At 39.0% G+C, this 144,179-nt stretch overlaps 7 protein-coding genes across 11 annotated transcripts in view; 4 read left to right on the forward strand and 3 right to left on the reverse strand.

The window, feature by feature from the left end:
* Positions 1-44,847: 44,847 nt before the first annotated feature.
* Positions 44,848-51,083, forward strand: styx (serine/threonine/tyrosine interacting protein). The gene is made up of 11 exons (XM_084719658.1): positions 44,848-45,057; positions 45,448-45,480; positions 46,674-46,727; positions 46,844-46,941; positions 47,083-47,143; positions 47,248-47,284; positions 47,375-47,414; positions 47,614-47,664; positions 48,226-48,298; positions 49,107-49,200; positions 50,500-51,083. Exons 1-11 carry the CDS (start codon positions 44,998-45,000, stop codon positions 50,571-50,573), a joined length of 675 nt encoding a protein of 224 aa, XP_084575784.1. The 5' UTR covers positions 44,848-44,997; the 3' UTR covers positions 50,574-51,083.
* Positions 51,084-51,819: 736 nt separating this feature from the next.
* On the reverse strand, positions 51,820-56,415 carry gnpnat1 (glucosamine-phosphate N-acetyltransferase 1). 2 transcript variants are annotated; one of them, XM_084719674.1, is made up of 6 exons: positions 56,246-56,415; positions 54,588-54,749; positions 54,299-54,361; positions 54,046-54,173; positions 53,202-53,263; positions 51,820-53,030 (listed from the first exon to the last, which is right to left on the reverse strand). In XM_084719674.1, exons 2-6 carry the CDS (start codon positions 54,739-54,741, stop codon positions 52,883-52,885), a joined length of 555 nt encoding a protein of 184 aa, XP_084575800.1. In that variant the 5' UTR covers positions 54,742-54,749; positions 56,246-56,415; the 3' UTR covers positions 51,820-52,882. The 2 variants fall into 2 exon arrangements, with proteins under 2 accessions (XP_084575800.1, XP_084575793.1); XM_084719667.1 differs by having other exon boundaries at positions 54,588-54,754.
* A 657-nt stretch (positions 56,416-57,072) lies between these two features.
* Positions 57,073-70,105, reverse strand: LOC146333116 (E3 ubiquitin-protein ligase AMFR-like). The gene is made up of 14 exons (XM_084719678.1): positions 69,918-70,105; positions 69,012-69,331; positions 68,820-68,912; positions 68,543-68,707; positions 65,679-65,831; positions 64,046-64,086; positions 62,568-62,700; positions 62,320-62,453; positions 62,046-62,156; positions 61,110-61,306; positions 60,907-61,010; positions 59,793-59,927; positions 59,393-59,583; positions 57,073-59,135 (listed from the first exon to the last, which is right to left on the reverse strand). Exons 2-14 carry the CDS (start codon positions 69,264-69,266, stop codon positions 58,979-58,981), a joined length of 1,869 nt encoding a protein of 622 aa, XP_084575804.1. The 5' UTR covers positions 69,267-69,331; positions 69,918-70,105; the 3' UTR covers positions 57,073-58,978.
* Positions 70,106-71,420: 1,315 nt separating this feature from the next.
* Positions 71,421-73,850, forward strand: LOC146333117 (leukotriene B4 receptor 1-like). Its single transcript, XM_084719686.1, has 2 exons — positions 71,421-71,863; positions 72,554-73,850. The coding sequence occupies exon 2, from the start codon at positions 72,583-72,585 to the stop codon at positions 73,600-73,602; it is 1,020 nt and encodes a 339-aa protein (XP_084575812.1). The 5' UTR covers positions 71,421-71,863; positions 72,554-72,582; the 3' UTR covers positions 73,603-73,850.
* Positions 73,851-74,543: 693 nt separating this feature from the next.
* Positions 74,544-76,058, forward strand: LOC146333118 (leukotriene B4 receptor 1). Its single transcript, XM_084719694.1, has one exon. It carries the CDS (start codon positions 74,798-74,800, stop codon positions 75,878-75,880), a length of 1,083 nt encoding a protein of 360 aa, XP_084575820.1. The 5' UTR covers positions 74,544-74,797; the 3' UTR covers positions 75,881-76,058.
* Positions 76,059-81,392: 5,334 nt separating this feature from the next.
* On the forward strand, positions 81,393-110,305 carry esrp2 (epithelial splicing regulatory protein 2). Its single transcript, XM_084719705.1, has 16 exons — positions 81,393-81,548; positions 81,724-81,876; positions 82,351-82,479; positions 90,295-90,408; positions 91,247-91,361; positions 91,653-91,748; positions 92,458-92,512; positions 93,041-93,151; positions 94,158-94,290; positions 94,509-94,551; positions 97,664-97,965; positions 99,242-99,475; positions 101,515-101,713; positions 103,685-103,889; positions 104,015-104,213; positions 108,841-110,305. Exons 2-16 carry the CDS (start codon positions 81,745-81,747, stop codon positions 109,000-109,002), a joined length of 2,229 nt encoding a protein of 742 aa, XP_084575831.1. The 5' UTR covers positions 81,393-81,548; positions 81,724-81,744; the 3' UTR covers positions 109,003-110,305.
* A 3,438-nt stretch (positions 110,306-113,743) lies between these two features.
* Positions 113,744-144,179, reverse strand: part of nfatc3a (nuclear factor of activated T cells 3a) — a 77,900-nt gene continuing 47,464 nt past the window's right edge. For all 4 annotated transcript variants that reach the window (XM_084719718.1, XM_084719736.1, XM_084719727.1 and 1 more), the window contains 7 exons: positions 142,270-142,469; positions 141,576-141,748; positions 140,430-140,570; positions 135,706-135,761; positions 135,371-135,497; positions 131,418-132,521; positions 113,744-114,991 (listed from right to left, as the gene is read on the reverse strand). In XM_084719718.1, the coding sequence (XP_084575844.1) occupies positions 114,915-114,991; positions 131,418-132,521; positions 135,371-135,497; positions 135,706-135,761; positions 140,430-140,570; positions 141,576-141,748; positions 142,270-142,469 (1,878 nt within the window). In that variant the 3' untranslated portion in view covers positions 113,744-114,914. The remainder of the gene's footprint in view (positions 114,992-131,417; positions 132,522-135,370; positions 135,498-135,705; positions 135,762-140,429; positions 140,571-141,575; positions 141,749-142,269; positions 142,470-144,179) is intronic.

Raw genomic sequence — 144,179 nt, forward strand, 5'->3', positions numbered from 1 at the left:
AATGAGATCTACCAGGTTGCAATCTTTCTCTTATTAAAACAAAACAGCACACAAAATTGTGTTTCTCAAAACATTTTAGGCAAGAGATGGGCAATATGGTAACAGAATATTGATACATATTTGATCAGCACTGTCCAGTTGGACAATTTGTGAGCCCTGTGTGTTGCAGTGGGAGACCAACTGAGAATGACTTAGCAATGCTAGCCCCTGCAACCAGTGGAATCGCCCCCTGCTGGCCTTTAGAAAGAACGCAGATTCAAGGCACTTCAATTTCACTGTTTTAACCTAGAAGCTCCAACCACTATTTCACATACATCTATGATCGCAGGTCAGGTTATATTACCACTTCTCAGTTTATTGTTTGCAGACTGAAAGGTCACAAACAGCAGTGAGGCTTAAAATATAAAGTCAGAGCATTCGGATCAGCATCTTTCCTCACTCCATGTAGAAAAAATACAAAGGCTCACTTTGCTGCACAGTGATTCTGGTACTGATAGTGTGCAGAGAGCCAAACCACTGGCAACATCCAGTACAGGATGGTGCAAAGGATCCACAACCTTCACAGTCAAGTGTAGCAGGAGCACACCAGGACTCTTGCAGGGGCAGAAGCCAATCAGGTGGGATGCAAAAACTGTCAGGCTCATGGGGAGCATGAGTACAGCACTGCAGACTGCCTCCACCCTCTGGAGACCACTACTGCTTTGTGTGTTTTGCTGAACCATTTACTCAGATAACATGTTGCTCTGGTAAGCCAAACTGCAATGTTTCAGTATATTTGGTGTTTTATTGTTTGGGTAATGTAGCCTCAGGGTGCAAACAGCCTGAGTTACCTGTTTAATAATGTATGTGGGTCTGCCATAACTTTTACTGTAGGATGGGAAACTGAAAAAGAGGTAATTTACTGTCAGCTGGTGCAATGTTATGTAAGACATTTTATGTAAGGTTTATTTTAGTATTTATTTTAGTACAGGTCATTTTAGTCTTATTTACTGTACATATTGTTTATTTGAAGTGTGGGTCTAAGTTTGTTTTTTCACAGGTAGGAATACTCCCAGTGCTCTAACAGTGGGTGGTTGGCTTCCTGGTCATGGTACGTGGTCTGTCCTCCTCGCTTCCTTTCTTTTGGAGTTTTACAGTAATAAATAGCCACTTATAGCAGTTAATCCACACTGACTGTTGCCTCTCAATTCCAATGTTAATTCCAGGTATTTAGGAGTTAAAAAAGGATTTGAAATTATAAATGAAACTCTTGATTTGTAATGCTACTTACAGGTTGTTAGCACAGAATACAAGAATCTTTCATCTGTAAACACAGCAGCAGCTTCCACTTTTGTCCTTGCTCTCATTTCAAATACATCATTCTGACCACATTGTATTTCAGTGGCCCAACTAGATGATGGAGTTGTTTGGTTAATGTAATTTCCCTTAATATGTGTCAGACCAAAACAAATGACTGACCATATGGCATTTTAATGTAACTCTGTGTCTGTTCTGTTTGTCCTACATAATATTACAATTAAGTATATTAGTTAAGGCTAATTAATTAAGACTGCCTGCAGCAGGCTTACAGTAGAGGCCCCAGCGTATATGAGTTTTATGTTTCCATGTTTTGGTTGCAATCCAGAGATGAGGGTTTTCTCTATGGTGTGTCACAGTTTTGCAGGAACCCAGAGACACTCAATCAAGAAAGATTCAGTGTCACCATGAAGTCTGGAGCTGGCAGGATGATTTGAATATTTGTACAAACAGATATTGGGTCTCATGCAAAAACCGCTCATACGAATAGATTTGTTCTTAAGTGGTGGATGCAAGTGATTTAAGAGAACGTGTGGCGTTCACCAATTTTCTCCTATTTTGAATTTTCTTTCAGGTATGAACACAATTGGTCCCAACCTGTCATGGAGTCATATGCAGCCAATTTGCTGTTATCCAAATCAGTTTTTCACTAATTACTGTATATTTTATTAGTTTGAAGACATTTTGAGTTTGGAAACTAAATTACACTTCATAATTATGTTGATGTTATCTGGTTTGATTACATTCCAAATTATAATATCATTGTAAATTTACATATAAAGCCTATCATCATTCATTCAATGATCTATTATTACCTGCTGTCAGGTGTAATCGCTGTATATCTGCACATACAGGTTTATGAAATCTTCGTCCAGGCAAGCATCCTCTCCGTGATGAAAACTTCCCCTTAACCTTCTCCTCTCGCTCTAGTCATCAATCGCCTCTCTTACTGTGGCTGTAGCAAGTCGTTTTCTTTTTCTCTCAAGTAATTTTCATATTGAGATGTTTCTTCTTTATTTCAGTGACAATCCAACTCTCAGGTAACACAGTATTAACAGCACTTGCTTTTCCTGTTTCTTTGCTTTAGCAGATATTTTAATTCCACTGCTGACGCTGTTAAAATGACAGATTTTCTTTCATAGATTTCTGAAAGCAGGACGTCAAACTCCAAACTCATAAAGTTCTTTTTTTTTTTGTTTGATGTTCCTGACATATGGAGCAGGAAGCACAGCCTTATATGATATTATTGGGGCATTAATTATGCTAATTTATAAGTCTCATGCACGTGCACTTAAATATGCACAGGCAGATCATTTATGCAGTTTTCTGAAGTTACGAGCGTTTGTTGAATCTGCCGTGGCGTGTTTCTACAAGTCCTTCGCACAAAAAAAAGTAAGAGAAATTTAAGACAAGAATACGAAAATGTTCTTTCATGAGGTCCGTTGATTTGAATGAATTAAAAGTGCAATATGTGATTCTGGAGAAAGACAGTTGATGTTTGGGTCTCATTCCCAGGTCATCAAGTTACTGACATTTTGGATTGGCAGCATGAAGATGGTTACTTGTTAAGTCTCCTTCCCAGGTCATTTAATATTTATGTTTTAGGAAAGAGAATCAACTATGTTACTGACTGCTGATTGGTTTCACGTCATGAGGAAAATTTACTACAGCCTAAAAACAGAGCCAAGAGGAAGAGCTAGTTTCTAGTTTACACTATGTTTGGAATATTTTCACTGCTTTACCATCAGACACTGTTTTCTGAATGGAAACTGCCCTTCTAGAAGTCAAATATCGTTCTCTCCAAACCAGTCAGTCAAATCTGCAACTTTGTTCTGCAAGGTAAAATTCCTGATTTTTCCCAGGGAATTTGGTTGGTCTAATAGCAAAGTAAAGGGGTGAAAAATATTCTAAATATAGCATACACTTAAGCTGATACTGATTATTTTAGGTAGACCTTTTTTTAGTGGCTTAAATACCTCTTTGGCTGACTTTTTCCACAGCATTTCATTCCTCAGCTCCCATGTTGGCACTCCTCTGCTTCTCCAAACTGGGGACATGCTGACTGCCATTTACTGTAGCTAATATACTGACTATCAATAAGTACTTCATGCAACCCCGCATAAAATAATTCAAACAATCCCTTTAAATCTCTAACAAATATTGTTAGGGATTTTACAGCTGTGCCTAATAAATTGGTAACCATAGTTAAGTATACATTGTCTTACAGAGCCATCTCTTGTCCCTGACGAGGGCCACTTAAGCCCTTTGTTATGAGCACAAAAAGTCTCCCCTCCCTTGATGTCGAAACATTACTGTATTACAGAGTGATGAACACCCAGCATCCCTCAGCTTGCCTTGGTCTCTCATAAGTTCAGCAATTAACAATGCATTACATGTGTTAGGGTTTTATTTATGACTAACGAGCAGTTAACAAATCATGATTTCCTCCATGACTGAGTGTAATGTCAGGTCTCAGTGGAAATTCAGCTGAGTTACAGCAACTTGACAGCTGTATTTCATAACGACCCGGCCACGCAAGGCACAATAACACTGATTTAAGTCCCTGTCTGAACCAGCCAACGCACACACTGCAGCACTGTATCACTTTATCACACCCTCTATCCATCACCCACAACAAAACAAGCTGCAGAATAAGCACAATACGAGTTAAGTGGTGCTAAAGTTAAAGAGATGTTGATTTGTTGTCTGGCTGGCAGTTTGTGTCAGGGGAGGTAATAATGAATGAAAACAATAAGAATGAGAAGGTTGGGGGGAGAGATGGGGACAGAAACAGAGAGAGGCAGGGGATAAATAAAGTTTTTTAAAAAGTACAGTGGAGCACAAAGACAAAATAATAAAGAAAAAGTAAAAGAGCAAAAAGACAGACAGAGGCGAAGGGAAGAGGCAAGCAGAGAATGCAAATGAGAGGGGAGAGTGTCACGGAAATGATTGCCGCTATTACAATTATCATTAGCATGTGTTGTTGGCAATAAGTCGTCTCATTATGGTGGATCCTATCATCATGCTAATTGTGGAGGATGCCGTGTTTTAGCGTGCAGGGGGCTCTCTGATACGAGGGGGAGGGCTCACTACAAGAACACTCATGGTGAGCTCGACTAAATGGCTGATAGACACAAGCAGGTAACACACTCTCCTCGCTCAGTTACAAATCATGTGTTTTCGGGTAACTGAAGATTTCATCTGTGGATGCTCTGCAAACGAGCTCTGAAGCTGCCTGAATATAGAGCAGAACCTCCAGTCTAACAGTCAAAAACACCTGTCCCCAACACCTTTCTAGGCTCAGATTGGTAACGTCAGTTTCCTTATTTTTAAACAGTATCTTGTCTCCCCACACATTTAAACACGCTGGTGTATTTGAATCTCTCTATATGCATCAAAATGCAAGTTGACCATGGGGTTTTGATGCCGCTCTGTTGAGATTCTGTGTGTATTTCAAAGATGGCAAGGAGGAAGGAGCAGCTGGAAATATGCAGGAGGAGAAAATGTGATGCTACTAAGCAAACCAATCCCACTGATTGTGGCCTGTGTTGCTGAAACATATAGTTACATTGCTGGGGAGATGCACATCAAACTACAGTGTATACAGTTTAAACCGGATTCAACACAAAAGTATAACTCGTTTTCTGGTTTAATTTATTCCCAGAAAGATTTATCTTGTCTTTATAATATGCTATTGCTATATGTAACACAAATAACAATGTGCTGACTATAGAATCAGCTTTCTGGTGTACACCTAAATATCTGTTGTGATTATGGTGTCATTATCTATATCTATTGAACTTGAAAAAAGTGAGAGAGGTCCATCTGAGTTTGTGAGTTAGTGTTGTTGAGAAAAAAAAAGCCTTAGATGGCCCAAAAGTCTTCAAGTCCTCCAAAACATGTATTTCTTCAACCAAAGATGACAATGTTTACTAAGGCTCATCCCAATTGTTTTACAGACCATTTCATTAATATGGATTATTATTCAACCATTATTTCTGTGGCCTAATATACTGTAGCCTATGGAGTTTCAATAATAGCTCCTTCTATTGTTCTTTACACCAATTTTTTTAGCATTCCCTTGATGGATAAAATAAAAACACAAAGCCTTTAATACCATATTAAACTTATCAATTACAAGAAAAAAAAAAACGTTACCTTAGAATAAAGTTGAGTTGAGACATGTTTGGGTATGCAGTAACATGAACTGCTCCCAGCATCCAAATGCTAAAAGCATTTTGGATCTACTGTTGTTTTTGTGTCCTTTATGCTGCACTTGCAGTTGTTTCCTTATTCTAAATAGCATGTGTAAATTCTTTCAGGGTCCACAGAGCATATAAGAGTTTAAGAAGGTGGAGTCATTTCAAAGTGGCATAAATGGGCAGTAATACTGTATAGCAAATTGCAGGCTGCTGACAGATTGTTAGACAAACATTAGATCATTTTCTTTTAATTATGGTTTCAGAAGTGCACACTTGTGGGATTCATCATCCTTTATTGGTTAACCCTCTCAGTTAAGCCACACATCAATTTTCTATCTTTGCTAGACCAGCTAAGTTAAGTGATTTGACCTTAAAATATTAACTCAAAATGCAAACAAGTCAATGGCTAAAAAGGCTGAATGTCTGCAGGTCAAGAGTTATAAAGGAATTATAGATTTACACTTCTGCAAAGTACGTACTTATAAACGTTTGCTAAGCATGGTGTTTTTTATAAACAACCCTGTGACTGCATCTCATTCGTTTGCTTCTATTCACACCTAAAAACTGTCAAAGGCTGCAGGGTTCAGTGAGTGGAAGTACCTGACCTGAAGCTCACATCTCATACACACATCCACATGTACACATTACACATTCGCAGGGTGCAGGGTTTACTTCATGCCCTCTAAGGCAGTATGTAAAAGTTGTTTTGAATCTTACTAATTTCGGCATTCTTGTTTAAGGCGTGAAAGTTCAGAAAGTAATTTGCCCAGTACAGTCTCCCTGAGGGAATAAGAGAGCGTACCTTAAATGTTGAATTTTCCAGTAGAAGACAGTAAATGCTGAACCAACTCTCACCAAGGGAGCTCTAGATTTTATATCTTGGTGAGTCTTAGCTCTTTAGCCTCTGGCTTTGGCTCAAAGTTGCTCATGTTCATTAATATTAATTGGACAAATGTAGACCAAAGGAATAACATACAATTTCATAAACGTGGCAATATTGAGCTGAAATTACTGTAGCTTAGTAGGCCTAGTAGAATTTTTAAACCTCACTTTTTGCTCCTCGCCCATGCAGCACAACCAAAAACTGCAGGAAGTGAAAACCTGGAAACATTTTACAGTACTATGGGGAGGAGAAGCTCATTTGAACAGACCACTTGGCTCACTCAACACAGTTCATTGAGATCTCTGACGTATTTTTTCACACACTGTTGAGACAGTATGTATTTTTTCCAGTATTTTTATTGCAAGAGATGAGAAGGTTGATACCACGGTTACCAAGGGTGATATCACCTGTACAATATGCTGCAGGTTAGCTTAGCTTAGCACAAAGAGTGACAATAGGTAGAAACAGCAAGCCTGTCTCTCCCTTAAGTACGGTGACCACACATCCCAGTCTGTCCAGGATGCCAACAAATCTGTAAAACAGTAAAATGTTCCAATTTTCAAAATGCATTAACATATTGTCCCAGTTTCCAGTGCAGTCAAAATAGTAATTCTAATACTATACGTATTTTCAGCACTTCCACAGATATTTATCATGTTCTGTGCCACTCATCATTAAATCAAATTCTACATTGATTTGTCGTATGTGTGGCAATCATTCAGTGTGTTCTTTTCAAAGCTGCTGCTAGCCCAAGAGTCATAGCCAAGTCTTTCTGACAGAATCTGTGGGTATGCTAATAGTAAGCTGTCACGAAAAAGAAGAAAAAGTCCTTTGTAAAGTACCCAGCAACAAAAAGGCTGCACTGATGGCACCTATGGTGTTGAAAGGTGTGCTCAATATGCTAAGCGCTAAAATAATTGCCATGAAACACCTACGGTGCTTGTACACTTCAGGGGTTTGAAAATATGGTCCCCTTCATCTAAAGGTTACAATCTGCTTACCAGCACCTCTTTTTTTCTGAGAGTTTCGCCCCCACTGTAGGTTCTTCTACACACCTGGAAGGGCAGGGTGAGGCCGGGTGAATATAATCTGTAACCCTAACCCAAGATGTTACTAAATCCTACATACTGGTCCTTTATCTGCCTGTTTCCCTCTGTTTCCACTGTTTGTGTAATGCTAATGAGCTGCTGACAGTAGCTTCATATTTAACGTACACATGTGAGAGTTTGATCGTGATGGCTACTTCTTGTTTCTTCAGTTCTGACATGTCTAAAATTGTGGTTAATGGAAATTTTGCCAATCCTGTGCTGTGGCACAACTGATAAGCAATGTGACGTGATTTATGCAAGACAATTTGTGTCATTTGTCTTTTGTTCAAGACCTCAATGTCTCTGTTTACTCATGATCATAATCATACATTCTGATGTACAACTCTGGTATGCAAATGAATGCGTGCCAGGACTTTATCAAACATTCAGATGAATTAGGTTTAAGAAAAACACTTCAAGTTGCTAATGTATTCATAGTGAAAATGGGAGCTCGGAATAAATCAACATCAACTTGCACAGCTGAACAAATTCGGGGTAGCAAGTTTTCATACAAACTTTGTTCAAATCTCAGTGACTGCAATGGCCTCAAAGTTCAAGAAATGACTGCCTGAACATTGTGGAAAGCTCTTCATCGAATGACAGGAGTGACAGTATTGGGGACAGCGACGGAGCTGCAGAGCCTCTTTGCCTCTGTAGTGTTTTTTTTCCCCTTCCTTCACCAGGCCTATCAATCTTCTCTGCCCAAAGTTTTGACTCTCAAACAGCCTGTCTAATGCAAGTGATCAATCAAGCTAACGATGCCTTGAATTGTAGTTCAAAAAGGGATGTCAAAGTCCCCAAACCAGACAGCGAGAGTTGAGATGTACAGTAGAATTTCCACTGAAATTTGCAGCAGTACTGTTTTGAAATCTAAATTTCATGCCATGCTACACATAACTGACATCCTTTTGCCCTGTCAGATACACAGACTTTTTTGTGTGTTCTGCATAAATGATGTGATTAAATCATTTTTGAGATAAGTCACAAAGCGACACAACATATATACAAGGAGCACACTACCACACAATTAATTGCAAAATAAAATGTTTTGAGAATAAACAATTGCTTGTAGGTTGTATAATAAAATATAAGTAAAACTAACTATTCTTATCATAGTGACTACAGTATGAAAAGCAGCAATCACCTGCTCATTTGCTATAAAATAAATTTTTAATTTTTTTTATTTTGTGTATCTCATGGCATCTATTAACAACCTGTTTTAAGTAAGATAAACATTAATGCTATTAATTAAATGAGTTTTCGAACCCTATCTATGGGATCTCTTATGAATCCAAGAAAAAACTACAATATAAGTATTCATCCATATTTTTTACATATTGGTAATTTTAAAAAAAACTGTTTAGTGGAGTATATTATATATATATATATATATATATATATATATATATATATGTATACTCCACTAAACAGTTTTTTAGTTAATTTTAAAATTTTATTCATGTTACCTTTACACTGAAAAAACTGATTCTCACCCATAGTAAATGTGGCATGTTACACATATATGGCTTATATCATAAAGTAATTGCTTTTAAAATGCACTGCCCTTGCTTAAAACAAGTTAATTTCACTCAGTTAAAAGTAATAAGAAATTAACACATATGATTCAATATCTTTACAAGGGTGGTCGGAACCACTCATAAGCTGTCACAGTTTTAGCATAATTAGACCAATATTATGATTTTCAAGTGGACAGTTGCAATATAGTCTGACTTGAGCAGATGAACACTGCGGGTACAAGTCCTGCCAGTGGTCACTTGCTTCAAGCGACATCGTGGTATCCGGAATCTACATTTTCAAAATCCCCAGGAAACAAGAACAACCTTCTAGTTGCAACCTACACGCTGGAACTTTGGAAATCAAATTCGCAGATTAGCCCCTGGGATGCTTATGGTACGAATGTTAAAAAGCTAACCTTTCTCCAGCGCTGAGTGCTGTAAATAGAGGTTTGGCTATGCAAGACTATTTGTAATATAGCATACATCTTAGCTGTTTGTACAAATTACAGCATTAGTTCAAAACTAATTTTAAGAAGTATTTGTTTATATGCATAATGCACCAACATATTGCTCAATTTAATCATTATAAAGATTTTCTCCTATAAGAGTATTGATTTGTGAACATTAATTTGAAATCTAATTAACATGAAACAAGTAAACAATAACACAAAGTTGATGGACAATGTCAAATGACCAAAAAGAAGTTAATTGTTTAGTTTAGAATGGATACTACTTTGGTATGATGTGAGTTACTTTAACTCTTCTCTTTCCCTGCCACTGATCATTTGCTATATTATTTTTTTGACAAAAGATTGTCACTCTAAGTAGAAGGGAACCACTGCAATTGAGCAGCAGCAGAAGAAGATGGCATTATCTATCATGAGAACATCAGTGCTCAGCTGCAGATCTGTGGGTCAGACAGCGTTATGACCCAGCCACAGAGCCCAGCCCCAGAGCCCGGGCACAGAGCGGGGCTGCTCCACTCCCTGGACTTCCATAGCAGCTGTGACACAGAAAGGCTGCTCACACCGTAGCCCCTGGGACTCACGCCGCAGCCGGGGCAGAGAGCGCTCCAGACCAAGGGCCTCTCGGACTGTGTTTCAGGCAGGGGGCGGGACACACACAGCTGATGTTAACCACACTGGTGACAGGATGTCACACACATAATATGAAATGATAAAAAAACAAAAATAAAACCATGAACCATGTCTCTTTAACGTTTTTTGTCTGAAAAGTGGATTTTTTGATACAACCAACCAACATTCAAGTGCTTGTAAAAAAGAATGAAAGAAGCTAGAACAAACTTTTTTTTTTTTGGTGATAACATATTCATAGACCTGAATATTCTGCACGTCAGAAAATCTATGAATTTTGTCAAAAATGCTGGAACTGGGTGTTCACTTTATTAAAAAATGCTGGTGGGGAAAGTTAATATGCAAGACATGGATCAAATAATGATTACATACATCCCATGAGCCCTGCATGTCTCTGAATCCACCTTGAATCCATGCTGAAATCCACCATGGGATCAGGATTATCCTGTGCCCAGTGTCCTAGAGCCTACTTAGTGCTACATGTGTTGTAACCTTAAGGTCTTCCTTTAGCTTATGGGCGGTTTCCCAGAGTCCCCAAAGCTAAAATATACCATTAGAGGGGTGGTCTAAACCACTCATAAGCTGCCACAGTTTTAGCATAATTAGGCCAGCATGTGACATTTTCACACAAACTTTTCAGTGTGCCTGATGGTCACTGCCGACTAGTTTCCCCATACCAATATACTGATCCTTAATAGCAGTAAATGTATCATTGAGGTCATGTATGAGAGGCTGTACAAACCATCATTTTTTCTGGCCCTCTCACATACATATATTCTCCTTTCACACACATATATTTTCATTCTCACCAGAAAGCCTTACGCAAACACAGGACTTGCTTTCATCCAGTAGACAGCTGATTGTGTCCCATGTGAAACCCAGTAGTGGACAAAGTAGTCAACCCCAGTACTTGAGTCAAAGTATAGATACTCCTGGTCAAATATTACTCAACTACAAGTGAAAGTGAAAGTTGCTCAGTCAAAATTTTACTTCAGTTAAAGTACTAGAGTACTTGGTTTTAAAAGTACTTAAGTATTCAAAAGTACAAGTATTTTTTTTTTGTCCTGCCGTCACCATTACCGCTTTTTGTTTGAATGAAAGAGGGAGAGCTTGCTTGTGCTTGTTAGTGCGCCTGGACGTATTTCTGCTTTTACATCAGTCCCATTTGAGAGGAGCTACTGTGATTGGTTTCTTTCTGTGAGGAACACAGCATGTGACCAATTACATTTTTGAAAGGAAAAAACAGCTGACTTCAACGATGTGCTCAGTCAAAAAGTAACAACAACCTTCCTAGAAATGTAGTGGAGTGACAAGTACAATATTTGTCTTTGAAATGTAGTGGAGTGAAAGTCAGAAGTTTCCAAAAAAAAACAAATACTCAAGTAAAGTAAAGTACAGATACTCAAAAAATGTACTTAAGTACAGTACTCAAGTAAATGTACTTCGTTACTGTCCACCACTGGATACAAGGTCATAAATAACGTTCAGTCACATAAAAAAATTATACATACATATATATATATATATATATATGTATGTATATATACAGGTCATGTGACTTACCATATTTGGTTTGTGACATCATCGATGATGTCACAGCTGGATTCCTATTGGCTGGCTATAAGCTTCTCCTGTGATGTCATGATGATGTCACTGGTCCAGAAGTTTATAAATAGAGGTTGAGAAGATGATATGGACTGAGCTAGTTCTCCAACAGACATGACTGATGTCATCATCTGTGCCCTTCAATAACAGGGCTTTTTTCTTTTTTCTTTTTTTTTCACAATCTTAGATTTAAAAATTTAAATTTTAGGCCTTTAAAAGTCTTAAATAGGTAGGTATTTTAGATACAAGGTCATAAATAACGTTCAGTCACATCTTAAAATGATTCACTTGTTGTGGAGGAGAGGTCAGGTCCAATATAATTCAGATAGGACTGCCATAAAACCTGTGGCTTTACCTCACTGATGATGTAAGTCATTGGTTGTCAACCTGGGGTCCAGGCCCACCTTAGGGGGGCGCCAGAAATCACAGGGGGTCCTCAAGACTTTGTGTTCTGAGGTCCACAAAATCAGATTTGCACATGTTGACTGATGTAACTGATCTGATTTTTTTTCCCAAAGTTCTGTGAGATCAGTGATGATGTCACAGTTCAGATCATGTGACTTACCATATTTGGTTTGTGACATCATCGATGATGTCACAGCTGGATTCCTATTGGCCGGCTATAAGCATCTCCTGTGATGTCATGATGATGTCACTGGTCCAGAAGTTTATAAATAGAGGTTGAGAAGATGATATGGACTGAGCTAGTTCTCCAACAGACATGACTGATGTCATCATCTGTGCCCTTCAATAACAGGGCTTTTTTTCTTTTTTCTTTTTTTTTCACAATCTTAGATTTAAACATTTAAATTTTAGGCCTTTAAAAGTCTTAAATAGGTAGGTATTTTAGATACAAGGTCATAAAAAACATTCAGTCACATCTTAAAATGATTCACTTGTTGTGGAGGAGAGGTCAGGTCCAATATAATTCAGATAGGACTGCCATAAAACCTGTGGCTTTATGTCACTGATGATGTAAGTCATTGGTTTTCAACCTGGGGTCCAGGCCCACCTTAGGGGGGCGCCAGAAATCACAGGGGGTCCTCAAGATTTTCTGTGTTCTGAGGTCCATAAAATCAGATTTGCACGTCGACTGATGTAACTGATCTGATTTTTTTTTCTAAAGTTCTGTGAGATCAGTGATGATGTCACAGTTCAGATCATGTGACTTACCATATTTGGTTTGTGACATCATCGATGATACAATGTTTTTGAAATTATGCGTGTATATATCATTATATATGTTTATTATATTGTTTATTTTATGTACGTCCTCAGTTTGCTTTTAAAACAGAACACTGTTTTAGCAGACTGTGGTTTATGAGGAAGATAATTCCAGAGAGTAGGACTATCATGACTGAAAGCACCATGAGCTGATTTAGAGTTGATTTTAGGTACAATGAGGCAACCTTTGTTTGATGATCTAAGGATAATGTCTCTGGTGTGTATTCAGTGAGCAGGTCACAACAACAAACGAAGAAGCTAAACCACTAAAACATTTAAAAAACAATAATAAGTATTTTCAAGTCAATTCTTTGTTTTATTGGGAGCAGGTAAAGAGAAGATAAAATAGGAGTTATGTGTTCAAAATGTTTAGTTTTTGTTAATACACCGGTTGCTGCATTCTGAATAAGCTGGAGTTTATTTAACATCTGCTTTAACAGTCCAGCAAAAAATACATTACAGCAATCCAGCCTACTGGAAATAAAAGCATGAACAAGTTTTTCAGAGTCTGTCTGAGACAAGAAGCATCTAACTTTTGATATATTTCTAAGATGATAAAAGGCAGTCTTGAAAATATTAGAGATGTGCTTCTGGGAGTTAAGATCAGTATCCAAAATCACACCCAAGTTTTTGACATGCTTTACAGACAGAGGAGTTAACAAAGATTGAATTTCATGCCTCAAAGGCTTTGGTCCCACTAACAGAATCCCTGTTTTGTCATGATTAAGCTGTAAAAAGTTCTTGATTATCTAAAATCTGATATCTGCAATGCACTGGATGAGATCATTTACTGGGCTAAGGTTATTGGGGGAAACTCTCTTGGCCGCAATGTCATCCCTTTTCGGTGTCTTCGCCCTCTTCCACATACACTGCGGCTATAACTCCTGCAATTGGTTGATCCCTTCAAGCAGCATCCACAATCTATGTGCAATCTAAAGTGTGTGCATGTGTGTGTGTGTGTATGTGTGTGTGTGTATGACATGATATGATATGATTATGACTGGTGTGTGAGCGGGCAGTTGTATCCCCCCTCAGACGGTGAAAGTGAAAACAAAACCGAACAGAATCTCAGTAGCAACAAGTCTCAACTCCCCACGTTACACAAGAGTCCTGTAGTGCAATTATACCACTGATTACAACCACCAAGGTCATGCTGATGAGAGAACTGCAGAACAGCGATCTCTGTTATCTCTCACACCCTGTGGTGCAACACACATACAACACACACAGACTCACCTGTAGGCACTCAAAACACAACGATACACATGCCTACTTGCTTTGTATGCTCTGAATGCGTACCAGTGAATGCATGCATTATGTGCATAAAAGAAAACAGAAGAAAACACATACACAGCAGAGATCACTAGCCTGGGAGGGTGGATGAAAACATCTACAGCTAGTGATGGCCAGCGGCAGAGGTTCCAGTAATTGGTAGTGATATGCTGGACCCCCACTAGGTGGTGGGGAAAATAATCAACTCTTAAATGTGTTGTGATGCAGATGTGGAAGATTCTGAATTGATTCATAAAAGTCTCTCAAAAACGAATTTCTGAATGTTAATTAACATGATGCTGATAGAGTGAAAAAGCTGGAACTCAGCTACGAGGGCAGTGCAGCACCCGGACCGTCTGCAGAATGCACATGCTGGAGTTAACAGCGGTTAACAGGGACAGATGTACTTCATCTTCTCAAAAAGCAGCAGGTGCAATCATTTTTGATTTACTGTCTAAATAATTGCATTTGTGAGACGAAAGTGAAGTGTATTGTGAATACTTTTTACCATCGCCTCGAGCAGAGCAGCGATCAGTTGTAACAAACAAGAGCAGCTGAGTGACACACACCACGGCGTTACACAACTTAAAACACCACAAACACAAAAACACAAAATTATTCATTCATTCATTCATGCAGTTAACCCTTTTAAAATAAAAAGGCAGACAAAAAGATCCCCACTCCAAAATGTAAAGTGCCTCATGTTTAATTGTAAACTAGGCTACGTCTTGAGTTTTTGGTGAGGATGGCTGAACGTGACCAGCTACAAATAAATCCAATCCCAACTGGCATCCTCTGGCTTAAATTTTAAGATTTTGATGAGATTGAGAACATCGAGAATTGTTTTATCACTGAATTGTAGCCCTCTGAATTGTAATCGTATCAAATGGTGAGTTACCCAGAGATTCCCAGCCCTAACCAAATGTAACGAGACGTAACAAGACACAACTAGACGTCACAAGACGTAACAAGACAAAACAAACAAAAGCGGGAGAACTGACCTTGGAGAAAAGCTGCATGTGAGAGGCTTTTTAGCAATGCAGGACACATTTTTAGGCCCAAAAGGAAACACTTTGATTCACAAACTTGAGAACCAGGTTTTAAAGTTAATGTTCATTACCTTCAGTATATTGGTTTTTTTTAATTCAAAGTTAGAATGGTTTAATAGTCTTTGATATTAATATGATGTGATGTGTAGAAATGTCCTTCAGAGGGCTTTTACTTTTATACATTAAGTACATTTCGGAGCCTGTACCTTTTTACGTTTACTTGTTACCTGTTTCCTCTGACTGCCTATGACTATATCCATGTGTTTACACAATACCTTATACCATTAAAGACCCGTAGTCACTCAAAATTACACCCTCTTCTTATTGTGTGCGCACACGTCTGTGTGTAGCAAGTTGGGCATCACTGTTCTGTTCCTTGTGTGTGACTATAAATGTCGAGGGCCCAGGGGTGATGCAGATGCCACTAAGCTATGCCCCCATATCACAACTCTGGCCCAAATGAAAGCCAGGAAGTAATTGCGGGAATAAAGACCTATCCGTCCCTCCCACCCCCACCCCACCGCACCCCCCATTTCTCATTTTCTTCTCCAATCTAACTGCAATCAAGCAAATCTCTGGTGGCAGTGGACGGGTGGGCGCCTGTAAATATGGCACCCCTTCTAATTAAGTCTTCAGGTTCTCTGACTTTATTGTGCTGCTCGGACTGTGCAGTGCCAGCAGTAATAATTAAAGCCAAGCCCTCTTCTAAAGATGTGTTTTATTCCCTGATTTAATTACCTTTATTAATCAGAGAAAAAATGCAGAAAAAATCTTAAGGAGAGTGCATCTGCAGTGCAGCGTGCTTATTTGTTTTTAACTCACAGCTCTGGTGATATTGCATTGTGCTTTTGGTAGCATATAAGTGGATGTGATAATGATGAATTATGAGATATTTCCAAAAGATAAAACACTATGCAGGCACTTATTCAGAGCAGGGGAATAGATGATTTGTTAAAGCTTCTGGTGTTGGGAGGGTGGTGCTGGAGTTGTTGATGGGAGACTGTTCAGTGGCCTCTCACCATCAATTACTTTTATTCCCTTTGAGAAAAGAGCACAACAATGACAACAAACAAATCAACAATACCTGCAGAAGAACAGATAAGCCATAACAGTGGACTATGTTTGAACCGAGTGCATAAAAGGAGCAGAGAGGCTTGCTGGGACACAGGGAATGTGGGTTTGTGTTTGAAGGAGCCTTGCGGCTTTGAATTTGTTCTTTGCCTCTCTCCTTGTGAAACAAACAGGACCACACAGCTCACATCCAACGAGTATCAAACTCTTTAGACCTTCGCAGGTCATCTTTTTATGTGCCGCTCCATCTCCCGACAATTTGAAGGAATAAGAACAGCGAGGCAAGAGAGACAAGAAAGAGAGAAAAGACAGAGGCAACACAAGTGTGACCCTCACGCTCCTCTTGTCAGTCAAACATCGGGAGCAAACGCTTGGAGGAAGCAGCCTGTCAAACCTGTTAATTATTCTCCACATCTCTACTTCTGCTTCCTGTCTGGCAGACCGACAGTAGGCTATACCAGGAGGAAAAATATGTACTGAAATACAATAAAGGAGCTATAGTCTATTGATATTAAAGTCACACTAAAATGGAAAATGGTTGCCTATTTTCCACACCACAATAAGGAACTAGTGTGTAGGATTTAGATCCATCTAGCAGTGAGCTAGCATATTGCAAACACCTTGCCGCTCCATCTCCTTCAAAACATGTAGAAGAACCTACGGTGGCTGTGAAAGGTTGTGTCTATGCCTAGTGTTTGGTTTGTCTGCTCTGTGCTACCGACAGTACCATAGTACTGTCAAATATACCATGCTAAATATATGAATACAAATACGAATACGAATATGAGAACTTTTCCTGTCCACATTGTGGAAATTTGCCTCCGGTTTCACCATACAACACAATCATAAGAAATCATAAGAAATATAACTCAAAATAACAATTCAAACATTCAACATCATTCTACTGCAGCAAAGTCAGGAACACCACCCTGTGTCCTGGTCAACCGGATCCTAATTTCATTAATTACCTTGACAGCACTTGAGACAAAGGATTTCTTGGAAATATTTCTATTTGCATTTGGTAATCTGTGACGTCATCCTTAGGGTAAAAGTTCAAATTCCCTGCACAGTCGATGAGAAGTGTCATTAATAATTATATCATCTTTCTTTCCTAAGAGTTCATCATACATATAACTGTCCATACAATACCATAGGATTGTCAAATATACTGTGGTACATATACCACAGGACTGTCGGATATACCATGGTCTATAAATCATGAGACTGGCAAACATACAATGGTACACATTCAATAGGACTGTTAAATATATAATTGTTATGTACAATGTTACAATTAAAAATACAGTGGTATATATACAATAATATATATGACAGTACCATAGTACCATAGTACTGTCAAACATATCATATATCACAGTGCTGTCATATATAACATGGTATATGTTCCATGGTACCATTTAAAATACATTGGTACATTTACCATGGTATTATTTTAAAGTTAGCATGGTATAGGAGACAGTTAGCTTAGCATAAAGACCAGAAACAGGAAAAAATCCAGCTGAAGGTGACAAAATCTGTGTATCGCCATCAGTCCTAGTTAACATATTATCAGAATCAGTTTAATTGGCCAAGGGTGTGTACACAGTCCATTTCCATTGTTCTTAATGCACTAGACAGCAATAGACATAACAACTTATATCTTGTATATTTAATTGAAACAAAGATAATCAACTAATAACTAAATAGACATTGTTCTCTGAAGACCTTTAGATAAGAAGATAAGTAGTGATCGTACTGACTATGACAATATCACTTATGTTTGGTGGCCTTTATATATCCCATTGGTATCTAATATATGGGAGCCGTAGGTGTATGGACAGTTTTTTTTTTTTTTTTGGTATTTTTGTGTGCATTAATAATGGCTGAGTTCCATTTAGATGAGCTGGGGCTCTGTGGCCTCTTGGCCCTCACCTAAATGTAACAGATCTATCATCAGTGTTGTGCTTCTCCTAGTAATCTCTACAAAATGTTTAGCATGACAGAAAACTTTTGGCTAACAATTAGTAAATTAGCAGCACCTGAATGGCTCTCTCTGCTACGACAACTAGGCAACATGAACAATCTGGCAAAACACGTGTAACACTGGCCTCTGTACACTGAGAAGATAATTAGTAAATGAGGGGCAGCTGTGCAGGCAAGTGTCTGATAATAAGAGCATCAACAGAGGATCAACGAGGCTGATGGGACTGAGAACATAAAGTACATGCACACATGCACTGTCCAAATGTATATTTGATAGGTTTGCCCTCAAAATCAGGAGTTGGACAGTCCCCTGTCTGTCGGTGTGGGATTGTTAGCTTTAACAGTACTGTGGTACTGTTTCTACCGTAGACTGCTATCCACCTGAACTTTCACCTGCCTGAAAACATGTTGAATATGCATGAAACCTGATAAAAGTTAGCTATTGCCTTACTGATATTAGCTGCAGCATAACTGCACATTTAAGCTTTTTTTTCTGTACTGATTATTTTGACTTCCAATGCTTCATTTTTCATTTTGCAAATGTAAGCATGCTTTTATGCCTGAAGAAATTGTGCATGATGATATTGAACCATGATGTTGGAAAAAGAACAGAACAGACAAAAAGAGAAAAGAAAGTTGTAGAACCAAGGAAAACTAGAGAGATAAAGCTATAGTGCTTTGTATTCAATGAAAAACATTTTAGTAGTAAAATGTGCAGATAATTCTGATTAGAAAGAAGGGTTCCAAAAGTGTTCTTCCTGATGGGCTGTTACCTTGTGAGGCAGCTGGATTTGCAAGAATCCATCTTGCCGGGCTTCAAGTTATCCTTTCATGGTGCAGGCAGTCAGCGTCCTAGGAGGGACCACTGACAGCTATGGGCGTGGTTTTAGGTGTGATGACAGCAAGAAGCATCCATGGAAGAAACTCTCGAACAAACAATGACGGCTCCTGAAGAAGTTAGTATAGATGCTGCAATAGCATCAGTTATATCAGAACTGGAGAGTATTTCTTCATTGAAAGAAGAGCAGAGAACGGCGCTAAAGGCTTTTCTCGGTGGAAAAACTGTTTTTGTTCTTCTCCTGACCGGCCACAGCAAGAGCTTGATCTGATTGGTTGAAGTTACTCCATGTTAGACGTGATAAACAGATGGTTCATCCAATCACCTGTCAAGCGTGGGTTGTTTGTTTTTTTTTTGTAAGTGCCTGCCCTTTCCAAGGGCGACTTCCCAGATGGTTCAACCTGAGGTTCGACCCAGAGACATTTGCGTTCAAGAGTTCAAGGGTTCTTTGTAAGACTAAGGGTAAAACTTTGAACAACAAGGGGACAACCCAAAGACCACTTTATGGTTGTTCTTAACAACTTTTTTTCAGTACCATAGGCCAGATCTAGCCACCTCTTACCACAGACAAAATATAATAGCCTAACAACACAACACAATGATATACAGCAGACTAAGAAAAGTGCTTTTTAACTGTTTAACATTAATAGAGATGATAAAATATAAAACAATTGCTCTCTGTATCAGCTTAAGTTCAATATAATCACCATTCATGTTGCAGTGTTATGCATTAAAGAAAAAATAATGGGATCAGGCCATTTGATGGATAAGATTCCTTTAAAGTGAACAATAATTGTACATGTTTCATGCATGTATGACCTAAAAATGTACAAAAATCAAAACCTATGGGGACAAAAAAAGGAGCAGAAGGGAAGAAGCCGGCTGATTGTAGTTTCTTAAGTCAGCGGTCTCTGGTCATTATGTCGCCCAGAGGGATTGGAAGGACGTGTGACAGAGACTGAAAGAGTATAGCTGTGTCCCCCAGAGAGGTGAAAGACAGACTCAGCATGAAATATATCATTTGTGCAAACATGTAAGACACACTGACCTGAAAAATTCAGCCAGTGTGTGCTTTTATTTCTGTTTGTGTGCACACATTCATTTGTCCATTTGCATATGTTTGTGCTCATGTAAGTGTACGCTTCTACACGTGTGTCAGTGTGTTTACATGTGTATAAACACAGTAGCTACATGTGTGAACATGCTGATGTGAAACCACGGCGCATTTTACAAGTAGAAACCACCATATTCCCATGTTAACTCCGCAGCGAGACCAGAATCAGGCCAAACCCAGGATGAGCTGATGGCTTATTAATGCACAGGGACCTGGTATGTACCCGACACATTCAGATTGTGCATTTAGCTTTTTGCCCCATTACGGGCAATATTAAGCCGAAGGGTGCAGGGCCCATTTCCAAAGAGCCAGCCTGTAATGAGAGATCAGAGGCGAGGTTTTATCATAGGCAATAAAACATGAGAACTGTGTGTCTGTTAATAAGACCCCGAGAGGATTGGAGAGGGGGGTGAAAGGCGTGGGATTCTAGGATCAAAGAAATGTCTGCCTGGAGAGGAGAGGAGAGGAGAGGAGAGGAGAGGAGAGGAGAGGAGAGGAGAGGAGAGGAGAGGAGAGGAGTGGACAAAAGGCAGTAGAATGAATGAGCTACAAAGAGGAAAAATCACAAAAAATGATAGATTGTGAAATAGAAAGGTCTTTTTCCACTTGTTCCTTAATGTGTTTTATTCTTTCTATCAGCTTCTCTTTTCTTTCATATCAGCATAGTGGTCTTTGTTCAGCTTAATAAGTGTGCTGCCTCTGTTTCCATTATTGTCTGTTCTTTGTTAGTCTTGCAAAGTCCACTGATGCACTTTTCTCATACTCAAGAAGCCAAGAATTTGACCTCAGCTGCAATTAAGATGATTTTGTATCATTTTACATGTTATTCTAAGGCTGTCTTTACACCTTGCATTAAAGTGTGGCTTGTATCTGGGCTGGCATTAAAACAGATTCATCTGCATGATAGGTGAGATTTCTTTCTTTTGTGACAAAGTAAAATGCTGCATATTTCTTTCAAACTAACCATAAGCTCCCATTTCTTGCGATATATTCTAAAAATCCATTTTATTTTACACAAATGAAATATGAAATACAGCCTAAAACATTAGAAATATCTTAAAATGTAATGCCAAACCTTTTATGACCAAGGCACACCAAAGGGCAAGCCAAAATCTCAAGGAACACCTGTATTCATATCCATTCACAATAGTCTCTTGGGGTGCAACTAATAATGATTTTTTTTATATCTGTCTTTATTATTTTCTTGATTAATGGATTAGTTATTTGGTCCATAAAATGTTAGAAAATGGTGAAAAATGTCGCTCACTGTTTCTTAGCCCAAGATGACATGTCCTTGTCCTTATCCTCATGTCTTATCTTGTTCACAACCCAGTGGTAGGGCCTATTCAATTTACTGTCATACAGGACGGACGAAATCAGAAAATATTTGCATATGAGAATTTGGACATTTTTGATTTAAAAATTTACTTAAAACAATTACTCTATTATCAGCATAGTCACTTAGCCAGTTAATTACATAGTGAATTAATAATTGATTATTTGTTGCACCTGTAATAGCCTCTATAACCACTCTAACCAACAGAGGCTATGAATACTAGCCAGTGAGAGGCAGAATTCCAGGAGTGGGAGTAGGAAAAAACAGCATCAATCAATCAGGGCCTTTGATGTGTTACTTTTTGAATTCCCACTATCCAGTAACTGTAGAAAAATGGCAAAAACTGGGGTTCTCTTTAGAGGAAGGTTTTTAAAAGTAATTTTGAGGGGGTGCATAGAATTTGCCTATGTATTGGGAAAAGAGTGCATGTAGTACCAATATAGTAAATTAATTACTTATTCATTGTGTCGGTACAATATTGGGATTTTGTGTCAACATTATTAACATTAACATAACATAATAGTGTTGTTAGAAAACCCCAACTAATTTAATCTGATGTACTGTTGAGTAAATTAGATTAATAGTAATGCTTTGCATTTTATAAACTCATTATAGGTGTTTTATATAATAATGTAATCTGCATTGCAATAAGGAACAATAGCTTTTAAATAAATGGAGTAAAAATACAATTTCCCACCTGAAATGTAGTGGAGTACAATTATAAAGTAGCATCAAATTAAAATACTCAAGTAAAGTTTTAATATATATTTTACTTAATACCACAGTGTAAAATTACTCCTCCATTACATATATATAAATATATATATATATATATATATATATATATATATATATATATATATATATATATACATATATATATATACCAACTCATGGACTAACTGATGTACTGTTGGGTATATTAACCATTAGATTAATTAACCAATTTATTGTAGTTTATAAACTCATCATAGGTTTTGTATAGAATAACTTAAGAAAGAAGGAACTATGGCTGTAAAAAGTACATTTTTTCTCTCCTGAAATATAGTGGAGAAGAAGCATAAAATAGTGTTAAATGGAATTACTCAAGTAAAGTTAAAGTACTTCAAAACTGCAAAGTACTTGAGTAAATGTACTTAGTTGCTTTCCATCACTAACTGATAGAATAAGTCATCATTTTTATTAATTCATTTTAATATTTGAACTGTAATAAATCTCTCATTTCATTTCTACATGTTTTTGTCTGTATTTTTCCATTTCAAATGGCATGGGCCCATCAGTACCAAAAAGATGCAGTGCCACTTTAGTAAGAGGAAGCCCTGCATCAAGTCCTTTTCATCTCTCTACAGGGAGATCAGAAATGAAAACATGGCTGTGGAGCAGCTGCACTTGATGTGACAGGAGCCTTCCCAATTTATTTTGATTGGCCTTGCTTTATGCAAGCTTTGGATAGATTTCCCATGCGGGGCAACTATGCATTCTGGCTAAGACTGGGAAATTCAAAATGTGTGTGATGCCTAAAAGCCGAAACCACAAAATGAGAGCAACAGTATCATTAGAACGGAGATGTCGGTTAGGTTTCATCCACTATATATTTTTAGGGCCAACGCTGATATCTTTGTTTTAATTATTTTTACAACAATAAGGCCTGTGAGGGGAATATTTGAGGGGCCAAGTGAACTCGTGTCTAATTAATAACATTTACTCCATGAATGCATACTGTGTATATACCGTAGATAGTCATGAAGTAGTCCCCACGGCAACCAGATAAATGAGGCTAACCAAAGTGTCAATTAATGCTTTTCTCAACAGCTGATTGATTTTTAGTGTTTGTTATAAAATGGAGGCCAATTAGCCTGGTGAGAACTTAATTGAAGATCTTAAAAATTTCTTCAGCAGAAGCTAATTTACACTATAACATGGGATTATGAATCACACTGGATTTATAATTGACTTAAAACCTGAAGGAATACACTGTGCGGAGGTGTGGACTGCAGTGTGATCCTCATCTGCAGCCTCACCGCCACCCTGCAGCCTCTGTCAGGCATCACAGTCTTGTTGGATAGCGTCCACATAAAAAGGTACCAACTCTCTGATCAGTATGAACTGTGCATGGGTGTAGATGTATAATTAATTGACAGTAAAAGCTGCAGTTTCCTTCACAACCCAAATCACATTTAAGTTGAATATATTTCCATGGCTAATGATTGCCCACCAGAGTCTGATCAAATACCAGACTGAAGATATACGGTAGATCAGACATTAAACATGCAGCCACTGTCAGTTCACTTCCTAAAAGGAAGCCTGTGGAGTGAGGAAAAAAAAAATCTTTCGGGAGGAAACTTGACGGTACAATCCAGGGTGGCCATATGATTAAAGAAAACAGACCTCTGTTATCGGGAAGTGACACGAGTCATTACAAATGAAGTAATGATGGACTTCTCATTGAAATGGACCTCAGAGGGTTACATGCACTTTCCTAGAATAAACACACTGAAATAAAGTAATCTTCCACCACTGAAGCATACAAATTTGAGTATAAAGAATAATCCTGCCTGTCCATATATGCCCAAACAATTTTGTTTTTTATAATCAAGCTGAGACTCAAATACATTAGTAATTTTGTTATGATCTTATTATCATCATTATTATTATTATTCATGATCTTCTTTTACAGCATCTCACAACTGCATGGCTCATGTGTTGACACCTTCATTTTACTAATTGTAACTGCAGCTTTTCACATTATGTCATGAAATACATTATGATTGTCATATTTTATTTAAGTCATATTGCTTATTGTTGCTCTGCATGTATAATAAAATTGTTATAATCAGTCTTACTTAGCTGTGTTTTGGTGCTTTGTGTTTTTGCATGGTGACATGAACTAAATATCAGATATTATTGCTGTGTAACAGGACTATTGTTTTGCTGCTCCCTGTTGCTCTGCATGCCTTGTGCACTGGCTTCAGAATAGAGATGCACAGAGACGCCATTATCTGTTTCTGTATCTGTATTCGGATATAATATCAGAAGTTGGTGTTGTGTATACTGGAAGTCACATTAAATCTAACCTACTAGTCATTGGCAATGCAATTGTCTATGCAAATGCTCTTCGAACCATCAAGTTGATTAAATATTGGCATATAATTAATCATTAAATATATTCCCACATCATCATACTGTACTTTTCATCTCTGTTTTCACAAACTAAAAATATAAAAATCTTAAACTGCAGTGATGCTGTGTTCATGTTTCTCAAGGTGTGATATTAATCTTACTGTAATTCACAATACTAAAATATTATAACATTATATGAATTTCCAACATAGCATTTATAAACATACTACTTTTCTTTAGAAAGCATAAATTATTTCTATTTGCACACAATTAAAGAATTATTTCTGAAAAAAACAAAAAATACCAGTCAGTATTATTAACCCCCTTAAGAACTGATATTTTTCGTTAAGCCATAGCACAAACCACTGTTGTGCAGTGATGTGCTTTAACTTTGTAATGCTCAAAGCTTGTAAAATCAAGTTAAAACTGAGGGTTATCTTCTAATTTACACACAGTATAAAAACTTCAGTAAGGGTTTGAGCTGTCACTTGAGAAAGCATAATGCCAAAAACAAAAGAAATCAGTTTAGACTTGAGAAAAATAATTGTTGATGCTCACAAAGCAGAGGAAGGATGTACAAAGTTATCACAGCGTTTCCAAGTGTCAAGAACTGGAGTGAGAAGTATCATCAAGAAATTCAAAGAGAGCCACACAGTACAGAACAAGCCTGGCAGAGGTAGGAAGCTAAAGATTTCAAAGACTCTGGAAAGAAAACTAGTGAGAGATGTGTTTGAAGACCCCACAACAACTGCCAAGATACTAGTGAATGACTGAGCCAAGTTGGGAATTGTAGTCTCAAAGAAGACAATCACTAAGAGCCCTGCACAGGAATGGACTGTGAGGTTACAGACTAAGAAAAACTCCACTTCTGCAGAAGAGACGCCTTCAAGTCAGACTGAACTGTGCTAAGGACAACCTGGAGAAAGATTATGCAAACTGGAAGTGTGTCCTTTGGTCAGATGAGACAAAACTAGAGCTCTTTGGTCATAGAGACGTTGCTTATGTTTGGAGAAAGAAGGGAGAGGTGTATAACCCAAAGAACACCGTCCCCACAGTGAAACATGGTCGTGGGAGTATTATACTGTGGGGATGCTTCAGTGCGTCTGGAACTGGGAATCTCATCAAGGTGGAAGGAATCATGAAGAAAGACGGATGTGTGAAGATTTTGAAAGAGAACCTATATTTGCTTTCTTGAATAACATAGTCAGGTTCAGGTGCACCCCTACTTCAAAATCCTTATTTTGTTGCTGTCTTTATGGCATCCTATTGTCTTCTGTCTTTGTTTTTTAACCCTCACCTCATTGATTTCAACACATCTCACCAAAGGAGTGAAAATTAGCCAGCTGGCTAACACTGGCACATTTACAGAAATGTTAAGAATGTGCATTGTCTTTATAAATTAACAAATAAAATTACATTATTTTACCAAAACCTTAATAACCTTGTACAATCATTACATCTATTTGCAAAAGTTAACCATGGATGTACCATGCTGGGATGCTCAATATGTAACAAATGGTCTCCACTTCAGCTTCCGGATAGAAGTAGAAATAATAGAAGAGGGGCAGTTTTCAAAGGATCTGGATCATTTAAATATTTACACCAGAATTTGTCCAGTCCAGTAAATATCAGTTACATGACAGAATCTGAATCTGCTGGGGTTTCTGTTAGGATTCAAATAGATGGGAAATTAAAAACAAACAAACAAAAAAAAAACTACAGGCCTTCTCAAATTAAAATGTATCCTGTCACAATCAGTACCAGTCATCCTTTATTCATATAATATAATAAAAAGGTGAACTTTCACAATTTTCTACTGCTGACATTTACACCTGCACTCACTCACTCACTCACTCACACACACACATGCACCCCTAAATTAATATCTGTATTAATCATTTAGGTTTTCAGAACCAGAAATGGTGGTCATAATTTAATATCACCATCCTTATTTCCTCACTTTCAGTGCCTTCATTTGGTGTCGACAAAAAAAATGAATAAGCCAAGAAGTTCTGATCTCCTTGTTTCATGATTGCTTTCCTACATGCATCTCCTGTCAGTGGAAATATGAAATTCATTAACAGGGCTGACTCCTCTGCCCACGTCGAGCTGGAAGGCAAACTCTGTGTTCTTTTCACTTCCCATCCTGCGTGTCCTTAATGAAGCAGGATTGATAGCACGCCAGCGGAAACACGGCTCACCTCATCAGCGACCAGCCAGGGGAGGGACGCTCTCCAATAAATAGTGCAGTAAACACACAATTAAGGGCCCACATATCACCGCTCCGTTATTACATCCTACCAATTAAGCATCAAGGGGCAACCTCCTCATTTGTATCGCTTTACGTCTGTAATCAGTAATTTAGTAATGGTGTGCTGAGTCGCAGTCGCACGCTCAATAACCAGTGAGAGGGTGAAAGTGGGTGGTGGTGATGGTGCAGCGTTTGTCTAATTTCTGTGCTGTAAAACTGGAGGGTGAAGAGTTTAGCTCGTTGCTATGTTGAGCCAATTCAATGCTTCTATATGGAAAAATGTGAGATGTTCGTGTATTTCTGTTCTTATTGTCTAAAGCCTCTCTGTTCATTCTAAACAGCCGTGAGCTAACAATACATTTAACTGATGCTCTGCTATGTAGGCCAACAAAAGCCAACAGAGCCAGCGCGCTCATCTGCTCTGACATTCACTTTAATATTGATAATGTTTCGAGCTTCAGGCCTTTTTCTCATCAAGCCAAACTCAAGAGCCCTTGGGCTGAAGGCAGTGTCAAAAGGGAAGGTGTGCTGGAGCAAGTGAGTGTGCATTTATGATCTGTTTTTAGCACCGTGTCTCCAACAAAGAGATGTGGATATTCACTAAAAACAAGCTTCCACCACCTCCTGAAGTTCCAGTGAATGGATGTGGACAAGCCCAGCACCAGCTGTAGTCACTGCTCCATATGGCTCTTAAATGTTTATGTTTGACTGCCATCTAGTGTGAGACAATAGTAAGTGGATTGTTGATACTCTGACTTGTGAGCAAACATTCTGGGTTTTTGCAATAGCTCAAAATTCAAGATGTTTATTGGCATACTGGCTATATATATATATATGTACAATTGTGTGTAACACTTTGGCTGGAATGCGCCATTACAAAAAAACCAATAAATTAAGTAACAAAGGACCAGAGAATGCTAATAAGAAAAAATATGTAATCTTGTGTGTGAACACATAAATATAAGAAAAGATCCAAAAGGCAGCAAAAAAGTTGCATACAGTTTTGTCATTTGGTACACATGATTCATTTTTTGTCATTTGTTTATTCTACAGCACAGGGTTGCACAACTAAATCTAAACTGTAGTCCCTTCATGTTAAATATGACAGGAACATGACACGTAAATATACATGAGGAAATTGTCAGAAATGGTCATTTTTATAAAGCTTCGCCTATAAGGACCAGTGTGTAAGATTTAGTGGCATCTAGTGGTGAGCATGCAGATTGCAAACACCTTTTCTCAGTCTTCTCCTCTAAGTGTGTAGAAGAAACCTACAGTAACTGTGAAGGTCTGTAGTGTTTGGTTCATTCTGGGCTACTGTAGAAACATGGCAGTGCAACATGGCGGACTCCATGGATGACGACCCGCAGCCTTTGTAGATATATTTGGCTAATTCTAAGGCAACAAAAAGTCAATGTTTCTTATTTTCAGGTGGTTATATACTAATGATAGCATAGTTATGAACATTATATTCAATTTCTGCCTTATTCTGCTAATAAAAGCCCAGAAAAGTTACACACGGTATCTTTAAAGCATGAAGTCACTCCAGCTGTTGAGTGCACTACTAGTACTAGTGTACTATCCATTCTTGGCATCATGTATTCCCAAGGGCATGATGGGAGCTTTCGACCAGCAGAAAGTTTGTTTCAAAATTGTGTGTGAAAAATGCAAATCCACACTTGAGATCAACAAATGCCTTTTTGATTAGCGAATAAAAATTGCATTCACAAATGCTGTTTAAAAGTTGTAAATGTTTGGAAGATATTCACAAATTCTTTTCATTAATCAAATATACTACTGGACCCTTTGGCCTACAATTTTTTGAGCACATTTAAGACTGTATGCTCAAGGACCTTTTCTGATTGGTTGGTTGCAGTGAGTCACAGTCTTTGGAAAAAAAAAAAAAAGGAAAAGAGAAAATTTTAAACCTATATATAACCTATAAAACCTAACTAATATATACTAACAGCTGACTCCTCACCCCTCTTAAAGTCAACAACAACTGCTAGGCTAAAAACAATTCTTACTTACATTCCCCAACACTTACTGCCCAACACTTATGCTATGTGTTGGGGAATAATTGTAAGTTGCTGAGAAGAATATGTGATTAAATAACAGTTTGTGAAAAAACATTGGTCAATAAAAAGGGATCACATCCGAATTTTCTTTCTGGGTTGTCTGGCAGAGATCTGAACACTACTGACTGCACTCTTCTAGTTTATTTTGAAATTAATTTCATGTATTTGTGCAACTTGTTTGTGTGTATGCAGATCTGTTTTATATTTGCAAAAACCTTTTGTACGTTTACAAATCTTTTTTGTGTTTGTGGAAGGTGTTTTATATTCACTGATTTTTCAATCTGTTCTCACAAATAATATTGAGACAAATCTATCCCCAAAGATTTCCGAAAGCCAGTGCAACTCATCATCAGGCTAGAATTATCCAGGAAGGACTTGAAGAACATTTAGATAAATGATGTTAATGATCTGGCCACTGCAACCTCCTGATCTCAATCCTGTTGAGTGCCTTTGTGATGCACTGCAGCATCCAGAGGAACACCCGCCCACCCATAAGCAGCTGCGCTGATAAATGCATAATAAGCTTTAACTCCGGGACCCTTTCTTTCTTACCCTAATTTCCCAAGTAAGTAAAGTTTCTTTTCACCAATGCTGACGGCATTTAATAGCTGAAGATGTAGAAGTTTTTGTAAGGAGGCTTTTAATACTCTCTAAAGATTTGGATTTTTCTCCCGCAGTGATATCATGGGCCATGAATAAGACTTGTGAAAAATAATGCCACTCTGTACAGGCCCCTTTGGACACAGTGTGCAAAGTTAGACAGATATTTAGGTTGTCCTCTACTTTACTCTCCCTAGATTACTGTAATGCTTCCTCTGCCTCTGCTGCCTCTATTCATCATGGACAGTGGCTGCTGTTTCGCTGTCACTGTTTTATTGACTGTAAAAGCATGATTCAGTAGATCTCCCAGTTTGTAGATATGGGCAAAGAAGAAAGGTATTGTTGTTTTCCTGTTTGTATCAAATAGAACATTTTCATCTGTTTTTCATCAGAAAGCTACCTCAAAACTATCGACTTTTGACTGACTTCTTTGTGATGTTGCTGTTTTAGTTTTGTTCATCAATACTTGTTCTTCATGATCTCTCAAGTAAAAATTCTTGACCAACCATGGTGTCTTAGAAGCTGACAAAACACAACCACACCTTTTTTCTTTTGCTCTATTGTTGGGAAATCAAAAATTAAAAGCTAAATATACTTACCCAGGGCAAGTAAAATGCTCTATCGTGCAAGTTACTGTAATATGGCAACTCGTTTGAAGTAGTAAAAAAGAATTAAACTACTAAGCTAGTTTTCAGTCTATCAAATATGGAGACTTTCTGATTTTCTTTGTTTATTATCATATTAAACAAAATATCTTTTCAGCTTACAAAATGAGACATTTAGACATCACCTGGAGCTTTTAAAAACTGGAACTGACTTTTTTCACCATTTTCTGACATTTTCTAAACATTGCAGCCCTACATTAAACATGACAGTTATCTTAAGTCTTCCTTGTTATTTGATCATCTCTAATAAATAAAACAATTTGTACGGCGGCAATTAAAATAGACTTTGGGCAAATAGATTTCTAACCCACTTGCTCAACCGAGCAAGTGGAAAAAAACATTGACATTGAAACTTGTATGTAGAGCTACTTATTTCTCATAGTTCTCATTTAGGTGATCAAACAATTTTTGACCTACCTACCTCTTTTTGAATAATAGTAACATCTGCTTCACGCTGTTAAATCATTTTCTGTGCAATATATATTTTTCTACTGTAAATCGTTACTGTTAAAATTTTGCTGCTAGTATTCTGTGTGATCCCATCTGCCTCTCTGTGCAATCTGCCTTTACAAGGCAACACTGTTGACATTATTTTTCTCTTTATTATAATGCTACACAGCATGTGTTTACTACAACTTGTGCGCAATTATCCTGCACAGTTATCCATAGACACCCATATATATGTCCATATATCTGAACATTTTCCATATATCTGTATAAGTGAAAGGAGTATATAGTGTATATAGTCGTGAGTGTATAGTTTAGTGCTATATATTTTGTATTTTTAAATTCTTTGATAGTTTTTTTCTATTTTATCTTTATTTTATATTATAGTATTCTATTGTCATTCACTCCCTTTTTTACCTATTTGAGCTGGTATAACATTATTATTATTATAATATATTACATGCACATATATAATTTGCCCAGTGTGGGATCAATAAAGTCTATCTTATCTTATCTTATCTTATCTTATCTTATCTTATCTTATCTTATCTTATCTTATCTTATCTTCTTAGTTGTTACAATGCTTTCATTTCTGAGAATGTTTTCAAAGTGGCTGTCTTAATTATGCAAAATAAAAACATGCATTTTTATCAGGATTATACATTTTCAAATCTGCAAGACCTGCTTTAGTAGCTATCCATTTCTGTTTGCCTGAGTATAAAAGTTAGACTCTCCTTTATGAGGAAGACCATGGGGACATACACAATACATATACAACATTTTTCCACATTTAAAGGCTAACCTTGTCATCATCCATCCTCTTCCTAGCAGACAAGGCTCATGGGAATACAACCAAACATAGCGACTGACTGTCATCATGTACATGGATGAATAATCTGACAAGAATGAAAGAATTTGTACATCAGTAAAGTCCCAGAATGAGAGACCCAGTTAACAATTAAATAAGCAGATGAAGCCCACTGAGAAGTGTATAAATTCATGAATAATGCATCGGGTCATCCCTGTCAAATAACATTTCTTGAATCTTGCTAATTATGAGTCTAACACCTGAGTGTGAGTCTAATAATTCTGTATCCTGTACCTGTAAGAAAGTAAAACAGGAGTTACCAAAGTTTTTCAGCTCAAGACCCAAAATCGAGATTTTGTGTCTCCTCATGACCCAAACTTACACACACAACAATACAACATGAACTGCCATAATGTCTACAATTACAAACTGATAAATAACACAACAACAGTGAATTTAAAATCTATGTTTCTCACCACCTCAGTGACACTGTCCAAAGAAATGCTAGAGGGCTTTCAATCTGAAACTGATACAGGGAGCATTGACTTTGTATTAACAGCATAACCACAGTAACTTTAACTCATTTTGGGTCCTCGCTTTGGGAAACACTGCAGTAAAATCATATAGGTATTTTATGGTGCATGTGTTGTTGTGTGACATAATTAGCCTGACTGCTGATGTATATGTATATGCTTATGATATTTTAGAAATTGTAGTTATTTAATCCTATCTGGGATATAGCATTCAAATATTGCTATTTTATTTTTACCACGTATTTAACCAGACTTGCCCCAACAAAATGCACATTTTTATGTATGATGGCTGTCTTTGGCCTCTATGTCCCTTAAAGTAAGCCTAGAGAGGAGCTGCTCAGAGTGGTCTCAATCAGCAGAGCAGTATTGTGGGGACCTCAGTGGGATAAAAGTGGCCCTTCAGGTGCTGCTTGATATGGATGGTAAGGTTTTCAGACACACGACATGCTGGTAGACGCAAAGAAGATTGTGTAGAAGAGGACTGAGTAATGCAAGTTGCAAGCCATTGCTATTCTCGTGAGGTTGCTTATTTTACATCTGTAATTCCAGGTGTTTTTTAAAAATTATGCATGATTTGCCTCTTTGAAGGCGCAAAGAGTCGTATCATTTTTTTCTTTTTGTGACGTCTGTGTAAAAGGGTAGTTTGTTTATGTTACAGATCTTGAATTTACTACCTGACAGTAAACATGATTCATCATATTGTGTTATAAAATTGTTAAGAACAGATTTAACTCATATATGAATAAGAAAACTATCCAGCAGGACACAGCCAGTAGTCACGATCAATACACGTAATCTATCATACCTCTAGATTAAAGATTTGAGGAAATTCTTGGGCTAAGGGATCAATATACTTCAATATACTGTATTTTCAGTTGAGATAAAGGGAAACCTGAATTAATGGATCAGTTTTGTTATTAGTTCATAAACTGGATCTAATGTGTCTGTATATGCTGTCCTGTGCTGCCCAGGGTAGATCCGGCCTCAAGAAAACCAAGCACCAGGCTGCCCAGTGGGTAGATGGTCAACAGTGAGCAATGTTACTATGCTAATGTACAAGGAAAACAACATTTAATGTACATAAGATGCCTTTCAAAGCCCTGTGGGTTTACTCTGACTGTTTGCATCTCTCATGCCCTCCAGCTAAAGATAGATTGATTTTTAATCTTCAGCCAAATTGATTTGATAGCATCCTAAGCTTTCCTGTCCCAGTGTTGTTTGGGATTTAATCTTTAAGCATGCAGCTGGGTTTAGACGTGACGGCTGACCACATTAGTATTATTTATAATATATATTATGATCTGAAAGACAGTTTAAATGTCCTTCTTAATCTGTTCGTTGTAAATCCATGCCAGTTTCTACCCTAATTTAGATTTCAGATGACGATGATGGCACATCTTTATATATGACTTCAGTCAAAAGCAACAAATTCTGCATAAACAGATTGACCTGATTAAAATAAATTCTAGCAAGCGTCTCAGTTTCTGTGAAGGCTTGACTAATAGAGGACAAGTAGGGACATAGCAGTTGTAGACATATAGTATATTTCAGTTCAAAATGACTCACCAGCACATAGTTTCTCAAAATGCAGCCCAGGGACCAATGGCAGCCATCAGAAACATAATATGCAGCCCCGAACGTGTGACCTTTTCATGGCTTTATTTACGTGACAGCTGAAGATATGGCAAGAAATGGGAAGGGAGAATCAGAGACGACGTGCACAGGCAGGAATAGAACCCACAGCCACTGCAGAGGACTCATGGTCTACCAACTGAGCTACCTGGCCTTCATCGTTTCTCTTTCAACACTACTTGACTACTGCATCAAATTGCGCAACAACAAGCATCTGTCAGGTCAGGAACATAGACAGTATATTAAATAGTGAACAGAGCATCTGGGTCTGAAAACTGAAACCTATGTGAAAGTGCTTTAATCCTACATTCTTTCTAATAGCTAGCAGGGGGCAACTCTGCTGGTTGCAAAAGGAAATCAGACTGTATGCTTTCTTATGGCTAATGACTCTACTTCTCACTTGATTTATGACCCCAGTAAACAGTTTCATAATATGTTTATGGTCTCAATTACTAGTTTCAAGTCTTCTTATATACAGCATGATGTTCATTTTGTAAATTATGGTCCCATTTAGAGTAAGATATAGTATAGTTAGAGTAGGGTATGATTTAGGGCACAGTTACCATGTGATTGACAGGTCATTCTCAGTGCCGATTAAATATGGATCAATGTTCTGTTATTGCATCACCTATTTCTCACTAAAAAATGCCGTCAGAAAGATGTTTTAGTGTACTATTCAGTTGCAATATGAGACAGATCATGACCAGGCAGGCCGCCATTGTTTCCTGCTGAATGGACAAGCCAAAACCAAGCACTGCCTGAGTCGCAGTACATCACCAAGCAGTTCCATGCTCTCATCTGTACTGCACATGCTCTGCTTGCGAAAAGCAAAGATGGCGAACCTGATAATGCCAAACTCAAGGCTTTAAAATGGTGGTAAATGAATGGGTGTCGTCATGGTTGGTTCACTTAGGTTAGGAATGACAACTTGTAAAAAAGCTTCTTGTTGCATGGCTACTAATGGTGCCTCAGGAGTGTTGTGGGAGTGACGATTTGTCACCAGTACTAGCGCTCTTAGCTAAAGTTAGAAATTTCAGTGGACAATTCTGCAGTTAAATGTGGACATGAGATGGAAAAGTCACCACAAAAGAGGCTGTATGGTTAAGGATAAAAAATGGTTTCAGGAAAAATGGTTCAAGTCTTTCTTTATCTGACCTCGGGGGACAGATGAAGTGATCTGTCTTATCTGCAAACTGCATTTCCTCTACGGGGAATCAATAAAACATCTTATCTTATCTTATCCTAAACAGGTGAAATCTGTGCTCAAGGAATTTTATATTAAGATGAGAAGTTATATTAAAACAATTTCCTGGATTTTTCTCACTCACTACTTGCAGAGGTTTCAAATTTTCACCCATCCCATGAAACAATCCGATGATGATAATGCAGCCTATGCTGCTCAGTGTTTCAGTTGTTAAAAGGCAGAGTGAGTTTTGTATCACAGCTTCTTTGAAAAGCTGCAGCATGCTGTGAGAGCTGCATGCAGGCTTTATGATCCATTGACTGTATGGATTCTCAGCTGACCTAGGGTTAAGTACTGTATATCTTGTGCTTTTAATCTGAAAGAAGATGACACTTTAACAGGCTCAGAAGAGGCATACGCATACAGTAAAAAATATTTATTCTACCGTTTGTGAAATCCCATTAACTTGTATTGGCACCATTGGCAACAACATGGACAGATGCTGGTTGATGATTCCCACTGAAATGTCCTCAGTGTATAACAGTCATACAAAGTTTTATTCCAGAGGAGTATGAGCTGGAAACATCAACCTCACTGCTGCAGATATATTACTGTCATTCAACTCCATGCAACACTACATTTCTTATTTAGTGCGCTATCAAGTGTTGATTCACATAATACTATTTTGTGATGATTGTGTATGCAAATAAAAATAAGTGTGTTTATAGTGTTTTATATGCTTGTTAATTTGCCTGTAAAATTGTGTTTACTATTTTAATTATGTAACTCAAACAGTGTCTTTTCACACATAATTAACATCAACACATGTTATCGATCCAACCCAGCTGGTAAGAAACTATAGTTTAGAAAGCAGGTCATATTGCAACACAAAAATATTGTTTTCTTATTGTAAGAATTGTTCATTTGCTGGTTCTGTTTTTGCTATTTTGTGATGCTGGCATTGTGAAAGGTTAGTTTAAATTCACCAGAGTCACACAATAACACTTTTTTTTTTTCATTTTACCAATCAATTCTGGCTGACTGAGAGACAGCGCGATTTGGCTTATATAATGGCAGTTTCCCAATGAAAACCCTGTCTGACAACAAGGTGGAGGTGTAAAAATATTCTAAATATAGCATATATTCAAACCAATACATATTTGTATATGGACCTTGTTTAGGTGACTAAAATTTTTGCGGCTGACCCCGTCCACAACAGCACATTGCTTAGCTTTAGTGCTGGTGCCCCTCTCTGTTTCTCCAAACTCAGGGCATGTTGACCACCATCTACTCCTTCATTAAATGACTTGTTCATGAGGGAAAATTTAGCTTTTTTTATTCCTGAATGAAACTTGGCAATGAAATACAGAATTTATTCACTTAAATGAATTGTGCCCTACTGGCTGTTCATACATTGGAACTCCATGACTGTCTTCCCAATTAGTAACTACAGAGGCTTTTACCACTTTTGAACTACAGCTGACTAACATTGGTTGGCTTAATCCATTTTATTGTGTTTTAATTTATCAACCTCTGGGTTCAGCAGGTCAATAAACTGGACAAAGTGCTATTAGTTGATGATTTTAATGTGCACATTAATGATGCCAGATTTATGGAAAGCCACAAGGCTTGAAGTACATCACCTTTACCTCAAAGAGCTCTGCTATTCCCATAATGCATTAGTAACAAAAACTCAGACGGCCTATTTTGCTAATTCAATCTCCTCTTCAACGTGAAATCCCCAAATTCTATTTAACACTATTTCACCGCAGTCATAAAACATTACCACATTTTACTGTGGATATAATACCATCCTCTCCATTCTTAAAGGTGTTGCCAGTTATTGTCCCCATTGTATTAGAAATTGTAAATTGTTCTTTGTCCACAGGATGTGTCCCTTCCTATTTTAAGCATGCCACTATCCAGCCCATATTAAAGAAAAATAACTTACATCCTGCATTGCCCATGAACTATAGGCCGATATCAAAACTCCCATTTTTATCAAAAATTTTAGAGAAAGCTGTGGCCAATCAGCTCACTGCTGTATTGATGAGGCACAAAACTGTACTAGAAATGCTTGTTCATGCCTTAATCTCATCTTGCATTGATTATTGTAATGCACTTTTCTCTCACTGAGCTTGTCTGGCCTTGATCGCCTGCAGGCAAACCAAAATGCTGCCGCGAGATTACTTACTAAGTCAAATAGATGGACTCATATTACCCCCATACTCAAGTCTCTTCATTGGCTCCCTGTTTCATTTAGGATACAGTTTGAAATCCTCACTCTTACTTACAGAGCATTAAACAGCCAAGCACCTGCTTATATCGCTGAACTTCTCCACCCTTATTCTTCTGTTTGCCCTCTTAGGTCCAACAACCTAAATTTGATAGTCTTCATAGTCATTCAGTGATTAAACTAGGATCACATAAATGATAATCAATCAAAATGACCAACTCTCATTCTTCCCTTGTTATTTCAGCTACCAAAAAATGTGTTAAAAGTTAAAATATTCTATTCCTTCTTCTGCTAGGGGCCCCCAAGGACCCCCGTTGGCCCCAGACACCAATTTCAAACCCACTGTTCTAACACACTGTATATATCATGTAAGTCATTTTTTTGACACTGTCGGGACTTGATTTTTGCGTGTGGGTGGGGGTTACTTCAGTGTACACTTGCCCTTTCCTTTTCTAATAGTGTGAGTGGGATCTCCACCACTCACTTTGAGTTTTTGTCTTGACTTGACTGATCTCTGATACTGAAACTATTATATAAACCTCTCTCTTTACCAAAAAGGACTCAGGGATAGTATTGTGGGTTTTTAAGTTTCTATTTGTGGGTTGATTTATTGTGGCACTGAGGGATTTTTAATGCCTTTTGTGCATGGTTTGCACCGTTACTAATGGATTATTAATGTGAAAAGACCCATTAGATTTATCCAAAGTCTATTAAATGACCCCTGACTGATTACCTTAAATTACTCAATTTAAAAATTATATGCTCTTTGTTTCCTTTTGTAAATTAAATTAAATGAATGTAATTAAAGGTAATCAATTTCTTTCTTTTTTCTCAAGTGACAAAGACCATTAAAGGATAAGACTGCCAATTTCCTAAATTTTTCTTATCGTTAACAAATGTCATGAAAGGACCAAATCCAACAATGAATTGTCCCACTTACAAGTTCTCTCTGTAGCCAAAGCCTGATTTGTTCCTGGGTGTCACAGAGCTCCACTGCTGTCCAAACACTATCAGAGAGTCACCGCTGCTGTGTCACATGCTCCTGGTGGTTGTCAAACTGAGATCCAGGGACCAACAGTTTATTGACTTCATTGACTTCAGATTCAACTGACTGCATTTATCATCAACACTGCCTAGACATCCACATGAAAAGGGCTAAATTTTCCCTTTAAAATACTATCGGCCTGATCTCCCTTCACATAGTGTCTTGATAAGGCTGTATGCTTATCTTCCTATCTAATGTATCATCCCTTTACCTGATTCTGGATAATTATAAGGAAATGTTCTTGGACATGATGCATGACCTGGCCTTTTGACCAAATTGCTTCCCCAGTGTGATGTTTTTAAATACCAGGTATCTTACACTCCTCTTACAACAAGTAAATGTAATTGAGGACACTCCTCCATGTGATAGAGCACCTGTAGCTTAGCATCTCTTTTATGTCTGTTGAATTGATTTGGCACCTTACAAAACTGGTGTGTGTTCCTCTTTTCCTCTCAGCTAAGTTACCTTCCTTTTCCTCTCTGTTTCCAGCTGTAATATGTTTATTAGAAAGTGACAAAAAAATAATTTGCCCTATAATATATTAAAAAAGAGGATTCAAATAGAAAATGATGTAATGAAGGAAATTGTGCTGTATGACTACATTACATTATGAAGCCCTGCTGCTGTTTAGTCAAAACAATATGGGTCTGTCTTTATTCTGTTCTTCTCTCATTTCTCCTAAACTTTCTGTCTGATCTGACAAATAAATCCGCCACCATATCCTGCTTGTATCTAACCACCCTGCTGATGTCCATTTTTTGCTTATCTTTCCCCTCCATCATTTGTGTTTCCTCACTCCCGCTCTGTTTCCCCCCTCATCTCTTGCCACAACATTTCTGCCAAAGGAATCTGGCACGGCTGCTAATTTCTGATTCGGTCTGGAACAACAGAATATCAAAGAGCCGTTGTCGCCAGGATGTCAGCGCTGCAGGGAAACCATCTCACCGGGAGACACCAATGCTGTGATTTTTAAGAGACAGATAAAGATTCTTGAAGGAGGAAATAAAGTTGAGAGAAGTTAGATGTTTGTGCATGTAAAAGTGTTTCAAATTGAAGTGACATTCTTCAGAGCTTCATTCTTAAAAGCAGTAGGGGATGTATCTGTCCCTGCCACTGATAAGAAATGACTTTTAGTGACACCTTGCATGCTGACCAGTACTGCTGCAGAGCTATGAGATGTTAGTCAGACACACAAACATATGCATTCATAGAAACACACACATACGAGCCTCTGCCGACTGTGAGATTACATCTCCCTCTGATCTGCAAAAAAAGTGCCGTCCCCTCCCACGGGCCAGACGGTAAACAAAAATCACAAATGCTACACTGTCACACTACAACAAACAGACGACACGTCTGAGAGACCAAACAAGAATCCACAAATTATTCATGCTCTCTGTTTTAGATCAGTGATTTTTCCTCTCTTGTTATCAGTCATTGTTAAAGTGATCATAAAGCAGGGGTGGATGAGAGAGAGGGATGAGGCAAGAGGAAATAAAAGATTGGAGACTGGACAAGGAAGGAACGAGAGAGAGAGATGACACATGATGATAAGAGAAAGAAAAAGAGAAAAAGATGACAGAGTTAAGTGGAAGTGTGTGGGATGATAATGAATGTATGGCCCTATACATACACTACGCAAGTTGCGTTGAGCCCCACGAGTTACGCAAAGGCCCCAGCTCTCTCTCGTGTCAAAGCGGGTGTCGGCGTTTACAACTTTGATGAGAGGATGAAGCAGAACTAAAGAGAAAATAACATATCAAGAGTGAACATATTTTAACAGTATTCAGGTAAACTTGTGTTTCCCCCTCTCCGAGTTTGATATAATTTATTCACAGTGATGCTCCTCCCTCTGTCTGTTAGCTGTGCTGCAGTCTGTCTGTCTGTGTCCTACTTACAGACACATTCAGAGCTGCTCTGTGACTTTGTGTCCAACAGAACTGAGAAAACTGAGTAAAACTATTTTATCAGGTTTGATGAGCGCCAACGTGCAGCAGCGTTTATAATCTGCAGCTCAGAGAAGATAACCACGTCGCGCGTGAACGTGGGTTTATAAGCGCCTGCACACTTTCCAACGGCAGCCTCTGTGGAGAGTCTGTCTGTCTGTCTGTCTGTCTGTCTGTCTGTCCAGACAATATATGAACATGACCTGAAAGTGTTCAGATCCTTTACTAATGCAATAGTAATAATATCACACTAAAATACTTCATTACAAGTAAAAGCTTTGCATTCACAAAACCTTGCTGAAGTAAAAGTATGTAAATATTATCAGATAAATATACTTAAAGTAAAAGTATTCATGTTGCAGCAAAATGTTCCCTGTCAGTGTTGTTATGCCTGATGTTTTTGGATTTAATTATTGCTATAATGTTACTGCTGTTTACTGTTGTTCAAGGTTGAGCTCATTTTAAAGGGATAGTTCACTTAGAAATTAAAATTTAGCCTGAAGACCAAGTGCTGAAGCAGATCAGGTCACCAGAGACCCCCAAAATGTAAGACAATAACAAGTTTTCACATCAATGAAGCTGAAGCAATAAATTCCTCAGTGTGTTTATTGACAGAGAAAGAGCTCTAATGCTGCAAAATGTGTTGTTCTTCCTGCATCCAGTGTTGTCACAGTGATGTAGTTTGTGTTTATGAAGAACTACAGGCTGTTTCAGCTTGGATTTCTAGTCTGCCCCTCTGGGTAGCCAGGGACATGATAAATGAGTATTTCTGTCATCTAGCACTGTATTTTGGCCAAAGTAACAGCTATAGGCCAGGGTGGTGATACATGGAAACACTGGCGTGGGAGTCAGGTCGGTGCCGTGCTCACAGAAACAGAATGGATTAGAAAACAGCAGGACAGATGCAGGAAGAATTTGTTCAAAAAACTTTAGTGAGAATGAAAAACACTTCCAGAACAAATTATCTCAAACCATCCAGTTATTTAAAGTAAAAACAGACTCATCTGGCCTCTGCAGTGACTGTTGGTCTTTATGTAGATCAGGGCATCCCTAAGTGGGGTGCTCGGACCAAAGTTGGCCCACCAGAATCACTTTGAATTAAGAAAGTTTAAACAGGTGTTTTATTTTGGGACTAGATATGGGCCTTTAAATATTTATTCATTTTATCTGATAAATAATGTTATTATGAATGCTTGTTTATTAACTGGCCCTCAGGCAAAACAAGTTGAGAGTCCCTGGTTTACAAAATGTTCAGACTGTTTCAAAAAATGAGCCAGAGCAACTGAGAAAAGCTGGAAATAATTTGCTATTATTTTGTAGTTATTCATCATGAAGACACGCAAGTCAATATTCAGCTAAAATATGAAAAAAAATGATTTACAAGTGAAAAAGAATAATAAAGAATAAAATGCTAAAATAGAGTGATAAAGAAATAAAGAATAAAATATTAATAAAATGAAAAAATAATAATTAAAAAGAAGTTCAGAACTTTGATAACTGATACTGGCTTTATTTAAGTTCTTTATTAAGAAATATTATTATGTCTTATTTGTTTTCAGTTAAAGAGTTGAAGAAATTTCTATGAATTATATACATTTTCTTATTCAGCTTTCTTTTCTTGTCTTTTCTTCATAATGCTTCTGAAAACTTGGTGATATTGAGCTTGGCATGTGACATGCAAAGGCTTTTTTAAACAGTATCCCAGATGATCAAATTCAGGCAGATTTCTTTAATGAATTTAATTCATTCTTAATTTTTCACATTTATTTTAAGTTGCCATCTTTACATCTGGCCAATAAAAACGAGCCTTTTCGCTAATTGTGGCATATTTACAGTAATCTTTATTAATATGCACTGTCTACAGGAAATAATAAATTCCCAACTAGTTTGTGGGCATAGCATTGGGGGGTATTTTGTTGTATCTGCATCAAACAGGAAGTTGCTTTAACTTAAGTACAAATGATCCGCCAGCTTGGCTGGTGCCTCCTGTGTCCAGCTGGCGTCTGATTGGTGCCCGACCACACTGCGACAGTCAGGGCTCAGCCGGCGCCTCCTGTGTCCAGCTGGCATCTGACAGGCACCTGACTAGATAATATCTTACAATATTCATAACACCACACACTAGCAGGTATTGAAATGTTTTAGTTTTTGACATGCTACGTCAAGCAGGTTGACCATATCCAGCTCAAATCTGGTCAGAAAAGCCTTAAGACCTTGGCTATGCTATCTTGCAAAGATCTTGACATTTTGTTAAAAGGCATTACCATGACAACATGGCAAAGGTCGATGTTTCACCAAGACACGGGAAGTTGCATGAACTTCTGTTTAACTTGGTCAAATCTGCCTGAAAATTCACGTTCAATAACATTCTTAATTAAGGTTCACCACTGATTACAACTAATGCAAGATGGAAATTAGTGGATTGACAATGATTGATGATTGATTAAATATGGAATTTAAAATCAATTAACTGACTAATTACCAGGCAGCAGACCCAAAGCTCAGTGTTATATTTAAGATTTTTCTACATTTTATATATTCTAAAATTTCTTAAATACATTATTGTCAATATTCACTTATCTGAAGATTCAACACAAAAATATTCTATTCAGTAAATATTGTTTTGTTGTACTTCATTTTGTTCTATAGAGATCTACTTATTCTTGGACCAACAGATGAAGCAAACTGTTTCAAAGGAGGAGAGACTGTAGTTGAAACACTGGGGTGTGACTGTGTGGCAAATGGTTTACGTGGCTCTCCGGTCAGTTCAGAGGGCCCCTTAGCAGAATTTTGCTTAGGGCCCCATGGAGGTCAGGACTGGCTCTGTGAATATAATCTTCACTGAGATGATATCAGTATGTAGACATGTCTGATGTAACTTTACTAGCTCTGACTACATAAAATAGTTGTGTTTAAATACACTTCAAAGCAGCTCTGTGAGCAGAACTGAGCAATAACATGAACACACCTGCACATCAGGACTGCACACACATGTAGCCATGGTATTGTCTTAAAACTTTTCTTTTAAATTCACAAGTAGACTTTAAAATGTATTGTTCGAACCAAATGAGTAATCCAGATATTGTGTGCCAATGTACAGTTTACAAAAGTAAACTCATGAAAGTGATCCTAACAATCCTTTAAGTCTTATTTAGCCAAAAAGAATGAAAATAACTTCAACCAGGTAGTTTCCATGATCCATTCCCTCTCTGGCGTCAGAGTATCTTATATGGCCTTGAAAAAATAGGATAAGTAACTTCTGTATTGATTATAGACAGTTGTATCGAAACTGATAGATTTTTGGTTGTTTTTCACAAGCAGGGCAAGCTACTGTTAACTTATTACACCTTTGAAAAGTAATACTGGGAAAAGCCCAACACTGGAATAAAGTAAATGCAAAACTGATTTTTTTTTTTTTTTTGTCCCAATACAGTTCTGCTGTTAATGTCATGTAGTATAAGGTCAGACTCATATACTGATGTGGCTAGCTTATAAGTAACAGTCAAAGTTAGACTGCTGGGCTGTTTTTGACTGTTTTTATTCAAGCTGAAGAGGTTTTAGCTGTAGCTAGCTAGAAACACACACACTGACCACAAGTGTCTGTATGTTATGTGGACATTGACATTTTTGGCAAATTATAGCTTCATACCTGAGTTATGACATTGAAAATGACTTTAAAACTGTGTACTCATTCTCAATAAATAAGTTTAAAGGGGTTGACATTGCTTAAGGAGAAATAAATTATGAATTACTTTATTATGAATCCATGTGTAATTGGTAACATTCGTATATGTTTTGTTGTTATTGTGGTTCTTGTTTCATCAAATTTCACAAAGTTTAATGAGAAATTATTAGATATAGTGTGATAGAGTGGTGATTTTTTTTTACAGGCATCAATCAATTTACAATTGTTGCAATCTGAATACTAGATTTAAATGCTGGATTTGCCCCTGGTAAACAATTTATCTTTTCAAGCAGAAAGTAAAGATCTGTGAGATCGGGAAAAAAAACACACCAAAATGCAACCACCAACAGGTCTGTGATACTCAATTTATGGCCTATAATAGGGTGCCAGGTCGCCAGCAAACCATTTTCTAATTCACAATTCAAATAAATTCATTCACGCTCAGATTGTTTTTTTTTTTCTTGCTGATACCAATTAGTTGTATCGACTGTTCAGTAATGTCCCTTAGCTGTTACTGAAGCTGCATATTAGCCAACACTAAAGTTTAAATCCTGCACCTGTTCATGTTTATGAATTATTTCAATATTTTAGTTATTGTATGATGGATGATGTTCCAGCTATGTTTACTGCTGGGTATAAATTATAAATGTAACCGAAAAGCGTGTACAACTACAATACATTTGCAGCCATTAAAATGTAGTTAAATACAATACAAGTAAGTTTAGTCAAGTCAACTAATTTGACGATAAAGAATTTCAAACAAAGATGTGGTATGGGCCTTTTAAATTGATTTTATCTGCTAAATATTATTTATCTTTGTAATGCAACATAAGTGCTGAGTAATAAATAGTAAAACTTGGTTTACTGTCAAACACAATCTCAATAGTAGATGCATACTAATGTATTTTGTATTTCTCTGGTAGACATGGCATGAAAAGCCCTCCATACATCTGACCCGAGTGCTGTGCGCTTCATGAATCCACCACCAGGCGTCGCTGTTACTCTCCCCTCCTCCTGGCTACGAGTCTGTTTGCCATCTGGCGTGCGGTCACGTGACTCATCTGTCAGGGGACAGCATGGCGGACATGCATGTGGAGCCTCAAAACAAATTGCACCGATTGTCCAGCTAACCCCGCCGCCAGGAACATCGATACCGCGCTGAGAGGCGGGCCGGCGGTGCCCGAACAGACAGCAGGATGGACGAGGACAACAAACTCCAGTTCCCGTCTCTGCCCGCGACCAAGGAGGACCTTCTGGTGAGTCCACACAGACAGACAGGCAGCAGCAGCAGCCTGTGTTAGCCGATACATGTACTGTGTCTGTCTGTGAGGCTAATCTGAGCTATCCTCCACTACAGCTGCCTTATTGTCTGCAGGCTGCTGAAATATTGACTCAGCAGCAAACTATGTGTTTTAGAGCATTAATGCGGATCAGTGAAAGTGTCTTTTTATTTAAATATGAACGTGTCGATGTCTCTTAAAGCCTAACTAACGTTACTGTTCACTGTGCCATCACTTGAGCCTTTAGCCACGTATGTACACAAAGTCAACTGGTTCTCATTTCTCAGTCTGTCTTATGGCTGAAATGTCTTCTGTGACTGTCACACCAACAAAACACCGTCCTTGATTTTAAATCCTCTGTTACAGGACTGGGCTTATCCTATGAGACGAGAAATGCAGGTATGTAACATGAGTCTTAGGCGTGAAGAACAATGTTGACAGCTGAATGTCCTTATTCCTGTTCCTCCTGACCTGCCACAGCTTCACTGCGCAGGTCTGTCTTCTCCACATTTGACAGCAGTTTCGATGTGAATATTAGTAAAGGTGTACACAGTCTGTCACAGTCTGTTCCAGCAATAATGTAGAGCTCCAACAATTAATCAGTTAGTTGTCAGTGTTAAATTAATTGTCAGCCATTCCATTAATCGATTAATCTGAGTGTTTTTTTTTTAAGAAATAAAAGTCAAAACTCTATTCAGTTTTTAAAATGTGTATGTTTTCTTGTTTTTTATTCCTCTTTGACAGTAAAATGAATATTAAACTAACAATTATCTTATGATCAGTGATTCTGCTGACCATTCCCATGAGTAATCCATGAGTTGTATGGTCCATGAAATGTCATAAAGTGGTAAAAAAAAAAAATGTTGATCAGTGTTTTCCAAAGTCTATAACCCAAAGATAATCTGTTTACTGTCATAGAAGTCTAAAGAATCCATAAAATATTCATATTTAAAAAGCAGAAATCAAAGAATTTGAATATTATTTCTAAAAAAAAAAACTAAAAGCAGTTAATTGCTTATCTAAGTAGTTGGCGATTAATTTAATAGTTGATAACTAATAGATTAATCAACTAATTGTTGCAACTCTACTGAATATCTTTGTGTTGTAGACAAAACGACATGAGAATGTAATCTTGGGCTTTGGGAAAACACAAGATGTTAAGGTGATTTTCAAAAAAAAATCAACACAGCATAGTATCACATCATTTTGGGTCACAATACTGTATAAATACTCTGACACCAGTAGGCTCTCAAGCTTTTATTGAGTAAATTATTAATATTGCAAATGCAAACTTTTTTAAACCAAAAGTTTTTTCTTTCTTTTTTTAATAAGTAACATTGGTCAGTCTGCCTGCATGACAATAAAAATGATTGAAGTGAGATGATCAGACCAAAGACTTCAGAACTAACTTATTAGCAAAATGTTATTGCAGTACTCCGTGCGTTTCAAGATGTTTTTTAATTACAATAATATAATAAAGCAAAGGCTTTGTGTCTCATCCTGAATGAATTAATGCATATTAATTCTTTTGGATGTCCAGTGATGTCACTGCCTGTACTGTTAGTGATGTCTCGCTCTCTCTTCATTTTCAGGAGATATTACCAGGACTGTTCTTAGGTCCCTACTCTGCTGCATTGAAAAGCAAGGTAATTTTTATAGACTTGAATCACTGCTGCTTGGCGACAGTGACACAGACAAACTAATATATTGTTTACTCATATTTTTATAGCTCATATTACTTCTCTTCTTTTTCTCCGTCTAGCTGCCAATTCTTGAGAGACAGGGCATAACACATGTTGTGTGTGTCCGCCAAGACATTGAAGCCAATTTTATCAAACCTAATTTCCCTCATACATTTAGGTAAGTAAGAACTCATATGATTGGTGCATATTGCTTTCAGACTTCAATATTTAATGTGACCAGCTAACTATATTTTTGTATGAAATGATGAAGAGTGTTTTCTTGCTAACTCATGACCTAAATGTTGTCATGTCCCTGCAGATACCTTGTGTTAGATATTGCAGACAATCCAGTGGAAAATATAATACGATTTTTCCCTACGGTGAGTTACAAAGTGGGCTTTTTACTTCTTTCTTGATGAGCCTTTCATTGACTGAAAGCTGTGGCATTTGCAGTATGTCTGATATTTAATTTTCCTCCTAACAGACTAAAGAATTTATTGATAGCTGCTTAGCAACAGGAGGTAAGGATGCGTGCAGTTCCTAGTTTTCAAACTCAGAATGTCCAAGTCAGAATAAAGTCTCATCAGCAATCTTTTGTCTTGTTCTTTTAGGAAAGGTACTGGTTCACGGTAATGCAGGGATATCAAGAAGGTGAGAGTTTTTATATTTGTGGATGATTTCACTTCATGTGTTGTATCTCATTCTGCACTGAATTTACATTACATGTAATCCCCTCATTGTTTTTTTAAATATACGTAGATACATATGGATATACACTTGATACTAGAGCAGCAGAGTTCAGATTAGGGGAGTGGATAATGATTTGTGTCTCCTTTATTTCTTCTTTCAGTGCTGCCTTAGTGATTGCATACCTTATGGAAACATTTGGGATGAAGTACAGGTGAGTTTTTATTTCCTCCTTATGTCAAATTGTGGCTTCCTATTTTACACCAGAAGACTGCAAGTCTAACATTTTTTTAATGAATCAAAATATATACATATGTCAAAGAACGAATAGATTTAGAAGGACGTTCCATTTTCTATTGTACCACTGTGTGAAAGCTGCATACACCATGCTCCACATACAGGGTCCAAAATTAATTGTTTGGTGTAACTACCAATGGTTGGTAAATTAAACTCATTTATCTGGCTAAATGTTTGTCATCCCACCATAAAACTGCAACTTCACAAATGTGATAATTGGCTGAATTTCCTTTTTAATTACTTAACTCATTACTTTGGTAATCATAATGCATTTTTGTACTATTGACGGAAAATATTTAATTGCAGTCCTTTATAATATAATTCAAAATGAGCTCAGTCTCAACCAACTGCAACAGTAAAACCCTGCTTTAAAACCCTAACCCTAACCCACTGCAGCATAATTGTTCGAACATAAAAATGTTGGCATCTAATAGAAGCACTAAGCAGCTGTGTTGACACCTTACTGTTCACTCTGCAGGGATGCATTCAGCCATGTCCAGGAGAGGAGGTTCTGCATCAACCCCAACGTGGGCTTTGTGCATCAGCTACAAGTAAGTCTTCACTTTGAGGCACAAGACTTCAAATTCTGATTAATCAACATGACAGTCCAGTCAGTTGGTGATCATGTACAACTCATCCCTCATTCCAGTTATGCATGCACTGTTAACCTGTTAGTCAACAAAATACACTGCGCCTACCTCCCTGACGTTAGAAGGGAGTGTCTGTATCCGTAATGACTGCAGCTATCTGGGGCTCTAAACCTTTCATTTGCTTTTACAAGGAGAGCAATGTGAAGTATATGATTGAAACAGTAGATAATTGTCCTGAAACAGGCTCATTCAGATGACCTTTTATCTTATAATATGTGTTCTCATTCTCACTGCTCTGTTCCTGGTGTGACTGCAGAAATTATTTTCCTATCTAAAATATGCATATGCATCTCGGCAGCCTTTGTTTGCCTCGTTTAGGAAGCAACGTACTATTCTGACCTCTGGCTTGAAAAACGCTTTAAGACAAGTAGTTTGTTTTCGAGTGCTGCAGATCATGACATTGTGCTCAGGTGAAGGCAGGTCGGTTATATTTGGTGTTATATAAATATTGAATTCTAAAGCTGGTGGTATGTAAATGCTGTATCAGTGGTAAACTCCTATCCTAATGAAATAGAGTGAGTGAGTGATGTTATGGTGTTAGCCATGTCAGTTTCCAGGGTGGGGTTTTGTGGTTGAGCATTGTTTTGTTTTTGCTGTTGCAGTGATGACAACACAGTTCAGTGATGAATACACCATGACTGTACATTACCCACACTGACATTAGCTTACGAAACACTTAGAGCTGTAGTAATGAGTGCTTGTTTCCTAGGAATATGAAGCGATCTACCTAGCCAAATTGACCATTAAAATGATGTCACCGATGCAGTTGGGCAGATCCTTCTCCCTACAAGCTGGGATGCCAGGTTTGTACATAATGTACCCAGTCCTGCTTAGTCCTACTTGTCTTTTTCAGTTTCATTGTGTCACAGGACCAGAAGCACAAGAGCAAAATTAGTTTGAAGCTGAGGCTGAGTGGGAATAAAAGTAGAAAATGAAACATGGAGCCTTTTCAAACTGATTCCAGACAATCATTCAAAACGGGTTTGACTGGTATTATGTTGTTTGAGCGTAGAGTGGCATTAGGTACTCATCATCATTTAGAGGTAATGTTACAGAGGTGGGGTGCACATTTTCAGATAATTTGAAGCAGGGTTGTATGAGGTACATATCATTAGTCAGTGTATTACCTATATATAGATTGTGGTCAGCCTGCCCAAAATTTGGAGGTGCAGAGAGGAGTACCAGCACGGAAGCTACATCAGTATTTTAGCCACTTAAGAAAGGACACATCTAAAAGAATCAGTAATTTTACCTCACAGAACACAGAGTTGTTTACCACTGCCTTATTCTGTTTGTTTGTGTTATTGGTGAATCCACACTATCCTTTTAAAACACTGAAGTCGCACAGTAATACAAACAATCTAAACGACGGAGACAGTGGTAGACCAGCCACTTCTGTGTTCTCTGAGGTAAAATTATGGATTTCACAAAGCTTTTAGTAGGTCTGGAGAGAGCTGTATGTGGTTTACAGAAAGGTTGTCTGACAAAGGTAAACCTACAAAAATATTCTAAATATACATGCATACATTTCTTAAGGTGGCTAACATGTCTTATTGTAGTTCGTTGCTTAACTTCCTGTTGCTTCCCCAAACTGTGAGCATGTCAACTGACATTCACTGTAGCTAATACATTGACTACCAATAAATACCTCATACAACGTCACATAATCTGAACCATCCCTTCAATGCTGATAGTTTTGCTTTGACTTGGGCTCTGATTTTCCAGAAAATGAGAGCCAGCTCCACTGTGGTTACTTTTATAACTTGATTCATCTTTTCTCAATGTCATGAATGTTTCTAATTAAAAGACACAAACAGACGCTAACATTTAAACACTTGGAGCCCCCCAAGAACTGGGTCATAGTTTCCCTTGAAGCTACATTTGTTCTCCCTGAACAGTAGTGACTTCACCCAGCACAGACTATGAATTTTGAAGGGTTTTTTTTTTTAATCCAGGAGGGTTTATAGTTATAGTCTAGTTATTCGCAAACTTCTTTCTGAACTCAACACACTGACAGGGTCATGAAGAAGCAGCTTGCTTGTGTTGACACATATTATGCAGTTATGTTCAGCTTTTGTTTTGTTTCCACATTTCTTAAACAGGAAGCCGTAAACGCAGCCTGGAGGAGGATGAGGACTTTGGAGCAATGCAGGTCACAGCAGCACAGAACAGATGAGCTTTGCTGATAATTAGCTGTGTGGCGCAGTGCACTCAACTTTTTTTCTTTTCTTTTTTTTTACATTTTTAATGGGATTAAAAATGTAAATATTTGAACTTTTTCTAAGGGGGAGGGATTAGGACTGGAGTGGGACCACTCATGTCTGAGACATGAAGTACTGATGGGGATCGGGCAAATTTGATAACTCCTTTTTTTTTTTTCTTGAGCTGTATGCACTGATGGGAGATTTTTTGCAGTTTTATAGTATTTAAAGCATTTTGCATTTGCAGCGGGACAGTATTGCAATAATGCACTTTCAATACTTGAATTTGTGTAGACGACCAGAATGGGGCAGTCGGCAAAAGGGAAAGTAGCCAGGACGTCGCCCAGTGGAGGACATGAGAAGAGGAATAGCTAATGCCTTTATTTTGGGAGTAATAGGATTATGGACTAATATCAGGCTTAACGTGGGATAGTAAGGAATGGAAAAATAACAACTCACTGCTTAATAAAAAGAAGTCTGACTCAGTCCTGTTGAGCTGTGTTTTTGTTATCATGATATACTATATAATACTAACATTTTACAGTAAATATATTACATATTCCTCCTGTAAGATAAATGAGAATTATTGTAAATATGTTTTTCAAGCTCTTGTGTATGGCACAGGCCTACTCACACTCTTAAACTTCACCACCTGCAAGTCCACGTCATCACATCTCAAAGGACTTAGTTTTTATGATGCACTGACTCTACTAAAATGATGAATTGCATCAGAACTTTGGATATAAAATATTTTCTATAACTCTGACTAGTAGTCATGTCTGCCCCATAACTTCCCATGTGTACAACAAATAAAAGATTTTTGTAATTAAAGGGACCCTGCAACCAAGAATCAAATACACATTTTTTCTCTGACCTGTAGTGTCATCTAGTTTGCTTTGGTCTGAGTTGCTGAGTTTTGGAGATATCTGCCCTCTCTCAAATATAATGTAACTAAAGGGTACCTAGCTTGTGGTGCTCAAAGTGTCAAAAATAGTTGTGAAAAATTTTACAACAGTGTCTTTTTCAAAAAATCGTGACCCAGTTATTCTATTGGATAAAAAGGCCAGAATCTCCAAAACTGCAAGTCACACCAAAACAATCTAGCGAAAGAACAATATGTACATTTGATTTTGGTGTGAACTGTCTCTTTAAAGCAAATCAGCATTGCAGTACAAATTTCACTGTCTTACAAGTAAAAATGTAGTAAGGAAGAAAACACAGTAGGTCTTAGAATATTTTATGAGATTATTACATATTTGGAAATAAATTACATTAAATATGTTCCCCTGTTCTCCAGATTAACAGCAGAATTGTAAAACTTAAATAAGTTGTTCATTTACAAAAGTCATTTTCATCCATTTCCCATCACAAAATGTTTCTACCCTCGTTACAGTTGTGATCAAATTTCAACTATTGATCAAATACAAAACTAAGAATGATAACACCTCGCCACTGCCTCACAAAATACAAACCTTTCTGTTCATTAGAAATATTTTACATTTTAACAGTCTTGACAATAATTCATCATGTCGTCGAACGTTCATTTTAGTCATCCAGCAACACTACTGTCAAAGGAAGAAAAGCCTGCTGGGATAGAGAGCACTTTGTACCAAAGAGGACAAATTATAAAAATGAAACTCAACAAGTCTTAGAGAAGTTAGTGTCTAATCACATTTAAAGAAACTAAGCCAATTTCTTTGGTGACTTCAGGATGAATTTGACAGAGACCTGTAAGACAAAATTTTAATCATAATATAAAGTAATTCCTTCAACCATACCTGGTTCTGTAGTAAACTTGGGAAGCAGTTGCCTGTAATAAATAATTTAATAATTATTTAGTTGCTTTGGATTTAACTTAATTTGAAACCTTGATTTCCCAAGCAATTGTATTTACTTACAGTTGCATGATAGTCGTATTTTCTCACAGCAAATTTCTCAATGTAACACAATAAGACAATACATTTACAGTAACTGACATTCTTCTGATGGTGGGGGAAGATGGTGACAGGGCTCCACCCTGGTGAGGTAGCCATGGTTACCAAAGGGGCGGAGGATGATGTTGGACTGAGCGAAGGGCATCAACATACATTTATGTTTACTTGAGTGTGCTGAAATCAGGATGAGCGTTCAGACACGACTCGACTGTGTCGTGACCACAAACTCATCTACGGGCAGCTCTCCCAGTTATTAAGACACTTTTTCAATGTGAAGTTTTGATGTCAGTTGAGTGTAGAAAGATGTGGTCCATGCCCCCAAAATGGGACGCTTAAAGCTGCTGTCGTCATCAGTCAAAGAAACGACACTGCATGTAGGTCTCATCTGAGGCGGTGTAACCGAACTTTTGGTAGAAAGGTACATTTTTGGATGCGCATTCCAGTGTGATTTTATAGCAATTCAGTTTTTTGCTGAGAAGAGTAAGAGTTGAAACTAACCTACAAGGGGCAGAAAAAAGAAGAGAAAGAAAGAAATCAGCACAAATCACAAGATATTTCCTATATAAGGCTCCTATATGGATAATTTTCATATCTGTTGGGATTTGAGGGACACATACATACATTTTAAAAAACAAAATGTCTGTATAAGGCTCACACAGGTCTACTCACAGTTTGCCCAGCTGTTTCCCTCTGCACACGTCACTGACTACGACCTCCTCCACCCGGCCTCTCTACAAACAAAACAGAAGAGAGAGGGTCTTCATTACAGTCATATGATCTATTCAAGGCAGCAACTAATGATTATTTTCATTGTTAATCTGTTTGTTATTTATTTATCTTGATTTATCAATTAGTTGTTTGATCTATAAAATGTCAGAAAATTGTGAATTTTTCTCAAGCCAAATGTGTTGTTTTGCCAACAGCTCAAAGATATTATGTTTACAGTAACAAAGGAGTAAAGAAACCAGAAAGTCTGAGAAATTTCACTTTTTTCTTAAAAAAAACAAATTACTCAAACCGATCATTTTAATAGTTGGCTATTAATTTTATAATCAATAAACCGTTGCAGCTGTAATTTCAATCATTTTCAAGATAAATAAATATCTTTGTTTACTAGGGTTGCAAATGCTGTGCATTTTCCTTAACCGATAGCTGAAAATGCCAACAATCAATAATTTATAGGATACAAAATGCACATTTTTACATTTACATTTCCTTATTAAACAGGCAGCTCCATCAGACAGAGCTATATCAGTCAATTAATGATCAATCATTAACATCCCTATGGTTTACTATGAAAAATTAATTTGTACTGTTTTGAGGGTAATTTAACTTGCTGTAACTTTTCTTGGTTTATGACAGTGAACTGTGTTAATAATTACCACTCCTCTAACAACCTCTATATTAATAAGTAACCTGTTTATAGGATGGGTAGTTAGAGGAAATAAAGAAAGAAATTACAGATGTATCCATTGTCAAATATGCACAAATTGTTTGCCGGGATGTAATTTACCTTGGCACACGAGTGGATGAATTTGTGTTCTGTGATCAATGTGGCCGTGGCAACAATCTGTCCCATAGTTGTGTCCTCCACCACAACAATGTAGTAATCTCCTGTCTTCTTCATGTGCTCAAACTTTTCTGGAAGTCCACAGACAATATATGTGTCTTTTTTCTTCACTGATGTTTGGACAACTTAGAAACTGTGTTATGTAGAAAATAATCAGAATCTTACTTTTGTCAGCATTATGCTGAGCATGACTTACTCGAGAACTGCTCTGGTGTGACATCACCTGTCTGAGTGAGCTGAGATAAAACCTTAAAGAATCCTGGAACACAGAAACAAAACAGATGGTGAAAATGTCTGGTGGATATTCTCATTCCATCTCTTGTGACTTCTTCATTTCTATCAAGTTGCTGTTAAGTTTTACATTTCTATTAAATTACAGAATAAACACACTTTACACATTATCAAAAAGCGGTCACCACATTCATATTCTCTTGAGAATACAAGCACTGGTCTGGAATATGTTATTCAAACACTCTCTGACTCACCCCTGTTGAAGTCGGCCATACAGAGCGGCCTGAGCACCAGGCCTTCCCCTGGGTTTGACACGGAGATGGGGGGAGAGAAGGAGACAGTGTTGCTACTCCAGTCTAGCTCCTGAAGCAGGGAGGGGTCAAAAAGCGGAGTCTCGTCCAGCAGCATTCCACAATCTTTACTTAGGAAACACACACACACACACACACACACACACACACACACACACACACACACACACAGGGAAGTCAATAGACACACACCCATGAATGCATGCATGCAAGATACTGAAATTATGACACATTGAAAAGTCTAGTCCCATAGACTTAATATTCTGATCTATAAAGCCGTTCTTGAACTGCTTCCTTCAAAATGTATTTGTACTAACTGTCCCCAAAGTCTGTACTTAACTGAGGGAAAGGGTGTTTCAAGTATGCAGCTGCCTTTGCTTGGAATCTGCTGCAAAATTACCTAAATCTTCAAGAGCTTGTCTCTTTGGACACTTTAAAAGTGACTCTAAATGACCTGGAAGCAAGGACATCTGGCACATTGAATGATGTTTTGATATCTCATAATTTTGGAAGTTGTTGTTGTTTTCATTTTATATTGTTAGTATGTTCAATCTTATGTCTCCCACAGTGTTCTCTTTGCTGCTGCCTGTCTTATCCAGATCAACCTGGAAAAAGAGATTTTTAATCTCACAGTCTTTCGTGCCCAAGTAACTAAATAAAATAAATAATGCGGTATCACAATATGTGGTCATGGCCATCATGGTTATGCTGCCAGCCTGGACTAGACATATTTGTTTTAAGTCACGCAGAACTTTGACCTGACAAATACAGTTTCTCTTTGTAAAAGTTACTTACCTCACTGCCATGTTTCAGAGGCTGACAAGTCATATAAATGTTGTCATATAAATGAGCACGTCTGTCTATAACTTTTATAATGGACATCCTCTTTTATTACACTGTGAGGTACTACCATTCATCCGTGTTTTTCCCCAGGATATAGTCCAGGATATGTAATATGAGAAGGGCCCATTCATGTCGCAAGACCAACAAGAAACAAAAGTAGTACTGTTAGTGGTGGCTTGGACCCTGAGAGGAGTTTTGGATCTTGTTTCGGCGATAGTTTGAACCAAATCAACCTAGCCAAAGCTAGTCTTAAATCTGGTTTCCATGGCAGCGAAACACTTTTTGATGTCATCATTTCTCGACCGCCAAGTCACGCAAATGACTGTAATAATGGGCTTGTTAAGTGCTAAGACTGACTGTGAATATTTACCTGTAAGAGCCCTTCTTAACTTAACATTTCACCAAACTACTCGTGTTGATCAAGTTAATCAAATAATAAAAACAGCTCATCATGACTCAAATCAGAGTGTTTTGACTTGCTAACGTTAGCAACAAATCGCTACGTTAGTCTAATTACTGTCATCTAGCCAAGTAACATTAACTAGCATCAATGTCATAAGTAGCTAAACTGTCATAAATATATATCTAGGTTATATATAATATAAGAACGTCTTGCCTTTCTCGTGTCACGTCAAATCCCTACTGTGCAGCCCAGCTAGCATCAGAGCTGTAACTTCACACCTCTCATTAAACGTTAGCTTTACCCATATCGCCTGCCATGCTACGCAGCTAGTTAGCTAGCTAGCTTAACTACTTACCAGTAAAAAGAGCACCAAGAAGAAATGGTCCAGTAGAATTCCCAGACTGACGTAACGTTCAGTGTGGACCCGGGAAGTTATACTAGTTCTGTACGAGGTTGGGCAACATCGTTACATTGAACAGCATGGGTGTTTTCAGCTGCTGTTTCCGCTTGGCATGAGCCCTTCTGTATGACGTGGCAGAGACGCTGGAGGTAAGTGAGGGGCGCAGCCCAGTGACGTCAATCGATTAGGAAAAAATACATATCCCAATCTGATTGATGCAGAAACCATTTCATGTTAGATTGTCTATTATGTATGACTCTAATCATTCAACCAGACTGTTAATTGTGTGTTTAAACCTGTCAGCAGTTAAAAACAACAATTTCCTCATGGCCCAGCTCTCACAGACACACATTCATTTAGTGCTCTAATGAGAAACTCAAAGGTCTGGTGTATTGGACACCGGCCACTGCACATTAGGCAGCGTTCACTGCTCTATGCCCTACAGTGTAATCTTAATGGGACAGTTCACCCCAGGTAATGACAGTTTCCAGTTACTCAAGATAATCAACAGACCTTGCTGTGAGCAGTTTTCAAAATCTGAATGCAATCGACTTCTATTATATTTATAAGAAAGAAGAAATCTCCACAGCTGGATATCTCAAGAACTTAGCAATTCACAACAAAACAATCTAGATGGATAAATCACACTATACAACAGGAAAAAAATATGTACTTTTGATTTGGGGGTGAACTGTCCCTTTAAAATAAGCAGGTCTGCATCAGTGTCTGTGTTTGGACAACAGAAGTGAGGTCATTTCAGGCAAAGAGATTGAATTAGTATATTTTGTTAAAAAGCTGTAGAAGCTCTGTTTATTGAGTCTTTTGTATTAACATATTTTACAAAAACTAGATTTACAGAAATTATCCATAACTGAACCATTCTTGATTTAGGCACAAAAATACAGGAAAGCTCAGTTCAAAAAAGTATTTCAGTTCTGATTAAATAAGTAATGGTTATGAAAGATAACCCATGAATAGGAAAATATATCATGGATCTTAAGAACTGTTAAATAACTGTATGGAAAAACTGAAAACAAAACTGTCCAATTTCCTTTTTTTAAACATTTTGACTATTTGAAATCTAAATCCTATACTGTATCCTCTTAAAACACCCCCAAACAGAGTTTGAGCAAGAAAGTAAACACACAATAAAGATCACAACACTTCAGCTTTTAGTGGAAGTTTGTGGGCTGCTCTTTGGGATTAAGTGGAAGGAAACAAAAGCACTTGTCTAGATTCATGCATATGTCACCCCAAACTGCCCTTGCACTGTAATCACAAGAAATCAAACACTTATAATACAGACGGTCTCCATCTTTGTGTCCATTGATATGTCTCAACCAGCTACAGATTTAGTGAAATTTGACAATACCAAAAATGTTTCAACAGCCCAGTCCATTTTGTACATATAAGATCTTTGAGCAGAGGATTATGTTCCTCGCTGGTATGATTTTTGAATTAGCACTCCTCAATGTCAGCGGACAAAGGCCCCACAAATAAAACACCCTAAAAATTTCTTCATCAGTCATTCAGGTCATAGAATATCTATAATTATTGAGTCAAAGGCAGCTGGATTTGTTGTTCAAGTCTTGAAAATGTATTGCTGCTACTCGATTCTGCTTGAATGAGTAACAAAATGTCTTCAAAAGACTATCCAGCAAGTTCAGCTGTCAAAGACTTGACGTATACATTACCCTAAAAAATCCAAAATGACGGGGACAGATCAGACGACTTAATTACTATACTCATTGGAAAGTAATGTTTTCTTACTCAGAGAGAACTGCTCATGAACAGAGGTTAGTTTAAGAAGACTAACAGGATGACACCCATTGTACTTGTGCAAAATGTAATACACCCCTTTGTTGCCTATGTATCTCAAGGGAACAGCATTGGAAAAAAAAATTGCAGGCCCACCCCACCCTTGTTAAATAACAAAATGCAAACTGTTTGCAATGGGTGACATTACAGACAAGATACATAACCCATGTGGGTCAAAAACACTTTGTTTGCAGCAATATCTGATAAGAACATTCATATTTGACAGAAAGGCTGACCAATACTAAAGTGACATTCTCTTACTCCAGGGTAAGAAATAAAAATGTGTTATTTTGCCTACACGTAATTCACAGTTGAAACTTTTAAAAGAATAACACACAAATACATCAGATGAGCTTCTTCATCCAGAATATGTAGCTTTCTGCAGTGAGCAACATAAATGGAAAAAAAAAATCTGATAAAAGGAAAACAAACAAGGACCCAAACAGCTTTATCTAGTAATGACACCTTCAAAGCCAACCCCCTCTCTTAAAAGACTTTTCTGAATGCATGCTCATTTTTAACGGCCAGTCCAAATCATGGCAGATACTGACTCCTCACTCAAGCCTCAAGCTGCTGGTTATAATGTGGCACATGAATAAAGGGCAATGCAACCCTGCACTTCTTGACTTGTACCCATAATAAATTTATAATATACTCCAAATACTCCGGAATTAGTGAGGCAGACACCATTCACAATAGTCCCACCTTATTTAGGCAGCCCAAAACAGTCCAAAGGCCATGTTTGCTATGCTTTTTAATTACTGAATAGGTGATGACCATTGACTGTACACCGAATGGGAGGGGAGCGGGGTTGAAATAGCTCTGTGCCTCTTGGGATGATGACGTGTTCTGCTGAAGCCAATCCGTGTATCAGGGTGCGGGGTCTTGTTGATTTTGCATGCGTCTCTCTGCAGCTGCCGCCATGGTTCTACGTCTCAGTGCAGTCGAATTCAGTTCTGGAACAATGTCCTCCTCCAGTCCAGGCAAATCCTCATCCTGCTCCTCTGGACTCTTGTTCAGATATCTCCTACAGGGAAGTAATGAACAGCACATGATTATGGGAACAGAAAATGCAAAACAATGGGGAAAAGAAGGAAACCAGGACTACCTGGGCTTTTGTGCATAGACTGAGACAATGCGGTCATACTCCTAAACGTAAATATTTGTTTCCAAAGAAAATTAAATTAATGTGCAGCCTTTTTTTCAATTCTACTTCCCTTGACATAAAAATGGCTTTGCACCACTTCAGATGAGGTAGAAAACTCCAACCAGCAGCGTACAAACCTGCGGGCCTGCTGGAGCATCTCTTCTTTCCTCTGCTTCAACATCTTCTGCCTCTCCTCGGCCGACTTAGAGAAGCGACCTCCTCTCACCTCCATGTTGTCTGACTCACTGAGGCTCTGCTCAGCTGCTCCGCTGGGCCCCTCCTGTTCATCTGGTGCAGGGTTCACCTGTGCAGGGCCACGCTCTATGGCCTGAGGATGGAACAAAGACAAAATATTGTGACAGACTGCTGTGTCCGCTTTTCAAGAAAATCATAGGTTCAACAAGACACAGAAAGGAAGTACTGACAGAGCTGTTGGAGAAATCAAAAGAGCATTATGTTACATAATAAGTTTTAGTGGCATCAATTAAATAATGCAAAATGACACAGCTGTTAAAATTTTTCCCCCAGCTGACTGACCTGTGTTGGGAAAGGCACCTGGATGCGTCCCTCCAGGATGTTGTCAGTGGTGACCTCCACAGAGCGGGTCAACTGCAGGTCCTGCATCACCAGGTAGGAGGGTACCTGAGGGAACATCTCCTGGATCTGATGGGCCTGATGACCAGAGAGGTCCAGATGTTAAAGAGGCAGACAGAAGACTATTGATAGTGCATAAATTAAAATATTTAGCATATCAATAGATCTGTAACTCACTTTCTTAAAAAAAGATGTGAACAGAATCAAATACAATTTGGCAAATTTTAGACACATTTGGAACAATTCAACAACAGAGGCTTCAAAGTTGTACATCTATGCAATGATTCTTTCACACAGCAGGGCTAAATCAAATTCATATCACCCTACCCACTTTGCAGGTATTTTACTTGTGTAGAAAAAATTCCATGGTCTCTCCAATGTTTTAATGTGCCATCTACCGGCTGGAGTCTGCTGATGAAAGTTAGCCTGTATGACCTGTATGACTAAATAAGACATATACAGGATGGACGTGTGTGCTGATTTTAATTAATGTGCATTGTCCTTCCTTAACTAAACATAAAAACAATAAGTGGAAGTTAAAATTAGAAGGGTATTTAAAGGTCGACACAAGTATGTGAACTTGATGAAATTGAGAAGGAGGTTCATATTTTGTTTTGTTGTCCTGCCAATGAAGACTTAAGGGATGTACCATTTACTAAAATGTCCTCTATTTATGCTGACATCTTTTGGCTGCATGAGTATGAGAAACTTGAGTTGTGCTTTAGAGGGGGAACCTTTTTTGTACCAGGTTTTATTAGTCAAGCTTGGAAGAGAAAGTAGAGTATTCTGTTTAGGTCTGAGCTATGAAATGGACTGGAATTTTGTATTGAAAGTAATGAAGTTAAGAGCATGTGGGTGATATACAATCCTGCCAACATTTTGAGGCAACAGACACTGGCTAGTTGTAAAAAGCAGGACAAGAACTGAGGGGGACTGCAAATGCAGTATCAAAACACTATCTAGAAAAAAGATCTGACATCTGGCATTTAATTACACCTGTGTATCATCGCTCACAAAACCAACAATAATTTCATCAGATCATATGATATGAACTCACCATGGCCATGAGCTGGGAGTTGTTGGCCTGAGCGATGCCCAAAATATTGGTGGTGTGCATTACTTCCACTGAGAAACTGGGCAGCCAGCTGGCAATGCGAGATCCTTTAAGAGAAAGTATGGATTTTATAATTCATTGTTACATTGAGCCTCTCTGGTGTTCATCACAAGATTCATCATTGGATTTGAGTCTGACTGACATACCATCAAAGTGGAAGAAGTGATTGTGTTGGTTGATATGTGGTCGAGCATCTGCAGCAGCTCCTACTGGGCCGATGTTGTCTTCCAAACCCCCGCCCTGCTGCTGGCTTCTCGCCTGGCCCCCATCCCCATTAATGTTCAGGGATGTTCGACATGTTGGACATGAGGTATCCTGCTCCAGCCATGAGCGCAAACAAGAGCTGGAAACACACGCACAAAAGTCACAGATGTTATTAAATTAACTTCAAGTCTGCACAGGAACTTTTATTTGGAAAATTAACCGGATTCTCCCTGCCTTTTCCATGCCTGACTTCCTACCCATTCGACCTGCTCAGTGCTAATTGATGCGGCATCCGTCAAAAACAGACTCTGCACATATTCTATACAGCGCTTCTGGTGGAAACACAAGCATTGTCTAGAATGACCGTGAATTGGCCTGAGTGCCGTGGCGCAGCCGTGACGCAGCACTTTCAAGGCACCCAAACCAAAAATCTCCAGACTCTTGAAGCCTTTATCATCACATCTAAATTGTTACTCTGAACGCAAATGCTAAAAATAAAGTTCACAGAATTCCTTTACATGCACAGCAATCAATGCATATCATCTCTTTGTTCATTTTGCCGGCTGTTCATATTAACTTTGTATGTTCTGATCATGAGTATTTAATGTTCCATCAAAACCTTTACGATTTTGTACGAACCCATGAAAACATTGCCCTCAACAGTTTAAAACTCATTTACAGGGATTCAGAGTTCATTAAACTGATTTTATTTTCTTTTGGCACAAGAGATGATATTTTAGGGTTCTTACACAAGTCAAATTCAATCTGTTAAAGAATTTTTTATGGCTCTAATTGATAAACTTTTTCTAAACTACTAAGCCACAGGTCAGTGGCACTAGTAAAACAATGCCTACATCGAAAAAAAAAAAAAACTTTACTTGTGGAAGAGATGGCCACAGGGCAGTTTGCGTGCTGTCAACATGGTATCCCAGCAGATGGCACAATCATCATCATTAGTTGCCAGCTCCTCTGCAGTAGCAACAGCAAATCTGTACAAATAAAGATTAAAGTGCAAACAAATAACGATGAAAGAAGTAATCAGTCATGGATAATACAGAGCGTTCATTAGAAATAATTCCACTAAACAAACAAAGAACTACAAAACCATAGAGGGAAAAGAGGAAAAACAATTCAATCAAAATATATGGTCACCTAGCCTCCATGTTGTTGATGACACGAAGGTAGTTCTTGTGTCGGCGGACGCGGCGCTGGACCTCATGGAAGAGATACCGCAGCTGCATGAAAATAACCAAGCTTGCCATGGACAGCCAGATGTTACCAAACAGCTAATGAGAGACATATGGACCAAAAAGATCAAAGATTAGAGAAGCAGAAAAAGACACAGGGACCGGCATTTTCATAACATCATACTGCCAACACATGTTCCCTTTTTGCCTTACCAGCATGTGGATATGATGTATGAGATCCAGGAAGAGCATAGCCAGCTCCATGATGAAGTCTGTGTAATATACGTATGTCCCCTTACTCTCCCAGGTCCCTGGATGCTTCAGATCCCACAGATGAATGGAGTATCTAAGGGGACATGCACAGCTGTTTCAGGCCATGGAACAGAGGTGATATGTTCACAGTATGGCGGATGACGTGGCCCTTATCTTGGATGGGGATTGCCAATTCAAAATTCATGCATGAAACAAATGACATATATAAAGATGGACAACATGAAAGCTCCCCAAAAGTGAAGGCAAAACATCTCATCTCCCTGCGGGTGGCTGCACTATACATCACAAATCACGTCCCTTCAATTTTTAAGTAGATGTCAAATAAATTTTTCTTTAAGATCGTTTCTGTCATTTTAGGTAGGTCTTCTCTCACTGATATGTGTTCAAGTGTAGACTTTTTTAATATGTATGGTTTTAATTAGTTATTTGGCACTATAATAAGGGGGTTTCACATCATAATTGACAGCTAAGCCCTGCTTGCAATTGAGCAGGCCAGCTGTTTGCACTATTGTGCAGACTCAGGCTCAGTGCAAGATGGCAGCACCCATATCTGCAATACTTCATCCATTTTTATTTACAGCTGAGATGAAACAATAATCAGTTTAATGACAACCAGCATCAACCAAAGTTAGCAACAGTCTCTGGCAATGCTTCCAATGCGAGTTTGTTTCGTGTCAGTGAAAACACTGACATCACAATGGACGCGATGCCACCTAATTTCAGTGAGTCTATCAGTACTTTCTGAACATTTTCAGCAAATTTTAACAACAGCACAATAATACTGATATCCTTGATCATTTTGATCACTATAATTGGTATATGAAATTTTCATGCCATTTCATCCCTTATTTATGGTCAAGGCATAAAACAAAATGATGTATTAGGGTATGGTAGGGTATTATGGTACAATAACACAGGTAGTACTGCCATCAGAAGGAACACATAGCAACATATTGACAAATCTACCAAGATAACAAATAAGAAATAAAAAAAAGGGAGAGGAAATAGTCCAACGGCATGGAACTCCTAAACTACTATGTGTAATAGCACAGGTTAAACATAAACCAAAATAATACCATAAAATAAATACATTTATTGTTACAGTATGGGGCAGTTTGTCTCCACAAACATGACTGTGTTATAAACCAAACCACCTTGAACAGCTAACAAGTTTAAAATGTAAAACTAAATATACTATATCTACGAGTGCTGTTAAGAGTTGTTTCTGCTGCTTGTATAATCCTAACCACCCTCTCTGGGACAAAGAAGCCTTTCATATGGGTGTAATGGAGTCTGAGGAAAACAAATGGTGTCGCTAACATTAGCCCCTGATTCTAAATCTGCACAAGCTATGTCATCCGTTCTGCTACAGTGTGTGCACGCGCATACATGTGTGAGGAGGCTTTAAAAGGACTTACCGCATGATGACATGCCCAGTGCGTACAGTCACCAGCAGACACTGAGGACAAAAGCATACAGGTGAACAGGAGTCTACTTTCCATATAGAGGAGTACAAAACATGGCATTACAGTTGTGACTTTAATTTTAAAAAATCACTAGGGACTTATAAAATAATGTTTTGTGCCTTAAATTGTAGAGTGATTATTTGTATGTTCATATTCATGCCATGCTCATAAGCAAGCATGCACTGAGGCCCTGGAACAGGCAAATCTAAACGAAATAAAACCATTATTAATGTTAATAATTACAACTGTGCTTTCCCTGCCATGTCAAATTGTCTGTCTTTAAAAAGGGTTGCAGTTTTAAGAATGTAGGGGACTTGGGCAACCACTGAAGGCGTGGCTAAGCTTCACAAAATGATTAAGAAAAGTATGATCACTCTGTGAAAACAATTTCATGCAATGGAGGAAGTTCTTCTAACATGAGGAGGCAGTTCCTGTTGCGTGGTATGATAACGCAGTGTTTGTGTTGACCAGAAGGAAAACCACTGCTGATCTTCGGGCAGAGATAAATGCTTCTAGATCAGCATCTGAAAAAGTCTCCAGAATGACCATAAGCAGACGACTGATGGAACAACGCTTAAAGGGAAGACTAGCTGCTAAGAAGCCATTATTGAGGCCTGCAGACACCCAGAAATGCCTCAGATTTGCCAGGGAGCACAAAAACTGGACTGTTGATGACTGGAAGAAGGTACTCTGGACAGACGAGTTCAAGTTTGAACTCTTCAGTGAGCATCATCATGTTTCTGTCCACAGAAAAGCTTGAGAACGTTTTGATGCCAGATGCATTGCACCCACAGTGAAACACGGTGGAGATTCCATTATGGTATGGGGTTGCATTTGTGGAAACAGTGTGGGCAAATTAGTGAAAATCGACAGTATCATGAACAAGAACGTCTAACACTACATCTTAGTGCATCATGGAGTCCGTTCTGGACTGAATCTGATTGATCGTGGGTTCATATATCAACAAGACAATGACCTCAAGCATACTTCAAAGCTGTGCAGAGACTATTTGACCAAGAAAAAGGAATCTGGAGTACTGGAACTGATGGACTGGCCAAGTCAAAGTCCGGATTTGAATCCTATTGAACAAATTTGGGATTTAGTAGGTTCAAAGATTGATCGCACAAAAGTTTCATCTAAAGCAAGTCTGTGGGAACAGCTAGAAACTATATGGAACTCAATAACAGACTGTCAAGAAGTACATAAAAACAATGCCAGCAAGAATGCAAGCAGTTATCAAGGCCAAAGGAGGCCATACAAAATATAGGACTATTTAGTTTTTTCAGTTTGTTATTTGCCAAATAAATAACAATAACATTTTTAGTTTTAAACAAGTTTTCTAAAGATTTCTAATATATTTATGTTTTCTCATTTTTTTTGACAGGTGGTCTAATAAATTTGTTAAGCACTGTGTATATATCGATAAGCAGACTCTGGAACACATTATTGATTTACCCAGTCCAATTTCAGAACAAGAACAAAACAAACAAGAAATCTTTCAGAAATACATGGACCTTACCAAAATCCCAAGCCATATAAAGAGTCCACAATAATCTCTGCTAAGCATGGTCAAAATGGTTCTCACCTCCGCTGCCATAAAGGAGAGGGTGTGCATGCCATGGGACGCTCCCAGCAGCCCACAGACCACAGCCAGGCCACAGCAGTCAAGGAGCAGGGAGACCAGCAGACAAAGCACTCGCACATGGCTGTTCATGGGAGTGGAGGGTGAAAAAGACAGCTGGAGAGAAGAAAAAGTAGATTTTAAGTGGATTGTCTTTCTTCTTAAACAGTCTTCCTTAGTTTGGTAAGTGTTACTCGTGAGCCTGTACTACTGAGAGATTTTATATGATACTGGCTTATGGATATAATTGACTGGTCATAGCTGTTTGAGAATTCATGGTGGATTTGGTTTTGTTTTAATGTTTAAAATCTTACAGTACATATTGGCATTGGCATATGAAGAAAACAACAAATCAAACAAAAAAAAAATCAAACAGTGAAATGAAATCTAAAACTAATAGTTAAAAATGAGAATATTCCTAAATCAAAAGAAATAGATCATCTACCAAAGACTATAAGGGGTTTTTTGAATATTAGCCCACAGACACACATGCACATCATGCTTTAGTACTGGGCTCAGTATCATACTCACAGACAATTTACCTTTCCCAATTTTACACAACCTAGTTATAATCAATAAACTCCTCACATAAACATCCCCCAAAACACTCATGTACTGTGAATATTGCTTAGGCCTGTAAACTCACAGCCAACATTGCATACAGCGAAAATACAATTTTAGGAACTCGTTGCAAACATTAAAGCTTTGTTTCTACTGCACAGACAGCTCGACTCAACCCGACTCACTTTTGGTACCAGGTATTTTTCGCACTACAGATAGTCTCCCCTCAGAAGAGCCAAGATTCTTAGCTAATCATCATAACAATGCCATGTGAAACTGTTGTGACATCATCTTCAACGCGACACAAACAAAGACACAACGGAGAATATCGAAGGAATGGAGTTCCTTGATTTTTGGTATGTGGCTGTTTGTCACAGCAAAGGGACAGTCTTCATTTTAGAAAAGGCTGAAGACAACAAGACAAAAGGCTGCTGAAAAAACAGGAGTCTAAGAAATCCTACATCAGTGCACAGACAAGGCAACTCTGGTTGAGTGTTGCGCAAACAATGATTCTCTCTGACTATTGTTTTTTTTTTTTAACTCCAAGATTTAGTATTGGCTCAGCCTAAACCTATAGCAAAGTGATACAAAAGAAAAGTACTATACTATCCCCAACCTTTGACAACAAAAAACCAAGAAAGACTGATTTCAAACGAGTCACGTCAAGCTGAGCCGTACCACATAATGAGGCATAACACAGCAGCAGAAATAAAAGGTTTCATCAATACTGTAGAACTGTAATACAACAAGGTTTCCCCAGCAACCTGACAACACAATATACCTCTCATCTTCAGCAGTTTAACCTACATGTTTGATCATCACCTCAAAGCTACAACCCACAGAAACAAGGACGCAGGAAGGAAGACAGCTGGGCTAACACAACTGACAGACTTACAAGAACGAGCATAAATGTAGCTATAGTCAAAGCATCAGAAACAAAGACGAACAGCCAGTTACATATACAAACACATGCATGTATACTGCAGGGCATTTATACACACAAACTGGTACATTTTACAGCACAGCAGGTAGAAATGATCCTGTAATACATTGAGCCAGTCACCATCACAGGCAACATTCCAGCTTAACACTCATTCTATATTTCGTTGTGTGCATGTAGGTTATTAAATCTGATATTTTGTTTACTCCAACATGCAGAGCACAATCTGATACAGGGTCCATGTAGTGACTGAAACTGAATCAGCAGCATAACAGGCCAGTACAAGGAACTATTAATAGATACCAAACTGCAAAGAGTACAGCTACTCTCAGACTTTTGTGGGGGCGCTCACAACACCTTTTAAAAAGCGCACAATTCAAAGTTTTAAAGTGCAATCAGATGTCATTCAATGCCAGGCTTTAGGCTATCTTGAAATAATTCTCAGACCTTATGAATAACAAGGCAGCCACAAAGAATGTAGGTCTAGTCCTATCATGTTTACAGTGGAGCAAAAGTAGGAACAGGTTTCATGCAAGTACATTTAGGCTCATCTAGTTTACCCTATATCTAATATCTCACTAAAAAGATGCAGACTTGTTGAAAACTTGTTGCAAATGTACACTTTTGTGACTTTCTGTGTTATTTGTATAAAACCCTATTTCTACATAGTGCCATACTGACCATTTCCAATGCCTATATCTACATAATTATAGTAATGTGATTGTCATATTAAAACAGCATTGGTATACTGTTTCTAACTGACATTTATTAAGTTATGTATGTTTCCTGTCCAACAAATAAAAACTCATAGAGTTGGAAGTCTCCATAGCAAAAGAAATATATAATTTCCAAGTATCCATGACAACAGTGTCCTTTACCATGACAAATCTACTTCAGATATGTTTACTTTCAGGTCAGAAAGTAAACACTTTTAAAAGAGCCTTAAGCTCACTGTAAGAATTAATGCATTAATGGTAAAAATAACTAAATAAAATCTTTAGTGGCCCATCCAAAAATATCATGTGTTGGCTTACTTTTGATATGTTTGTATTGATTAGTTGCAAGATCACCCATAAAAGGTTTTAGATTTCTGCTTTGTATTGTTAGCCTATTGGTTGGTTGATACAATATATTTTGCTGTTGAAACAATGCTCAGTTTAAGTGGATTGGAAAACTGTGATGAGAGTATATTTAGAACAGTAACAATAGACAGATTCGTAATGTCAATAATAAATTTGGATGATTGTACTGCTTGACTGTATATCACAATACAAGGTAGTTATAAACCATGAATCTGGGCACTAGAAACAGTAAAACAAACACTTACATATTCAAATCGGTCTTTGCAGAGCTGCACCATGAGGTGGAGAAAGACCAGAGCAGAGAACCATAAACACCACATGACCACCTCCTCTACTGTCTGTACGTTCAGGACACCAAAGATGAAGATGAACTTGTAGAAGATGAAGTTCCAGAACTTATCTTTCAGGTGCTGAGGAATAAACACAGTTCAAATGAGATGCCTTATTTCTGTCCACATGCATGTAGAGCTTTAGACTATTTGGACATTTTGTTTCAAAAGAGGTTAATAATATCTATCTCACCTGCTTCTCACTGACTCGAAGTGGGCCAAACACAACATACTGAATCATTTTAGCAATTAGCATCAAAGAGCAGCAGAATGTGTTGACTAAGACCTGAGGAAGCACAGAGAATAAATACAGTGACAATTAGTTTCTGTAACAACATCATCACCTTAAAAAGCAATGCTAAGTCAAAAACGGGATGACACTCACCCACACAAAGAGACTGTCAGTAACAAGGTACCACAGGACAGTGGTTGCCAATTCTGTGTTACTAATGTCATTATTTAGATGTTCAAGATCCACTTCAGATGGAGCTGGTGTTTCATCAGTTTCCAAGGCTCCAAACCCCGGGTCAGTCACTGTGGTGTAGGCGCTAAAGATGCTGCCAGCAAGCAAAGCCACACTCAGTGCCGTGTAGGTCTGGAGGCTGGGCCAAGGAAACCTCTCCAAAAACAGCAGAGGCATTGCACCGTTTACTGTCCACTTCTCAACTTGTGAAAACGGTGTTTGGCCCGATCCAAGAACTCAACCTATCAAGATAAAAGCGGGTTAGCTAGCTAGACGTGTTCAAACTTTGCTAAGCTGACGTTCAGCGTAAACATTAGCTTTGTTGCAGAGTTAAATAGCTACAGAAGTGTTGGCATAGGATCGTGGCTAATTCATTTCTATGTTAAGTATTCGTAAATATTAAGAAATAGCCGGTTATAACAGGACTTGCAGATTTTTAAAACTAGTTTCCAAGAAGTTAGATGACTACCTTTACATAGCCGGATGTTAGCTAATCTACTTTCAAGTATACAGCAGGCTAACTTCACGTTAGCTCAATACAGTTGATAAAGGTGCAAATTACTCCCAAAGAGAGCTGTCTTTGGTGAAGTGTAATAGATTGAGCTAAATTAGCCAAACAAAGTGAAAACCAGCGACCAACCTGGCTAACGTAGTAGAGCTGACGCTAAATAATGAGTTCACGCCCCTCATATGAACAGTTAGCGGTAGCTGTTTACCTGGCTAACGTTATCTAATACTAGCTAGCTTACTTGTTAGCCAATATTAGCTACGTAGCTAGCCACTGTTAGCAAGCACCATAAAACAAGCTCGTGTTAAATGGTCACTTACAGTTTGTCACAACTTTAGTCTAACACAATATCCAATGTCCTCTGTTGTATTCAGTGGTGTACTTTTAGTGCAGCTGCACTGAGAACATCGTAGTTGACAACATCGTCATGTTTATTTCACCGAGTAGGCAGCTGGCTGAGGGGGAGGCTTCCGGTTCTTCTTCCTCTTCTTCTTCGTTGAGTTTTGACGGCAGCTCGCATCCTTAGAGTTGTTTTACTGCCATCATCTGGAGTTTGTTAACTCCTACAGTTTGTACAAACGGGAAGTTTCTGGGCTTTGGTCTGCTTAGCTGTGGTGTGTATCCCCCAGCCAATTACATCAGTGTCTTTGGCTGCATCTGAAATCCCAGACTAACATGCTATTTAGTACACTGGGTGTCTGGAAATTTTTTTGGTATGTCCAAAACCTTAGTATGAAACCAAAAGTAACACTTCGTACTACACTAGCATAAATATCCCCAAAAGCAATGCAGTATGTGACAACAATGGCAACAACAGACAAAGGTGGGCAGCAATCAAAGCAGCTTTGGTGTAATGTCAATAACATTACCATTTAAATGTGAGTAGGGTGTCACTTTACTAAGCATTATATATTTTTTAAAGTTTATTGCTGGCATGGGATACCATGATTATGCATCACCAACTGGCAAGGAGGCTCTCAGGAGTTAGTGTGACATGCAAATGTCCGAAAAGATACATACTACTGTGTATTTGCAAAAAGGTATGTTGAGCAACAGTACACACTTTTGATATGTAGTTGCACTGAGTCCGTGATTTCAGACTAGCTGTAGGTCTGTGTCCTGAGCTCTAGGTCTGTGAGAGCTGCAGAGCAGATACACACATACACAGTGCTTGTGTGTGTAGTAGTGGGTGGGACCATGGATCTCCGTTCTAGCACCTGCATACTCAGGAACAGCTTCTTCACCTAAGCTGTCACCTTTCTGAACTTTCCTCCACAGTGCATGTTTCCCTTTTCATCCTCTTTTCACATTTGTGCTTTCAATGAAGGTCTCTAGCACCACATCCATGATCCAGAAGCAATCTCCAAATTTATTTGATTTGATTTGTGTACAGAAACTGGTCCATCTCAATTAAAAAGAGACCCCATGTCAAAAATATTAACATTTACAATGTTAATACAAGCATTTACAACGTTAATACAAGCATCACAGGACCCATTGTGACCACAGTCTCTCCCACAGGTGGTTTGCCATCTTCTGCTCCTGCATTTATATAGGACTGAAATAATAAGAACCTCTTACCATGTGGCAGCACAGTAACCCTGCAATAAATATATTTTTTGTGAAGCTTCTTAAGTTTGTTTTTTTCATTTTTTTTAATCTCAAATGTTGCACTTTGAGTATTCCATGCAGGATCTTAAACATTTAGAGCTTTCTCATGAGTCTTGATGGACAATAACATCACTGCCCATTAACCTACTGTAGGTGATTGCATGCACAGTATGTGGATCCAACACTGACTAACCTTTGCATCATCATTCACCTCTTAAATTCAGTGAGTGGGAATTCCAATCACATGACTCATTTGTCAAACATTCGCAATTAAAAAAAAGAAAGAAGGCATCACAGCAGGTGTTTTTCATCAGCCATCACATTTGTCATGACACTTGCTGGGATGTGTCTGATCATGCTTGAAAATCTCAAATCTCTGAGAGCAGTGCAGCAGAAATCTGTTGATTTATCTGTAAATCATGAAATGGTCAGTTTTTAAGCCACACATAGACTAAATGACTAAATACTCCATACAGTGTTCTGAGCTCAGGAATTATTCTGACTGTATCAGCAACAAGTGAATGATGATGGTAATAATTAACTTTTCGAATGGTTGCCATCCACGCAATAGATGCAGTTGATAGAGAGTCCAAAGTTAAGATTTGTGAGAGTGTTGTTACAAATGCAAATGCAAAGGTTGTCGGAGGAAAATAAGGTACGGAACAAAAACAACACTAGCTTAGATTCTGATCTACCAACTAAGAATAAATTAATCAAATTATTTTGTGACAAGATCCATTTTTGTTTTTCATGATGCTTCATGATTTCTGTGATTTCTCAAGCACAGGTGGATATAGCATGATCAGTGTCTGCTGATGGTGATAACCTGTTGAAAAGAGAAAGAAAAAACACACTTAGAAAAGATTAAGAAATGTTTTATGAATGTAATGTATTTGGCATTATTCATTATTGCAGTTATAGTGACCACTGCAGAGTTCCTGGGACACAGTCTGAGCTTATATGAAACAAACAAAAGAGAACTATTACAAAGTTTTGTTTCTTATACATACTGTTTTGCAGAAGATGGCAGTAATGCACTTGATACTGGATGTCAAATATCACAAACTATAAAAAGTGAGCTCAGATTCCTTCAGAAGTGGGACAATTGAGTGCTAGTCAGTGATCTGGAGAAGGAACTATAAAATACCTATAAAATTCTAACAACAGTCACAGAACAGACACACAAAGTTCTCAGAATAATATTACATCTGTTGTTTACCTGACCTATGATACTTTCGTAAAATCATATCCGTGACTCTTGTGAGAAACCTGGTTCCTATTCAATTCATCCATAAGGGGAAGTGAAGACTTGCTTGTACAGCACTTTCTTTTTCTTTTCATGCAGACTTCAGTGCTTGCACACGCACTTGCACCATGAACCACTTGACTGAGCAGCTGCCTTCAGAGGAAATGGCCCCAGAGGAGCTCGACGGTGGCACAGTTGTGGCTTGCGTGATCCTGGGCCTGTCCTTCCTGGTGGGCACTCCGGGGAACCTGCTGGTGATCTGGACTATCCTGAGACACATCAAGCAGCATTCCCACACCGTGGTACTCATCCTGCACCTGGCTGCTGCCGACCTGCTGGTCCTCATCACCTTGCCTGTATGGATCTACTCCCTCGTATACACCTGGGTGTTTGGAAAGGCCTTGTGCAAAGCTTTGGGGTACACTGTCATTGTGTGCATGTTCAGCAGCATCTTCTTCATCACACTGATGGGTGTGGAGCGCTTTTTAGCCATCTGTCACCCATTTTTGATGATGCGCTGGAAGACAAAGAGTGTTATGAATAGATGTCTTGCATTTTTGTGGGTCCTTGCTTTGCTTCTAGGAGTGCCTGCTTTACTCTTCCAGTCTTTGGATGACAGTGAAGGAACTGAGCAATGTTTTATGAGAGAATTCAGCTCTGAAAGTCAAATGATCATCGTGTTGTGTCTGGAAACCTTGGCCGGCTTTGTAGTCCCTTTCATCATCCTTGTTATTTGTTACTGTCTAATAGCGGCCCAGCTCAGAAAAATGAGTTTCAACTCCAAACAGAAATCCATGTTTCTTGTGCATGCTGTGGTGATAGCCTTCACACTGTGCTGGTTGCCGTACCATATCATCAACATTTTTCATCTGGTTTGCAACCTAGGATCAGACACAGAGGACGAATGTGTGCCGAAGAGTATTGTCTTTAGCTGTGGTGCCCTCGTTTTTATTAGCAGCTCAGTGAATCCTGTGTTATACACGTTCTTTGCAAGGAACTTACGAGGGAGTCTCGAGGAATCCAGACTGGTCAGGCTGTTCCAGGAAATAGCAACTCTTACAAGTAAACTCAGGGAGGTGGCAGTACAACAGCAGACTAGCCAGGGGGCAGCAAATACACAAGTAGAACTGATGTCTGACCCTGTGTGAGAGAAGATACCTGGAACTGTGATACTGGGAAAATTTGACACTTGTCTTCTGCTGTTAATTAAGGAACTAGGCCAGGGGGCTGCAACCGCTCCTGGGTCGCATGTCGCTCTTTTGCTCCTCTCCAATGACTTTGAAAAAAAAAAGAATGGAAATAAGTAGCAGTTTCTATTTTTAATTTCTATTTTTTAACAACCATTCTTGTATAGGCCTAAAGTGATCCTTACATTCTCATGTGTGTAATTAATTAATTGAATTGTAATTAGAAAATAATTACATTTTCAAGGATTACTTGAATACATTACAAATATGTTATACAGCCTGAATATATTCTACTGCATATCAAAGTAAGTTACTCCTTTCTGGTTGCCATTTTCTTTATTGTGAATTAATTATTTTCTTTTAATGATAACTCATGGATAATGGAGTTTTTATTCCTCTTTATTTACATTGAAAATGGAAGATCATTTTGATTAAGTGCTCCTCCTACTGTTTTTGTAAGGGTAATTTGTTTAGACCAGCTGTAAATTTTGAACATTGAACATTTGTCAAGAAGTCTAAAGAGAGAAAACAATATATGTGGTAGTCAAATTTTTGTCGCTACATCCATTTTTTTAATGTAAGGTGCAATATTTTCACTATTTGATTTTGAAGTAATCCAATGGATTAAATTACTGATTACAAATGTATTTGGTAACTAACTATATTTCAAAGTAATCTGACTCAAAACCTGGTTGTGACTCATGTCATTAGGTCTACCATCCTATCCTTGTGTCACATTTACCCTCAGCTGCAGGATAATTTATTGTCATAAGTTTCATAAACTTTGTCCTCATGCAGATGCTCATTAAATTGCCCTGGTTAATGTTACTGAATCCTTAGAATTGCTCCCACATTTACTCTCTGGTGAAGCAATGGAGATGGAAATGCAAATGGAGATTTTTGTCAGTAGACTCTAAACTTATGTGAAATTCTAACTCTCTTGGACCACTTACTTCTTTTTATACCCTTATCTGTGACCTGAGGTGAAAAATGGACTTATGACGCCTGTATGAATCACCTCGTTGTGTCTCAAATATCCCTGTGAGGAAACCCCTTTCCTGTGCAGTCTATTCGCAAGGGGAAGTGAAGACTTGCTTGTACAGCACTTTGTTTTTCTTTTCATGCAGACACCATTGTCAGCACATACACTTTCAGCATGAACCACTCGACTGAGCTGCCTTCAGAGGAAATGGCCCCCGAGGAGTTTGACGGTGGCACAGTGGTGGCTTGTGTGATCCTGGGCCTGTCCTTCCTAGTCGGAGCTCCGGGAAACCTGCTCGTGATCTGGACTATCCTGAGACATGTCAAGCAGCGTTCCCACACGGTGGTGCTCATCCTGCACCTGGCTGTCGCTGACCTGCTGGTTCTCATCACCTTGCCCGTATGGATCTATTCCCTGGCCCACTCCTGGGTGTTTGGAGAGGCCACTTGCAAAGCCATGGTGTACATGATCAACGCCTGCATGTACAGCAGTGTTTTCCTCATTACCCTCATGAGCGTGGAACGCTTTGTGGCAGTGCGATATCCCTTCACCTCAGCTGTCTGGAAGAGGAAAAAAGCTTTGAATAAAGTCTTGTTGGCTCTGTGGACTGCAGCCTTCTTGTTCAGCGTACCGGTCATCCCAACTCAGGTTGTAGAGACCGAGTCTGACGAGGAGCACTGTCTGTACCGGGAGTACACTTCTCCGGCCCAGGAGCTGGTGTGTGTGCTGCTAGAGACACTTGTGGGCTACATATTACCCTTCTCCATCCTGGTGGTGTGCTATGGCTGCCTGTGCAGTCGGATTACTCAGATGACCTTCAAGTCCAAGCGAAAATCCACAGTTCTGATCGCCAGTGTGGTGGTCGTGTTTGCCATCTGTTGGACGCCTCATCACATCGGAAACATCCTCTCACTCATCATCTTGGCCATCGATAGATCCTCACCGGATGCAGCAGATAATCTGGAGAGCATCAGGAGCACCACAACCTTCATTGCCGGAGCCATGGTCTTCATCAGCAGCACTGCCAACCCAATGCTCTACATGTTTGCAGCTCGCTCCTTCAGGAGCTCCCTGCGTGACACTGGCATCCAGAAGCTCTTCCGCCACATCTCCAGCACCTCCCCAGGTGAGGGCAACAGAGAGGTGTCCTTTGTGTCCAAGAGACACAGCAATCAGACCAACAGTTCTCAGTGTTTGTCCGAGTCAAAAGACCAAATGGACATATTGATAAAAATGTGTGAAAATCATCCATCCTGATATTGAAAATGTGTGTCTCAGTGTAGATATTCTTATGTGTACTATATGTATTTTTTTGATTTACTGTATGTATTTTTTTTTTTTTTGCCTGAAATGAAGCTCAGTTTGTATGAAATTACAACACAAATGAACAGGAAGTCAGTTTTTCTACATACATACTTGCCTAACTCTGTAACTCTGTTTTACATGATTTTTTTTAGTTTTATGTTTTTTTAATGTTGAATTTATATTTATAAATATGTTATATATTATAAACTTCATAATTAGTACAATAAATAACTCAGTACGCATTGTATATGTCTCAATGTAAAATTTTGTAAATATAAATTTTTTGGTATTATTTTGTTGACACCAACAAAGGGAAACTGCATTCATTAAGTTATTAAATCTGCTTAAGATTGTTTTTTAATTGTCTGTAAGTGTGGGAACATGATTAGACAAAATGCAGAATGCTTTATCTCATCATCGTGTGGTTGTCTGCCTCTTCTTTTTACACTTTTGGCGCCCAACAGCTTTGGCTGTCTTGATGACGGTAAGACTTTACATAAGACTTAGATAAAACTTTAAGAAGTTGTTGATCTTGCTGTCTCTTCATGTGTTGTGAAACACCTCTGATACAGTCTTGTGTGACCATTACCAAAACTATTCACAATTCACCGGAGCCCTTTTATGTTTTTAAGAAATCTCTTGTACAGTCTAAAACTTACAAACTATTGTAAAAAATGTTTTTTTACTCGTGACAAATTAGCTAACAATTGTCCTGGTATTCCACTACAGACAACAGTCATGCTTTCTACTTCCTCTCAATGAAAAGATTGCAAAATGAAAAACTGCATGTTCCCTTTGTTGAGCAGCAAAAAGCGGAATCATGTCTTTATGTTTGTCACAGTCTTAAAAAAAACCTCAAACCCGCATTTTTAAGTGAGAGAGTTCAGCATCAGCTTATTTACTGATAATTCAACATGCATGTCAGTTTGAAATATATAATACACTCTTGTATTTTAATACCATATTAAGTTTGTCTGTTGCCATGACTACACAAAATTTGTTCTCACCAACTGACGCACCAGTAGATGGCAGTGGAGCTGTGTTTTAAATTACACATTTCAGTATGGTGGCCAATTAATAATAATATTTTTCATTTCACTGTCCCAATGTGTCTCTTTTTAAAAAGTATCAATGCAAGGAATGGTTAGTAACATTAACTTCACTTTGATAGGACTGAAAAGTCAAACTCACACATGTATTAACCTTCATGTCCTTTCTGGGCAGTTCAAAGTGGATGTGGTTCTTGATATATAGGGAGGATAGCTCCAAGTACCAAGTGTCTGGGTGAAAAGTTCAAGCATTTGGAAGAACTAACATTCCATACTCCTGATTTTCTCATGGCCTGTCATTTCTATGTTGCGTTAAATACTATGAGATAGCTTAGTGAGATATTAATTTGAACTGAGATTTGACTCAACCCATTGTGACATTGCTCATCATCTCCTTGGAACCAATGAATATTAGTCAGGTCAGGATAATTTTGACTGTGACAGTGGAAAATTACAGAGAGCAAAGGGTGTGACCAAAAAAAAAGATGTGTCAAACGAGATCACACAAGAAAACGTAGCTGACCCTGAGACTTGTTAGACCTTTTCTCACAGAATGAGGAAGTGGTGTATATACAAGACAACAACAGTGTGGTATGTGCCACACCAATTCCCTTTCATTATGAGTATATTTCTTCAGCGGGCCTTTTCAATTAGTGGCCCGCGAGAAAAATTCATCCCTTTAACAGCCTCAGTCAGGTCCTTCTATAATTTATAAATATGAAGAGAGAATTAAATAATAAAAAAAAACATTCATTGTAAAAACAAAGTTGGAAAAACTTGGGATTGTCTTCACTCGTTTTTTAAATTTTGAATCAAAACTCAAACTCTTAAGTTTTGAAATAGACTAAACAAAGTCTTGTTGACCTATAATCTTTTGTCGAGATAATATACCTAATCTAAGGTTTTAGAACCCCCACCCCCCCCCCCCCCCCACCCCCCCACCCCCCCAAAAAAAAAAAATTGTATTTCAACAATTGTTCACAGTGAGCTGTGAAACTGATTTTTCAGTGTTTGTAAAATTATTATAATGTAAAAACTACTAGACTGGAGTAAAAAAAATAAATAAATAAAAGGGGCATTGTTTATTTACATTTCTAACTTTACAGGTCAGACATGGTCTGGTTTGTGCTGTACTTTTTAATTGAATTAACACTTTGTTATTTATGCTCTGAATTGTTAATTAGCTGCAAAGTGAAAAAGAATGTAGGCAACTACAATGAAATTTACATTATTGTGACATATCAGTGTTTATGACAATTGATTACTTTTTGCCCTCAAACCCCGCTTCAAAGTTGTCCTATTTTTAACCAGATTACTGTAATACATTTAAAAGTAACCCACACATCCTCCAGCTGAAGTACACCACAGGACAGCACCTGCCAAAGGGATAACTGAGCCATGAATCTTGGCTATCCCTAAAGTTCACTGAGAAGTTCACTGTTTTTGAGTGTCACATGATGTGCAGACCTGCACACCACATGACACTACTATCACTGACACTGAAGTTATTTTCTGAGTATGGTGGCGGCTCCTAAAGGGTGCCTTCTTAATTGTAGAACTCTTTTTTTCCTTTTTTTTTTTAAACAATTACACCTGCTGAAAGACAGACTTAGCTTGTCATTTTGGTACCACAGACAAAGGCAACATGTATAAGCATGTCTGTGTGATGTCATGAAGATAAATCATTCAGTCATATATCATTACAGTTTGTGTCTAGGATTTCAGCTCAAGTGTTTTCCAGTGTGTCCCTCAACTGATCAGACTGGTTGGACTGGAAAGAGTGATTCCACATAAGGAAGGAGACACTGGGAATTATTTTTCATATTGGGGGATTTAAGTGAGTGAAAGGAGGTGAAGAGACAAAAAGCCTCACATTCACTCCAGTCTGCTGACCAACAGCAAGCAGAGATGGGAACGTCAGGACAGTGGCAACAAAACATGGCATTCTGGGAATGAGGCCAGACACTGGTGAAAACTCCAAGAGGCCAATAAGGACCTGTGAAGTTATTGAAAACTATAAATATGAAAGCTTCTCTTTGATGAAAATAAAGGCATACAAAAGAAAGATCCTCCATACATATGACCCAACAAAGAAAAAATACAGGAAGTCCATAATAAAGTGTAGGTGTGAAGCAGCAAAGTAACATTCATTTTTAGAGGAATGAATAAGCATCATAGTTGAAAACATGTAGGAAACAATAAATTAGATGCTGCTGTGTGCTCATTACACTGTTCTTTATTTGTTCTCTCAGTCACATTGTAAAAATGAGCAAACTGGTTCAACTATAATACATAACTGTAATAATATCTAGTATAATACCTTGAAACTTTGAGTCAGAAAGCTAAGCAACTTCAGCTGTTTGCACAAGTTCCTTAAATTTAGAATAAATAGTTCGGGTGAAAAAGGAAAAGCTGATGCAATCCATCAACTGCACACTTTTTATAGGTTTAATCAACAAGTTTTTTTTAGTGATACCAACAAGACAGTTCAAGTTGTATAAACCTAAACCTGAGCAATTTGTAATTTTTAGTTGTGCAAACATAGTAATAAAGTACTGCATAAATGTGATTCATAAAGATCAAAGAAGATTCAGAATACCACTTTATTTAATTATAAAACTGACAGTGGATTTGTGTGATCTCATATATCTCGTGTTACGCTGCTTGGGCGAGAGCTTGTGTACCCACTTCAGGCGTGTGCACACAGATCCAGTTTAAGAGGCTACAGTTCACATTTAGGCTAAAAACATGTAAATGGTGTCTTTTTGGGTCAAATTTTAATGTCACAGCTTAGGGACACTTGGGTTACACCACATGAGCAGTATGGAGACATTTTATGTTCTTTTGTGTTCTTTTTTTTTACATTTTATAACTGGACACCATTCACTTCAATTGTACTGGATTTGGCTGTAACGCTGTTTTCCACTGAAGCTCGGGGAGTGTTTTGTGAACTGGAGATCTTCAACCATCCTCACATCAGCACAGGGGTGAATAGATATTGAGTGAAATTTCATTTTTGGGTGAACTATTGCTTTAAAATACTACCATGAGGCATATATTACAACAAATATCGTATATTTACCAGGTTTCTCTGGCTACTAATATTTCAGCGTCTGTGTTTGTTTCTTTCTTTCATCCTGTCTTTCTTCTTTGTTCTCTCTGCATTCCCTTCTACCTTTTACATAACTGCCTTACCAAACAATCCTACAGAAACATTAAGTTAAAATTTGTGCAAATCATATGATGGCGCTGTAGTAATCATCCAAAGTTCATCATCATCATCATCACCCAAAGTTTACAACTTCAAACATTTAGTGAGTATTGGCCTTGTTTGGTGCAGGTGTACAATTTTGCTTTCTATTCTATAGTACTTTCGAATATGAAAGTACCAGTTTGCCACTTGCAGAACACTGCATTCAACAGACCAGAGGGTAAAATCATAAAGGCTATGTGCTGCAAAATGTTATTTTTCTATTTCTAATCGTTAGACCTTACTATTACATCCCAAAAGAAATGTTCTCCAAGTCCTGACAATACACTCTGTGAAAACTGGGGAAAAAAAGTTTACCAGTGAGGCAATGAACATAAAATAAATTAATCTGTGATGTTTTTGTGTTTAGATATTACTTAAACATGGGTGAAAGAAAAGTTGATGATGGAAACATATAGCATGTGTTCTCTAAGGATCTCAATTTAAAAACACTGATAAAAATATGGGACAAGATGTATGGAACAGACAACAAATATTAACAGGTTACAGAAATCAGTTTAGTACACCTCCATTTTGTCTCTTTTAAAGAATGTTTTTATCGTAGGTTAATGTTGGATACAGTCCTCCTTGGTACAGAAAACCTTATTCTTAATCTTATTTTTCTATTTTTTCTTTGAAGAACTGAGAAAAAGATTTGCCAACAATTATAATGATTTGGCCGACTTTATACATGCTAGTGGTCAACGTATAAAAAAAGCTAAATTCATGTTAGAAAACAAGAGCATTTAAACTCTTCTGAGAAAAAGATTTACTCTGAGTCAAATTTGTGTCGAGCATTATTTGATGCAGATTCTGTCAGCATTTGAGGAAGTATAAAAATACTTTGCATGAAAAATAATAACCCTTTTTAAACACAAAAACAATCAAAATACACGAAAGTTGTATTACAGTCTGCGGGTGTATGTTTGTGGCTACCTGGCATTTACAGTAGTTGAACTGTTCACTTACTCTGTCCGTGTCAAACGGCAGTATGCCTCATGTAGGTATTACAACCCTGTTTTGCCGAACTACTTCCTGATTCAACATTTCGACCAATTACATTTCAACCAGATTACAGAACTCACCCCCAACGTCCCGCCCTCACCTTTCCAAACCAGCCAATAGACGACGCCGCTGAGTCTCTCCTCGCTCAGAGGCCGAGCCACACAGGTAACTCAGGAGAAAAAAATAGAAAGGAGAGGAGGAAAAAAAAAACTGCAGGGCTTGTTATGGAGTTCGTGTGAAGGAAACACGGATTTCCACCCTTCTTTACCAGTTAAACCAGTATCTCTGGATAGAACACACTCAAGTACTTCAACAGGTAGAGTCTCTGGCTGCAAACTCTTCCGTGGCTCCTCTGAAAATAATCTCCCCCCTTTTTTTTCTCTCTCCGTTTACCTCAATTGAGTTTCCAGTCCTTTTGTTCGCTCTTCTTATCACTTGGAAAAAGGTGAACCCTCGTGTTATTTTTATTTTAATCTTTGCTTTAATTGTAGTTTTTACCCTTGTGGTCCCTGATGGCTTCGCACAGTGATACTCTGGTGGTGTTCTTTGGGGCAACAGCTGGTGCAAATGGGGGTAAACTGGGTTCGGATGAGAGGGAAATAATTCTCTTGGTGTGGCAAATTGTGGATCTACATGAGAAAAAGGTACGGACCTTTTTGACCCGTTCGTTCGTTGTACGGTTTCTTATGTACCCAGAGTGTTTGTGGCATAGTGTCAGCCTGTACAGAAACAGTGTGTTTTGACATTTAAATCAACATGGTGTGCTCTCTGAAACCGTCTGTAGCCTGCTTCTCTCTCGCGCTAGCTAACGCTACATCCATGTCTCGTTAGCTCACCTTTTTCACAGGTGTGCGACCAAAATTTAGCGAGCAGGTGGGGAGTGTAATTTCACCCAGTGGAGAAAACACACCTTTTTGGTTTGGCATGTCAGCTTCTCGATATAAACAACGCTTTATTGACAATTAAGTGCTTTTTGCCACTACATTGTCAATTTGTTTGTTTAACTTTTTTGTTGTTGTAAGAGTTCATTTCCTTAATGTGGGGGGCTATAGCCTGTTAATTTGCATGTTTTTTCACGCGGTATTCTGCGCCATGAAACGGTAAAAATCCCTCCACAGGTCGGGAAGCTTCAGAGATGTCTTGTCAAGCCAGACACTTTGGAGCTGACGGACCAGTGTAAAGAGGAGACAGGACTGACTCTGGAAGACATCATCAAGGCTGAGCCTCTGGATAAAGTCCTGCAACAGGTGAGTCCTGCTGGTCTCTTCAATGTGAGGGTGACATATCTACATTACATCCGTGATTAGGGGTGTAAAAAATATATCAGTATGCTTGAGTATCACAATGTAAGTTCTCATGATCTTGTGTCACTTTTCAAAAACGCTGTATTGTGATATCCTGATACATGCAAGATTCATGGCAGTGGTTCATTTTGTACTGTTTAAACCAGTGAGCTAGTTAGAGATGTTCTCAGATTTTATGCATATGGTGGTGTGTTCTTTATACTTTGCTAGTTTTTCCTATAATAAGAAGTAAAGAAGAAGTAAAAACAATACCAAATGTTGCCAATACTCAGCCCTAATTATGATATAAGACAAAATATCATCTTAGCTTTTGCATATACTTACATTGTGGCATAAGTTGTCTTTTCCTTTTTTTTAAGGCTGCATTACAGTAAAGTCATGTAATTTTCTGAACTTACCAGAATGTTTTAGCTGTTCTTGCATTTGCCTTTACCCACTTCACCATCAGATCAACATTAGTGCCAATTCTTAATCAAAACTCTCACTGTGTTAAAGGTACAATGCAGGATTGTTTGTTAACACATCATTCAAAGTTGGCCTGGCTCAACAAAGGAAAGAGAGGAGGGCGGACTTATTGGGGATGAAACGGTCATCTGTTTCATGATAAACCATGATAAAATTCCAGACAATTGGCATTATTGTTTCACATTTTAATTATTGCAATAACCATGTGTGATTACCATGCTTAGATTCAGGTTAAATGCTGTGCAGCATCATTGTTTTTGGCTGGAGGCTACACACCTCTGTCCAGTGGGCTGAAGCCCAGGAGCATCTCAAGCACAGCAAAACATTGGAAAATAAGGAAACACAGACAGAGGGCAGGGTCTTTGCAGATGCAGCCGCCACCACACATTTCTACTGAGTCTTAAGTGATGATTTAGAGGGATTATTTTTACATGAGTCTATAGATTATTGTTGATAGTGAATATAATATTATTGCAATATCAATATTGAGATATTTGGTAAAAAAATACTGTGATATTTGATTTTGTTTATTCTGCCCTGTTCTACGTAAAATACCTGTTCCTCAGTTTCACACCAACTTTGAAAACCACAGCAACGGCTCGTAAAATTTCTTCACCTGTTGATAGCATCATGAGAAATTCAGAGGTTAATCAAACCAACTTTCTTCTGTCAGTATTTGCCCGCAGCGAGATGAGACATGACAAGCCGACTCAGTATTATTAAGCTTTAAGTTACTGCGAGGAGTGTCAAATTTCCTTGATGACCTTTAGAAAAATGGTCTTCCACCTGGTTGAGATGTGTCATTGGTTTAGCCCTGACTGTTAAACTCTGCTGACAGTTTGTAGAAGCTCAAAGGCGAGGATAGGCAGAGCCCGAGGCATCTCGAGATAAAGCAGGAGTCGCAGGTCTAGTCTTGTCTCGGCCTGATGCTTGCTGCAGACATCTGGAAGACGGAATGTTTACCTGGGACCGCACCTCTGTTTTAGGCTGCAGGACAGACAGGAGAGGAGAGGAGGGGAGGCAGATCTTGGGCTTCATCCTCAGCAGTTTGTTGCAACACTCCTTTATAACCAAGACTTGCTTTCTGGTACCTCCTTGTCAGGAGGTGTGTTTTGACAAAAGTGCTTATGTTGCCAAACACGTTTTTCAACGAGCCCTTGCGAGAGTGTTTGTTTGCACCCTTCCCACCCCTCCAGTATTTCGTTGTTAAAAAAAAAACCTCTCATTATCATGCTGGAACAGTGTGTTTGGGTTGATATTAGTGCTGCTGTGGCCTGAATGCCATGCATGCACATGCAAGTTGGTTTGGGTAATCAATTGAAAATGGGTTGTTTTCTTAAATTTCTTTCTCAGGTTTTATAGCAATGATGCTGCTGGGGATATAACAGTCAACACATAGCCTGAGACAGTTAAAATTTCATGGGAGCTTGGTCTAAATGCTGAAGTCACTTATGCCTCATACAGACCTGGTAAGATTTCAGCTCCACTGTAGGTTAGTTTGTGTGCTGAACCTTCAAATATTAACCCAAGCAATCAGTTTGTTCTTTTCATACCTTTGAGTCTCACCAGTTACTTTCTCTTGCTATTGGTTATTCCAAGTTTAGTTTTATCCTGGTTCACACAGGGAAAAAAAGGAGGTACACATTTATTTTAAAGGTTTGTAAAACTGTAGTTTAGAGGCGTGTTGTTTACAGTTGTTTTCTTTCTGTAGGATGGGCCCATTCCTACTTACTCAATGATAGCGTGAAACAAGCAGCTGCCTTTTGTTGGTGGGTTCGTTGTATTGACCTGTGTGGTCAGAGCCCACAAGGACATCTGTCAGTTTTCTTTGGTGAAAGATTTATGAAGGTAGGGAAGACTGAAGAGGTTAGCAGGGCTGTTTAACACCTGGCTGCCATATAGTTTGCCAGCTAAACTCCATAACATTGTGAGTGTGAATATTTAATTTCAGGAGCTTTTGGTACACATGCACTTAGATCTGAAAATGTATTTGTAAATTTACATGTTGCTGTTATGTTACTGTGTCCCATCAGCCAGGCAGATGTTTTGCATAATATTTTTTATGCACAAACTAATAAATAATAAAATTACATATGTGCATAGGGCCAGTTACAGGTTGCAGAATAGATATGAGCATATGGTTGATGATGATTCTTTTTCTCATGTGCAGCAGCTCTGGTTGACGGGACAGTTCACACCAAAATCAAAAATGCATTTTTTTTTTTCCTCTGGCCTGAGTTTCTGAGTTCAGCCATAGAAATGTCTGCTTTCTTTCGAATACAATGGAACTAGACTGGCTTGTGGTGCTCAAAGCACCAAAAAAAAAAAAAAAACAGCATTTGAAAAACTCAACAACAGTGTCTCCTTATAGAAATCATTACCTGCATACTCAAGATATTCCACACATCTTGTTGTGAGCATTTTTATGTAGGAACTATTTTCTTTCTGCCAAGCTACACCCACCAACCGTATGACCGTGTAGTGGGAAGCGTGCATCTACTCATGGGTGAGAGGCTCATGCTTGTGACAGTGCAGGATGTAAACATTAATGGCATCCTCCTCAGCTGACCTGTAACATTAGCATCACTGAGCTAACATGTGCGGTGAAGAGATTGGTAGGTGTAGTTCAGTAGAAAGAATATAGTTTCTAGATGAAACTGCCAGATTTTGGGGGTGAACTGTCTCTTTAATGTGAGCGTGAATCCTGAATAACATGTCAAGGCTCTGTCAGAATAGACCAATGTGTAAGATGATGATTACAGACGACATGCTCGTACTCGAATATGTGTGTTTTACGACTGTAGCTGTTTGGTCACATTAGTGTGCGTGTGTGTCATAGCTGCAGTTCAGTGTGGCTTCTGGGAATAGGCTAACGGGTGCTTTAGCTGTAGCCAGGCTGTTGCTGACTGTACAGGACTGGCTTTTAGTTCGGGACGTTGACAGCATGTCACAACCTGTAGGTTGTGTTGTGAGACCTCACACACCTTGTTGTTGCTGTGATGTTGAAGCATCATCTTACTCGCTATAAAATCGTTTTTCAACCATTTTAGATCACATCCAGAAATGCTGACTACTGGCATCAACATTGAGTAAATGATATTTTGCACTTGTTTGTAAAGGCTGCTATATTGTGACACAGTTGACAACATATGTGAGAAAACTTTGTAAAACACTTAATATGTTACCTCGGGGACTGCCTGGCACTCCCTGCTGCTCTTATCGAAGGTTGTTTCAGTCACCACCACCCCACCTCACCTCAGCATACAAACAGTCCAGCTACACTAGAGAGCAAATGCTGATAGGACCATGTTCAAAGGCCACTTCCTCCCCCTCCTCTGTGGAAATGCCTTTCAAAGGGTAGAGTGAGACAGAAAGGTGGTTTAAGAGAAATTGGAAGTTTGAATTTTTTAATCTAATTAAAATAAATGATTTTTTTTTTCTGTAGATCATAAGGTGACATTGTCATGCAGAAAGTGTGAGATTATCACATCATAACTGGGAATGAGCAGACAGTGTTTGACATTCGGGCCAAGTGTGCCAGTAAGTCAAGATAACTGACAATATTAGCTACTATACAGATTTTGATCATCGAAAATGAAAGTTAGGTAATTTAATGTGGAAGCACTCTTGACTTTTTTTTTTCTGTGGTCTGTTCATGAGTTTGGCTCAGTGGCCTGCGTCAGTGTGATATTTGTCCTCTGTTGAGCTTGTTTGCTGTGGTTTTTGACACAGAGGAGAAAGGGAGAGGGTGTGCCGCCACGTCTTTTAAAACATTTGCTTTCCTGGGTAATCCGGCTTTAGTAATTGGCTAAGGTGGAGCTGCATGCACAGCTATGAGCAAACATTAGTCCTGTTATCACTATAAACATGAAATTGTACAGTATGGCTGTGCTTTAAAATGGACTGGTAAAATTAATCTACAGAATTTCGGAGTATTGTGGTTTGGGATTTTCTGTGTTTACTGTTAGAGGAATGAAGGCTTCAGATATTAAATTGGATTAAATAAGATACCTGATTTTAATTGCTATTGTGAACTTTTAGACACATGCAAATGTACAAAGACTGCACAGATGATTCCCGTACATTCATTGAATGAGATCTTGATTCATTCAGCAAATGAGGGAATTCAAATTCAAGACCTAATGTCACAATTGTCTTTTTTTACTTCTTGTTTGCTACTTACTTTGGCAAATGAATACTCTAGCAAGGGCTATGATTTAAAAGGCTTTAATACACCGTGTGCTGTTGAGGTGGTACTTGATACTGTAGTACAGTTTTTTTTTTTTTACAGTGTAGGACAGTTTTTTTTTTTTTTTTTTTTTGGCTTTTTTTTGCTTTAGCAGTGTAATATGGACATTTAATTAAATGTTACACTCAAGACATAAAGGGGCAGATAAACTCAATGTTGCTAAGAGTTAATTCTGTAATTTAATGTTGTTTGTGAGCAAAGCTGGTTTTCATATTTATTATTGATCACCAGCAAAGCACCTAAAATAAACCTGACCTCTGTGTACACTGATTCACAAATTGTTTCTGGTTAAGTTAAGAATAATATTGTGGTTACTTACACAGTTGCGCATCCTTTATCAAAATATACCTGTTGACCTGCTGTTCTCACACACAGTTTATCTATGGTAGCCCTGTCAATTAATAACCCCTGTATCAGATCTGGGTCATTGAGCATTGCTATTTACTTCAGTAGTTCTTAAAGAATGTGAAAAGCATCCATACAGTATTAATGTTAAGTGTGTTTTCCCAGTCTTGAATGTGTGTTATTGTTATGTGTGTTATCATGAAGCTTCTCCAAATACTCACTTGGTGTAAAACCAGCACATGTAAGAACTTTTTGGTGCTTTATCTGGATAAAGACCTATAGCAACATGGCTGAAAGTTGTACAGGATCTTGATTGTGCAAAGTGCTTGAGTGCTGTGCTGTATGAAATTTGAAGTGTAGCTGATGACCTTGACCCAAAAAAACTGCAGAAACATTTACAGGGTAAGGTGAAAAAGGCAGGTGGGCTTATTTGAAAAGAGTGGTAATGACTGTCTGTCTCTGTTTTTACTCACTATCAGACAACCACAAAGAGAAGTTGCATGATGTGAAGATTTTACAAAAAACACAGCTTTGAAGAGAGCTTAAGCTATATATTTTTTTATTTACACAAAATTCAGTTACTAGAGATCTCTTATACATCTGCTGGTCTTCCTCTGAAAATACCAAACCCATTTTTTCTCAAATCAATGAGTCCGTCTGCTTTCTGTCCAGCCTCTCCGAAACCTCCTTAATCTAACCCCAAAGCAGTTGTTCCCTCGTCAGCAGCTGGTTGGTGTTGCCAAATAGCCCTGCATTTCTCTCTGACTGTTAAAGAGCATGCCTCAACATGCAGCTCTAATACTCCCTCACTGTCTAAAGAGCTGTCATATAGAGCCAGTGGCCATGTGAAACTATTCAGCACTGGGTTTTAGGTGGTCTCACACCCAGACGGTCTAATTGTGAAGTAATTGTGGGAAAAACTAACATAAGACTGATGGTCAAAGACGCAAGCAAAAGCTAGTCTCCATCTTTTTGAGCAACAAGTGAAGACAAGTGGCATTTAAGTCGATATGACTTCAGAAAGGTTTCAAAATGTCAATATTGAGCAATATTATGCATAGTAATCTGTGTGGGATCCACGTTCGAGATTTCGCATATGCCCTTTACACCCCCCTCCCCCCATCCTAGAACAACTATGGCCTAAACGGATTAATTTGATGTTGAACAAATCTTTCAAGAGGACAAAAAGAAGAGTTGTGGTTGTTAGATCTTGGTCAGTTCTGTGTCACAATGTAATAAGTTTGGGGACTTAATTCCATGCATAGTAATCTGATCTAAATCAGACCCTGTTCCTTAATATCAGCATTGTTAGAGGAACACTATGCTACTGGTGTGGGTTGTTAGGGGGGTTATTTAGAAGGATGGATGGGAGGGAACGTACGGGGTGGGGGTGGTATGTGTATGCAAAACATTCAGTTTATTTCTATCTGTCATATTTGCACCCGTTTGTTCACAAAAAAATCAAAAATGTGTCAGCCAGCAGTCAGTGTTGCTAGTCCTGCAAATCTCACCGAGAATCAACAGCTTTCACTTGTTTTGTTTTGCTCGTCTGTGTGAGCAGACTTGTCTTCCCAGTGGCTCTCAACCAAACCCCAGCACTGCCCAATGTAAAAATGTAAGCCTTTACTCTCAGCACAGAAGCTCAGGTAACGGTTTACGGTACATACCCCACACAAAATGGCAAGTAGTCAAAGTAAATGACTAGCTGGTGAAACATTTTAGCAACCTCAAATATTCTCAGATATTTTTCTCACCATTTGGTAGACTAAACCAAAAGGTGAGTGAATATTTGATTTGACTGATCATCAGAGCACTTCGGTGGGGTGTCTGTGTTGCTCTGAGTCTGCTGGAAGTTAAAGCTGGCAGTTGAATTTGTTGTTGTCTTTGTACTTAAGTGGTCAAAAATTGTTTAACACAGCTTTCAAACTATTAAAAAAATATTTAAACTTGAAGATTGCCATTGAAGGTTAACCACCTAAAATCATCAGAAGATAATATGAATTGCTCAGAAATGCTGGAGTCTGACTTCAGAGGTCATTTGCCTCGGTATATGTTGATACTGAGGTGATGGCCTCTGTTGATAGTGAAACGTTGCCAACAACTGGTTGACACAACAAAATGGGAATTGGGCTCATTGAATGTGGTAGTTATAAATAAACATGTGCATATGTGGGAGTTGCTGGTATTTAGGACTCGGTGTTGTAGCTGTCAGAGTTACATGAAATGAAGACCGACAGACAGGCAGGTTGGACTTGTATGGGTGGTTTTTCCTTTTGTCTGGCTGTGACTGTTGGTCATGCTTTGAGAAAAAGGTGATCCTGGTGATTAGTGGCGTGATCATTCCTCTCTGTCTGCTCCCTCCCTCACTTAGCAAACACAGAAACCTGTCAGGCAGACCTTGTTCCTAATGAGAAACAAACGCACAGTCAAATGTCAAACACACCACCTTCACTTGTCTGCCTTTATTTGAGTCCACTTTGTAATTCTCAGTTTCTCGTAGTGGTTGGTGTCTGCACAACAGATATTTGCATCACATTAATTTATTATGAAGTCACAAAAGTTTGTCTCTTTTTCTCCAAAGATACACATTTTAGGCATGCTCAGATTTGATATTGCATGTCCTGTTTTCCTGTGATTGTGCAGATTCTGAAATGAGTGTTTTATTTTCTCGTCTCCTTCCTCTCTGTTTCGTTGTGCAGTTCCAACAGTCAGTGTCATCAGAGCTGAAGTGCCTCGGCAGAAGCTCTTACACACTTTGTGTCAACAGTCCCCTTGTCATCCGACAGGCCCTCCACCCTGAGGCTTCTAAAAAGGTAATAGTTCTCACCGTTGCTCCTCAAAACCACACACACGTTACTCCAATCATTTAAAAACCACAAAACACTTTATTTTGCATGGAGTAGTCTTATGATACATCTGTAATGGGAGAAAATGTAATTTGCTTTGTCAAAATGGAAAAATGTTGTAAATTTGTGTGCTTCCACTAGATTTTTTTGCTGCTTACTAAGCACTGTCATGGCATTCTCTGCCTTGCTATATACCAGTAATCTCACTCTTAAATTAATTACTATTTTGATAATTGGTTAATCTGTTTGGTTAATTTTATGAGAAAGAAGTCTAAATTTTCTGATTCTAGCTTTTTAAAAATCTGGATAGTTTCCTCTCTGTCAGTAAATTGAATATCTTTGGGTTGTGGACATAACAAGACGTCTTCAGTTTTGGAAGCATTCAACAACATTTTTCAACATTTTCTGACATTTTCTAAACCAAACAGCCAATCAATTAATCAAGAAAACAAACCACTTAGTCAATAGATCTTTCTGCTTTTGTGTATTTATGTATATAGCATGTGATAAACCATGTAGAAACATTTTAAGACTTTATGAAGTTAATATCCTAAGAAATGTGCTGGAGTTGAATTCAGTAAGCTTCAAGGTTGTGATTTCTTCCCTCATGACTGTGGGCATTGACCTTTGTTAAGAAGTAATGAATCTTTTTTGAATTAGGTTTTCCTCCTTTTTGTGTTCCTGGTTATAACTTCTCTTTTCCATCTCTTTGTCCGTTAGCTTCCTGGTATATCCATGATCTGTATCAGGTTGCCATACTGTCATACTTAATCCTTGGGGGGGCGGGTTGTCTTTTCCATTTTAGAATCTCGTCCTTCCTGAATGTTTCTTTTCGTTTGTGGACTTGAGGAAGGAGTTTCACAAATGCTGCCCCAACGCTGGCACCGTGCAGAAGCTCGAACTCTCCTCCATGTTGGACTGTATCCTTTGCTAATCTGTGCACTAAAATTGTATTTGCATTCACATCTTATGTTATAAATACTGCTTTTTATTCTATATTCCAGGGAAGACACAAGGAAATGATGAGACGTTTGATGAGCAGAACTGCATTTATAAAGAATAGAGAGTTTTCTTTGCCAATTCATTTTATCTTCACTGATGTAAAAGGAAGCAGGCAAAAAATCCTAGCAGCGAGACACAACAACAATTTGCAAGCCAAAAATTATAGGCAGCTTAAACTGGTCAGTCTCCTTAACTGTGTGTGTGTGCAGATGTTGGTCTTCCTGCTGTGTCAGAGCAGCTGGTGGGGGTGAGGGAGGTGAGGAGCATGGTGCAGCTGACCCTTCGCATCCTGGCTGAGCCCTACAGTAAGTGACTTTGAACCTAACATGATTCATCATTGAACTAGAGACTGAACATCCACCCATAATACTGTTTAGTAGCTGACCGAAACACTTATCTACTTCGGCAGAGAAAGCAGGAAAATGCCAGGCCAATATGAAGTCCAGCAAAGTGACATGCACTGTTAGTGTGTTTTACTTTGGCTACCTGATGGTTTGGGTTTATATAATCAGCACTGTGACTGCAAAAGTCTTTGCACAACTTGTCTTGCATGTTCTTAAATTGATAGAAACTGGAGCAAAACCCAAGTAGAAGGTGTGGTAGTTTGTTGATCACTGAACACCATTTTAATTATATTTTAACTAGTTAATGAGCCAGAAAGGTGTTTTCGAAGCAAGATCTTAAATGTGCTCTGAAAAGCAATAAATCCTTTCATTCAGCATTAGAAGATTTACTGCAGATGGAAGATGACTCCAGATATGTGACAGTGCAAATAAATCAAACTTTGATCTGATATCTTGTGTCTTGACTGTGGCAGTCGCCTCTGGCTTTACCCCCATAATAACAGCCAGGTATGTCTTTGGGTGTGATAGGTAGCAGGAATGCACAAAACACATTCTGCTTATCAGGGTGAACTTGTTCACTACAGAAAAGACTAAAAACAGTGTTTTGGACCCTCATGATCCAACAATCCAACAACATGTTCAATCCTACAATTTTCTTTTTCTTTTTTAGATCACAAGTTCTCCTGTGTTGAAACAGTCAAGTACAAGTTTGATTCTGGCACATGGTATGTATGAACTTCTCAATAGATGCGTGTGTGCGTGCATGTGTGTTTGTGTGTATATATGTGTGTTAAAATCTTTATGTGCGTTCTTTAACAGCAGTGTTGTTAACAGACTGACAAACCCCCTCCATAATATTCAGTCCTCCCTAACCCTCAGCATTGATTACAGCAACAAGGAAACCACAAGTGTGTTATTAAAGCTGTCCAACTTTGCCATCAAGTGCTTACCTGGCTATCTAGTAGCAGAACACCAAATCCTGCTGCTCTCAGACAGTCAAAAGCCTATTGCCTTGACAACCCCCGACATTTAATCACGGGAGTGCGTTACTATGTTAGGCACTTACTGTGAGTGGCCTCTGTGTCCACAGTCTATGGACAATTTGTTCGAATTTAACAAGAGTGACAGTGTTGGTGTTTTCTCTAATGCTGTAATCCTCTGCAGAGAGGCATTTTAATAATCTTTTCTAATTGGTAATTGTCCTAAATAAGGTCAGAATGTAATTGTTGTTGTTTTTTTCCACCCCTCTGCAGCAGTAAGACAGAGCCTGTGGACAGTGAAACAGTGATCAGAGCAAGGGGGCTTCCATGGCAGTCCTCAGACCAGGACATCGCTCGCTTCTTTAAAGGCCTCAGTATTGCCAAGTATGTTGGACTTGATTGACATCTTCCAACAGCCCCATCACTCAGCGATCTTTAAACTGCTGCAGCAGCAAAACATTTCAGAGTTATTTTCAGCACTTTCAGCATGTTAGTCAGGGTACAGATTTGTGGTATTTTTTTGCCAGCTAGTGCTCTCAATTTTGCCATTGTGACAGCAAAAGCAGTTTTGAATTTTTTCAACATTTGTAGGTCATATGAAATGGTCTTTTAAACATCCAGTGGAACTGCCTGACATCGGAGTCAAATGCTAATAGAGTGCTGCGGTAATGAGTCTGAAAACCGAGAAATGAGTCAAAAGTCGCTGGGTTTTTTTGAATGGGTTTTTGATTAGATGCCTGGAATAAGTTCTGTGGTTAACACAAGCTTATGAGACTTTCACATTTTGTCCTCCATCATAAAATATGTAAACAAGTCCCCCAGTTGTGTTTTAAGATGCTTCCATGCATCTTAAAAAGTCTAATGCTCACAAGTGGCTGAATGAGACTACAGAGGTCGTCAGGTAAAGTAAACATCAGTAGTCACTTGGTGATGACATCAAGTCATGTAACTGTCATTTTGTCTATCTAGCCTATCATTAGCTATATACCTCTGGCGATTGCAATTATGCTTCAGGAATCATGACAGTGTGTTCATTTGGGAAGATAAAAATGCTGAACAAAAAAGTATAATAAACTTTTACTACAGAGCTTATTTTCTGTACTAATCCAAAATCCATGGAAAACTCCAACTGGCTTTTTGTGGAGGAAAGGCAATGCTAACTTCCAGGATGGCTTACAAAAGTTCATCATCCCTGCAGCACTCGGTGCCATGGGTTTAAAGGCACCAAATGTTTTTGTACAGGAGGTTAGAATTAGTGGTTCTAACATCCATGACAAGATCCTGGGCATCCCTGTTAAACCCCGTTCTGATAACCCCACTGTCAAGTAGCTGTCGCTGAAGTTTGTTCCTTGCTGTGGCTCATGCTTGTATTTGTGCACCTGTGTTTCAGGGGTGGCGTTGCCCTGTGTCTTAATGCTCAGGGCAGGAGGAACGGTGAGGCCTTAGTTCGTTTCATCAACTCAGAACACAGAGACCTGGCTCTGGAGCGCCACAAGCACCACATGGGCAGCCGCTACATCGAGGTTAGACTCAGCATTTACGCGTTGTTCAATCATGCTGTAATTTTGCTGTGTGTTTTTAATAATGTGCTTAGCTGAATACTAGACCCTCTTTTTATGTCCTCAGGCTTGCTAAGTAAAACGTGAGGAATGGAGATCTATGACTTGTCACTGTCAGTTTGAAGGCAGAGTTTCTTAATTTGTTCTTTATGACTAAATCCAGTTTTCCTTTGTCTTTTCAGGTCTACAAAGCCACAGGAGAGGAATTCCTTAAGATCGCTGGAGGTCAGATTTCAGTCTTTGTATCTCTCTTCTCTTCTCTCCATGTTTGTATGACGACTCATGGTGAAAGGGTTTCTGTTAGTGTGAGATTTCTGTTTCATGGCTTTCCCGCATCTTTGAGGAAAAACAAGACCCTTCCACATCTGTAAAAGAACAGCTCTTTACTGACCGTAAAAGAAGGGATCTCATTTGCACTCTGGCTCTCTCTCCTGTTACCTGTGACTTTGCCTCATCCCAGTGACTCTCCAGTAGCTTATCTTGGACTAATGAAAGACGCTTTGTGAGATGCTTTCCTCGCTGCCCCCCCCCCCCCCCCCCCCCTTCACCTCCTCACCCCCAGCACAACCCCTCAGAGGCCAGTTGGAGAGAAATTTCACTCTCAGCTAACAGCAGCTCACCTGTTCAGTTCAGCCTCGCTGTACTCCCCTGAGGGAGCGATGGCTGACGGTCAGTGAAAAGACTGGCTCAGTGCTGGTACAAAGGGGGTGTGAAGAGACAAAGACAGGGCCTCGGCCCTCTGGAACAGAGAGCAGCAGCCAGCAGAAACACAGGACAGAGATAGCAGTGAAAGAACACAGTCAGTCAGAGCAGATAACTTACAGTGACTGCCAGTGTGACGGTGGACTTTACTCAGATGAGTTAAGATCAGTACAGATTGACAGCACACTGGACTTTAGGCAAATAGTTCAAGCAGACAAGACTCAGCTTGATTTATCAATACAAATGAAAGCGGTTCACAGTAAACTTGTGAATGAATGTATAATCCGAAACAGTCAGTGTGTCATTGCAACATCAGTGCTGTTTTGGAAGATGAATTGTGATATTGTAGCTGTTTAATGTGAGCATTTGCTTGATTTTTTTACTATACAGATAACAAATATGGATCTGTGAGTCCCCCAGCTAGTAGTATAAAGAACAGGGCTAGAAGTGATAAATAAACTAGTAATAATACATTTTATTACTCACTGCTTCTCTGAGCACTCAGACACTTTACATGAGTTACTTATAGGGGTGGGTGATATGTTACAATTTTCCAATTGTTTGTCAGCCCATCAACCAGTGACTGCAGGTATATTCACGTGACTTCTGTGTTCGACCCCTACCCCACCCCTGCACACCTTCTCTTTTCTCAGCTGGGGAGATATGTGCGAGCAATTGGTTTGCCACATTATTTATGCTATGTACATTCACTACAACCATTAAATAAACAAACTCACCAACAGTAAATAAAGGAAAATATTCTTAACTGGACACCTTCTGAATGCATGTTTTTCTCTTTTACTGAACTAAAATGTGCTTAAATAATTGGCTTGTTAACTCATCGTAAAATATGCTTCATTCAGACTTGACAGACAGGAACAAATTAAAACTCACCAAATCCATTTTGGTTAGTCTTTCCACTGTTTATAGCAATAATCAACTGTGGTCTGGTTGAAATATGCCCTTAATTCCCTGTGTTAGATGTGAAAATATTCTGTGTCTACAGGCTGTTTTTCTGTCACCTGTCCTCTGGTCCAGTAAGTGTTTACTGTGCGGCTGAAGGAGAATGAAAGACTGAGCAGCTGCTCACTCTGCAGACCATCAAATTAGCAAAATGAAAGGACAACTAGACAAAAACCTGCCAATGGCTGATATATTCACCCAACCCTTTACTAAATTACTGGATGAAAGTCTTATCATATGTCATCAAAATTGTGTGTATGTGGACATGTGGTTTAAGTTCTTTGATCTGCTGTATCCTTTCCATATAGTTAGAAAGTGATCAAAGAAAACCATATAGCTGAAGCACAACTGAACTGAACATGGCACTGTATGTATAAATTTCTTTGAGCTAAGGTCAGTTAGTTAATGGCACTACACCAGATGGGGTTACTTGCAAATTGAAAGGTAGACTGTCAGATAAGACAAGACAATTTGTGTTTATAGCCCCTGTTTGCATGGTCATAAAGTTGACATAGCCTCCTAGGTTTCTCAAGTCTCACCCCAGACTCATGTTTCTCTTTTCTTTAGTACAGTTCAAGAATTATATATAAAAGGAAATAAACCAGAAGCCAGTGCAGGTGATTGTGTAATGGGGAGCAGTGAATAAATCTGGCATGGTTCAGCTGGCTGTCCCTGTGCATGCATTAATGGCCAACGATAGTGTTTTACTTTTTGGTCACAAACCAGCCAGCTTGCCTATACAGACACCCCACTTATGTTTCTGCTCCTGTGCTGTCATAACATTCATAACATTACACCACAACAACAAATTTGATCCAGAACAGTATAGTTTTGCTACACACTCAGTATTTGCCAGGATCTGCTCCAGGATAGTCTGAACTACAGAGTGCTCTGAAGCACTGGCCCTGACACTGCCACAGGTTTCTGGCAGCGGGTGGAAGGGTTAGGACATATATATAATGATAGCTAAACTGTGGGACGATACAAGTGTGTCAACTAAAATTCTTGCATACTTAAATATCTTAAGTGTATTAGGCCAGTCTGGGCAACATTGCAAATCGCTTTCAGGAATACGCTTGAGTTTGTACCCTGCTAAACGTGCTTCATTTTCATGTATACAATCACTCATCTTAACCAAATTTAAATCAACAAAACCAAACGTCATTTTCGTTGTCCCTTGGTATCTCACACCAGCACACAGCGAAGATACACTGACTGACATGGGTACTGAAATAAAGAGGGAGCATTTTTTCTTTTTGTTGTTTCTGCTTTGAGAGTCTAGAGATTTTTGGTTTAGGTACCTTGAAATGTACATGAATTTTAGTCATAAAAAGCTGTAGAAACCCTATGATTTGTCAAATATTTAATTTGCTTGATTATCAAACAGACATTCCTGACTGCTTATTTTTAGCCATGCTAGCTGTGTAGCTCTCGGTTGGCAGTGTCAGTTGATTTGTCACTTTGTTTCAAACTGAAATATCTCAACATTTTGATTGTCATTCATCTTTCTATGAAATGTTTCTCCACTGATTTTTCTGAAAGCCTAGACAATCTGAAAAAAGCAGATTAGCCAATAACATAAAAAATATAAACCCCGTTTGAGAATAAATTGTGCGTCGCTGGTATGGTCTTATGATGAGGTGTTTAATCATCGCTGTCCTCCTGACACCAGGCACGTCTAACGAGGTGGCCCAGTTCCTGTCCAAAGAGAACCAGGTGATTATCCGTATGCGGGGGTTGCCGTTCACTGCCACGCCCCAGGAAGTGCTGTCCTTCCTTGGTCCAGAGAGCCCAGTTACAGATGGTGCTGAGGGTCTGCTCTTTGTCAAGTACCCTGATGGACGGCCCACTGGCGACGCCTTTGTGCTTTTCTCGTGTGAAGAGTACGCCCAGAATGCCTTGAAAAAGCATAAGCAGATCCTGGGGAAGCGGTATATCGAGCTGTTTCGGAGTACTGCAGCTGAGGTCCAACAGGTAAATTCTGTCAAATCTTCATCAGAACATCTTAGTGCATCATGGAGTCCATTCTGGGCTGAATCTGATTGGTCGTGGGTTCATATACCAACAACACAATGACCTCAAGCAAACTTCAAAGCTGTGCAGAGACTATTTGACCAAGAAAAAGGAATCTGGAGTACTGGAACTGATGGACTGGCCAAGTCAAAGTCAGGATTTGAATCCTATTGAACAAATTTGGGGTTTAGTAGGTTCAAAGATGGATCGCACAAAAGTTTCATCTAAAGCAAGTCTGTGGGAACAGCTAGAAACTATTTGGAACTCAATAACAAAAGAGACTGTCAAGAAGTACATAAAAACAATGCCAGCAAGAAGACAAGCAGTTATCAAGGCCAAAGGAGGCCATACAAAATATTAAGTTTTTTGGTTATTATGTGTGGAAAAGGACTATTTAGTTGTTTCAGTTTGTTATTTGCCAAATAAATAACAATAACATTTTTAGTTTTAAACAAGTTTTTGAAGGATTTCTAAAGTATTTGTTTTCTCGTTTTCATGACAGGCAGTCTAATAAATTTCTGTGTATATATATGTGTGTGTGTGTGTGTGTGTTTTTATGTAACTACAGAAACGTCAAACTAACATTTAGATTAGCGATATGAAGAGGGGAACTTCTGTGGTTTTCTATTTTGTGGTTTTCTATTTTAGACACAAGCGTGCCAATGTGTTTCTTGGTAGTAAGTGGATTACTGTTTGATATATGACAAACTAATCACATAAAATATGTAGACAAATCATGCACTTTATTTTCTTCCAATTGAGAGAGCCATTTTGGCATCAAGGAATAATCCAAAAAGATTGCCTTTTTTGTGTGTAATACCAGTCAATATGAGCTGTGGCCAACAACAGCTGCTTCCCCTGACAGAAAATTTTCCAAAGAACTGATGTCATGACAACTGGACAAGTGAGCAAACATCGTATCGAAAGTATATGACAAAACAGACAAAACTTCCAATAAATCAGATGATTGTGGAGTTTGCACAACTGAAAATAACAGTTATTGCACAATTTATATGCATATTGTTTTCAACCTGGGAAACTGAGCTGTTTCACGGCTGTGAAATGTAACATGGGCCATACTTGATTTAACCTTTGTTACTTTTAAGTTTTTCTGTATTAAATATTGTGTGTTCATGTCTCAAGCTCTGTTGAGAATGTGTGTATGTGACTTAAGATTTGCTGCAAAATAGCAGTAATGTCGTTTTGATTCATCATTGCCCTCTTCTGTGTTTGCCAGGTCCTGAACCGCTATATGTCCACACCTCTGATCTCCACACTGCCCTCCTCACCCATTGTGCCCGTTCCTGTCCTCGCCACACCTCCCTTCCTTCCAGCAGCCAGCAGTACTCGTGACTGCGTCCGCCTCCGTGGCCTGCCCTACACTGCCGGCATTGAAGACATCCTAGAGTTTATGGGAGAGCACACTGTTGACATCAAACCTCATGGAGTTCACATGGTCCTCAACCAACAGGTCAGACCACTGACATATACAATATGAAGACTGACAACATGACCTCTCCCCAAAAGTGAAGCCAAAACATCTCAACTGCCCTCTGGTGGCTGGTTGCAGTATAGGTCTCATCAGTTTGGTTTTAATTTCTTATCTGATGCTATAAAAAGGGGGCTATGTGTTATGATTGACAGTTGAGCCCTGCTCACAATTGAGTTGGCTGGGTATGTGGGCAGGACCTTGATACTGCAGCTCTGACCATGATCACTACTACCAATATAGTCACCCACACAAGATGGCAGCACTTGTGTCTGGGATATTTTGGCTAAATTTTTGTACAGCGGGAGGAAGTGAAGACTCGTCATCCACTTCATTTCTTTGTTAGATATCTTTTGGGGGGTCTTTTATGCCTTTAATGTATAAGACAGCTGAAGATATGACAGGGGAGACGGAGAGAGAATTGGGGCATGACATGCAGCAAAGGACTGCAGGCGGGTGTTGAACCCACAGCCGCTGCAGAGGACTCACTTCCTCAGCATGTGTGGCACACTCTACCAACTGAGCTACCAGGCCACCATCCATCTTCATTTACAGTGAGCCTGGTGGGGACTGCTGGGCTCAAGCATATATGTGACTTCAAAGCTCAATGTTTTAAAACTATGTTAAATGTCATCCCTGTTCACCTTCTGTAGAGTATCAGAAATCACTCAAGTAGAAAAAAATGTTTAGACCCTTATTAGACACAATTTTATATTCTGAAAATATCTGAAGTTGGCATAGCCTCCTAGGTATCTTGAGTGAGGGGAGTGAGGTATCTTGAGTGAGGGGAGAGATGGGCCGGAGAGTTGGAGCAGCAGGAGTGGTATTCTGTTCACTTTACCGCACTGCCAGAAGGCAAAGCTCTTGATCTACTGGTCAATCTTTGTGGATACAAGCGGCTGAAATGGGTTTTCTCAGGAGGGTGGCTGGCATCTCCCTTAGGGATGTGTGAGAAGTCCAATCTGTGAGGAACCCGGAATAGAGCCACTGCTCCTTTGCATAGGAAGGAGCCAGTTGAGGTGTTTGGGGCATCTTGTAAGGATGCCACCTGGTCACCTGCCTAGGGAGTTGTTCCAGGCACGTCCAGCTGGGAGGAGGCCACGGGACAGACCGAGGACTAGGTGGAGGGATTATATCTCTGCCCTGGCCTGGGAATGCCTTAGGATCCCCCAGTCAGAGCTGGCTAATGTAGCCGGGGAAAGAGACGCCTGGGGTCCCCTGCTGGAACTGTTACCCCCACAAATCGATTTTGGATAAGTGGTTGAAGATGGATGGATGGATGGATGGATGGATGGATGGATGGATGGATGGATGGATGGATGGATGGATGGATGGATGGATATCTGAAGTAAATCTACATCATGACATTGTCCAAGTACATCAAAAAACTGTAAAGAAAAATGTGTCTGTCAGTGCAGAGCAGCCTACGTTACTGTTTACAAGTATTATTCACTTACAAATTAAGTTTTTTTTATTCTGTCAACAAAATCCCACAGTGATTCTGCTCGGTCTTTCCAATCAACACGTAAATGCACATAAATATAAAATTCAAAGCTGAAAATATCACATGCATTAAATGTTTTGTTTTTTTGGGGTTTTTTGTACTTTGTTTTTAAGGTGACAGTTCACCCCAAAATCAAAAATGCATATTTATCCTCTGGCCTGTAGTGTTATTTATCAGTCTTGATGGTTTTGGTGTGAGTTACCTAGTTTTTGAGATATCAGTCGTAGAAGTGTCTGCCTTCTCTTGAATATAATGGAAATAAAGGGCACTTGACTTGTCATGCTCAAAGCGCCAAAAAAAATCATTTGAAAAACACAACAGCAGTGTGCCTTTCCAGAAATCATGACTTAGTTTGATTTCAAGCAGTAACTTAACCACCCATCCATATGCTTCACCAAATTTTAACGAAACCCATTATGCAAATTTTGCAGTAAAACCACTTCCTTCAAATTTTGTTAGATTTGTGATATTCAGGTGCTCACCATCTCCTGTGTTTCTTCTTCTGTCCTCTCCACAGGGTCGGCCCTCAGGTGATGCTTTCATTCAAATGAAGTCCTCTGACAAGGCGTTTATGGTGGCCCAGAAGTGCCATAAAAAGACCATGAAGGATCGTTATGTGGAGGTGTTCCAGTGCTCCACAGAGGAGATGAGCATAGTGCTGATGGGAGGAACCCTGAACCGCAGCGGCCTCTCCCCTCCACCCTGCAAGCTTCCGTGTAAGTGAACTCCACAAATTAAAACCTGTTTTTTGTTCTGTACATTACAGCTTAGAAATACTGCCTGAATTATTTGTCAGGCATATTTGACACCTGCACTGTGCCACTGATCTCCAGACGATCCAGCTGATTCAAGCAAATTTATTTCTGCAGATTCATAACCCATAAATTAAAATACAAATATCAAAATCGATCACATAAATCAATCAAAATAAAGATTTCAGTGCTCCACAGTCTGCTGGTATTTCTTCAGTGATATGCTGTACAGCTGCATCTCTGCCTTCTTCTGCAGTGATGCCAGTTTCGACCAGACTGTATACAACTCTGCCTGTGTACTTTGCTCTGTTATGCTGCATATCTGTCTCTGGTGTTTGAGATTAGACTGGGAATGGCAGCCACTAGAGAGGACTGTCTGTGTTTGTTTTTCTTTAATGATCATTGATTAACAAATCTTAACAAAAGTTTTTCACCTACAGTCCTCAAGTAGAATTGGAGTTAAGGTTATTTCTTTTCGCATGTACTGTAGTTTCACCCTGAGTAACCTGGAAATATTACAGCCTCCACAAGGTCAGCAGTGTTGTGTAACTACATTAACACTGATGGTGGCCACAGCTGCCCACAGCCTTCAACAGATAGTGGCTGTTTGTATGTAAATACAGCCATACTGTCATTTGTGTGTGTTTTATATTGTAAGTATGAAGCCTGAAGGACACAGTAAGCTTTGGAAATAAAATACCTGGTTTACAGAAGTTGTTTTTGGTGGGGCTTTCCACTTTGATGTGTTTTTGACATGTACTACAAGGGGTTTTCAACTGGTTATGAAATGATCTCAATTTAATACTGATGCATCTATATGACCTACATTATAGAAATATCCATTGCCTTCGTTAATGGTCTCATTTGCTGTTGTTATTAATTCTTGCCAACCATCTAAAACCCAAAAAAGTTAAGTTTGCAGTAATACAAAACAAGAGACAAACGTTGGATTAAGTGTACAATAAAACAAGACAATAACAACAGCAATAAAACAGACAAAAGAGTCAGACAAACCAGAAAAGACCCCTGAGAAAGGCTTAAAGTCCACTTGAATGTTCAAAGGACAGCTCAAGCCTGTCATATAGCAGCAGACTGTCTCAGATAGGAAGGCACAGGTCCACTGGGGCAAAGAAAAAAGAAAAAAAAAGAAAAGAAGACAACAACAGGTGCATAATACAGAAGATGCATACAAATTATTCACTCTCAAGTATGAAAAAAGAAATTAAATTGAAAAATCTGAATCAGGTCAGAGTGTCAGCTCATACAAAAAGCATAAATTCTCCACAATCAATAAAAGGAAACCAGGTTCTATTATATGTTTTAAATGATCCATTCAGGGTGGATCTCAGCTTGTCCATTTTAAGACACGTCCTTAATCTTAAACATTCTACTGTATAAAAGATGAGGGACTGGCAGCTTTCCATCTAATTAGGACTAATTGTCATGCAAACAGTGATATAAATGCTATAGCATTTTACTAAAATGAAGTGATGTTGTGATCTGTTTAGGGTACACCAAATATCACCATATATTTTATTAGGATTTATTGTTTTATTGCAGGTATATAATACACTTCAAATATTGAGGTCCTGAAACTGTTTCATGAGTTATGCAACGAGAGAGTGTTTCGCATTTTCTGTAGAAAAGTGATTGAAACGATTAGCAATTTTCTCAATTGTTATTGCAAGCTGCAACTTCCTTCTTTAGCAAGACTTGGTTTATTTCTCAAGGTGCAATAATCTCTTTCTTAATATGTCTACAGCACTCATAATGACTCTGGGTTCTGTCAAAGTTAAGAGTTTATTGTAACACAGTGAATTCCCAGACAGCATGTTGTACATTACACTTTACTGCTGGCAGGACTGTGCATGCAATGAACACAACATGTAAATGACCACACTTGACTCTGTATTGTATATTTTTGTTTTTCTGCAGGTCTGTCTCCCCCAACAGCCTACGCTGCCTTCCCCACCCCGCCTGCCATCCTCTCTGAGGCTGCTCTCTACCAGCCCCCCCTGCTGGCTGCTCCTAGACCTCCCCAGACCACCGCACATAGCACTGCTCACACACTGGCCTACTACCCCCCTCACCCACACCTGTACATGAATATGAACATGAACTACACAGCTTACTACCCCAGGTTAGTGCATCATCAGCTAAGTATTGTCTCCCTTTTTATTTGTCCCTTCAGTGTTGGTCTAAATTCTTGTCCATCTTTTTCTTTCCAATTTCTCTCCTGTCTCTCCTGACACACTCGCTCTGCAGCCCCCCAGTCTCTCCTTCCACAGTTAGCTACTTTGCAGCTCCACCAGGAGCAGTGGCAGCAGCGGTCGCAGCTCAGCCGCACCCTGCTGCAGCCACCGCCTCACCTGTGCTGCCTCAGCCTGGCGCCTTGGTCAGGATGCAGGGCCTGCCCTACAACACTGGAGTCAAGGACATTCTCAGCTTCTTCCAGGGATACCAGGTCAGTATATGACACAGATAAAAATGTGGAATGGTATTTACAGGCCACCCAAAGATGTTTAGTGTGTACAGCTGCAGCCATGTATTGCAAAAGCTTGCTAGAAAATATTTATTTATTTGTTTTATGGCTACGCAGGTTGTTTCTGAAGTAATACATAACTGTATGGCTGATTTTAGCTTTTCTTGTAAAATGCTCATAAATTTGGATGAAAGCTGCACCTTCTTGCACTGCAGGATAACAATAGACAATGTGTGTTCGGCTCAGTGTATTTTGTTGATTGTTGAACTCTTTCCACAGTCTGCAGCCCCATGTGATACCACTGAGCTCTAAAACCTGCAGCCAGAAAGATTTATCAATAGTGCTTTTTATTGCAAAATCACACCCCAGTAGTATTTCACTAAGGGACATGTATATACTTGTGAACCCCCCCCTCCCCCTCTTTTCTGTGCTTCCCATATTTTTTCGCTGCCAGTCCAAATTAGGTGGAGTCCTCTGAAGCAGGTATGAACCGTGACAGGTGTGGCTCCAGACGGTTTTGCAAGTCACGGAGGGAGGAGGGAGAGGGGTGGGGTAGGGTTTGAGGAGGTGGAGGGGTTGTGCTGTTGTTGTGGCACAGAGCTTGGGTCTGCTTTTGGTCTTTATGGCTTATGTCAGTTAGCGCTGGTACAACCCCTGTACTTTAAGGGGATAGTTAAAATTATTTAATGTGTGGTTGTATGATAGTACTTGTCGATAGTCAGCATGTTAGCTACAGTAGATGGCAATCAGCACGCCTCCAGTCTGGAGAGGCAGAAAAGGGCACCAGCACAGAAGCTCAGCAATGAACTGCGTCACAACAACATAAAGTATTTTAGCCACTGAAAAAAGTCCACCAAAACAAAAATCAGTATCACTTAAAGTATTTGCTATATTTAGAATATATTCACTGCTTTACTTTGCCATCAAACAACCTTTTCTGACCTGAAACCGCTTTTATATAAGCCACATATCGCTCTCTCCAAACCAACCAAACTCCATGAGTGACTAGTCAGTCAGTAATTTTACTTGATCTGTTAGTTTGTTTGTGTTATTGTGCAACTTGTGTGAATCCAAACTATCCTCTTACACCACAAGGTCACACAATAACACAAATAAACTAACAGATCGGGGTTGTGGTAGAGCAGCAATCCCACTTTCTGCAAGGTAAAATGACTGATTTCACCCACTGAGTTTGGTTGGTTTGTAAATAGTAATATTTGGCTTATATTACTGCAGTTTCACATCAGAAAAAGGCTGTCTGATGTCAAAGTAAAGCAGGGAAAATATTCTAAATATAGTGTGCACTTAACTGATAGTGTTGTGGTTTTTTAGGTGGACTTTTTTAAGTGGCTAAAATATCCTTTGTTGCTGATCCTCTCCACAGCAGTACATTGCTTAGCTTCAGAGCTAGCACTCCTCTCACTTCTCCTAACTGGAGGCATGTTGAGAACCATTTACTGTAGCTAATACACTGACTATTGATAAGTACATCACACAACCCTACATTAAATATCAGAACTATCCCTTTAAAGTGTGTGTGTGTGTGGGTGGGTGGGTGGGTGGGTGGCAGAGAGAGTGCACCCTACTGTAGGAGGTAGTCTGCATCATATTGACAAGAAATAAAAACTTCTTTTGGGTTGCACAATGGAGAACATTACATGCTGAAGGACAATTGCAAGTCCACGTGTGTGTGTGTGTGTGTGTGTGTGTGTGTGTGTGTGTGTGTGTGTGTGTGTGTGTGTGTGTGTGTGGTGTGTGTCACATGTGTGTGTAAAGCTGTCTCCAGTCCTGACTGTTGGCTGAACTACTGTAATTGTATCCTTGACGGAGGGAGTGTTTTTTTGTTTTTTTTCTGGCTGCAGCAGTGTCTCTCACACTAGCTCAGGGTGAGAAAACAGTTCTTACACCATTAGCCTACTGGTGTCCTGTACCACACGGTCTCATGCTGCTCAGTCACACAGTTGTTCAAAAGACGCCAACACTTATGTGCATGTGCGTGTGTGTGTTTATGTCTTGCTTCTTGAGTATTTTTAAGAGTATATACCTCTCTGTCTTGTGTGTACCTAAAACTGTGTGTTGTCATTATGTATGAAACAATGTGGAGGCCTTCCACCCTGACTGTGCGTTCATTATGTTCACGCTGTCTGTAGTACGCCCCTGATGAGTACAGCGGCATGGTTCAGATGAGCGAACAGGCCAGGAGTCTGATTCAGCCCAAAGAATGGCTCTGTCTTTAGGGACTCACCCCAAGGTAAGAAGAGCCTTCAGACCAGAGAACCAGAGTGGACAGAGAGGGCATTTCTTAGATTTAAATAACAACTACACTCTTAAGTTGAGACTAATGTGCAACATGCAGGAACGGACGAGCATGACTCTGCCCAGTGAGCACTGAGTTGGTGATTTTCTGGTCAAGACATCAGCATTAAAATTGGGATAAGTGTAGTTGAAAATGAAGTGAACTGTAGGCTACAAAAACCTTTAAATGTTAAACTAATATATTTCGATATGAAGCAGGAACCTGCTGCATGTTTGGATATAAATGACTGCATGTCTTTAAAGCTGTCAATCACCAAATCAATGCTTATTGTAAGTTTGACCAGTGCTCCCAAAGATCAGACCTTTGTCACAGAATTTTTTTTGTGCATTAGTTCGGAAGCATTGTAGCTATAAATAAAATGTCACATATTATTTTGTATATTATTATTATTATGATAGTTTGTGGGACACAAAAATCCCAGACTATAGTGGAGAAATGTCACTCTGACCATGAGAACAAATCATCTCAGTGTTATGTTTTTTTTTGTTTTTTTTTAAGATATTGTACTTAAACAGCCAAATAATGATTCAACAGGACTGATATAAATGCCCAATCTAGCCCTCAGGGTTCTGCGCTCTTGATCCAGCATGTCAGCCTGCTGTTTCCCAAACAAATCTGCCTCGTGACTAAAGTCTCTGCTGTGGGCCTGTTGGGAGTGCTGAGTCCTGACACACACATTATACAACACATTATACAGAAAATAGGACATTTCAAAGACATTGAGCTGTTGTTTTCTTTATTGTTGAGTCAGGCCAAAGCTGCTGTCACGTAGTCATAAATGACTGTAGATAGAGTTATGGCTGATTCAGTGCCTGACTTGTGCCTTCCATTTATTGATAAATGTGGATTATTGGTTCAGTTTTACAACTTGGACTTGTGGGAGCACTGCCTCCTGCACATAATTTGCATGCTACATGATTTGCAGAAAATGACACCCGCTCTATGTAGGAAGTTGGTACTAAAAGTAGAGCCCAAACAATACTGAATTTTGAGGCTGATCACAGTAACAGCCAATATTGAACTGATCCCTCGAGTGTGGTTATCAAACATTTGTGACAAAAATAACTGAGTCAGATATGTTACAGTTCAGCAATCAACTTTATTGTCCAAAATGATAAACCACAAACTTTCACTAGTACTTTTAATGATTATGAATAACTTAAAAAAAAACCTTAGAGCAAAATATAAATATGTATTAAAGGATCAGTAAGTAAGACTCTAGTGTTCAAAAATGACTGCAAGTTGGAGCCACTGAGGGTATATTAAATAGGTTGATGTGCTATTTAGTAAACAGTCTTCAGTTGAAGAAAGTAGTCCCCCTCTAAATGTGAAACACTGGAATGGAAATTTCAAAGAACATCCTGGCTGCAGCATTGTTGTAGGAGAAGCTGATATATTCCTTAATCTCTAATGAAACATCGGTCATTTTATGATTTAGTACAGTAAATGTAATGCATATTTCTCTTTTAAACTTGAATTAAGAAAAATGATCAAATAGAAATGAAATGCTGCTTATGAAACAAAAAACTAAAACAGAAATAAAAAACAATTTGCTTTATGTTCTGACAAAAAAAATCCTATGGGACAACATAAACACTGATATAAATATAGACTGATATAGCTGCAGCTGATTGATTTATCTGTCTGGCTCTGACTGAACGTACCAAGCTTCTGGTGTTGCTTCAAGTAAAAATTAAATATATGAAGGAACCAGTTATTGGTATTGTATTGATTTAGGATTACTGGTAACGTCCAAACTCCAGTATGGGTTAGTCTTGTCTCAGCACTCCTTCACTAAACCACCAGAAAATGGTCTCTGAATCAGGCCGTGCTCTCACTACCTCAGCCGTTTCCAGTGAACGCTCTCCTGAATGCTTTATCCCACAAACACTCGTGCTCTGACATGTAATCCTCTGACATCTCGACTGAATGGGTTTTATTGCTGTCATTGCTAGTATGATCATATCTGCATGTCTTTAGAAAACTGATTATTTTTTTGCATCAGACTGGACTTTGATGCAAGGTGTGGAAGCATGCAAACTAACGGATCATTACTGTGTGTGGTTCAGCTCCTCTGGGAACAGCATGTACTCTGCTTTTGCTCTTTAAGCTCTGCCCATTAATCTCTCTCTTTTTTTCTACCTAACTGGATCGGTCTGATGAGACAGATCTTTCCCAGGACATTGTTCGTCCTCAGCTTTGTGGGCTCCCCCTGGTGGTTTCATGGTGCACCTGCATTAAAATAAGTCACACTTATTGTGTGTCTGTCTCTTGTTTTTTCTTCTTCTGCAGCTCCAGCCAGACGCCATTCTCATCTTGTACAACTTCAGCGGCCAGTGCAGCGGCGAGGCCTTGATCACCTTCCCCAGCGAGGAGATCGCCAGGCAGGCCGTAGCAGAGCGCTCCAACCACCCCTTCTATGGCCAGCAGGTCCACCTGGTCTTCTGTAACTGACCACTTGCCTTTCAACCCCCTCAATTTGACCTCCCACTGAAGAGCACCTTTCTCCCAAATACGTCTCTTCAGTTGATCTAAGTGCCACTTAAAACAGCTGCTGAACTTCCCTTTGCCCTTTATTAATGTACAACTGACACTGCTGGCCCCAACACTCCTGAAGCTACTGCTTGAGTCTGAACATCCACTGCTGGAGCAGCTGAAGTCAGCAATGACTTTGTCAATATCACACACAGCATTTCTGTAGCTGGTTGTGGAGACGAGATGGTGTGGAGCCTGGACACAACCCTACCAGTGGCTCTGCGAAGCCAAACGTGCCTGTATATTTAAACGCTCTATATATGTGTCCCTGTTGAAACTGTACAGATGTTCATCCTGAAATGCTTGAGGCTGTACAAACTACTTCTGCATATGATCTTTCTGTATATTTCTGAACTGTCACTCTTAACCACTACAAGATTTTTTTTTCAGAGTTTATGATCCTTTGTGTGCTGCAGGTCTTTGCAAACACAGATGTGTGTATGTGCATGCACTGTGTTTATTGATCTGATGGCCTCCAGCAGTGTCGAGTTGCCATTAAAACAAGAGAGAAAAAAGCCATAGAGATGAATTTAGACTGCTGAAACTCTTATCAGAAATATCAAACTCTATTTGATTCAACTGTCTTGGATTAATGTGAACTCATCTTGAGCTACAGCGAGTTTCTATCTAAACTACAGTAACACCAAAGATGTGACAGCACACCAAGTTTTTTTTTTATATTTTCTGTAAAAAGCATTTTTGTGACATACAGTATGTCATCCCATTTAGACTTTTTCAAGCACTACAGATTTATTTGCTCCAATCAAATAGTTAAGTGACAGAGCATCTTGAATGACAAGTTGATTCTATTTGTATTGATGCCATTTCCTTACAAAAGTAGACATTTTGTTATTAAATGTAAACAGGCAGAGGTGTATCCTGAAGCCTTTTATATAACGATCGACCTCAGCTACTAGATCTCTTATGTTTTGGTTTCCAAACTATTTATAACAATCGGTCTGTAGCATGCTTTAATGACCGGAGTACTGTGTGTAAAAGCTGCATGAGTTGTTTTCCTCTAACAGGCCTGCTGACACGTGTCTTAGTTTTTTCCCTCTTTACTGTGCCTACATTGCCCAGAGTGCAATACTGGCCCAAACAAGGCTAGGTCAACCTCTGGTGGCAGAGGAGATGTTTGTTTCTTTTGTTGCAAGTTTGAAACTTGTATGAATTTAGATCTGTGTATAAGACTGTAAACAATAAAGAAAAATGTTGATAATGATTCACATTTCATTTGGTCTCCCTCCTGAAGAACCAATAAAGTGAATACATGTTGCCTTGAAGTAAATACTTCTTTTCATAAATGGCATAGATTTTGTAGACAGTATGTGATTTAGCTATTGACAAAGTAAAATGGTGAGACTTTATTGCTTAGTGTTTCAAAGTCGTGTCTGATTTTTATTTTGACTTATGTGTGGTTTCCTTTTAGTTCATTTGTGTTTGTGAGAAGTGACAAAAAAAAAAAAAAATGAACAGCACCACTGCCTGCAACAATTTATTTTTAATCATACCACTAGGGGGCACCAAACAATGCAAATTCTATATACAAGGGCTCTGCAGTTCCACATTTTATCAGATTCATAAAAGCCAACTTTGCTGAAATTGATCCAAGTCAGAAGAACTGGCACCTTTTACTGACATAAATTGGCACCAAACCAGCGCCCTCTACACACAGAAATATAAGATGGTGTTAAATAATGTGTACAGTTGCGTTGAATTTCACAGAATAATCTTTCACATGTTCATGTAGTACAGTGGTTCTCAAACTGGGATGTAGAGCCACTGCAGGGGAAAAATATGGTCCGAAAAGTTGAATGAATAGGATTTATGTATGGAAAATAAAAGTTTGCCATCACTTATTTCACGAAAATATAATTTGGATCCGTTTTTATTAGTTTCTTCCCTCCTCATGGTTGATGATTGATTTAAATAAATTATGAGGTGTGGAGCAGGAATGTTTTTTGGCTTCTGAAGTGAAGCTGAAGAAAGAAAGTTTAAGAGCCACTCATCCAGTATATAGAGAAGTTCTGGGAGTCAAGTGAGACAGTGGAAAAAAAAAATCAGGATACTACTTTTACAGTAAAAAGAGAAATTACAACTCACTTGAAAGAAAACACATTATTTTAGTCCTCTTTAGCACAATGGACAGTGGTAATGAGTAAACAAACAGCTGTTTTTTCCATCTGTTTCACAGATTTAAAAAAAAAAGAAATTTAGAAAGATTATCCTAGCAAAATGATTTTGTATCAAAGACAGAGAAAAAAGTGACGAAGCCATAGTTGAGTTTTATGTTTTATTGATATACACTACTTTAGAGCCTACAGTATGATGCAAGGTATTCCCTTTGAATAATTTCAAAAAGCACTGCAGTCTTAAAAATTACAAAAAAATTTAACATACAAAATGTACAAGAAATGACAATACAAGGCTCGGTAAACATCAGCTAAACCTGTATTTCCCTTTTATTTTACAAAACATATATATATATATATATATATATATATGTGTGTGTGTGCATATATATATACATATATATATATATATATATATATATATATATATACATATATATATATATATACACATATATATATATAACACTCATACATGTCCCCAACCTTTTAGGAATGACATCCATTTCAAAGTATCAAAAATAGAGTTGTACAGTCTCTGTTGCTTTACCATAATGTTAAATGGGAACATATTGTTCGGTCTTTGGTTGTGACAGAAGAGGACGGCAGCCAGAGTTTACTGTGGATGCTGGTTTTGTGTCATTTATTGTTGACTCAAGTTTTTCAAGCTGCAGAACCAGCTTTATATGCAAAAAAGCCATCTCCCTTCTCCCACCCAACCCTTAACGTCCACCCTGTGCCCCCCAAAAACAAACAACTAATAATAGTAATTATAATAATAATAATGTTAATAATAACAATAATGATGATAATAATAATAATAATAGTTACTGACTTATGTCTTAGTCATGGAAAACAAATCAACCCAGAACAGCATACAGACACACTGACAAACTGGTTTTCAAACAAGAGTTAAGGCATCCTAATAGTTTACATAGTGACATGATACTCTCACTATCTGAATGTTTTTTTTTCTTTCCGCTCTGTGAAGTTCATAAGCAACATTATTACAAATAGTTTATAATCTCATTTTTCATATTTAATGTCATATCTCACATTTGCTGCTGTTATAGTTTGCATAGCCTAAATACATGTTGTGTGCTTCTGTTGTTGAAAATAGGACTCTTAAAATTCCTGTCTTCTGTACAGCATATTTGGTACAAACACCAATCATCCACACACACACTCTCTTTCTCTCTCACACACACACACACACACACAACAGAACCTATTAAGATGCTTGCACTGCGTCCTCAAAAAGGCAGATTGGCTGATGGACAACTCCAGGATGCTAACACAATCAATCAGGCATCTACAACATGTCTACAGTCTACTTCTATAGGCATCAAGGTCTTTTTTTGTCTTTTTTTTCTAATTTTTAAAGGCATTAGGCAGAATTTTTAATGCATAGCAGAATCATTTTCACCTGGAAACTGACTTCAAACTGTAATTAGCAACACTCCTCAGCTCTCACATGCAGGAGCATCATTGTCAAGCTTAAGGCAAAAAAGCCGATGGGAATCTTTGCACCAGAATCTGTTTCTGTCCGTTCACGTCCCTGCTGTATCGACTACAAACCTGCCTGAAAACACGCTTTCCTTCGACCAGAATGTTATTGCTGCCGTACAGGCACTGCATGCCCGTCACAATAGAAAACATTAAGTCTTTGATTGTGAACAGCAAACATTGATTGTTGCAAACAGGGGATGTGGAAGACCCTGTTACATCCAGATGTTGTTCTGTTGTTGGAATTTCACCTTGTTCATTACAGAAGGGGGAACAATACATTGCAATATAGACATATCTTTAAATATAAAATACTTCAAAAACTTTTGTCAGATTATTTCTGGCTGCCATACCATCGCAGGTACGGTGGTTGTTAGGAATTAGAAGGCACACGAAGGGCCCCTGGTAGATTTGGGGAGTTATTGCATGAAAAGAAATTTCAGAGGCAGACTGGTCCGTCTCTGTGGACTCATGAAAACACTTCTCTGTAATGTGGAAATAACGGGCATCTTTTTCACATATCTTTCACTGACAATGATAAAGAGGGCTAACAGACACCAACCCTTCATCAGGATTCATCAAGTCACATCCACAAGTTGCACATCTGTTTCCAATAAGAAAAATATTATAGTCAAACTCAAAGCCAGCTGTGCAAAACGATGAAACAAAAGCTTTCGCTACCATTCAAAGCTGCTAAGTGTTAATAAGGCATTTGTTCAATTTGAAGAAGAAACACAGGAGGGGGGAGGAAGTAACGATGAAACAAGAGAGAGGGTGGGGAGGGTGTTTCATGTACAGATATCTACACAGTTACTAAAAGTTGTGGAATGTTGCAGGTTGCAGATCCCAGACTAGCATCAGAGGAGCTCGTCCTCCCTGCCGGGGCCCTGCACTCCAGACCTGAATGGTTTTATCATTTAAAAGGGAGAAAAACAAGGAGTGGACCATGTCATCATCACTGAGACATGAGCCAAAAACTGATTTAGTCAGATATTCTGAATTTCTCTACAATATTTTTACTGATCATTCAGGCTTGATTTGAATTTGGTAATCCAATTTTACAGCAAATAATTAAAATTCTAAGACTGGGTTGCACCAACAAAGATTAATTTAATCGAAGATTAGTTGGAGTTGGAGTTTAGCAAAACTAAGTATGAGTAAATGAGTAAGTCCAGATTTAAAGCCACACAGTTTTTAACAGATTATAAAGTGGCCTCAACCTAATATTGATGCCACTGTATAATGCAAAAGAAGTTAATTTAATGTCAGTTTAGGGTTAAAACTAAACTGAGGTTTAAATTTAATCTTTTTTAACCTAAACTGGTTTAAGTTTTGTGCAACATAAATTAAAGTTAAGCTATGATTTAATCAGATCTAAAAATGAATCCTTGTTGCTGCAACCCAGTCTATAAGGCTCTAAAGTGTAAATAGTGTTGCCACATCGTGCCACACTTTTGTTGATGCTCGCTCAGGCAGACCCACAATGTTTTGTAGCATCCTGGGAGTACGTGTTTCTAAAAATGTTGCCTGAGAAACTCTGTAACACCTTCAGACCAGTTTTGAATCCCAGCTCTGGCTCCTTTACAGAGCGCCGTGCACTCCTGAGTCTCTCTTACGCTCATATGTCTCAAGACGTCTTCATTCACGAAGGTCGATGCTGGTGAGAGGGGGGACGACAACACGTGAAACGCTGTATTGTCTCCACTACAGAAAGGTATTTGAAAAAGTGAGAGCTCCGAACTCACAGAGAGCTGATTGGTCAGGAAGACAGCTGTGCTTTGAAAGGTCAGACCTAATGAAGAGGGACAGCTCACATCTCGACAATCTCATTAATCCTCATTATTCTCTAACCGTTTCAACCTCGGTGTGACTTGGCATGGCTACATTCTCCTGCGCACCTTTAGGTTTAATCTGTGTGAGTTCTGTTTCTGAATCTCTAACTGAGAGAAACAGTCGAGTTTTAATAAAATCAGAGGAGACAGAGAAGAGCATCTTCCTGTCAGGTCCATGAGGCAGAATCTTCTGTATTCCGTCTCTGACCACAGTCTTTGTTTTCTCTTCCCGCCCTCTTGTCCTGTCACACGCAGGACCAGCAGCTGGCCCAGTGCCAGGACCAGGACTAAGGTCCAGGGTCGGTGTTGGAGCTGTGGGGTTTGTAGGGTTCAGAGCTGGAGGGGACGAGCGAGGGCCGAGCTATGACTGGTTGTGTACTGATGGTGGACCATGAGCACCGGGGGACTGGGACATGTCTCTGCCAATGATTTCATTAACTGTGAAGAGAAAAACAAACAGAAAAACAAAACTTATTATCAGCAACTCAATTACTGAGACAAACTCAAAATTAAAGTGGATTAGGTAAAAGAACTTGGCGTGAGCATATCACATTCGCTCTAGGGTTAACAAAAATGTGTATTGTGTGCAGGGTCAAATTTATTAAAAGTCAGAGGTACTAACATTGCCTGCACTACTCTAACTCCAAACGTTCATCAGAGTCCCTCAATCTAAATGCAGAACCAAATGCCTGGATGTGCAGCTTCAGTGTTCAGGGTGAAGAAGATCAAAGTTTAGAAGAATAAACACAAAAACATCATTGCTTTCTCAACCCTTTTGGCAAGTAGGAGAATCCAAATCGATTGGATGTCACCTAACCCCCAAATTATTCTGTGTGGCCACGGGATCTTGTGCTCTTTCTGAAATAGGAGACAATTAGGTTTTCGCTGCAGGGACATTTTTAGAAATTCAAATCTACTTGGAGTCCAATCATACAGATAAATTGAAGACTCACCCTATAGAATCATAATCCTTTCTGGGCTCCTTTTTAAACCGTTACTTGCTTATCACTTTTTTCCTTTACCACTAATTTATTTTGTGCATACTCCATGAGTTCTCAGTACTGTAAAGTGCTATTTGGCATTCGAGGCAGTGTGATTTGTTCTGTGTTTGGAGGAGTCTGGAGGTGAGAACTGGACAGGCAAATGACAGAGAAAATCACGTGTATAGTTTATGAATATGCTCTTTGTATTTTTGAGAATAAACATACTATACCAAAAAAGAAATTCACTGTATAATTTGCTCTAAATATGCCTTGTGGCAGCACATGTTATACTGTCTTATATTTGTGGGCACACGAGTGAAAGGCATACGATGCCGAAGCTCTGGGGACGGTTTCCCTTTTGTCGTGTCAAATGAGGATCATGTGATTTGATGACGCCCAAAGTTTCAATTGTCAGTGGTACTTCATAAAGTGCTTTGTTCAGTTTGAAAATTTTGCTGCTAAATGATATATTCAACAGACCCACAAATTCAAGCAACAATATTAGATGAGAATAACTTGAGAATATACAATACAAATCAATGGAACAGTTCCACCTAAAACTCAGGTAATGAAAAGTGATGCAACAATATATCAAATATTGCCATAAAAAATACTGTACCAGACTCTGACAATATCTACCGTGATATTGCATGGTTAACTATTTTATTTAATTACCTTTATTTTATTTCATAAAAGGACTGTGACTGACTGCTGCATTCTTTTTTGTTTTGCAATTGTACGTACAGAATTCACGGACACTTTTTCAAGTCATCATTTTTCTAGTATTATTGTATTGTGAGTTCTTGGTATTGTTACAGCCCTCGTAATAAAAGTAACAATTTAATGAGTATCATTCTCTACTATTACCACTGTCTACTATCACTGATGAAACTATGAAATCAAGTAAATACTTTTTGGAAACCACTGTATTGAAGTTAAAGCCCTAAAGCTTCACATGTTTTTTTCAGCACAACAAAAAGCATCGTAAGGCTTTTTCCATCCGTCACTGCTGGAAATTAAGTGCAGCAGAAGAACACAATTCTCACCAGCAGAGGGCAGCATTGCTCCACACTGAGTTTCTCACAAGCCTAAAAGCTCAAATTCAATCTGCAGAAAGCCCAAAGTGGAAAAACTCAAACAAGCTGGCAAACCCAAAGTTCACAAAGTCACAGCTCTGACGTGAGATATAATCACTCCTGACATAACAAATGAGAGAAACTATTCCATTCACTGAATGTGCCAGTTCTGACCTTTGTTTGAGTCCAGGAACAGTTACCACAGCACACTGACTGCTGTAAACAGTCCTGTATGGCTGTCCGTTACTTCATTACAGCTTTAATGGTGCTTCAGTACATTTCCTCAGGCCTGTTCATGGGGTTTGAAACAGACGGCGTAAAACCAACCGATTGTTAAAAACATGTTGTCGAGCCTGGAGAGGCACTCAGGCATAGTGAGGTTAATTACTCCAATGAGTCACTTAGAGCCTGATTTTAAATAAATAACAGATAACTCTTTTCACTGTGCTGCTACCTGTTTTTCAGCCAGTGTGTGTGTGTGTGTGTGTGTGTGATTGTTTTACATCTGCTGCCTCCATTCAGTATTCATACTGGGACCACAAGGGACGCAGCAGGGAGCTAGTAAAAAGTGTAGCCGTGAAGTAAATCAACTTCAAATACTTTGAGAAAGACATGAGGACAGACAGGCAGACCTTAATTTGTTTGGAATTCATGGAAAATGTGATGTGAATGTTTTTTTATTCCGCTGTACCAATACACGTGTGTTCTTCTTCATGTGATTTCTTGAAGTGTTTTAAAAGTGATGTTGACAGGTCAGAAACACGAAGTGCAGAAATTCAGGCTGGACAAACTGGTTTGGGAGGGTGCAGCAGAGACCTCTGGCCCAGTTTGACACTGGGGTGTTTTACAGGCAGACCTGTCTGTACATGACATGTCAAAATACAGCTCCACTCCTCTCCACCTGTTTCGGTCCACTTGAGCACGTGTGTACTGTAAGATCTCACATTCCCCGGTCTGTAATAACCGCATGTATTACTGTAACTCAATGTAAAAATAGAAAAAAGAAGCAGGCAGGGGCTGACTCAGTCAACGATGAGCAAATGAACCCACGAGAAAAAAGAAACTGTATTTAAATTTGATGACACACAGAGTGAAACGAATGCTGTAAAATAAATGTATTCATTAAGCAACACAACTTTTATCAACTATAGGTTTTTCATGTGTATTAATGCAAATTTCTATTAAACACCTCATTCTTGTAACAGTCTTCATCACAGGACCAACCAGTTTCATTTAGTGTACATTCTGTTGTTTTTATTTGTGTTTTCTGCTGCTTGCTTTTGTGTCTGGCCACCATCACTCACATCATCCTGTTAGCGTGGGAGGCTCTTCCTTTCCCATGTCAACCCATGTTCACACACACAATTGCACTTACAGCACCACCACGCACTTATGAGACTACACTGTGACTATCAAAGCAAACATTTACCTTTGTGTATATTACACCAAGGTATAATATACAACAAGTCGGCCACTTCATCGATTTTGTCATACAGTTCCATGGGTGAAATAAAACTGTGATGGAGGACTGCAGATCTCTTTTAAAGGTCGTGACCTTTCAAAAGACTCATGGTGCAACTAAACAGCGTCTTATGGCTGTTGAGAGACCATCAGAGCAGCTGTATTGATGAAATGAAAAAGCTAGTAACCTGGCTTCTTCTGTCCAAGCTCAGCATCAATTTACTGAGATGTAGCTAAGAAATATTTTTATTATAAAACTTTTAATGCAGAACAAATAAATAAAACACCTTAAATGAGTCTACATTCTTTCAGAATCGATCGTGTCTATATAACGCTCTTAATTTAAACAGTTTTTCACAATTACACAACATTTACAGGTCTGTCATAGCCTCCCGCGCAGCTGAAATGTTATGTGGTAAACTCTGTACCTCTGTTGGTTGATGGGACTGAATCTGCTCTAACACCACAGGAATATGAGCGATGATGTGCGAAAGACCGACATTAAGTGGGCGTTTGCAAAAAACATATCACTTTCCGCTGAACTGATCAGATGTTTGCAGAGGCAAACATTAACGTATCGACTGATAGATAAACTCAGTAGAGACACAGAGGGCAACAAGCATAAAACAATCCAGAAACCAACAAGTCAGTCAAGTGCAACTTTTAATTCCTCTCAATTTGACTTAGTTTTCTCATAAAAAAAAAAGAGGTTTCCCCAAGCAATCTGTCAAAGACATTTTCGAGAGGCTTCACTCTCGATATTACAGCTGCGCTCGATGTAAATTTGGACTCCTTGATTTGGGGCCGTTTGAAAAAACTGCACTTATTTCGGAAGTGAATTTACATCTCTGTCTCAAAACAGACAACGGAAAAGTTGGGCAAGTGAGTCAGAGATGAACTTGCCCCTGTACAAACAGCTTTATTTATTAGTGGTTATTTAGAACCAAGAAAGACTAAAGTTAATTGTCACGTTAAATCTAGGGCTGCTAAAATGTCAGAGTACAGTCTCTAAATGTATTGTTTTGTCAGTCCATAACCAAAGATATTTGGTTTAATATAACAGAGAACAGCAGGAAATCTCTACATTTGAGAGGCTAAAAGCACCTTTTTGCATGAAAAAATAATTTCATGATTAACTAAAAATCAAAATAATTCAATAATTTTATAGCTTTTTTTATAGTATTTTTTAAAATTATTTTTTGCCACTTCCCCAGTCAGGCAACTGAACTGCTATATTTTCTAGCCCAACATGGAATTTTACTTGCCCCAGACAAACAGGCAATCCTTACCGTTGAGCCCTGAACTACACCCTTTTCTTTGGTATTTTCCCTCTGATCGGATGTCAACAATATCTATATTATACTATAATAAAAACATAAAACACAAAATAAATTTCAGTAAAAGTTTCTCTCTCTCTCGGGAAAAAATCAAAACCACAGACAAAAGTATTTTTATGTAAAACAGAAGCTTAATTTTCCCATAATAATGAGCAATGATCTGTGCCTCAGATACAATCATTCATTTAAGGCTGAAGCTCCACACATCAATAACTGTGAAGTGAAAGAGAGGTTTGAGTCGAGCTGGGCCTGTGAGGAGTTTCATATGCTGATAGTGTTTTCTCAGATTTACTGGTATTGCTCATGACAGTGCAACAGAAAGACAGTGATTCAGCGCTGCCAGCCATAGTGAGTGAGGTTCTGAATGGCTCAGCCGGAGGGAGATCCTCTGCAGATGACTGGGAGGGGGGCTCCCTAGTCAAAATATACATCTGCAGTCAGCCGACTGCTACTACTACTACTACTACTACTACTACTACTACTGTTCTCAGGTAGGTTTCAATCAGATGGATCCTTGCCCTGTGTGCTGATGGCTTTTATTGCCACATGCATGTAACATCTGGTTGAGATGGGAATTAAATAAAACCAGAGCACACAGCAAGTGAGGTCTGAGTCCTCTCATGTCAATCATCTATACAGTAAAATGTTCCCTGCAGACATTTATCAGTCTTGCTTCTTGTAGTCTGTGTCAAATATTTTTATTTGGGGATTTTATCATTAATGTTTTTTTTTTATTATTATTCTTTAAGCCTCAAGCCTCATTCGTGTTTCTAAGGCAGAGGTTCTGAATTTTTTCTCAGCCAAGGATCCCCATACAAGAAAAAATACTGGGCACCCCCCCATGTATGTCCCTTTGAATAATTTGACCCTTGGAATAATTTAAATAGCCTTCCTTATGTGAAAGAACAACACAAGAGAAATGTATTACAAAGATATTAGACATGTATTAAAAAATATCTGCACCGTGTCCCATTAAAACCCATTAAGGGAGAGCCAGTTTGCACCATTATTTGGTGACATGTTTTCTATTAAAAGTCATACGTTGTTAGATAAGAATGTAATCTATTAACTATTTCAGGTTTTAATTTTTAAATATTCAACTATGAAGCCTTTTGCATGAATAAATAAATACATTTTATATCATGACGATCTAAATGAATGAAAACTGTCTTTTCGACATTTTCAAAACCGGCTAGTTTAAGTTGCATTTGAGGGGAATTATTGATCATTATTTTTGCATCATTGCATGTTGTCCTCCAAACATCAAGACTGATGCTGACCTAAATGTATGGGATGATAATACATAGAAAAGATGACTCCTCTGTGCATCCATCAGTGCATATCATGAATGACAGATATAACAGGACAAAAGACAACACAACAGGAAAGAGATCGAGAGAGGGACTCGACCACTGGAAAACAGTGACCTTCAGAGGTCTACTTCACTTTTATTTGAGAAAATTTCAGAGCCTGTACTTCTTCACTTTTACTTGAGTAAAGGAGTTGAATCATTACTTCTACTTTCTTTCATTTCTTTTTTTTTTACACAAGTATGTGGACTTCTACTTAAGTAAAGAATGTATGTACTTTTGCCACCTCTGACTGGTAGAAAGTATCAGTAAGAGTCAGGAACAAACTAGGGGAGCTCATAACAGTGCTACAAAATATGTGCCAAAGGATGATATAAACCAAACAACGTCTTTTACAAAATGCTGTTACTCTAGAAACATTTATTTTAGAAATCTAGATAGCAGATTCTTTAATTCCCCCAAAAGAAAGTTTCACATCTAGTAGGAGTGGACCACTCGGATCAGGTAATCTCATGTCTGTGTTTCTTAAGTGCATGACAAAGGAGATATACTGAAAAGATTTCTATAACGCAAAACAGAAGTGAAATAGGCAGATGGACATTCAGTATGATAAACTCATCTACTGTCGAAATGGAAAATGGGTAATTATCATAACTGTGTATGACACATTAAAAAAAGTTCCCTGACCCTGGCTTAAAAAACATTACTCTGGCAGAGGAGCTTAAGCAAATAACTCTGAGAAGACTGACTGATTCTTGAGTCCAGCAAATGAAGACAACATGCCACAATGGAAAACATTTGTGCAAAGGGAACAGAAAGAGGCAAGACTTGGGTCTGCCTGCAAGAGGGAATATCAAAGCGCACAGTTTCCACTCGCAGGGCGCTGTAATGACATGCACACGTCTCGACAAAGCCTAGGTATGAGAGAAAATGTGAAGTAAAAATCCACTGAGCTATCACACACACATTGAAAATAGATGGTCAGTTGATGGAACTTGTACTGAACTCTTCCAGATATGCCTAAAAAATTTCTTTCTGCTTCACTCTTTAAATCTGTGGGCCTTTTCTGTTTTATTTTCAGTTCACTTCTGGAGCAAGTAAGTTAGTGAGTGGGCGGCTGAGGGCACAGAGTACAACAACCGGAGAATGTTTAAAAGTCAGTTTCTCAGAGTCACTCAGTTGTGTGAATCATCGGTGGATTTCCCATTTGATCTGACGGTAAGTGATTCACAAGACTCCTGCATATGATCCGGGACACAGAGAAGTGGCTATGCTCAGCAGATGACTGCAGGACCAGCCTTTAAGGAGGAAACCACCGGAGCCCAAACAGACCCCTGGAAAGATCGGCCGCTACAATAGTTAATAGTACAAACTGTAGAACTTATCAGCAGAAGCATGATGATGATGAGCCTCTGGTGTCAAAAAAATAATTACACTAAAGCTTTTTCTGTGGGTGAGAGTAACGAGCTGCTGACCCTAAAACAATAAATTTGTTTTTCCACTTGACAAGAGCTTTGGCAAATGGTTTTTGTTCAGGACAATATACAGCAGTAAAGCTGAAACTCACACTTATTAAATTATCACTGGATTATTTGGTGTATAAAATGTCAAAATTATGAACAATTCTTGTTAAAACTTCCTAAAACTCAGGTAGGTAGTATCTTCAAATAGCTCCAAAATCTAAAGATTTAAGAGAAAGAAAAGTAGCAAATCCTCACATTAGAGAAGCTGAAATTTGATGTTTTATGTTTTTGTTTGAAAACTAGTTGAAGATAGGGCTGGGTGCTGTAGCTGAAAAATGTATCACAATATAATTTTCAATTTCAGTAAACAGATAATTATTTATAATTTTCAGCAACCTTTTTTTTGTTATTGTTATTTCGTATCAGGATAATACAATCATAAATGTTTCTTGACAACAAAGGTCATGAAGCATTTCCAATTACTAATCACAGTTCTTAAAGGGGGGGGGGATACAAGAAGACAGCATAAGGACAAAAAAACAGAAAATACAAAAAAATTAGGAGGGGATAGATATAGTCTTTAAGGTATTCATCTATTCAACCAGACACCAAGTTACAGATGACCATCTCCACACAAAAATTGGTTCAATTTAACTTCTTTATATTTAATTTAACTGCCTTACTATGAAGTTCAGCATTTTATTTATTAATGCACACGGGCAACAGACTTAAGAAACCAAAAACTGCCCTACGGGTGAGCTGACTTGCCCCTTTTTTTTTTTTTAAAGCTTATTTTTTGGACAACTGAAGACATGACAGGAAAGGGGGAGAGAGAGAGGGGATGACACGCAGCAAATGTGCTATGGGTGGGAATCGAACCAGCAGCTACTGCAGAGGACTGATAGCCTCAACACATGGTGCACACCAACTGAGCTACAGGGACGCCCCTGACTTGTCTTTTTTAATTAACAATTTCCTCATCGTCCGCACTCTTTTTCTCACTCCAAGCTGTCTCTGTTATTGCGTCACATGATCTTAATGATATGATGAACAACACACCTGTTGTTGGTTGTTTGCATGTCATTTGTAGCATGCTCCATTATTGCTGAATTATGTGTTTTCACGGCAAAACTATTGAACTACTATTGAACTTTTATTGAACAGTTTTCCTAGTGCTGTTGATAAAGTGTCTATTGTTGACATACATGCTTTTCAAAAAAGTGTACAAGTAGAGTATTTTCCACCTGCAACATCAAACAGGACATGGTGGCAACCTAACGGTAACACCCTGAGGTGACTCACCAAGATTCACAGAAAAACTTACCATTTACAAACACTTGCACACACACATTTCAGGAGCTCTACATTTACTAGCGGGAGTGAAATCTTGGTGAAACCTGGTGCACTACTTGTGCACCATGAGAAATGCAGCGACTAGTTTTCCAGTCCAACACCGGTGCTTAATGCTTAGCTGACAGGCACAAATCAACACTGACACTCGGGAAGAGCAGCCTACAAAACAACAAAAACAACAAACAAAATCTTGGCAAAATTGTTAATTTCAATAATAACTATATTAAGCAACACAAACTAAGAGTTAATATGTTGCTCTCGTCCCGACTTTGGGATTTCAAGGCTTCCCTTCCTCCTGTCTTAAAAAAAAAGCAGCATTGGCATCGTCTCCACACCAGGCTTTAGACTCTGCCAAGACCTCTGCATTACACTCTCTAAGACCTTAATTGTATGGAAAGATGACACAGAAAGTCCGTTTCCACTTGTTTCAGGGGAAAAGACCAGCAAATGTTTGCCATTGTTTTTAACGAGCTGCAGCAGCATTTGATGGAAACGTATTTTCCTTCCACTGTTGTTTTTTTCATGCCATCGAATCAAGAGTTCTGTGTTATTACTCTGTTATGGTTGGTTAATGGCAGCATGAAGTCTCTGACTAAGACGGCCCCATACACACACATGCACACAAACACGAAATTGGATGATTTATTTCTGGTTGTTTCATACAAATAATAATCACAGTTAAATGAACTGCAGATATTGTTTACATTTTTTCCTCGTTGTGTACACACACACACGAAAACTTAATAAGTATGGAAAACTAGTTTGTCTGATGCAATATCTCTTCCCAGCCAGAGTTGCCGACCATTCAATGCTTTTACTGTAATAAATGACTTTGCTTTATGCTGTTGCTGAATGATAGCTGTTGATCTTTGTGGTGGTAGCTATTAAATGACAATAAATGAGGCAGGTGTACTTTTACAGTACAAAGAAAAATCGACCAAGTTCATACAAACTTTCCAGGCCTCTCCAAAGACAAAATGTGAATCAAGATCATTTATAAAGGTAGCCAAAAACCAAGGGTCATTTCCAAGTCTAATTTCATGTTTAATTTCATTTGGGATAGAACTGGAATCGTATTTCTCGCCACCTGTCAAAGGTAAATCCAATATTCACTGGCATTTTCTCCCTGGTCTGGTAGGCCAACTCCGAAGAAAAACATCCAAGTCTTTTTTGGATTGCTAGATGTTGGCCTCTTCACCACACACTTGTTTTACTCATTTACGGCTCTCTGCCATTTTGAAACATTCAGGGAGCATACAGATTGTGGGCAGACCGCAGCTGCCTGTGAGGTGAAGGACACTTAAAGACGAAGAAAACTAGGATGTTGCTGTTGATTCTCAGCAGGATCGGCAGTTCTGACAAGCCTTTCTCATTACAAAGAGTCTGACATACTTACTTTATTGCCAAGAGTCACATGAGAAGAGCAACACCACTTTTATAGCTTTTTTTTTTAATATAAGGGTGTAAACAGCAGCCAGATAGCTTAGGTTAGTTTAGCTTAGCATAAAAATTGGAATGAGGAGGAAACAGCTTGCCTGGGTCTGTCCAAAGGAAATAAAGTCTACCTACCAGCTTCTACAAACTCATTGATTATGAAGATGCACTGATCAATTGGCCAGTGACCAGAATCAACTGGTTTTCATCTTAAGTAGCCATGACAGGTTGATCAATGTCAGATGTATGCAAATCTGTGCTGGTCAAATTTACAAGCAAGCATTGCATGATTGTTCACGTCATATGGACACCAACACAGAAAGTAAGCCACACATGCTCGACTGCTGTTGGTGTGGAAGTTCTTCACTGTGACTGAAGAAGACACAAAGATTGCAATTTATAATACCTACGGTCAAATAAGCTGCGGAGGAAAAAATACAAAAAGGTTCAGAACAACAATCTTAATCAGTCACTTAAAACACCATCATACTGCTGAACATTCCCAATTTGAATAAGCTTCAAAACGTCCATTGTTAGCTTTCTGCTACCTATCAAAAATATGTGTATGTTGTCAAAGTTCTTGGAAAGAAAGTTTCCACCAAAATCAGAATTGTTAGGTCAGACTTAAAAAACTGGAAATCAAAATCAGCCAAACAAAATTGCAATTGGTAAATCTCTAATTAATTAACATGTCTATCTTGCTTGTTTCCAGTTTTTATGCTAAGCTAACTGGCTAAATCAAGTTGTGGTTATACAGGGGGGTTATGTGCTGGACTATTTCTTGCTGGCAGGAGACTTAACAAAGTGACTGCTTCTTGCCAAGAAGCAGTCTGGCACATAACCCACTTAAGATTTTTATATTTGGGTTTTGTAGGGATTAAACAGACAAGAAATAGCATGCTAATTAGTTAACTTCAGAGGGGCTGGTAGATGGATTTTGTTTATTTAACATACGAATTATATTGATTTTCTCATCCAACTCTGGGCAACAAAGCAAATAAGCAAATTCTCCAAACCGTCAAATTATTGCTTTTATAAAAAATATGTATATTTGTATATATGTATATAGTGCTTAAGGATCCTTAAATTTAGAAAATGCATGTGCATGCATGTCAGTCTCCAAGTAACAATAAAGTAGCTCAGGAAAAGTCTGAGAAAACTGTCAAAATGTCAACAACATGTGAGGAACAATTGTGCTGCACGTAATGTTGTGCCACAAGTTTTTTAGTAAAAATTCCTGGACATTTGTGTCTATTTCTACCCAGTCTGCACCCTTGTGAAGATAGAAAAACAAAACAATAAAAATGTATATTTAAAAGATCTGTTCTCATATATTTGATTACATCCACAGGATAACATGTGTCACTCCCTGTGTGTATCTGTGTGTGTGTGCACTTTTGTTGTTACTGTGTCTCTCTCAAGGAGTGCAGGCAGCAGGGCTTGGCCTATTATTAACCCTCAAAGCCGTGCTCGCAGTTTGAGGCAGCTGTGCATTTGGGCAGGGCAGGACCAAAAAAAGACCAGCTTTTGTTGTGAACACACACTGCACACAGTACCGACACCACAGTATCTGCGTACATGCACACAGACGCAAACATGCTAACCCTTCCCGTCCGCGCTCTGTACGCACAGAGATCTTCACATGCCGATTAATTAGTTAAATGCATGGTGTAGCAGCCCAGGGGCTTCAGATTCTGTCACCATGACGGCTGAAATCATCATCACAGGAGGGCCCCATTTTTCTGGCCACTACTGTGTTTATGGAGTAACCAAACACACAAGTTTACAGGGCTTTGCCAAGCCTGACTGACAGTCATACTGGGGACTGACGGCAGTTTATTAAAAAAAGAGTGATTATACTCAAAGTCCATATATCATCTATACCTGCTTATCCTTATTTCCTGTAAAAATAAAATATAATAATAATAATAATGATAGAAACTGTATTCTGTCTGTTTGTGGAGGTTCGGACACAACATGGTCTCTACGCCAAATGTGCTTAACAGTGACAATGAAAAACCTGTCTTCTTTGATTTATTCCATGATGGCAGCACCCCACCTTACTCTGTTCTGTTTTAATTCAGACATCAAAGCGGTAGAAATACACAAAGCTGCACATTTTAGAAATGTTCAGTTATGTCTTTGCTGCTTTGTTGAAAAGTTCCATATTTGCTTTTCTAGATCACTGCCTTTGTTAACGGCGTCTTTCCCTTTTTTTTCACAGCAAAACCTATTAAAATAAAGGATTGTTGTCAATCTACTGTAACTTCAAAGAAGCTATATATTATTTATTTTTTTTAGATTTGTATTGAGTCCAATTTCATTATACTTGCACAACATCATTTAGTTGCTATGGGCAATTTAATGTATACACTGTAAAAAAAAAAAAAAAGGCATTAAATTATCTAGAATAGACTTTACTTTAATCTCAGATGCCAAGTACATTTCAGATTGAATGTCTCAGCTGAGTGACCCTGCAGTGGGGTTGGATCCTGACCTTGTCTGTCCATCTGTCTGTCAGTCTGTCTTCTCACCTCCTGTGTCTCCTGCTTTGCACACACACATACATACAGTACACTCACACCTCCACAACATCAAACAGATACACACAAATACAATACTGCCCCAACACACACACAGACACACAGACACAGACACAAACACACACACATACACACACACACATCTCAAGCATGCTCTGGTGTGCGTCACGAGGGCCATCTGCTTGCTAACCAGAGCAGTTTTCTACACACTCACATTCGTATTCCCTCTCACGCCACTTACACAAGTCTGTGATACTACTGCAGTTTATCTCATGTATGACTGTATGATATGCAAAATGATGATTCAACCTCTGCTTTCTACAGGTCAGAAACATGTTTTAAGATAACTTCTTCAAAAAACATAGTGTTTTACTAAATGATGTTAAGTGGACGACAGCAGAAAAAATGCAAGTTGGAGGTGGAGTGACAATCTGAAGGAAGGAAAGATGATGCAACCTCATTGTCAGATGTCTTAAGCCTGCTTTAAAAGGCGACGTGTTAGTGGCAGTTTTACTTAACCGTAGATCAGGAGGCTGGTTTCCTTTTTCCTAACCACATTAATCATATAGCCAGCCACAGTGATCATATACACTGCCTTAAAATGTTAATTATGCCTAATTGTTCGAAGGCATCATTCTGGATTATATTTGAGTGTGTAAATAGATTTAACCACTTGTGAATCTTTTATGCTATATGAGTCTATGAGGGTTTTTTTGTTCTTCTTTATATACATGTGTTTGCCTTTGTGCCCATCCTGATCTGCCTGTCTGTCAAACTGGGGTGAATATGGTCTACTTAAGAGAGTGTTCTGCGACCTCCTAAAACTCTGAGCTGGGTGTACGCTTCACGTTGCTACTTCACAACATGGCCTACAGAGCTGGGCTGGCACAGAAAGCTATTTTTAGCCACAGGCTCAAAGGGAGAGCTTACATTCCCGGCTGAACCGTGTCACTCACAAACTTTTCTCACACTTTTTTTTTGTCAGAGTGCGAGTGCAGCCAGCTACTTTCAGAGTGGCTGTCTCGGCATGTGATGTGAAGAGACGGACTAAATCTGAGTTTTATGTGAAACATCTTTGAGCAAACACATTTTATGAGTGCATATATGCTTCCACATGTGAGCCAGAAAAGAGACAGGATAGCTCTTTCATCGGGCTTTTTATTCACATTGGTTACATGTTTAAATTCATGTTAGCATGTGTGTGTGCATAAGTATTAGGCACTGCTGAACCTCAGTGGTTGTTGGTCTTTCACACATGACTTATTGACAATGGCCCTGTGTTAATTAGGCTGACCCTTGCTAACACACAATATCACACCTCCCTGACACAGCCTCACCGGGCTGTTTATTAACCCCAAACCTTTAGGACCCTCATTTGAATATGGCACTGGGGTTAACAAAACCCTCTGAACAGCAGATAAGGATGTAGATGGTGTACGATAGTTTGGACACACATATTTTAGGTAAAGTAGTAGAGTTCATGGATGAGAGAGAAAAAAGCTGCTAAATGCACACACCAACTTTACGGTCAATTGTTAAATCAACAAGTTCTCCTGAGCATGCTAATTAGAGTTGTTACCACACCTACACACACACTCACATACACGCAAACACACACAGGATGTAATTACTGCAGCGGCACACAACTGTAGTCTCTGTGTTCCAGCTACAGTCTTTGCAAGTAGCACAAAATGATGCAATCCTCTCCCTCTGTCTCCCTGGTTCCAAGAAACCAAAAAAATACAATGTGTAATTAATCTCCAACCTGCTGCCAGAGATACAGAAGCTTAGTGGTTGACAATTAGGCCCTTTAATATGATACTATAGTTATCAGTCCTATTGTGTCTATGTTATCCAATACTAAGTCACAGGACCCCTCAGTAATGAACCTGTGTACACAACTGAGCGCTGCAACGACAGATGAAACATTATCACCATAATCAGGCATCAAGTTTTCAGCCCCTTGAAAATACAACAACTGGTGCTATGTATTGTTTTACATCATCAGATACAAATTTATCTTGCACCTGACATATTGTATGGTGAATTTTATCCCTCAGCGGCCCCTTGTTTTAGACTGAAAATGAGATTAATCACAGATGGGTGTGCTATGTAAATATCTCGTGTGAAAGGACAGGGTGAGGAAGGAAAATGTGATAATGAGAGCAGAAAGATGGGACAGACAGAAAACTGGAGACTGAGATGCGGAGCAAAAACACAAGATCCATTTAGTTGCACACACAGAGCAAGTGAAAGGCAGATGGAGTAAAGAATGGGGTCCAATGGGTGTCTTTGTCAAAGGCCAGCCTCTCTTTTTAATTACTTCAAACTGTTTCAGAGTGCTTGCAACAAAATTTGAAGTACCTATTTCTGATTGCCTTGCCTGCTCTTTGTGATGGCCTCTGTGAGCTTGAAGTTAAAAAACTTTTCCTAAATATCAGTGTTAATTTCATTGACTAATAATTTTCTGTATAGTTTTCATCAACAACACTTTTTAACTGACAAAAACAGGACGATAATTCAATAAAAAGTAATATATGGCTACAAAATCTATAAAAACTATAATGAAACCTTTTGATACTTTCATCGATGAGTAAAAACAAGGCTAAAATGTTAGGGAGGGATGAACTGGGCAGAGATCCAATCTCTGTGTGCTGAAGAGGTGTGATGCAAACTGATAGTGCTGATCTACCGGGAAGTCAACATGCACTTGCTGGATGTCTCATAAACTACACAGACATGTCAACGTTTGGAGGAAAGAAATAACAGATATAGGGATATTTAGGGAATTTCACATTTGATGTCAAATTCACAAAAAAGTAAACATAATTAAATGTTTTTGTATTTCAAGAAAACATTATTTTAAACAGCAGAGACATGCCATTTGTAATTTTTTTGGCTGATTCCTATTTTTTTTAAGGCTCTGACCTGCCAATTCTAATTTTCAGTCTTTCTAAGAACTACAGTTGACAGAATATACAAATATTTTTGCTACATTTCTTTGATTTAAAATTAAATTGGGTGTTCATAATATAACAGTGACCATTAAATAACTTTAATATTTGCTCCAGAGGTTACAGCCTCACTATTCCTTAATATACAGCCTAACTATATTATTTTATTAAGATTATGTACCAGAGGGAGCATGATCTTGTGAGATCTCAAGGTAGGGCACATGATTTCACATGATCTCATTTGGAAGCAGATGTAAATGGAGATGAGATGCAGTGCAACAGTTTGCTGTAGTAAAGCTTTGCAGTGACAAAAACAGAAGCGGGCGAGTCAGGATGAGAAAATATTTGAGACGTGTCAACACAGGTTGCTTATTCTTCAGCCAGAACTGGAGGTGAGATTTTAAGGTGAGATCAGTCTGTGAGCAGTTGTTTGCTGCAGGCTAACATTAGCCTGAGGGGCTAGAACCATTGTTTGGTGACACCATCAGCTGCTCAACTGCTATGTCTCTTGTAGACTGTCTGTCTTCTCTTCATCCTGTTCTTAGAATCTATTGCTAATGCCGACCTCATGCAAGCATGTGTCTGAATGTGTGTGAGTGTGTGTGTGTGTGTGTGTGTGTGTGTGTGTGTGTGTGTGTGGGGCTGTGATCATCTCTGTTGTATCTGTGACGTTACTGTCTGTATCGCTGCACGCATGACGTGACCATCTTGTGGAGCTTGTGTGTGAATTTGACTGGCATAGAATCGGATATGTGATGCTGACCAGATGGTCACTAGTCAGGGCCGGTCAAACTGAGATCACAGCAGAGAGGGCAGGCTGACGTAACGGTTCTCAATGACTCTTGGTGCTTTTGTGGTTGTTAAAGACATTAGGTGGTCACTGACCTTTGTACAGAAAATGCAAAACAATTAAGTGTTGTAGAGATAAATAAGATAGATAAATATCTTACCATCGTCCAGTGTGATGTCCTGCAGGCCGATGGAGCGGAACGTGGGCTCCCTGTCCTCTGGCTCTTGTTTGATGTTCAGCCTCTCACTGTCTGAGGGGAAGGGTCCCTGCGGGCTTAGAGGGTGAACCAGAGGCCCTGCTGCTGGGGACAGGGTAGCCATGACTGGGCTTGTAGCCTGGGGAGAAGGCTGTCCTGAATGCTGCTGCTGCTGCTGCTGCTGCAGGGGCCCCAGAGGACTGCCACCAGAGGTGGGGGAGGATGAGGTGGGAGACTGGTAGGGCAGCGAGTGAAGCTGAGGGGAGGAAGGCCCAGAGTGCGGAGAGGGGATCATCCGTGGAGGAGGGGCGCTGGATGGTGTGGGGCAGGAGGCTGACCTTTGACTTACCGGGTGGTACCCCATAGCCCTCTGCAGCTGGGAGGAGTGCTGCCCCACAAGGGAGTGGCCACCAGGAGAGGGCACCTGGGTGGGATTTGGAGAGCAGTGATAACCTCCTAGTGTGTGGAGGTGTGGGGATGATGGGGCAAGTAGGGGTTGCTGGCTCTGGGGAGATCCAGCAATGGGGTTGGTGGTTGAAGAGGAAGGAGCTGATGGTGAGGAGCAAGGAGAGGAAGGGTACACCATTCCCATGCCCATTGGGTGGGACGCTGCACTGGGGCTGTGCTGAAAGGGCATCCTCTCGTAGCCCTGAGGAGGAAGGCTGGACTGGCCGTTGAAGGGCAGGCTGTGACCGTGACCGTGGCTGTGCTGCATAGGCTGGTAGGAGGGCCGGGGAGGAGCAGGAAGAGGAGCAGGAGCAGAGCTCGGGTGGAACGTCATGTGGCAGTCTGCAGGGGGGTGGTGCAAGCCACGGCCCTGGAGGTGAGGCAGGTGCTGGAAAGACGGGGAGCCCAGGGTGGGGCAGGGGGCCTGCAGGGGTAGCAGGCCAGGTCCGGAGCCTGCGGCCAGGCCGTGTGGGGAGCTGGACAGAAGGTTGTCCGATGGGTGGCCCTGCTCAGGAGAAGGCAGCTGGGTGCGCACCAGACTGGCAGCATGTGCCAGGGGTATGGACATAGGGGGTACTGCAGGAAGGTCCAGCTCATCTCTGTGCTCCTGTTTCACCATGACTACAAGGAGAGAGGTGTGCACAGAGAGAGGGAGGAAGAGAGGTGTGACGAAAGAGGAAACACAGACAGGATGAAAGAGAAAAACCACATTGTCAGTTACGTCAATCAAAAAGACAAAGAAAAGACATGTTTAATCTATAAATCTGTCAAGTCACTGCATTGCAACACTGACACTGTCACTGTTATTTTTGCTTCAGATACAGTAGTCCAGTAGTCAACTAGCTGAAAAAAAGCAGTTGTTTTTCAGGTTTCTCCTTATTCTTAATCCCTACTAATTTCCTCAATCTGTGGCTTTAAAGTTGACATATGCTGCTGTAAAACCTAAAAAACTAGCTCATAAGAATCACAAAGGAGTGAAGATAGGCTCTGAAATGTATGGATTGTGAAACGGGTCTCCTTCCAGATGAAAAAAAGCCCACCTAAAACCAAATGACATTTTGAAAGTAAATGGGGCCATTCCCTTTTACTGTGATAGCTCACAGCACTGCTATGCCAATTGGTAACCTATTTCCCAATCTGGTGCCTTGTGACAGTGAGTTTTATTTTTATCCAGCTCTGAATCAGAGGGGGAGCATATGTTGTCAGTCCGGGTGCCATCATGTGAAATGTTGTGTGGGAAGAGGAGCTGAATGCCCCGCAGCCCAGATCAGACCAACAGAACAAACGAGTTCACTGATCGTGCCCTCCACTCACCCCATCATGCCTCTGGGATTGAGAGGCAAGGGGCATGAAAAGGCCAAACGTGGTTTATTCTGGCTAAAAATGGAGCCAAAGGGATATGAAGGGTAAAGGAAGGGTAATGTTCTGTAAATTTAAGTTCTGTATATTTAAACATGAAACATAACTGAACACAGGCTGGTACTGTTGCAAAATTAAGCATAACTCTGTGAGGTTTAACAAATACTGTACTGTGCTATGTTTGAAAAATACTGAAGCCTGCCTGACAGAGCTGTAACGATTAGTCAATTAGTTGCTAACCATTAAACGAAAGGAGCAATATGTAGCAGTTGTGCATCCATAAATGATTACTGCCATCCAAATAGTGAGTTGGAGCCATAGACTGTATACTATATAGGTTGAATTCCTATTTAACATATGATCTACGGTTGAAGAGATTTCTCTCTCCATGCCCTGAATTTAACTGTTCTAAGCAGCTACTCCTTCTAAAAGATTAATGATTTCTTATCACTCATAAAGACAGACATTTGGCATTAATTTGACCTCTAGTAAACACAAAACTGGCAAACAAAAACAGCCAGGAATGGAAATGTTAAAGGAAGACACCACAGCTGTAGCACTGCTGTCAGAGCAGCAAGTACTTCCATTTAGCATGTTTCCTTAATTTCTTGGTCATTTTATGATTTATTACAATAAATATATTACAGATTTCTCCTTTAACAGTCTGGTTTCTTTAGTACTCTGTGGCAGCAAACTAAATTATCTTGGGGTTGTGGACATTTGAGGATATCGCATTGGGCTATGGGAAACAGTGATTACCATTTTCTGACATTTTATGGACCGAACAACTAATCAACTAATCCAGAAAATGATAAACAGATTCATCAATAATGAAATTAGTTAGATGCCTGACAATGCAGCAATTCAGAAAACACAGAGCAAGAACAAATGACATTTTGCTCCCCAAAGGCCAAAAGTTTGTTACTTTTTTCCAGACAGTTTTCTCAGAATTCATCCTGAAATTGGGCCACGGCCTCTGCAGCCCAGCCCACGATAAAACTTGCCACAATAAAGAAGGCGGTGTCCGTGGTGACACTAGTGGTGTCAGTAACCCAGCCTGACTGACAGAGCATGGTTACTCTACTCTGCTCTGATTGGCTGCCCTAATCTGTCAACGGTGAAAACAGGAACTGTCTGTGCCGAGTGGGCGTGCTTGCAAACAGAAAAGCTGGGTGGGTGGAGGGGCAAGGCCGCTCATATGCGTACACACAAATACACACACACACACACACACACACACACACACACACACACACACACACACACACACACACACACACACACACACACACACACACACAAACATACTCACTGTTGTGGTAAAACTCAGGGTTTAGTTATGTTGCACAAAATGCTCACATGTCATTATATTCCGCCAACGGTGTTTTCACTTTGACTGGTTTCAAGAGGAAAAAAATGCAATAACAATATCGAATAGCATGAAGGCAGGAATTTGACTTTAATGAAAAACATGAAGGAAACTTTCAGATCAAAAAATCTTGACAATGAGTTTCCTTGCTGCTAAAATAATCATATCAAACCACAACTCAAGGTCTACATATAGTAAAAGTTTCCTGGATAGCAACAGATTTGCATCATAAAACCCCATGCAAATACAGTACATGTGAGAAAAAAAAGGTTGGCTCGGGAGTTTGAGTAGGCTTCACAAAATAAACAGTTGGCAGGTGTTAATGTTATTGTTAGTGGAAGAGCCCCGTGTAAACCACAGCAATGCTTTCTTTGGAGAGAGAAAGACAGAAATGGGGTTAGTGAAGCCCCTGTGGAGAAATGTGCAACATGAAGAGCACATCACAACTGTCTCTGCTGTCAGTCAAACTTCTTGTCATTACCTTGGGAGATTAACTATGGCAGGAAGCAGCATACCCTAAGGAATGTAAAGTGAAGCTTGAGAGAATCTGTGTAAATGTCTGTAAAATGAGTAGCATGAAAATGACTTAGGGGCTCAAATACCTTAGCACCTAAAACAGAATAAGATCATTAAGATTGCTCGCTTGTCTAACCTTTTTTGCTCCCCAAGGATTTTTTAAAAATGTAACGTATGTAAATGGTCTAAAATTCCTTCTATAAGTCATGAGAACCTCTCATCTCACCTGAAAGGTAGGTGAAACGTTGTGACTGGCTCCTTTTCCGCTTCCCATTGCAGACATAATACTGCACCTGGACAGCTGAGCCCACAGTTTTACTGTGGTAGGGAGGGACCTCCACCACGATGCATGACTACAAAAAACATTACACATTATTCACATCCACTTATCGCAGACAAAACACAGTATTTACATACAATAAAATGTAATACTAATACAAAAAATAGAAATAGAAGAAATAGAAATAAAGAAATAGAAATAGAAATAAAAAAAGTTTATTGGAGTGCAAATATTACAGATGAGATGCTCTAAAAATAACAAATAAACAAATCTCTACTTACTCCTTGAGATTTCTCACGGATAATTTTCGCCTCAACTTCCCATTGTGGTCGTCCATCTAGAAGGAATGATTAAGAACAAAACATTACATGTTAAAATATATCTAGCAAACTTTTGCTGTACATACGAAATTTGATCACCCCTCACATCTCATTCTGTTTCCTTATATTTAATGGCATAATATGCAATATTTTCCTAAAAAGCAATGTATAGACTGATATAAATATAATCCCTTTCAATCATTACTTATGACAAACAAATTGAGTGAATATAAGTTGTGAAATGAATATATAAATATAATTTGATTTGATACTTAACACAGAAGCAGTAATAAACCCAGGTCACACATGAACAATAATCACTACAGATTTATTCTTAGAGACCTCAGAATATAAGCATGATATTTTTCAAACTGACTTTCCTCATCTGGAGTAGCTCTCTTTCTCTATTTTCTATTTTCCTACAGATGATGTCAGTGTGCAGTGCTCTCTCAAATAGACAGGGCTTAACAACCACATGAGGCTTCAGAAAAGCACACGATTTCAATTTGTTCTGAAGGACCAAGAGACATCAAAATGATGTCATTTTTAAAGGCCCAGAAGCCCCATGGAGAAAATCTTAGCAGCTATTAAATAGTAATCAAATGTCCAAATATCCTGCTGTTTGTCTTGCCTGGTTAAAATTATGGAGAGAGCAGTGGAATAATTGCATTTATTTTAAAATGCCTTTACACGCTGCCAGGTTTCTGGCTAGAAAACATCCTTTCCAGTTTTCCTATGAGGGATCTAATTATTTGGCCAGACATCTTAGGGGCAGCTGCTTGAAGGGAAGCAGTCGGGGTGAAAACACTGACAGGCTTGCCGTGGTGGTTGGAAGAAATCACAGTCATCACAGCTTTGAGAAGAATAAAAACTTTGACAACCAAGTTAGTACTGTGTAGTCTCTCAGCAAATGCAGACTCATTTTGCAGTCACCTGTTTGATGGTGCTCACATGGTGGAAGCATACTCTGCACCTGCATGGCCTCTTCCTCAAAACCCAAAGGATTCCCCCAAATACCGCTGTCAGACATCTGCAACATGTCTGCAGAGAGGACTAGCCTATATGTTAATTCCAACAAAGTAAGCACTCAACTGTCAGCCTCATAACATTTAGACTACTCAACTTTCTACCAAAATCCACCCTCTACTGTTGCTTTAAGTAGATGATTTACCTGTTCTGATCTCACCCTTGCATTAGCCTTAGTGTTTGTAATCCACTGCCAATTGTAACCTTGTAGAGGTTCTTTCTATTGTGAAGAAGAGCTTAACTTGTAGATGACAGAGTTTTTTTTTTCCCCCAATAACCTTGAATGTCTTTGCAGCTGACAGCAGTGCATTATTGCCATGCAGCTTGTTGACATTCAACAGGCAGGAGCAAGGGCCCCACATGCTCCGTCAGACAACAAGCACCAACAGGAACCTCATACCTTGCTAAGACAATGACTCGAATCATCCACAGACAGCCTACACACCCCAGTCTGAGGGGGGAAAGAAGAACATGCCCCCATTGTGCCGGAAGATCGAGTGAAAATAAAGATGGTGATTACTGTTTATGTTGTAACATCTTTGCAAGAGTTGTTTGGCTTTTGCAACAGAAACAACACAGTGACTACAGAGTCACTACTCAAGACAGCCAGTCTTATAACCTTTAAAGTCCACTACTTTATATAAACATTCACCCTCGTAAAGTTGAAATACTCAGACCAATTATGGGCTTATTTCTAAGTTAAATGTTTGATGACGTCCCTTTATTTGTCCTCCCTTTCCTTTTTCTTTTATTCCTTCTAAAACAAAAATGAATTAATTAACAAACAAATGTAATTCTTATTCTCAGAGACAAGACCATATAACTCCAATCCTTGTAACATTACAATGGCTACCTGGTAGATACAGAATTGATTTTAAACTTTTACTTTTTACCTTTAAAGCCCTACACGGCCTTGTCACATGAGCCTAGCAGCTGCCCTCCCTCTGCAGGAAGGCCCATCCTACCCATCCTACCTGAGGAACTCAGGTTAGCAAACTGTACGTTCTTTTAAATTGCTCTGCAAAACCTACTTTTATAAGACTTTATAAGGCTTTTTATAGTAAATCTGTTGTTTATCTAGGTTCTATCCCTCTTTCATCACTTGTATTTAACAGTTTTTAGTACATTCTGTTTTATTGTACCTTATATTTTACATAGTTTAAATTTTTATTGTTATGGTTTCTTTTGTTTTTATCTGGTCTGTGTGTACAATTTTTACCTAATTCACAGATACAGTATCACAAATTGAAATTTTGTTTTTTAAAGAATGTGCTTAATGTAAATGCGTTCATTGTGTGGGCTTTCAGCATATTGGAGCTGCAATGATGAGTTGATTAATAGTTTAGTTGTCAACTATCAGATTAATCACCAAATATTTTGATAATCAATTAATCATTTTGAGTCATTTTCAGAAAAAATAGCTTAGCTTGTCAACTGTGAATAATTCTGGTTTCATTAGTCCTCTGTGACACTAAGCTGAATGTCTTTGGGGTTGTGGACAAAACTTAAAATCCTCAAGAACCAAGTAAAGGTTACATTAAGGTAGCAAAATAGAGAAAACATACCAAAGCTACACCAAGAGACAGCAAACCGAATGTTTTTGTTACAGTTTGAAATTATCTGCTTTGAAAGAGAAACAAATCTCACATGAACAAATTCTAGTCTCTCTGTTTCTGTGTGTAGTCAGATCACTTATAGTAACATCCCATAATCTCTATGTACTAGCAACAATAGGCAAGTCTCTTCAGCTCTTCATGGATCAACTGTTTGTCAATTATGAGAGATGGTGGAAAAATATCTGTCACTGCCTCTCAGTCTGTCTTTCTTTTCTTCCGTTCCTGTACTTACTCCAATCAGTGCCTTTCTCTACTAAAGCAGGCGGATTAGTTGTGATGAGGGGGATCATTTACACAAACCTAATCAACATCATCTTCCCCTCCCCTTTCATATTCCTTCTGTCTCCATCCACAGTCTGCTGCCTTCATGCACCATGGGGCCCCAGCTTTCCCTACCCAAGATGCACCTCTCTAAGATTTCCACTTGCTGCTGTTCTTAAAACTTGACCATCAGTGAGTTGTTTCAACCATGCTACTTTTCTCTGCCATGCTTCACCTGGTACACCTCAAAGAGCTAAAGACATTCCTTTAGGCTGCTTTAAGAGAATGGCTCTCACTCACAAACACAACACCACTCAACTTTCTGCCATGTGTGAACTTGATTCTGTTGCTCTACATCACAGAGGAACCTCAGGCAGGCAGAGACTGGCTCCATGAATGTTATCCATTTAAAATTTCCATCCAGGGGAACAGCTATTACATGTGTTTTGATTACAAAGTGGTGTGCAAAAGAGAAAAAAGATAAGGCAAAGAAAGACGGGTGACTTAAAAGAAACAGGATGAATAGCGAGATTAACTAAGTAATCTCTTTAGCCTGGGTATTTGTTAAACGGATATAAGCAACTTTTACAGTCACAAATACTAATTTTAGGAAACACAGGCTCATTCTACATTCTTCCTGACTCACAAGCTCCCACCTTCTCCATACAGGTGGCACTAGCAACAAACAGGGATTCATACTGCAGCGACAGTGGTCCTGCACTGGCTTGCATATTTAATAGTCATATTTGCCTGTCCTGTTAAATGTGTGTGTGCTTTTTGGATAGGAGTGGCAAAGTCTTGCCTACCCTCAAACAGTGTGTAGTGAATCTACTATATGCTGTATAACTATATGTGGTTGAAAAATTCATACCGATTTATTTTTGTGTAATATAATAATTATAACTCATTAACTACACTGATTGTGTTAATATTGAAAAGAAAATACTGTGGAAATACTGTGATGTAAAAAGTGCATGTATCAGGATATACACAGTGTATTTTCTCATAATCTGAGAGTACAGTATTATCTCATGCCTGCTTGACAGATAACATTACAAGCAGACATAAATCTGTTCTGCATTTGACAAAATGCCCTGTAGGAATAGAGGACTTGTTTAGGCTGAGATAATGACAGATGTGATCTGACAACTGATACACACACACATTTTGAATTTTATTGTGACAATATTGGTCATATTTCAGAAACAACAGTGAGAATTGATATGTAATAGGAATACAAAAGTAAAAAGAGCTCTTTGCAGTAAGGAAAAAATATGGCTTTATGGGTTTTTAAGAGCAAAATAGAGTACTAGCTGAAACAATTATTACACTTTAATAAATGCTAAGAAAGAATTAAGACCTTTTTTAATGTTTCTCTGTCACAGGGCTCCACAGTAAAAAGCACTGGTGTTCCCTACTGGGATGGTTCAGAACAGAAATCCAAATCTGAAAGCACCATTTGCTATAAAACTGACATATAGAGCAACCCCTACAGACAAGTATGAGCCATGATTCCTATTAAATCTTCAGACTTTTCTGCTGACGTCTGTAAAATTTGCAAGCTAGCCTCATGTATAGATGTATTAATGTACCTCAAAGTTTGTTTTCTGCTGCGGAAGAATATAATTGTCCTGACAACATAAATGACATATGAAATGTTTTACTCATGGTGGCCAATCTGCCGGACAACTATCAAACACCATTTCTGACACGCATAATTGGCACAAGCTGTTTGTGCAGTGGTGGTTCAAGGCTAAGCTGCTGTGCGAACATAACACTTACCAGGGCCTTTCTCCAGGAAAATGACCTTGGACTCTGGGAAGAAGTTGGAACCAGTGATGACCATCTCTTCTCCCCCGCTGACCAGGCAGCTGGTGAGGCTGGATTTCTCAACCTGGGGCAGCTCTTGAGCTGAACGCTGGGCTGGGAGAGACGCAGCGGGGGTTAAGGAGAAAAGAGGATGATCATTTGCTGAGCTGTAGTCACTCACGCTGCAGTGTAGTTTTTAGTGTGGACTATGCAGTCCCTCCAGGATTTTGCAGGATTTGGGTGGGGGGGGTTCTGCAGCCTAAAATGCCTAATTTCGCAACAGCTTCCGTAAAAGAATTTGATGCACATTGCAATGTTTTAGGCGCATGTTTTTAATGACATTGCAGGAGCAAGTGAAAATTGCAAATATGTATGTAATGTATATTTCGTTAAAAAAAGCATCTTGTACCAGTGAGAATTAAACTGCACCCTATTCTGTGTGTTCCAAGCAACGTTGCCAAAAAGGCTCAGTATTGCAAAAATTCTAACAAAATATGCTTTATTATTATTATTATTATTATTATTATTATTATTATTATTATTATTATTATTATTATTATTATTGTTGTTGTTGTTATTATTGTAAATGAACAAGTGCGTCTGGGGGATATTCCACAAAGAAGCAAAATCTTTTTGGAGCTCAAACAATAAAAACCACAAGCACAAAATTATAAAATATAAAAATAGCACCAATAATTTTAAAACCATGACAAAGTTTTCAGTACTTGTGACAAAATAAAAAAAATAAAAATGCTAAATAATAATTATAAAACACTGAGTCAGTTCATTGAGATGTACATGTATATTGTTTGCGTGGGGGACTGCTATGATTGGTGGAACTCGTAGAAAGCTATGATGATTGGTCAAATTTGTGGTAAACTTGCAGTGATTGGACAAAATTGCAAGGTCACTTATTATTTATGGAGACTGGTTGAGCAAACAATAGATTAAATCAAATCAATCATCACCAGACTGCAAGCTTGCTAATTTGTGTGGAAAGCTGTGTGTGTGTGTGTGTGTGTGTGTGTGTGTGTGTGCGCGCGCGCTCATCTGTGTGTTTTTTTCTGAATGAATGTGTTTCAGTGTGCGAGTGTGCATGTGTGGGAAGCTGACACTCACAGCACTCCACAGGAATAGAGGCAGCCTGCAGCGACAGCACCTTCCCATTGGGTTGAGGGATGTGCACTCGGAACACCACGCGGACCCGTGTGTTCTTTCTTCCTATATCCGTCTCTCCCTTCCGCAGCTCAATGTCTGAGTTCCGCAGCTTAAGGATGCCAGCACAGTCGATACTGCAAGGTAGAGGGAAAATAGTTGGCTCCATACGGCACCACCGACATGGCAATCATCTAAGATATACTTAAGTAGTCAAGGCCTGGGAGTGATAAAACCGACCACAGACCCAGCAGGAGACTGGCAATGAGAGGCAAATTAAGTGTTGAATCACAAAATAAAAATGCCTGTGAATATGATTTATTAGAGCTGTAAATGAGAAAATCCCTACCAAACCCCTTCCAATGGAGTCCAATATAAATGAAACCAGACCTTATATAAATATAATCATTCAGGTGATGCACAATCATAAATATTCGAATAAAGTTTGTTTCTCTGCTCCATGGGAAACCCTCAAATTTTCCTTCTGCACCCCTCTCTCTTGTTGGTTTAAATCGAGAAAATCTATTAAATCCTCTTTGGAAGATGTTACATGACTGAATGATCATAAATGTGGTTATTCTTTCACTGGATGGGAATTCCTTCACGGTGGTAAGCTCATAACTGAGTAATGTAACCCTGTAATGCTTCTGACACCTACCTGGCTGACATGTTGTTTTCGGGCAGGAGAGGAATTTCGAGAACTTTGGTGCTGGAGACTATAATCTCTTGGCTGGCTGTGGCTACGGTTTTCCCGGTGATCCGGTGCACCTGGTAGAAAGCGTGCGGCCTCAAGTAACGGTCGTCTGCTGTTCCGATGAACATCTGCAGGTTGACGGGCTTCTCGCTGTAGCCAATGAGCTGAGACATGACAGAGAAAGAGAGATAGAAAAACAGAATGAAAACAGATGTGAGTTTTCAGGGTCCAGATGAGAGGTGTGAACAAAGGAATACTCTCTTCATTTCCATGGCCGTCAGAAGGCCACCTTTTTTGGAAGGAATCTAAATGTCAGGTCGAGGGTGTTGCGATATTTCTGGCAGGGCCACTGGAGATTCATCTGGTGTTTTGGCCTCCAACCAGTTTGACACTGATGTTTTCAACTAATAGTCTTATAATTTTTTCCCCTTGCATGCATTGCCCCTTAACAGGATTATGTGCAGGACACTGTTACCTCCAAAAACCTTACCAGAACCTTGAAACCTTGTCTGGTTAATCGTTCCAAGACCAAATAAAAGTCATATGGTGTCTGCACCTGCTACCACAAGAAAGAAAACTAAGAGAAAGCAAAAATGCTGAGCTGGCTTTAAGACAGGGGTCTCAAATTGCCTAAATTGGGGTCTAAACTGCTACACACATATAGGCAGGCTAAGGGCAGGCAGTGACTGAATTCCAACTCTAGAGTGTGTATTTTCGGAGTAGTGGGCTTATATTTTCAGCATAATGGACCTAGCTTTACATTGACAGACAATTGAGAGTTATTAATAGCTGATCAAGTTACAGTGTAGGGCTCAACCTCACTTCTTATTGTCAATTTACGATGCTGCACTCATTGGTGCTCCTACAGCTTCCCCATGTCTGGACAAGAGTGCAGGGGGCGCGCTTATGAAAAGAGCAAATAGTTGGTGTACTAAACTAAAACTAAAACATCATATCAATTAACAAAATCAACAAAAGTCAACTCCACATGGCCAAAATTGTACAAATGCTAAAAATGAATGAATTCGTCTGTGGAAGTGTGATTTGTACTGAGCTTAAATACTCTAATAAATATTAAATTTAACATAAAATTATACAAAAAGCATCATTCACACCATCTTCTGTGAGGTCCTGCGTATATAAAAAGCCTTTTAATGGCTGCACTGTGGTTAAAGGAAAAAAATGCTAGTAAAAATGTCAACAGGCTTTTCAAATCCAGTGCTTCATGTGTGCCAGCACGGTCAGCATGGGGCATCAACACTAGCAGCTGCCCTGTGCATTAGTCCCTGACTGCTGCCCCCCCCCCCCTCCCCCACTTCCACTCAGACAGGTGAGATGTCGGATGAAGGAAAAGAGTTGCGTGTCAGGTAGAGACAAGGGGAAGATGGAAAAGAGAGCAGGACCTTTCCTCCTCGGAGGGACAGAACAAACACACAGGCCACACAATCCCACTACTGTTGTAATGTTGTGCTTGGCAGACTGCGTGACGGCAAGATGGCACCCCCCACACACACACATACACACACAGACACATACACACTCCCACCACACTGCCCTTGTGGCCCACACCTCCAGCTCAGATGGAGGGCAGCCCATTGAGGGTAACAGAAAAGAACAAGGCCATTCATTGCCGTTTCACCCCAGGAACTGCCAAGCCTCAACCCCACCACAGCTGGCTACTGACCCTTTCCTGCCTTGCAGGTTTGCGTCACACGCCACTGTGTCAATGTTTGGTACAAAAGTGTGGTGTGTGGAAGGAGAGAAAGTGGGTGTAGCTTGGGATTTGTCATGTGCTGTTCCAAAACTAGCTAAAATAAAAGGGCTCAAACTGGTCACAATCAGGTGCCTGGAAACATACAGTATGTACCTGAGAA

This window comes from Lutjanus erythropterus, chromosome 1, assembly GCF_056507025.1.
Source record: "Lutjanus erythropterus isolate fLutEry1 chromosome 1, fLutEry1.hap2, whole genome shotgun sequence".
NCBI lineage: Eukaryota > Metazoa > Chordata > Actinopteri > Lutjaniformes > Lutjanidae > Lutjanus > Lutjanus erythropterus.

Bases quoted from the DNA above. Each gene is read 5' to 3' on its own strand.
- styx (XM_084719658.1), top strand. From the start codon at position 44,998: ATGGACGAGGACAACAAACTCCAGTTCCCGTCTCTGCCCGCGACCAAG. The intron at 47,285-47,374 runs GTAAGGATGCGT...TTGTTCTTTTAG, and splicing joins TAGCTGCTTAGCAACAGGAG to GAAAGGTACTGGTTCACGGT. The intron at 47,665-48,225 runs GTGAGTTTTTAT...TTCACTCTGCAG, and splicing joins ACATTTGGGATGAAGTACAG to GGATGCATTCAGCCATGTCC.
- gnpnat1 (XM_084719674.1), bottom strand. From the start codon at position 54,741: ATGCTGCTGGACGAGACTCCGCTTTTTGACCCCTCCCTGCTTCAGGAG. The intron at 54,174-54,298 runs GTAAGTCATGCT...GTGGACTTCCAG, and splicing joins CACACCAGAGCAGTTCTCGA to AAAAGTTTGAGCACATGAAG. The intron at 53,264-54,045 runs GTAAATTACATC...TTTTGTTTGTAG, and splicing joins TCATCCACTCGTGTGCCAAG to AGAGGCCGGGTGGAGGAGGT.
- LOC146333116 (XM_084719678.1), bottom strand. From the start codon at position 69,266: ATGCCTCTGCTGTTTTTGGAGAGGTTTCCTTGGCCCAGCCTCCAGACC. The intron at 62,454-62,567 runs GTAAGGCAAAAA...GTCTCTCATTAG, and splicing joins TACATCATATCCACATGCTG to CTGTTTGGTAACATCTGGCT. The intron at 62,157-62,319 runs GTGACCATATAT...TTATTTGTACAG, and splicing joins ATCAACAACATGGAGGCTAG to ATTTGCTGTTGCTACTGCAG.
- LOC146333117 (XM_084719686.1), top strand. From the start codon at position 72,583: ATGAACCACTTGACTGAGCAGCTGCCTTCAGAGGAAATGGCCCCAGAG.
- LOC146333118 (XM_084719694.1), top strand. From the start codon at position 74,798: ATGAACCACTCGACTGAGCTGCCTTCAGAGGAAATGGCCCCCGAGGAG.
- esrp2 (XM_084719705.1), top strand. From the start codon at position 81,745: ATGGCTTCGCACAGTGATACTCTGGTGGTGTTCTTTGGGGCAACAGCT. The intron at 93,152-94,157 runs GTATGTTGGACT...CCTGTGTTTCAG, and splicing joins AAAGGCCTCAGTATTGCCAA to GGGTGGCGTTGCCCTGTGTC. The intron at 104,214-108,840 runs GTCAGTATATGA...CTTCTTCTGCAG, and splicing joins GCTTCTTCCAGGGATACCAG to CTCCAGCCAGACGCCATTCT.